The 121,896-nt window shown below is 45.3% G+C and overlaps 3 protein-coding genes and 1 long non-coding RNA gene across 7 annotated transcripts; 3 read left to right on the top strand and 1 right to left on the bottom strand.

The window, feature by feature from the left end:
- Positions 1-671: 671 nt before the first annotated feature.
- LYPD6B (LY6/PLAUR domain containing 6B) lies at positions 672-21,309 on the top strand (the record flags this gene model as incomplete). Its single annotated transcript, XM_083840626.1, has 10 exons — positions 672-726; positions 949-1,045; positions 1,151-1,324; positions 6,313-6,374; positions 7,771-7,827; positions 8,984-9,082; positions 9,897-10,027; positions 11,507-16,516; positions 18,769-18,928; positions 20,412-21,309. 8 exons carry the CDS (start codon positions 672-674, stop codon positions 11,669-11,671), a joined length of 840 nt encoding a protein of 279 aa, XP_083696752.1. The 3' UTR covers positions 11,672-16,516; positions 18,769-18,928; positions 20,412-21,309.
- An 11,555-nt stretch (positions 21,310-32,864) lies between these two features.
- LYPD6 (LY6/PLAUR domain containing 6) lies at positions 32,865-71,253 on the top strand. 4 transcript variants are annotated; one of them, XM_083842699.1, is made up of 9 exons: positions 32,865-35,202; positions 35,896-36,026; positions 37,331-40,834; positions 41,311-41,535; positions 59,437-59,658; positions 63,088-63,267; positions 64,612-64,710; positions 67,132-67,262; positions 68,292-71,253. In XM_083842699.1, the coding sequence occupies exons 6-9, from the start codon at positions 63,150-63,152 to the stop codon at positions 68,451-68,453; spliced, it is 510 nt and encodes a 169-aa protein (XP_083698825.1). In that variant the 5' UTR covers positions 32,865-35,202; positions 35,896-36,026; positions 37,331-40,834; positions 41,311-41,535; positions 59,437-59,658; positions 63,088-63,149; the 3' UTR covers positions 68,454-71,253. The 4 variants fall into 4 exon arrangements, with proteins under 4 accessions (XP_083698825.1, XP_083698824.1, XP_083698826.1 ...); XM_083842698.1 differs by lacking the exon at positions 59,437-59,658 and having other exon boundaries at positions 32,873-35,202; XM_083842700.1 differs by lacking the exons at positions 32,865-35,202; positions 35,896-36,026; positions 37,331-40,834; positions 59,437-59,658 and having other exon boundaries at positions 40,841-41,535.
- Positions 71,254-78,477: 7,224 nt separating this feature from the next.
- Positions 78,478-90,717, bottom strand: MMADHC (metabolism of cobalamin associated D). Its single transcript, XM_083840600.1, has 7 exons — positions 90,457-90,717; positions 88,074-88,218; positions 87,623-87,840; positions 85,081-85,186; positions 84,285-84,415; positions 82,325-82,411; positions 78,478-80,941 (listed from the first exon to the last, which is right to left on the bottom strand). The coding sequence occupies exons 1-7, from the start codon at positions 90,463-90,465 to the stop codon at positions 80,747-80,749; spliced, it is 891 nt and encodes a 296-aa protein (XP_083696726.1). The 5' UTR covers positions 90,466-90,717; the 3' UTR covers positions 78,478-80,746.
- Positions 90,718-104,679: 13,962 nt separating this feature from the next.
- LOC310901793 lies at positions 104,680-108,687 on the top strand. The gene is made up of 3 exons (XR_014586164.1): positions 104,680-105,158; positions 105,319-105,448; positions 106,079-108,687. It is a non-coding gene; the product is annotated as an uncharacterized lncRNA (long non-coding RNA).
- Positions 108,688-121,896: the final 13,209 nt, after the last annotated feature.

Raw genomic sequence — 121,896 nt, 5'->3', positions numbered from 1 at the left:
TCATCTCTTGCTTTGCAGAGTTCACGTACCCTGGACGTATCTTCCAAGTTAATCTTTAGGTAAGACAAAGCTGTAAAATGTGTGTAGATACGTTCTGTTGTATATGTCAATAGTTTTCTAAAAGGCATCACCAAAAGCACTCTCCTCAGTGCCAACCCGTCAGCTCACTCTTTGCTGGACACTAATAGGAGTGAAGAGTTCAGGCAGAAGGGGCTGCAGAAACCAGGGTACCCCCAACAGAAAACCTTGGCTTGGAAGTGGGGTTCTCATCATGTCTTCTCTATTAGCGGTTGTATCTCAAGTAGAAAATACTTATTTACCAAGAAAAAAAATCCTCACCTTCTGTCAGGAAGTATTCAAGCCATATTTGAAGTATCCTTTCCTTCAGAGTCTTAACCTTCAAAGAGAAAACCGGGGGGAAATGCACAATTAGAGCTCACCTACTGAGAACCACATCTGCAAGATGAGATTGTTGTGTCAGCTGGTGTAGGGCAAGGCAGAATAATGGGAATTGCTCAAATACTTGATGGGTTTTCAGCAACTGCAAGTGTCTGCCTTAGTAATGTGGAAGAGTAATGCGCAGGAGAGAGGATTTTGTGCCCAAAACATTTTTCAGAAGCGTTATCAGTGACACTATGATTAATTTTCTGCTCAAAACTAGTTATGTTGCAATGCTGCTCATGTTAGATGTGATGTATGACGCTGAGCTGCAGTGCAGCTTTGTAGGTAATACGATTTCAAGCGCGGCATTTCGTACGTTAACCGGATAGCTACTCCATAGTAGATACTGTATTGACTTGACAGTAATCAGAATTTCACTCTTTCCCTAACTCCAGCATGCCTGCAATGAAAATCAACCCTTTTTGTAGACATAAGCACCATATAGGCCACGGAAATAAAACTTGGAAAAGATTTCTGGTTTAAAAGGTGTATTTTTTTTTCAGTAAGGAGTTGAACGGGCTGTGTGCTGCAAGAGGAGAGGTCCGAGGAGATCAGAAAGTTTACAGTCTCAGGGATCGCATACCACCAGGAAGCTGATATCAATGTGAGACAAAGATAGTATCAGACAAGTACCAGCGCTATAAATTTCACACATTAAGCCTGCCAGTATAAACCTGTGGTTGACTCTGCGGCTGTGTGGTTTCTCCAGCTGCAGCGCAGAGCAGTTGGTGCTGCTGTTTTACACAGGCGCAAACCGGTGGTGGAAGGGCACTGCTCACCGTACCCCCACTGCTGAGAAGTGGAGGCAAAATAGTCCCTCTGGCGTTGGGTTATTGCGGAGAAGAGCACCTGAGGTTTTCGTGAGGTGTCCTGCCCTGGGAAGGTAAGGAACGCTGTGCCCTGAGCACGGACCCTGACGATCGGTGCGATAAAACTACACAGAGTTACTGCACCTTTTCTGCATCTCCTTCAGCTCAGAATTTGTGTTAGTATATATGCGATACCAAACCTTTTGTAACCTGGGAAAATGGTGCAACTGAGGCTGGAGGAGAGGGCAGGGGACTGACCTTTTTGTCCTCGTTACTCTTCCCAAACAGCTGAAGACCAACAGCAGTGAGGTAATGACCAGGAGTAAAGAAGGGAAAGCTGATGTCAATGAATCTACCCCGTACATCAGTGCTGGGTTAAAAAAAGCTTTAGGCATTCTTCCCAGGTTTATGAACTCAGCTGGTGCGTAGCTTAAATCTTAGCTTTAAAATACAGCTGACTGTGAAGCTCGTGAAGAATGGCCTTTGTGATGCAGAAAGTGTCGTACCTTCTTATTTGTCTGCTCCCCCAGTGCCTTCTTAGGTTCAAACAGATTATGCTGAATTTAAGATCTGAAATAGGGCTGCATGTAAACTCTCTTTTCTCCTAGCTAAATATTTTCTGTGCAAATTTTGATTTGAAATTTTAATTTGAAAGGGTGAGTAGCGTTTGTTTCCCACGTGGAAATCAAGTAGGTTCTCGTTTTTACTGCCTACAATGTTTTATGTCGTACTGTCTAGAAGGGCATCTGTAACTTTTTGACATATGTAATTGTGAATATTGGGCATAGTTTGTGTTAGAAATAGGATTTCACCTGGAAAAGTGAAAAAGCATACCTCTGAGGTTGAATATAACTCGGTGAAGACCTCCATTTTCCATTTAATACACTAAGGTGCTGTACCAAATATTCTGCAAAATTAATATTGTTAAACCGATATTTGCAGAAGTGCTCTGAGGAGCTCAGCAAAAGGCCTAAAATGTTAGGTCAGCTTTGGTATCTACTGGTACTTGGAATTCCTGCAGTGCTGTTTATAATAAAATGCTGGTTTTAATAAAACCGTGAGAAAAGCATAATTCTGTTAGTATTTTGAGCTTTGTTAAGGAGAAGGAAGGGGAAGGAGAAATGCAAAAGTGTGTTGTCGTAGGTAGGCAAATTGTATGTATACAAGATGGCAGCAGTTTTAAAACAAGTGTAGATCAGTCCTTTCATCTGGTTTTACTGCAAGGAAAGTAAAAGCACACTTATTCCTGTAATCTCTTTTCTCTAGAGTAGTATTAAGTTCCCATTTCCAGTCTCGCACAGGTGGGAGAGAGAGATTTAAAACCATTTCAGATGTGAGACATAGAAGTTGTCACAAGCTTGAGTGTAAAATGCATAGCTTAACAAAGTGCAGTTGTTTGAGGAAATTCTATATTTGCAGAAGGGAATAGGAAATTTATGTCTCATTAGTGGATTTTTAGATAGCATAAATTGCTTTTCAAGGATGATTGAGGATTCTGAATTTTAAAATAAATGTCAGAGCTCAGAACTTGTCTTTGCTGAGCAGCTTTGTCTATAAAGCTTTTTGTCTATAAAAGCAACGATATGTAACGTGAATCGTAATGCAGTGTTCATTCCGTGGATCTCCTTTGTATGAGCCTAAAAACAAACACATGCTTTATCCTTGCAAATACTTCACTTCAGTGGTATTGTTGAGATTTATCACATTAATTAGACATCAGTTTTTCAAAACCGTTGCTGTTGCCCACATTGTGTCAGTACTCAGACACCTACCTACGTGTCTCAGAATGTGTTTGCATCACAACTTCCCGTGCCAGCATTATACCCCAAGCTAAATGGTGTTGACATTACCAGACCCGTATGTCTTTTATTTATATAAGACCTTAGATAAAGAGCTCTATAATTTTTTGTAATTAACACCAAATTTAATGCCAGGCATGGTGAAGTGTACTGTCGGTGAAGGTAAAGAAGTGGGTTTAAAAATGATCTTGATGGCACAAATTCTATTCTGTCAGTGTTACTAGTTGCAGATATGTGTCAGGGTAACACAAAAACTGTTTTCCTGTGTTATTTTGTTCTAATGGTAACGTGCTACAAGGAAAATGGAAACTTCAACTCCTTGGGTAAGGAAAGGTAGAACTTGCATACCAAACAGTTTTATTTTGCAGATCTGTAATAGTATTTTGGGGCTTTTTAATCTTTTCATTTCATTTTTTTGCCCTTTAAAGAAATTTAAGTGTGCTCTGCCTATTTCCCACAGAAAATTAAGGTTTTTCTCTTAGTCTTTCCACCTATTTATTCACTCCCTGAGTTTTGAAATGTAGTAAATGCTAGCTTACAGATCAATTAAGTGGTCTCTAGAGGAAAACATGAGAGTGGCAGTGTTTGTCTAGGACATGAGGAAGCCAAGGAGTTATTTTTCCCCTTTTAGATAAGTCAGAATGTCAGTTTTACCCTTTCTGACTTGAGGTAGGGAGCACCTGATGATGTCAGGTGTTGGTTACAACTTTTGCAGCCCTTACCATGCATACCTTTATGCCTATGTATGTCTAACTCCTATGTCCTGAAGTGGTATTTAATAAGCTTTATGTAAGCATTCACAATTATCTAATAGCACCTGAAGATTGCTTACAAAATGACAGGAGGAAGTTTCATTTACATTGCATATCTGATGTTAAATCTGCTAATCCTCCATCGAGTCTGCCAGGAAAAACAATGTAGACAGACCTGAATTTTATTAAAATCAGAAATCAAGCATACTGCTTCCTACTCTTCCTTTACACACTGCAAAATAAAGTGTGAAACCTTACAGAACACGTTGGTCGATTCTGCCATTATCTTCATGGTTTTCTTGAAATGTGCCTCGGTTGCAGGTTATTTACAGAGCCTATGTTAACAGCCCGTCCCTCTCAGGTCTTCTTCCCTCACCCCGTGAATGCTGTCTCCACGTTTTGTCTTGTTTACGTAAGTTAATCTTCCATATAGTGACAGTTTTTTCCTTCATTAACCAGAGTTCCTAATTGTGCCTAATGAACTGTTTGCTCATACTCCGAGATAATGTTATGTGAAAGCAGAGCAGAGATAAGAGGCTGTGAAAAAAAATAAGCATTTAAAAGATTTTGGATGAGATATGAAAGCTATTATTTTTTTGCCAATATTTTCCCATTTTATTTGAAAATGGCTTCTGGTGCAGCTGTGTAACTAAGGCTACTTCAAAGGACATCCATTATTTATTGGCCTGGTTAGCAAACAAGGACACCTTTGACTACAGCAAATTGTGAGGTCAATTTACTGTGCCTTCCACCACCTGAAGACTAGCTTTTCTGTATTTATATTCTCTGAAATTTTCCGTTTGGCATGAGCGTCCCTAGGGAAAGCAATAGGAACTCGGGGGAGAGGGCAGGAGGGAGCCCGAGTTTGCAGAAAGCTGGCACAAGCGTGCTTGTGCCTTTTATTTGCTACCCAGGTGCATCAGGTAGGGTTACAGACCAGTGTCCCATAAAGGCCATTTTTTCCTCAATCAAGTAGAAACTGCAGAAAATGTAGTGTAGGGGATAAACTTTGCAACTACTGTGCATTGAAATGATTCAATGCCCTATCTTCCTCCAGAGTAACTCTGAAAGAATTGAGCAATAAATGGGATGAATGTAAGAGTGAATGGCTGTACGGGGTCAGACCAAGCCTCGTGCTGTCCCATTTGGGTGCCAGTCATGAGATAGCTATAGGAAGGAATAGAAAAACCTCTATGTAGGGTATGGCTGCAAGGATGTCTTCCACTTCTGCGGAAAAGAAAGCACTGCAAGAGCTGGCTAATTCAGTTGTGCATAACTATGTTTCGTATTCTGTGTGTTTGAGGCATTTTTGGTTTTGGTTCACCACGCGAGGGGTCTCCTCCGTGTGGGAAATGAAATGCCTTGAGCTAGCCTTTGTGCATCTTTAGATGGTATTTTTTTTCTAAGGCTGGCTGTTTTCATGGCAGGGATAATTCAATAGAAAATATGCTAAAGGTGTAGTTTGCTTCTGGTACCTATTGCATTTTGTGATTACATCAACTTTAACACCTCAACTCATCCAGAATGATGGTTGCAGTATTAAAGGGGTTTGGTGCACCACAGTGATTCATTCTCTTGGTTAGAGCATTGAATCCTGATTAAAAAATAGGTTAAAGTGGAAGTGTGGGATTGGATAACATGGGGAATTATTGTCTAAAAAGATGTTGTCTGTGGAACTTGGAATAGGAATTCTCTGGGACAGCGGAAAAACGTCAAGTCATGATGTACGGGTTTGGGTCTCAACAAATGCAAAGCAGCACTAAGAGTAAGCGTACACTTGTAATGTTGGTGAGACAAGTCAAGGGGGTTATAAACCGTCTTCAGTCCTGCAGAATATCACTGTGCAAACGCCCATGCTTAACTGGAGAGAGCTGTACCTATGTTTTACATGTATTTTTTTGATTTTGCAGTGTTGTTAGGGTTTGGGCTGACGTTTTTGTGTTCCTGTTTCAGTAAAGAGTGAACTGTGGGGGACCTGTTTACTACATAGCTTGCTAATAACCTCAGTCTGGAGTCTGACGATCGTCTTTCCTCTTTTACATTACTTTGCTACTGCTTAGTGCTTCTATTTTGGTCATAGCATGTGTTGAAAGATTTGATAGATATCTCTAGATTATGAAATATATGTTCGTCTGGTCCCACCCAGCTAATTGCCTGAAAAATGTTTTTCCCTTGCAAAAAAAAAAAAAAAAGTAAATGAAAAGTAAACTTCCTCGTGGAAGGGCTCAGTAGTCTCATTGTTTCTCATTGTCTTTTGTAAGACCGGGGTGTCACAGGAAGGAGGCAATCTGTACGTCTGTACTACGACAGTGCTCAATGAGCCACAGTGTGTAATTCAGGTACTTCTTTGGGTCTTTTGTTAGAAACCTGGAAATATGGTAGTTTTTGTATCCTTATTTTTAATAAGAATAGGGCAAACAGTAATTAAGCTAATTATTTCCTTCAGGACAGAATTCTGATGATCAGTTGCTGTTTGTTTTCCACAGGTTCTTTCTCTTAATTCTGCTCTAGATCCTGGGCTGTAGTCAGAAGAAATCTGGAGCATCCCCATAAAATAGTCCTGGAGGTGCACTGTAAGTAGAGGTATGCTGTGACGTTCTTAGTATCTACTGAAATCTATCCATAAAGCCATGATTTGAAAACCAGATCCTAAGCAGGACAGATGAGCTCCCAATGCAAAAAGGTGAACTTTCTGTTGATTGCTTCATAGGCAAAAATCTTTCAAATAATTCCTGTGTGCGTCAATTGAAAAACAGGAAAAAGAAGGAAGTCCTTTGATTTCTCTGCCATGTCTTGTCGGTAACATTTTCATTTCAGTGTTGGGAACCATTCAGAGCTTCCTGCATGGCCTAGCGTACGTCGAAATAGGCCTGTGCAGGGGGATGCAGAGAGATTTCTGAATGAATTCACCTGGCACCACAAAGCAACGTCTCAGGTTTAGCGGGAGCCTCCTCTCAAGCTTGTTTATCCTGCTAGGAATTTGCATGGGCCGAGTGCCATTTAATAAGATTCTACTTTCTAATATCTGAACTAGGTCCAGTATCACTACATTTCGCCATACAAACATGTCTGTCTGTATGTGTGTGTATACATCTAAATATAAAACTGACCAAAAACGTAATGGGATAGGTCTTCTTCCCTGTAAAACCTTGCCAAAGAACAAAGAGGGCCCAAAGAAATGCACAAAGCACACCCAAAATGTTTGTCTCATCTCCTTGGATGTTCTATTTGCAGTTCTCCAAAATGCCTGTATCATCACCAAGCATCTTGCTTGACATTTCCTTGGTGTGCAAAAGGAATAAATCTAATTTACACTCGTGATCTTTAATGCCATGCCACTGATAAATGCACTTAGAATTAATTCAGTTGGTGTCACTTAACTGAAGTCAACAGACATACACCGGTCTATTTCACTTAAGGAATTGGATCAGTTAAATCTTGGGTTCTAGGCTGTTTGTATTCAATATATATATATATATATATATATATATTCCTGGTGTTTAATTCTGTCTGATTCAAGTAGGATATAAAGGATCTCTGTCTTGATGTTGATTTTTAGGAATGCTTACAAGGCATCTGTTTATGAGACTGACATTGCTTAGAAGGAAACATGGATTAAAGAAATAACGTTCTTAAATTTGTGGAAACTTAACTACTTTGTACAGGATCTTGGCCAGCAGAAGGCAGTAACTGCTCAGCTTTGAATTGTTCATCACTGTTAATGAGGTAGCTTGCATTAGCCATCCATCTTCCCAGTAATGATTTGTGGACTGATTTCTCAAGGTTTCAGACTTGGTTCGTAGGAAGTTTATTGTTAATGTGCTCAGTTGTTTATGATTCCCCCTAAACAACGTGTTCCCTTTCTTTCCTAGGCCTACGAGTTTTACTTTTCATGTACAACAATAATCAGCATGTTGTTATTCTGTCACATGCTGGTTGGAGCTTTTCTTCCATTCTTCGTCCTTTCAGGGAACTGGGTTTCAGCAAAGAACATCAACTTCTACAATGTGAGGCCTCCACTAGACCGTAAGTAGACAGTTATGCTTTTCTTCTGTGTGCAATTGTAGCTTAACGTTTTAGTTGCCATATTCTTTCAGTCCTTTGTTTCTTACGGGTTTTTCTTCTTCAGACACGAAACACTAGACATTTAAAATAAAACTATAGCTTTTTAATCCGTAGCAGTTTATTTTATTCCCAAGATTTTATGTTGACTGAATGAAAACAAACTGTTGCATGCGTTGCTAAACTAAAGAATGCACCAGAGCAATAGTTTTCACATTTTAAATGCTTTTGTTGTACTTTCCTATCTCTGAAATGACTTCCTACAGAAAACATTATGCAGTGGATTTCTTCTAAATAATACAGAACAGGTGTCTTTGTCCTTTATCTTGTTGGGGTTTTTGTAAGGGAAAGAATAGGTACGCAGTCTGCAATTAATTCAAGCTGAAGGTAATTAAAAACCTTGTGAGACCTGTGAAGCCAGTTGTCACTAATAGCATCATATTTTTGCCTCTTATCTAACATCAGAAGTATTCCCTATGCCTTCACTTAAGGGAGAAAATTTTCTTGATATAGATCTAAAACACTCTGGACAGCTAGATACATTAGGTACATATGTGCATCTGGAAACTGTGCGTCTCAAGTTCATTTGTATATGTATGTCATGTAAATAAGCTTTTAAAGTAGTCTTCTTGATCCCTTTGTCAAAGGGAATGAAATTTCCAAAGCTGGAGATCAAAATCTGAAGCTGTTTTTGAAGATGTAGTTTTTTCATCAAAAGAATTTAAAGCCATTTCAATGTAGATCGAGTCTGTGTGTCTGTACAAACATACATGCAGATGTGTTATCGCGTACATACATATAAGATGCTCCCTCTTTCCTGCTTTTCCCACCAATGTTTAAATGGTGTTCTTGACTGTGAGAGAATGAAAAGAGGAGGAGGCGTTTTAATGATCAGGCATAGCAAAAACAGTTAAAGATATGGAAGCTTTCAACGAAACTTGTTGCATAGGTTTTATTTATCTAGCAATGATGAATATGTAGGTGATTGTGGCCGTTAAAAATATGTACGTGCATGTAATATGTCTCTGTGTGTGTGCAAGCACTTACAATACTATTTTAAATATTTGTTTTGTTTTTGTTTTTTAATTTGCAAACTTACTGTATTTTAATACTTTCAAAGCCACTCCATTTCCAAACAGTTTTAAGTGCTTTACCTGCGATAATGCGGTGGACAACTACAACTGTAACAGATGGGCTGAAGATAGATGGTGTCCTGAAAGTAAGTGTTTCTGCACGAAGGAGATTCTCCATGATAGTTAAATCTGTTTCTCCCTGCCTCAGCCGTCTTGTAGAAGTCTAACTGAAAAGGATTAACATACCAACACAGTGATGCCCTCCCTTAGGTTATTAGTAATAATGAGTCATATGATTTTTGCTGAGGGGAATATTCTGACCGTTTCAGAGTGCAAAGCAACAGTGCAAATATTATTTTATATATATATATATGTATATAGATATATATTACCATATGCTTTCTAGGAATTAATTTTAAGGACGTTATTAAAAAACTTAAGAATTGCCTTCCTGGTCTTATCTCCTTCCTTTTGGATTCCATCCCAAGACATGATTGTCACTGTAGGCTTGCTTGAGATAAGCAAGACCTGAATTTCTAGGGACCATACCGGCATGAGGGAATGATGGATACTTAGAAAAGAATGGAAATATGTTTCCTCATTTTTCTTCGCAGTGCTATTCATAGTAACAGTGGGAAAGGGGAAGAAATGAACTATTGGAATGAGGAAGCATGTCTGAAACAAAGAAAAAAAAGTAGAGAAAGGAAGATAAATGTGTAGATTACAGTGCTAATTAAGTGATAGCAGCCTTTCCAGAGATTTGAAGGATCAGTTAAGCTTAAGATTTCATCAGTAATTAATTTCTTGCAAAATGGTGTTTTGATCAAGTTGAAAAATGGCTTTAGACAACCCAAATACATCATTTTTTTGGGAACATTTTGCTAAACCATGTGAAGATTTTTAACCCTGTAAAGGAATGCAGACTGTATGAAAATAAACATTTTAAAATTTATTTTGTAGGTACTCAGTACTGTCTGACAGTTCATCTCTTCACAGACCATGGGAAGAGTACATCAGTCACCAAAAAATGTGCTACTGGAGAGGAGTGCCATTTTGTAGGCTGCCATCATCACAGAGAAAGCGGTCACACAGTAAGCACTACTCTTTCTGTGGCAGCAGCACGTTGGTTTTGAGGTTTCCATTTCACTTGTTTTTTCCACTGAGCTGAAGATGATGTGCCAAGATGTATTCTCCAGTACTTAACAACAGAAATTAAATTTTACTACCTGAAGCATAACTACCCCCTCCTCCTCTTTGTGAGTGACAGCATGTAATAACCACTTCTAAAAAAAGCACCTGAGCTTTCTGGTGCACTGCTAGTGTGCATCCAATGTGTGCACCTTGGTGTCTGAGTTCTGAGTAAGGCACCCAACGAGGCTATGCAGCCTGCGTTGATGTACCTGTGACGCTGCCGGTGTTCAGAATTTTTAGAAGTAAATCTGCCCCCCTATCTGATGGTCTTCCTGCCAAAATACTGGGATTCACATTCCATATTGGTTGTCTCCACAAGCCTGCTTGTAGGAGTTCCCTTTTGTGCAGTGGCTCTGAAAAGACTTTGGTGGCTCTGGACAGCCATGCTTGGCTATCCTTAATCAGAGAATTAATTTCCACGGTGGTAAGTCATCAAAAATAGAGTAAGACTAGCAAGAGGCTTGGAACATACTCTGTTTTGTTCTGTGGTCATGCCAAAAAAGAACTCCCGTGCTAAAGGAAAATACAAGATACAAAGAGCTATGCCAAATAAACTGTGAAAGACAGAAGCCAAATGCTTTGTGAGATTTATCAGAAGGATAATTTCCAAATGGGAGCCCATAAAGTACTATAAAGAAAACTCTAATTTGTTACGTAAGATTGATGGCAGAAATCTAAAAGAGGTAAAAAGTGATTTTCTGTAGCATAAAACCTGCTGAAATTATAAAAGAAAAAATTCCTATTTACAGACCTATTAAACCAACATCATTGGAAAACTTTCTTGAAAAACAAGGCACTATCACTGGGCTGACACCATCCTGGTTCCTTCACTATGACTAAGGATTGTAACATGGGTGCCTTATTTTTATAAGGGAGGCTGCAGTCTTGAGTCTTTCTGCTACTACTGTATTCCTTATCTCACTTCATAAAACTCTTGGTTTGTCCAGTTTTCTTCTTGCCTTGAGAGACTTTCAGTGGCGCTGGCATGTTTTAAAAAAAAAAAAAAAAAAAACATATTTTGATAAGTGTATATATTTTGATAATCTTTCACTTAGAATTTCTCACAACTGTGGAAATATGTGCAAGCTCCTTTTTCTTCAGTCATTTTAGATTTTTTTTATCATTTTTAATTTTAATATGTACTGCTAAAATATTTTGGTGATAGTCTAACCTTTTGTATGTTTTTGCAAAGGAACTATATATCATAAAGTAGTTACTGAATTTTATGCAGTTTTGAGATAGTTTTTAAATATCAGTGTTATTCTAAAATCTTTGGATAGGAGTTATTTTTAACGTGAAAGATTTCAGACACCAAAGACGAAGCAGACAGCATCCGTGCCGAATTGCCCCATGTCCAGTGATCTCCTTTTTCTCAACAGGAATGTGTTTCTTGCTGTGAAGGCATGATTTGCAACGTAGAAATACCAACCAATCACACAAATGCGGTATTTGCTGTCTTGCATGCGCGGAGAACGTCGGATGGCAGCAGGTGGACAGTCAACATCGCAGTGCTTGTGTCAGTCGTGATGATTGCCTTATCATGATGCAGCATCCTCCTGCACGTGTGCTCGAGAGGGTTTGCCTTTTCGTGGGCTGGCAGAAATGGTAAGAAGATCCTGTGTGTGCAAGGAGAAACCACTGACACTTCTCAGCTACATAAAATGTAAGAGGACAGTGGGAAGACACATGTACATCGTGAAGTCCTGGGATATTTTAATGAAGATACTTCAAATGGTCTGCAGTATTTAAAAAAACAAACAGAAATGAAAAAAACAAACAAAAAAGCAAACCCACTGGTGACTAGGCAGTGGGGTGAAATCAAGTTATAATTCACTATTTTATGATGAAAATGCACGTGTGGTTGGTGTGTTTCTTGAACAGAGAGAAGTGTCTGTGACAATCCCTTTCCTTGGTGAGATAAAAGAGAACTCTCAATGGACTGTGTGCCAATCTGTATCTTAATGGGAACTGGTTTTAAACTTTTCACTGTGCATAAATAACATGGACTGTCTTGTCTTGATCCACAGGTGTGTGTAAGCTTATTTTTAGTTACAGTTTTCAGAGAAAACATACACAAGAGAATTTTTTCTATTTTGACCAGAGCTATAATTTCTATGGGAAGAAATGCAAAATAATACTTTATATCTCTTTTCTATACAATGGCTCACACTTGAATTATAAAACAATGTGAAATTGTGTAGAGTTTCTGTCCCCAAATTATGAGGTCGTTGAGCACCTAAAACGTAATTTTCATCGTCCCTCAATGGGATTATTTTCTTGCAGTAGAGTCCCACCCACCTCAACTGCTCACCTCAGCTTTTGAATCCTTGTCTTTGTTCTATTAATGCAGCAATAATATCATGAATTTCAAATTGCAGCTATGGTCAAGCAACAACTTCATCGTAAAAATTGTAAGTGGGCACTTGGTATAAGTAAGGAGAGGACTCTGCTATGTTTGGTCTCCGTTTGCCGAAGATCCTCCCAGAAATGCTGTTTTCCTTGCTGGATCAACTGGTAAGAAGTCAGCACCGGATACCCCAGGCCTCTGGACATCCCTTTTATCTAGCTTTGCCATCCAAATTTGAAAAGTTTGGGTCAAGATTCTGTTTTTCATTATGATATTGCAGTGTTTCATGTGCCTTATTTGCGTAGCTTGGCTATTTGAATCCTAATCGTTTAGATGACTGTTCATGGGTTGGATAAATGGCTGCAAAGATGACAAAGAACAGAGTTTAGGTTACAGTTGGATGTACTAAACCCTTAATGCTCTACCTTATGTTCTTTGCACTGCAAACTTGCTATCGTACAGACCAGCACGTACAGATTTTAGATGATTTCTCTCAGTGTGGTTTTATACGATCCTAAATCCTAACACATTTTGGCTGCTCCTGATGGCCTAATTGTGTTTCTTCCAACTCCCCACCATTTTCACAACCTTTTTCTGACAACCCTAATGTACTGCAGCACAATTAAGGTTTGACCTAACAAGGTTGAAAAATTGCATTTCAGTTTTTTTTCTTTTTGTAAATAAAATTGTTATTAATTTACGACTATACCAGTATGATTATTCTGATCTTTTCTAATGGTTTTTTTCTCATCTTAAATGAGATGGTTAAAATTACAATAAACCATTGAAGCATTTTTTAAAGAGGAGGGATCATAAAAACTTAGTTTTACAAAGAGATGCAAAATTGATCTCCAAAAAATTCAAGTAAATTCAAGTAACCCTAGAAACTGGGATTTTTAAACATTAATATTGGCTTACCTATTAGCTCTTCTAAGTCACAAAATGTGTCTAAGCTAGCAATTGAAAAAACAGTTTTTGTAATGTTTTCTGTTTTCTATATGTTGTAAAATGGCAACGCTTTTTAGACTATAAATATGTTTAAAAATCAGTCTGTGATTGTTGACAGGCAGTTGCAGAGTTACAGAGGTTGGATGGAAACACTTTCCTTGCCAATGCAAAATACTTCCTGCTGTCTAAGTCAAGTTTTTTTAGGCCATGGGTTCTGATGATCATTGTTGAGCCATCCGATATGCCAAGCTGCCAAGGATGTTCTGTGGAAATGTTTCTTTTGTTCAAAGATCATCCCTAGGTAACATATCTATGGCATTAATCTTGGTGTCAGACATAGCTACAAACATAATTAAGATTGTTCCTTACTTTTCATCATTAAATGCCGTCTTTTTGCTACAGGTTTCTGGAGCTTTTCTCTTAGGGAAAAATCATTCCAGGTTTGCTCTATGCTCAACAGGGAGTTCCTGAGTTGAACAGGATGTTTTGGGCCATGCTATTTTTCCCTTTTTTGCCTCTAAGCACTAGGTGCTTCCATAATTCCGTTTCTGGGAATAATTACGGCGATCTTAACAAGGCCTTAAAGTGCCCTAGAGTCTTATCTGAGTTTTCTGTAAATAATTTACAATAATCTAAGCACTGACACTTGTTTACACTGCAAATGCCGTTTCAGAGCATTTGGGAGTGCCAGGAAGACCCTGGCATAATTCCAAATATTTGGAAGGCAGCCCAAAGGGTGGGCTCAGGCGCAAAGGAAATGGGTTTCGGGTTCTCTGCGACAGCTGGAAGACCTTTGGGGGCTGTGTGCACCAGTGTATTTGTCTTGGTTGAGCTGATTTTTTTTCTGTTTGCCAAACTGAAAAGTTAAGAAACCTGCATATAATTTAAATACTTTTACTTATTTGCTGAAGAATTGCCTAGAATAAAAATGAAATTAAGAATTCCACTGAGGTGCCAAAATAGAATGCTTGATTTTGTCTTTTTTTTTTTTTTAATAACAATAAAGGCAGCAACTTGGGTTTATGAGAGGATGTGGTGTTGCCAAAGGTTTATTTTTTAATGTAACAGAATTCCAGTAGTGCAGGATATTAAAGATCAATTCTAGTCATCTTGATACATCGCTACCTTGGTTATTGCAAAGTTCAGGACTATTGTTTCTAGAAAACCAAATATGCAAACGCTGTTAATGCACTGTTAGCGCTGCACTTGGCTGAAGGAATATGGAATTTGACACTGATTATTACATTTAACCTTTGCTGCTTTTTATCTATGTAAAAATTTTTATGTTTCTGATCACATTTTATTTTAGGCCAATGTTAAATGCTGACTTTGTAGGATAAGTAATATGCATTAATTATTAGAGAAAATAGTGCTAAAATTCATTACAGTGCATATTTTTGACATTACTAATGATCAGCTATGTAGGCAATCTTAATTTATGGTAGAATTTGTATATTTTATTTGTATATTTTATTAAATAGATTGAAGTATCAGTCATATTTTCTCTTCAGATATCTGTCTGAAGCACTCATTTAGGAACTTTCACGAATATTAATTGAGAAAAATAATCTCTAGGGGCTCCATAATGTATGTATATCATGCATCTCAGTTTTGATTAATGTGTATTACTTGTTAATGCCTAAATTCACCATGCATCTTTGGAAGTGATGTTTGTGTAAATGCATGTCCATAACTACACGTAGAGCAGAAAAGTTTGCTAGCGCTTCTGCGTACACCCAGCCTCCAACAATAAGATGCAAATACTGCATTCTCACTCAGTAACAGGGCAGGTGTTTGTCTCTAAAGACAGCAGGCACTGGGTAAAAACCATGGGTGCCAAACTCATGGCATTCATGGGCAAAATGATCCCTTTATGGTACCCTTAGAACCTGATGAGAATCTTATTTTTGTTCATGAATAATGGTATGTAAATCAGTTTATGCAGTTGAGGAAAGATAAATGTTGTTTTGTGATGTATATGTATAATGGTTAATTTCTTATTTTTTTTTTTAACATTGCACTGGACAGTCTATGGAAGACTTATTTTTAAAAGTTTAAATACAGAAAATCTTCTCTATTCAATGTTGGTTTGTACAGTACTTTCTTACCCCATGCTGCTGTTTTAAATCTTCTCCAGAAATGGCACCTTAATTAAAAGTATTGAAATGTTTGCTGGTGGAAAAACTTTGTGGCAGAAGACAAAAAATCCATTTGCTGCTTAAGACAAACAAGACCAGGTATGAGGAAGGTTCTTTGATCCTTTACTGTTTCCAGATAAGAAGAATCCACCTGTGTAATTTGTGCTGGTACCAGGGCACCCGCTGAGCTGAAATTGCACCCGGGGCAGGTTCTGCTGCACCTTCTCCTGGTGGATGTAGTTGTTTGTAGGGATCTAACATTTTTCATGGGTTGGAGATTCCCTTTTCCCCAGGCAGCCCAAGTCAAAACCATTGACATGATATGAAAGAACTCTGGCTCTTCAGAAACCTCAAATAGTGAGGAACTGTTCATGTTACCAAGTATAGTGTTTTAGCATTTAAATGACTTTTTTTTTTTTTACTATTTAGTTAGAAGAGTGTCAAAGAATGAAACGTGCTTTTACACTAGCCTCTTATCAGAAAAACCGAGGTCTAGTTCCAGGTTAAAATTCCAAGTTAAGGCAATGAACAGCACAGAGCCAGCTCTTTAAACAGGATAAAATGCTGATTTCAGATTTTATAGCAAATAACTTAAAAGAAGTTTAAGACTTCAAAGAAAAGAACAACAAAACCCCATTCTAGCTGTCTCCACAGAACCTCTTTGTTTGCCTTGATGCTGGAAGAAGCCCCGCTGCAAGCACCTGGTGTTGCAGCACATGCTGTTTGCAGGTGTTTTAGATTGAGGAAACAAGACCAGCAGCTAAAGGAGCAGGAGGAGCACGTTTCCTGCCCCTCTTCACCTGGGCATGCTGTTCCTGTGTTCACTCTTGGACTGGGCAAGATAACCTGGAGCAGAAGCAGTTTGTAGTGCGCCTGAGGATCCTCCTGGTCCACACATCTCCTCCACTTTCGGCAAAGCAAGAGATGTTAGGCTTCTGGGAGGCACAGAGCAGAAGGTAGGGGTGCTGTTGTTGCTCACTGTAGATTTAGGGTTCACAGATGCCTGTTGGATGAAGGGAAGATGTAAGCCACTATTTTTTTGAGGGGTAGATATTTAAATAAATATATTTAGAAAGGTAGATAGATATTTCTGAATGTATAGTGACACTTTTGATTTTTCTTTCTTTTTCCCCTTGCTGAATGCAGGCAGTGTGCAGATCGCTAGGAAATCAGTCATCAAACACATTTCTTTGGGTTCATGTTTTTCTGTGGTGGACTAGTATTTCCAGTCTGATAGCAGTTTGTTCCTTTCTGTTTAATGATAGGGGGGAAAAAAAGAAAATGCTGCCAAAGAACCCTATAGATACATAAATGGCTTTGTAAGGTGTGCTTGGTAAAGCATCATTTTTCATGACGTGGAAGGAATTTAAATAGAGTGGAGTGCTGGTCTATTGAAGCTGGTAGGAATTTTACCACGGTATCCAGTAGCGCTGGGAGCTGAAACAGTGTATTTATGGTCATTGCTCACGTGGGGGTGTTGCTGTGCAATTAGGCATATTTATATTCTTTCAGAAAAATTTGTCTGTGATTCTGTGAAATAACAGAAATATATAGATTAGCCTGCAGTAAGCTTTATGCTGGAGATTACTCACGGTGATGCAGTCATTAGGAAGGACTTTTTAAAAGACCCAAATAAGTTGGAGCACGTACCTCGTGTACAGGCATTTCATCGTTCCTCGCAGCTGGGCAGATTTGTGTGAAAGAAAGTTGGCGTGTGAGCTGGTAGCCAAAACCAAAGGCGTGGTGGTGGGCTGTCTGCTTGCTCTAAATGAAAGCCTAAATGTCATTGCTGATGAAACACTGCAGCCTTTTGCATGGATCTGACATGGTTTTAAGAAATAACGAGAGTTAGCCGTAAGGATTACTTTAACATTGATGAGATTAATGCTGCAGGAAACACTTAGGAGTTCAAAAGCTGGCTGGATTTCAGGAAAGAAAATGGAGTAACCTGAAAGCAGAAAACTCTAGAAAATGTGACGGAAACAATGCTGTTCTTGGAGGTTAATTTGAAGCCCTTCCTTGGCATCTCTAGCTTGTAGCTGTCACCTTGCAGACTGTGATTCCTGCTGGAAGAAAGGCCAGCTCTCTTCTTGCCACATCCTTCTTGTCTCTTCAAGCTCTCCGAAACTTGGGCTCTGGCATCCTTGTGGCTCTGCAGAAGCCCTTCTCCGAAGTGTGTTCTCTGGGTGTGCTCTGTGATCCTTTTAGGAGGGAAACGTTCAGTTTAACGAGGATTTTAATTCCCGTGGAGCACGTGGGGATGTGTGCTTATCACCTCTCATCCTTCCCAAACTTGTCAGACGTCTGCCCCTTTGCTGCTGTGGGGTCTTCATTTATGTGCTGTGCCAAGCTGTCCCTCCTCTCCTTTGCCTTTCAGAGTGGTCGTCTTGGAGGAAAACAGAAAAAAGGCTTGGGTTTTTCATTTTTGGTTGTTTGTTGCTGTTTTTGGCTGATAGGTTTTGAACTCATTTTAGGGTGAAGACAGCTGTGAAAAGCAGTGGGTGCCTCAGCCTGTCGAAGCTGTTGTGGGGGGCTAGAATATCAAAATGTAAACAGCTTGGGCAGTCAAAAGACAAAATCTCTGTTGAAAGGAATGGAATATACGAGTTTTTTGGGTTTGCAAATGTTTTTTGTTAGAAGTCTGGTCTGCAGCTGGGGCTCATCAGAGAGATGAGGTAGGTAAGGTTACATCATGGAGTGGGTAAATTCACTGATTGGAAACTCATGAGTTCTTGAGTAGGGAGTTAAAAGACCAAGTGCTCACAATCCCCTTTTGAAGATTAGAGTAAGATAAAGTGTAAAAGTCATGTGGAAAGATTTTTCTTAATTAAAAAAAGTGGAAAAAAAAATGCTTTTTTTTTTTTGGTCATGGTTTTCATATTAGCCTTATTCCATACTGCTATGCATGGCATTTTCACAGGCTGGCCTGGGTCTTTTAAACCAGTGCTGCACGCATTGCTTTTAAACTAAGCAAGGTTACAGGTGCTGTGCAAGAGAACACACAGTGCACCCTGTGTGCTGGTGGCCCAGAGCAGCCCAGTGTGGTCGCTGCTCTTGCGCTCAGACCCTGTGCTCATGCTGTGCTCTTTATCAGGAGTTACGTGCATTTGAAAACTAACGCTGGTAAAGGTCGGCTGTCAGGCTAAAGCACAACTGCTCTGTCCAAATAATCTTGTGGTGAGCTTGGTTAATGTTGTCCTTTTACCAGATACAGGTCAATCCTACCAAATAATGCAGCGAGCCCCCACCTGATCTCTATCAGCAGTGACTGCTGATAAACACCTGCGTAGGCGAGCTTGGAGCTTCACTGGAAATGATTCCCAGTTATTGCATGAGGAAACCGTTCTCTGGTGATGCACTTCTTAAAGGTACTTTTTTTCTTTTTAAGGCTTTGTCATTCTACAGAGGTGCTGAAGATCAGGAGAACGTGGTTACTCTCCTTTTGCTTTCTGTCATCTCCCCATAAGCACCTTGTAAATGCTGCTGCTGCCCAGAGCCGCCCCTTCTGAGGGCCACGTGTCTCTGTGTGGGATGGCTTGTGCTCTCTTTGGACCTACGGCCTCTCAAAGCATCTCTGCTGCTTTCATGTTTCTTTGCCACTGAAGTTGCATGGAATGGATTTTCAATGTAAGGCTTTGTGGTGCCTATGTAATGGTGAGATGACTCGCAGCCAAGGACCCCAAAGATGCACAGATGAGTAAAATCCAGAAACGAAAATGGTAATGTTGTTTGTATTTATCGTTATTTGCTCTCTAAAGGGTGAATATTAAATGTTATCTTAGAATCATTTAGGTTGGAAGATACCTTCAAGATATGAGAGGCAAGCATTTTTTTTTAAGTATTTTTTAAGCATTTCCTCTATTACTGAGTCCACTCTACGTTTCATGTATTTAGCACTGAAATCCTGAAGTACTGCCTGTTCATTTACTTTGTCTATTATCTCTTGATGAAGAGAGACCGTACTGATTAAGAGCCGTGCTGAGTGCAGATGCTTTCACTTTGTTTGAGGGGGCAGTTGCCATGCAGAGTTAGTCCGCTCACGTTGGCAGCAAATCAAATTTTTCAGAAATGCTTCGTGGAGAACAGTTTATTCATGAGCTTTCCCTGCAGAACCCCCCAAAATGGGACATATTCCTCTGGTCTGGAAAGGCACCCATGAAAGTTGTCAGCAAGAAGGAATTCCTGCAGTTTTTTTCTTGGGTCAGAGCAGAACAGATCCATTGCAGAAGTGACTTTTGATTTTTTTGGAAAGAAAATGATTTGGCCTTGATGCAAAATGTGGGACCTGAATTTGGGGGGATATCTGAGGAGGTGCTAGAGAAATTGTTGCAAAGCCTGTTGCTGTTTGTCATTCACTTGTGTAATGTTAGGTGGTGGTGGGATTTGTCAGCGACAAGAAGTAGTACTGAGAATATTTTTTTTCTTTCAAAAAAACATAAGTATGAAAAAGATTTGAATATTGTTCCTGATAAAATGCTAAAGTAGGAAGCGAGTTATGCTCCATATCTCCTCCACAGTTAATACTTTCCATAAAGCTGTAGGCTGGTGAATCACTTTCAACCTTTTGAAGTCGTCATGTTAGGATTTAGGGACTGCTTAATTGGTGCCTTAGGACTTTCAGCTACCTGAAGGGCAGGGACAATACGTATGCAAATACACCCGGTCATTTGAGGAGCATCCCTTGGTTCAAGGGATAGTTGCCATGCCTGGTTAGCGCGGGCAGGTTGGCACTGACTCAAATTTGTTTAAAAAAATAAATAAATAAAAATCCTTTGCATGGAAACCATATTTTGTTAATGAGCTCTTCTGTTGTGCCATTATTCGTTATTGCTTACCAGCTTTTTTCTTTAGTCCTTAGGTATTATCTCTTGATCCCCGTGAGGAAATTAACTGCTGCCGTGCACCAGAGTGAATAGGACCGACTGAGCTGGAGGGGAGGAGGGAAATAGGATATTTCAGAAAACCACATCAAGCATTTATGGTTGTCAAGAATTGATGATGATTGTTACTTTCATAAAACCAGAGCATCCTTCTCTACCCACTGTACTTCAGCTCCTTACGGGAATTTTATACTGAATTGTTCAGAGCTACAAGTGATAGTAGTTCAAAGGAGAGCTGGCTTTTGGCTTTTTACTATTATTTTATTATAATCCAATAGCTAAACTTATTTGTGCATTTGCAAGCCAGTTTATAGGGTTCACTTCAGCCTAATTTTTGTTTCCCTTCTGTGTTTTCTGCGGGGTCCCTTCCGACCCATGTGGGGCTCAGGGAGCGATGGGATGTTGGCTTGGGGATCGTCTCATCATTCTCCGCCTGTAATCCTGAGAGAGGAAAGTCTGAGGGAACACTCCCCTTTGTAGGGTAATTGTAAAGGGCTACGCCAACATGAAATCCTGTTGGGAAGTTCATTATTACTGTGGCTGACAGAGGTAAGCACTTGGCTCTAAATCATTCTGCCGTGGAGCGTTAATTATAGGTTAAACTCTTTGTGGGTGTTATATGACCTTGTAACTCTGGGTTTCGTGTGTTGGTATTTCTGGTCCGTAACGCCTTGTAGGACAGCGCCTTAGTCACTGGTCCCACATAGAAAGAGACCAGCAGGCTCTGTAGGAAACCTGTCGATTCCTCTGTGAAATAAGAGAACACCAAATTTTGTTATCAGTGTGATTTTCTATTTTAAAGTATTTTTTTGCACATTAGTGCAGGCAGGTTTAATAGGAATAATTAAAAACATTTTTTTCTACCTTGCTTCACTTGTGATGTACAGATATTTTGGTTGGGCTATCTTCTATCGCTACAACTTTTCTGTTTTACTCAGTATTTCACACCAGAGTCACGTTTGCATGCATTATGTACATTTTCTTTATGCTTTTATGCTGTGTTGTAATGGCTGGATGTTATTTAAAGTGAATTATCCAGTGTTTATGAATTTAAGGTGACTAAAATTACTTTAACTCCAGACTTGAAAGTTGGTTTAGGTAAAAGTAACAAAAATAGAGATTCTGGTAAGTAACTGACTCAAACTTTTTGGGGGAGGGTCCACATATGAAATTTAGCATGGAAAATCTGTCAGTAACTGCAGCAGAGGTGCAAGATTTGGTTGTGATTTTTTTCTTCTTTTGCTGACAATTGTGTTAATTTGTTTAATTGCCTTGGTCAGCGTGCATACATCCACTTGTGGGAATTAAAATGTCAGAGCAGTGTTTGCGGTGGATGCCGCTGTATGGCTGGGATTGCTGGGGGTGTTGGCTTCTAAGATCCCCGAATATCTTGCTTTTGGTGACACTGCCATGCAGGTGAATTTCATCCCTCACCGAGAGGGTTCTCCATCTCTCTGAAACTTCCTTCTATTCACTCAGAAAATGCTTTGACAAGCCAAAGTTTATAAGCTGCTCTTTCAAAGTAATATAAATCTAATACAGCTCCTGCCATATCTGTCAAACATCAGCAGTGCTAGGGGCTTTAGTGGGATGACATTCAACTCACAATTTATTCCTTTCTGATTGTGAATCATTTCCAGAACTAGCTTTTTTCTGTTATTGCAGCTATAAATAAATATTCCATTTATACATGTAAGACATGTCAAGAAATCCTAGACTTGGTCTTGACATGCAGCCACTCTACTTTTCTTCACGTATACTATTAATAGTTTACTAATGAGCAAAGGCTCTAAATCACGTTTGTAGGACTCTGATTTTCAGCAGCTGAAATGCTGCCTCCCCACTAAATTACATTTTAAAAGTTTAATTTAAATGAGCATTAAGGCACTTGAGGACTGGCCAAGACCTTGTGTTGTTTCCCACTTGGTTGGCATGCTGTAAAAATATGCACAAGTAGACATGCATGCCTTGAAACATTTGGCAACTCTAAACCATTGATTAAGATTTATGTTGTCTTTAACATATGTTTATATATCCCTTATGGACATAATTTTAAGCAAATGCATTACATTAAGGAATTTAATTTTTTTTTTTTTACTAGTACAGCTTGCATGAAAGTCGGCCCGTCAGGTTTCCGTGCCGATGCCTGGCAGCAGCTACGTTTCAGCTTTTATTCTTTGAACTCACGAAGGTTTGAGAGAACTCCTGGGACTGCCCCATGGTGAGGGTTCTTTTAAGCTCTGTGAACATCGATGAAAAGTTTTGAGTTCATCTGAAATGCCATGATCAAGGGCTTTTGGAACTTCATTTCCTGGGCTTTATTTTTTTTTTCTCGTTCAAAAGCTGTCTTCTCCTATAACCAGTTTTCCTGATAAATTAGTATTGAAGTTCTTTGAGGCCAGCTAGGAAATGAATCTTCAGGAGAGGTTCTCCAGGAGGATGTTGGATCAGCGCCTCAGGAGCAGTGGTTGCTTTCCGCCTATGGCTGCAAACCAGACCTTGAGGGTCCGGGCGTTCCCCGAAGGCTCCATGGAAAGACAATTTTTCTTAACAGGGAGGAGGGAAGGGAAGGCTGGTTTTGGTGGGCCCTTATTAGATCTGGAGCTGTTCTCTCTCTTCTGACCTGCGTATCCCCTAAAGTTTCCATTACTCCCCCTTCACTTGCCCCTTTTCTCCACCAGTTTGTGTTCCAGCACGTGGGAAAGGAGCTGATGTTTGAAGATGTCTCTCTTTGGATTAGCAGCAGAATAAGGTCTGATGTCTGAAATTAATTAAAGATTCTGGGTAAGAACAGGGTATTCACGCTTATAATCTACCCTCACCCTTCAGAGGTTACCTTTTTGCAATTTCTTGCCTTTATAGTTCAGTAGTGTGTAGTTGCTTGCATCGTGTCCAGCAGTCTGTATAAAACAAGAACGTTCGTCTTGCACCTCTGAGTGTTTGAGTGCAGTCACGGTGATCCTCCCAAATCCCACGTGTACCCCAGAAGACTTAACTCGTTCAGGTTTTAAAGCGGTTCTGGATCCCTGGATGACAGACACCCTGGAAGCGATACTGCCCAGCTCTGCGTGCTGAGGTAGAATGCCTTTATGTACGCCTTTACACAAGTCCCCTTTTCAAACTCTGGATAAAATCCTTTAGCTCTTATTTGAAAGCTCTTTGAGAAAAGAGATCGCTATCTTATTTTTTTCTTTCTTTAGTAAGTGAGAGCGTCTCTATCTGCTCTGCTTAAGAAGTGGCATTTCATTCATTTATCACCTTTATCTTTCCCATGGCCCCGTCCTAGGGAGCTCCTGATTAATTCCAGCAGCATGGAGGTCTCCCCTTCTCCCTTTCCCTCCTTTGCATTGCCTTGTGAGCATAACGCGCCTTTTTCATTTCCTCGTGTAACGCTTCGTGCTGTCGTCTACATTCTGCATGTTTAGCCTGCCACGTTTAAGTAACCACCAGCCTTAAAGGAAGTTGCTGGGAATTTATAGGTGGCTGTGGGCAAAGGAGGGCCCCTGAGGATAATGTACTGCTGAAAAGGTTGAACCCTTTGCTCATAGGAGCCAAAAGCAAATTAAAGAGGACACAACAATTTGTTGTGCTAGCCATCTTACAGTAGAAGCTTCCAAAAAAGATGGGCATGGGGAAGGCAGGAGACAGCAGCATGAGGCAACTTGACTTACGGACACCTCCGAAGGATGAAAGAGCAATCTGGGTTACTGAAAGCGCGGTCGCTCAGCAATTCATCACGTAACTGCAGGGTGTAAATTGGATGTGAAACCTAAAGCCCTTTTGGCTGAGCTAACGCCTGTGCTAGGCGTGGGTGCGTGCGTCCCGGCTGCAGCAGGGGCTGCGCTGCCCCTGGACTCGGCGTTACAGAGACGCTTCCCGAGACGCCCTGACTCGAGAGGGACGGCTACCGAGAGCAAAGCTACGCCGTGTGTGAGGATGCTGGGGCTGCGTGGGTAACAGGGCCTTTTTTCCATCTGTCAGCAGCGCAATCTAAGCAGTCATTATGCCTGTGCTTTGCTGCAGCTGCTGTGGAATTTGCTGTCCTAAGGCAAGTAATTTCAGAGCTTCCTCAGCTGACCTCCAACCCTTGCTGCCATTAACTCCTGTAAATCTCTCTGGTATGAATCCAGTGCAGGTAGATGACTGGAGATAGGAAAGTTGACTAAATTACACTTTTTTTTGTTAAACTAGAAATAAATAAAAAACTGAGGGATTGGACCTCTGGAAGAGGATAATTGTTAGCGATATGGTTAAAAGAATAATCTGATGGCTTAAAGTGCTTGATGGATTCAGAAGCTAATACACTAAGTAAAATTGTGCGGAAAAAAGTAATTCACTGGGGCATTATTACAGTTAAGATGAACAGATTCTGATGTTTAGGTTGGCTAAATCGGTCACCAATCAGACCCAGAAAATAAAGGTACGAAATGTTTACACGCTCCCTGTGGAGAACACAAAAGGTTTATGACTAGGCAGAGCCCCAGACCTTGAGAAAGGCTGACACACGTACCTTATGTGACCAAGCAGAAGAGCACAGATGAGGCGTACAAGGTGGGGATGCGCACTCCTCTTCATGCCCCTGCTTCACCCTGCCCAGATCTGGGGGTCAAAACTTGGGGGGCTCTGACCACAGAGGATGTTCTCCCTTTAGGTTTCAATCTTACGGAGGACATGTAGGTGTTAATTGAGTAATAATTATGTATTAACCTTTTGGAAACCTTCTCAGACTGAAGGCGGTGTTGAAAGCACGCGTCTAACATCTCCCCTGGTGTATCTTGCTTTTCATCAGCTCGGAGCAGAGTCTTACTTTGTCACAAATAGCCCTAGGTGTTAATGAGAGGTGATATTAGTCTCCCCTGGGAAAAGAAGCCCCCATTAACAGCCAGACATCGCGCTTTGCTCCCATACCTCCTCTACTTTTATTTGTTTTTTCCTTGCGGTGAACCTTGAGGCGTTCTGTGGCCTCTGTCTGCTTAAATTTTACCAGAAACCCACCAGAAATCTCTGTAGGATGTCATCGTTAGGCTCTGTGGGCACTATGTCCATGGCATCTGCATCATGGGCCGTGCTGACAAGTTGTGATGGGCACAGGGACTTCATTCCATGTTTTGGGTTTGGTTTTTTTTCTTTTCCCTGTCCGAAAGCTGGAGGTAAACATCTATCACGGAGGGAAGAATTTGCATGGGGCCTTAGGCTAGAAACGCTCAGGTTTCCCTGTCAGATGCAAAGTGAAGCAGAAGGACCCATCTGACAAAAACAAACCTTCTCCAGAAAATAAACTGTTACGCAGGAAAATCCCTCTGCAGAAACCCCTCCGTTTTTGTGTTATGCTTGTGACTTGCTTTTGTTTTTAACTGGGAAGTTCCCCTATAGCACGTGTGTGTGTGTGTGGTCTCCTTAAGGAGGGGAGCAATGATAAGCCGTGTGTCCTGTTTGTTTCTCCCAACTGCAAGCCATGGACTTGTTTTGTGTTGCTGACTTTTATGAGACCTTATTAATCATTTATTAGTCGCTCTTAACCAGATTACACAGCGCACGTGCACCGGAGCTAGCTGTACATAGCCGTGTCTTGCACTGATACCATCCAGCGCTGCTTCGGCAGCCGTTTAAAACCCTGCTACTCCCTAGGATTAACCAGTAATTACACCTCTGGCACAGCTAATAAAGCCAAACGGGAAAAGGTTTACACATCATAAAGCACTGGGGGGAAAAAACACCGCACTGAGCATCCTGGATGCTTGGGTTACTCTGATTCTTCTGCAACTGCTCAGTGTATTTTTCCTATCGATCCTCCTCTATAAAGTCCCCAGTGTATGCCAGAGGTGTTACGAGGTTATGTTAGAAGGCACCTGGTGTTAGAAGAGTTTTAAAGTCGTTACTTAGCAGAGCTTTTAAGAACATCTACATTCCTAAGGAATTTCAAAATACACCTATAAGACCTTGCCAAATATATCAAAGCCAATTTTTTAGACTGGGCAAGGGGTTGCTAAGTCAGTAAGCACACTTTTAAAATATTATCCACGAACAATAAAAATCGTAATCATTTCTACTGCTAATAAACCCCTGCGGTTTTATTGCTCTAGCTGCCAGAAATGCATTAAGGAACGGATTTTTGAGCGTTTTAATCATGAGGCTAATCCTGGCTGAATTCAAATAGGCGAACTAGCATGAACATGCATTTCGTAGTGCGAATACAGACAGAGTAATTTGTCTCACGTGAAACGCAGTGTTTTGGTGGTGTTTGTAGTCCTCCCTCTACTGAGCTGGTTGTCACCAGCCCTATCGCAGAAACATCCCAGTAAAGACCCAGTAAAATGTGCGGCTAAGCATCTCTGCGGCCAGTCTGGTTTTTCTGAATTTTATAACTGGAGGTCAAATGATGCTGCACGACTAATATGGGGCACTGAGATTGTCCTGATGGCTAGATAAGGTGACTGCCAGCACACTGTACTTTTGTGCCTTATAAAGTAACTAAATGCGAGATGCAGTCTCCTCTGAAGCTCTTAAGTGCACAGCAATTACATAAAATTTGCTCAACTCTTTCTTGTATCCGCTGAAATCTAAGCGACGAAGAATGTGGCGTTCGACATGCAGATTGATAGAGTCCTCGATAGGCGCAGCCGCTCAATAGCTCTGTGTTTCCTCGCTGGATTTCCTCAGTATTCCCATTGTTAGGTTGAACTTGATAAATGCAAGGAGATAATGCAAATGGAGGGCTGGGATATTTTGTTTATCTGAAGGAAAAATAGCTAGTAAAGACAGAACGCTAGTCAAAATTAATATTTTTGATTCTGAATAAAAGCTAAAGCAAAGCAACGTTAATTTTCTAGTGTGTTTTTGGTATGCGGTTATGCTTAAAAAAAAATAAACTTGATACTTGTTAGGAGGGGCAGTGCAAAGACTGCTTATTTCCAGAAGTAATGTAACTCTAGCATTGGGAACTGATATGTGTGTAACAATGGTGGTATTCATGCTGGTCTTCAGAGATTGGAAATGAGCAGTTAAATAGTCCTGATTTTCTCAGACCCAGAAAGGTAGGCTATGCTCTTTTCCTCATTTATATAGGGAAAGATATTGGGGGGAAAAAAATAAAATTGTGTTTTTTTCACCCCCAGACAGAGAAGCTATGTCCCTTGCTGGCTGACAGACTGTTTCATAAGCACCGGGAGTACTGAAAATCAGGCACGGAAACCATGTCTAATGTATCTAGTAGTATGCTGGACCAAAATGTTGTTTCTGCTGACCTCATCTAAGCTGCCTATTGGTATTAATCTTTTAATTTATATATGTGTGTGTGTTTGTGTGTGTGTATTCAGTAAAATACTAGAGAGAGAGAGAGAAATGGCCAAAGTCAGCATCCACAGCAACAGGTAGCTTTTGGAGAAGCATTTTAGAGCTGATACGGTAGGAAAGCCCTCGCTGAACACAACGAGGTTTATGTTTATAGTTTATCCTTTGCATCTGTCTTTCTGGGGCTAAAATCTCAATCTCCGATTCAGTGTGGCTTTGAGCCATCTCAAACAGTGTTCAGCATGTTCTATTTGGTTCAATCCTGTCTGATGTTTGCTCATCATGCCTTCAGACTCTGCTCTTCATGCATAGTTTTCCCTTGTTCTTCATAGAGCAAGTACCTGCCCAGGCCTATGTCTACACACCTGATGGGTTTAGCTTCACCTTCTTTCACTTTGCTCCTATTTATGTGTAACTTATCAGCTAATGCTACAACTTCACTTAATAAGGAAGGAAAAATTCCCCTTTCCGATTTTCTCTTCCTGAGAATCTGGGGTTTAGAAATCATCCCCCTTCAAAACACCTACCTGGGCAAAGAAGGGTTCCCAGTTTTACAGGCAGGGTTAAGTAGGACGTGTCTACAAGAAGCTGTAGATCTCCTGTTCTACGCCCTTGTTTTCTCTCCTGTTTCCTGCCCAGTGCCCCCAAATCCTCCTTGTTTTCTGAGAAAACCTCTTGCGTATTGCTGTATTCACCACCACTCAAAACACCTGCAGAGACGGGCTTCAGGTTCATCGCAGGTAGGTCTGGATACCGCATCCAACAGCGTAGCCCCCATGAGAGAAGTTTGACCTGGGGAGGCAAAAGCAGGACACAGGTGCATTCAGAAATGTCAGAAAACCTATTTGTGGAGCTGCAGGAGCACAAAGGCACTGAGCAAAGGCTGGAAGCCAAGGGTCCGAGCTGACAGCTGCATTCTTGGCTCGCTGCTGGAGAGCACAGGGCTGTCGCACGGCTCCTCAGCACAGAGCCAGCACAGCTGGAAGCTGCAGCTTCTGAATCACGAGGGCCTGGAGGAGAAAAGATCATAGAATTGTAGAACAGCTTGGGTTGGAAGGGACATTAAAGATCATCTAGTTCCACCCCCAAGATGCCACCAGTGATGTGGGGCAGAGGGGTAAAATATGATCCCTGTAAGGAGCTGAGATTTTACATCAGTGCTGTGGTTTAAGTACGGGTGAGGTATTGGTGTCTCTCTTATTGCTGTTGAGAAATTGTGGTGAGCCTTCTCTTCTTCACCACACTGCTTAGAAAACAAGGACCCAAACTGATCCATGCATACAGCCCGGTGGAGAGGACGCTATCCTGAGCCAGTTAGATGCCTTGGTTATATCAGTCTTGCACAGGGTGCCAAATCCTTGGGTGGTTCAGAACAGTGCAGGATGATGTGCAAGGGGAGACAGCCTGCCAGCAGCAGAGGGATGCTCCTGTTTCCTGGGGAATCTCTGTATCTGAACAAAGCATCCCTGCAGCTATGATGAAAATACCTTCTCCTAAGCCGGTGCTGTGTAAGGAGGTTCATTGTGCATGGAAAAGCTGGCCATGCTTGGGCAGGAGAGGTCTCCTGCTTTGCCTCGAGCTGTTTTCGTAGATTCCATCTCTGCGTGATCAATGCATCTGGCTTTTGGCGCAGCCCAGGATAGCTGTCAGCATGCAACATAGGGGCCAGGGTGCAAGCTCACCGCTGCTTATAGCAAAAACCAGAGCTTTTGTACAGAGAACGCGACCCACAGCGAGGTGTGGGAGGGAAAATAATCTGTTAATGAGATGAGATGAAATACTATTTCCTGGGAACGCCTTTTCCTTTCTATACGCAGCTTTTGGGCTCTAACATCTGGAAAAAGGAAGGTCAGCTGGGGACAGGGAGGCCATGAACATCTTTCCCATATAACACCTTGCCATAGGAGCCAGTGGGTTTGTGTTTTAAGACCAGATTTGGACGGGATCTAGCTTTGCAGAAATGTGTTTTTGTCATAGTCTAATTTATGACAAAAAGGGAAGAAAAAAAAACTCTTTGAAAGTTCACAGGCAATAATCTTTTTCAGCAGGCTTCTGGAACTTAGCCATTTCAGCACTCATCAAAGTCTCCAGCTTTAGATCAGCAGGTACCAGCTCAGACGCCAGCAGGCTGACAAAGATTTTTGATTTGCGTATACAAATACATGCAGTTGGCCTGTAGGGTTGAGGTCAGTGTGGCACTTCTGCAGTGATGCATTTGGTTGTGGGGCAGTCTGTCCTTGTCTTGAGGATTTGTGCTTTGCTCTTGTTGAAGTCTGGGAAAATGCCCATTAGCTTTTAGCCCAGGAGAATTGGATTAATTATGAAATTTTCAAAGTATACTTTAATAAATTTCTCCATTAATATAATTTTATCCTTGTCATTAATCATGTCACATTAGCAAAGTATGCTCTTGACTTGAAGGAATTTTGTTTTACATTTCCCCTCTCCCCAAAATTTCTGCTATAAATAAATCTTAAAGACAGTTATGCTTTTTCCAGCTTTTCAGATTAACAAGATAAAATATTTGCTGATGAATTGCAAAAACGAGTTGGAGCTCCTGAGCACTACTTGGAGGCTCCCACATCTATGGAAAGGGGACAGACTGATCATTGCAAAGCTTAGCTGTGTCCCAGCAGCGAGAGCAGCAGATGTTCCTCATGGCATGCAGAGAAATGCCATTTGCAGAGGATGCTCCCATGACATCCTGGTGTCCGTGTGGGAGGGTACAGCTGTGGTCATCTCCTAGCAGGTGTCGCTGCCGTGCTATCACAAGAAAGACCTGAACCATTTTTTGCAGCCTTTGCTCCGTATGAGCTGGATGAAAGGAATACCTCCCAGCCTTCCAACTCCCATCTCTTTTAGAGAGACGTGATTATTTCAGCCCATTCTCTTTAGATTATGCATTTTGTGGATGATTGCTATTACTGCATGTTGCTGTTCAGTATATTGGGGACCCTGAGAAGTCTCAGCTGGATGGGTGCGAAGGCAATCCTGCTGCCCGTGTTCCTCAGGGGTCCTCATTTAACCTGGACTGCAGGACTTCACTGAGAGCAAGGAAAGTTTTGCCAGTGCTTCACTTCCCTGTTAGATTTTTGCTCCTGTCTGGCTTGAGTAGCTTTTGCTGTAGTGGAAGTGTTTTACTTCTCAACCCAGCTATCATGAGCTAGCTGAACAGATTGTCACTGGGTGATCTTTGCTGAACTTTCCCTTTCACTCTGTCAGAAGACGGCCTTAGGTCGAAAAGCTCCCGTTCATTTCATCTTCCTCTGTAGGTCATGGGTTTTAGACCTCTGTTCCTACGCTCTGCAGGAACATGCTCTGTTCTGTGTAACGCGTTTCACAGGTTTCCTTCAAGAAACCACACCGGGTTGGTTTAGCAATGATATCTGGCTGCTCTGAGCAGAGCCGATGGCATCTGGTGGGCATGCTGTGGGGGCCCTGCGTGGGCTGCAGGCTGGCCAGGCCAAGCCGAGAGCGTGTCTGGTTCTGAGGTGCCTCAAACCCCGGAGACGCAAGAGAGCCTGGGCCCAGCCCTCCTCCCTCACAAAATGGCGGCCGCGGCGGCCTCGCCTCCTCACCTTTGCTCCTGCTCAAAATGGCGCAGCGGTGACTGCTGCTACCGCGGTCCTGCCCAGCTGCCTGGCGCGTTGGTTCCGTGACAGCAGATGGCTTTGCATCATTTACCAGTGCTTTATCTTTAGCTCGGTTCTTATCCTTCCCAAGCAGCGACGGACTTTATTTTGTGGTTAACCTCGTAATGCAGAAGCGCTAACTGTGAGCGTTGCTTTCTTCGTTGTTGCCTGGGGTGTGAGGCCAACCAGCCCCGCTGGCTGTCGCTGCGGGCCCTCAGCACCTCCTGACCTCGCAGGGTGGGTAACCAGGTCCTCAGTTTCTCAGGACCACAACGGGAGCCTTTCTCCCCCTCCAGCTGCACGTCCAGATAACCCACTAATGAGTCTGCTCCTGGTGCCAGCTGGACTGGATCCCAATCTGAAACTATTTTAAGCGTACGTGTATATTTAAGCGTGTGAGTAGCCCCACTTGAATTCAATTCACTTTTTGGGACTGGGCCGTGGTGGAAGAGCTGGAGGGCTTTGTGGTGGTGAATGAGGCATTCACGTCCTTGTTGCGATACTCTTTTGATGAATGTGCTTGGCTTTCCCAGCAGCGTGAGCTAGCACCGAGCCATAGCTGCTGCTGGCTGTCAGAGCATTAATTATCCCTGAACAGGGAGAGTTTGTCTCAGCTATATTCTGTGTGAAACTACGTAATCTCCACGATGAAAATTTCTGTAATGAAAGTAGACTGCAGATGATCAGTTGTCGCTATGCTATTTAAAGAACAGAATCTTTTAAGTGATATCTAATGAGCTTGTATTATATGAAGAAAATAGAATAAACTGTGCACCTCCCATTGATTTCTCTCCCACTGAAGCAATATATCTTATTCAATATTTGATATTCAAAACAGAGATTTGAAGGAAAAAATTGAGTTTTCAATACTCCAGGAAGAAACGCACAAGAGCATTTTATATTTTAAAAGATACCCCCGTATTCCAGCAATAAGAAAGCGTTTGAGAAGCAGCATTTGGTGGCCTGCTTCCGGCATGTCGTGCAGCCCTGGGATGAGGGCTGGAGTTCTGCAGCGTTCCCCAGTTCTGCAGCTTGGGGAGCATCGGCTGCCCGGTTCCTGTCGCTGTGGCGTTCGTGGTAGATCTCATCATGTATTTGCCACTTGCTCTGGATCCCTGCCTCCCCCAGGTGAGGGCATTTGTCTTCATGCTGATGCAATTTTACAGCTCTCTTCTCATTCCTGCGGGGAACCAGACTGCTTGGCTCCATGGCTGTTAGCATGAACTGCTTGCGGAGAGGTAAACAGATAGGAGAAGTTGTGGTCATTTCTCAGGTTCATTATAAATCCTTCAAAATATTGCTTGTTCCCCGTTAGATAAGAAGAATCATAGGTACAGTTCAAATACCACGATCTAACCTGAAGTTTCCTTAGAAATTGCTATTACTAATTTAGTACAAAAAAAGCAAAGTTACTTGATGATACTTGGTGGTATTCCTGGATGGTTTTCCATTTCCTTTGCATATATTTAATAACAGTAATTAAAATAACCTGAAACGCTCTTCTCAGCCCAGAGATGCCAGCGGAGCAGGAGAGAAACGTAGCTGGGATTTTGTAGCTCAACAGCTCCTAGGCTATTTCCCTCCAGCTCACCATGAGAGCAAAATAACCGGATCAGATCTGGACTGGCCATCTCTACATTCAAATCCTCAAAGTTTATCTCATCCTCTCTCATAAGGATTTCTTTTAGCCAGCTTGGGAGCAGCTTAAAAGAAAATTAGGAAAACAAAGATGGAATCGTGGAGTGACATATCATAATGAGACCTTTCAGTCTCTCCGAACTTTCTCATTAACTTGCACCGAATGCAGACTTCAAAATTACAAAAGGATTTTCTCTCATAGCCCATAAATAGTCTGTGCTTAGAATATACCACATTGTCTCAATCTTTTTGGCTTATTCCCAAAGCCGCTTCTTTTGGCATGCTACAGTTGATGGGAATGATATTGTAGGAAGAACAAAGTACAGTTTTTCCAAAGGAAATGATAAATCTGCTGTGGGCTTTCAAAGCAAGCTAACATAATCATCAAGTGATTTTTCTTCTTTTTCTCTTTTTTCCCCCCCTCAGGAATGTAGGAAGAATACGGATGTTATTTTGGACCATTAACATCCTAAGTATAAAGACATGTAAAGTATTCCCCAATGGCTTCTCCCCCCTTCTTTTGTTTATTTTTCTTATTTTATAAAACTAAAAGCTTTTTTTTTACCCTGTGTATAAAACATATAGTAACATCACACCACAGTTCTGCCAAACTGCCACTTAACATGAACAATTACTGTTTCCCTCTGCAGAATCATTTTTTTTTTTTAATCAGTTTGTCCTTCCCACATTTCTCACTTTATCTCCTTAATGTATAAAGCCAAGGAAGACACCTTGCTGAAAAGCAACTCCATCTGTACAATGCAGGCAGCAGGTGCTATGATTAGGTTGCTGGTAGCAGATATCCTCAACCCATCACAGTAATTTTGATGTAAAAGCAAGAGAGGAAAAAAAAATATTTTTTTATTTAAATATTTTTCAGCCCAATTAAACAAGAAAGACTAAAGTTGGTGGGATCCTGGCATTAATTCAGCTTTAGTGGGCATTGGATCAGGTGTTTAACAGCATCAGATGTCGAGTTTCAAGCCAAATGAGGGCTCTCTGCTCTGGGGCACCGAGCAGCCCAAATGGTCCTAAGGAACGCCGGAGCTGTCTCTGAACCAAAAGATTGCGCGTTTGATGCTGGCAAAGGTTTCAGGACATTTCTGCAATTCCCAGAATCTGGCAAAATCTGTAAGGGAAAAATTGCACATCAGTCTCTTCTTGGTCTTGGAGCTGGAGAGGAAACGTTGTGGCAAAAGTCCACGTGCTGCTTGAGCAGCTTTCTGAACAGGCACCAGCGAAGTGACATAATCGTATTTTTCTGTATCAAAGACAAACGGCCAGAGGCAGAGGCTGGAGTTCAACGTGCTGTTATTTGTGCCACCACAGAGCTGCTTTCTCTGCCCAGCTCGTTCGTGCAGCCTGACACCATTTCCGTGGAAGGGGGTGTCAGCCTATTTGGGTGTGATTTGGGCTATTTCTTCCACATCAGGTTGGCACCGCTCTCACGTGCCTTCTGCTGCTTGTCTCTGCACTTAAAGCTTTTTTCCCTGAGATAAACTTGATGTTTTAGTCCCCCTTGGTGTTTTTTCATATTTTTTTTATTTTTTTTTGTTCCCTTGTATCTTGGTTGTGCTCTCTACCTAGTTATGGTGGAGAGCTGAGAACTTGCATACAGGTATTTTCTTTAGAATTAATGAGGATCCAAGTGTCATTCATAATCAGCTACGAATATCAGAATTTATTGGGAATCTTCTTCAAATGATTTTTTCCCTACCTAAAAAATCCCCAACAAAATGACCAGGAAGCTTAGGTGTTTTGTATCTGAATATTTTGGTGTGTTGGCAAATGGAGAGATGCTCCTTGTGTGGCTTTTACCCAGGGAGGCTGTACTTGGTGTCAGAGGTGATTTCCTGGTTTTGCTTGCTCCTCTAGTAGGCAGGGTATGGAAAAAAGTAAAAGGATTGTTTTGGTCATTTTGTGAAAAGCTGGGTTATTTATCACACAACTTTAGTGTTCCCTAGGCCGTGGTGTGTATATACACACACAAATTCTATCTGCAATGAGTAACTGTAGCCCCTCCACTCTTTTTTAAGATTCAGGGAAGAAACAGAGATGCATTGGTTTGGGGAACAGGGAGCTGCTGTTTTTTTCCATGAAGTGGTTTTTGTTATTTACCAAAACCCACCAGAGAGCATCAAGCAGACAGGAGATCTGGCAGCACCACTGGAGGCAATACGTGCACGAGCATGTGGGAAGGAGGTAGGTGGCGTGGCTGTCTTCTGGAAGTGCGTGGCTTCGTGCAGAGGAAATGGCCTTAGTACTTTCCGACTGGTGGAAACAGATTTGTTTGCATCACCCAAAACCATAGGCCGTCTTACCTGTTTGCTGCTTGTTTTTATAACATATCTATGAAAGGTTTTCAGAATGCTTCAATTTCTTTGTGCGGTGTTATTTCTGTACTCAGAAACACTGGACTTTCCAAGATACTATCACGTAAAGGTGGCGAATTTCATTTCCTTACCCATTCCCAAGAGACGCTGCATTTTGCTTTCTGCTTTCTCCCTGTCCTCTGGGTGGGATGTGGCGTTTATCTTCACGGAGCAGGTCGCAAGGGTATTAATGCTTCCTTACGCAGATCCCAGGGAAAGAGTTAACAGAGTGCAGGCTATCAGGTTCATTTCCAATTTTCCACCAGACTGTAATGAAACGCCACAATGCGTCAAACCAAACCTCTCATTAGTCTCCCCATTAGTTTTCACTCTGGTAAATAAACCAAGGGTGCTACTAGCAGTTAATAATAGGCAATCAGGGTCTCTTTCACGGCTGCCACTTTTCTCCTTGCTCTTTGTGAAAAAGGAACTGCGTGGAAAAAAATTTACCTTCCTTTTCATTCCCCTAATTATTTTTTTTTAATCCTTCATTTCATGGTGCTGTGCTCTGCATGGCTGCCAGCGATGCAGAAACGCTCTGCGCATGGAGCACACTGGGGGCAGGCAGGATGCCGCGCACCGGCCCTGGGATCGATGGATGCTGCCAGAAATCTCCTGCCGGTGCCAACGCCCAGCAGCCAACTAAAACACGCCGTAAGTCGTCCGCTGAAATGTTGTTCTTGGTGGGTACAGCGGGCACGCTTAAACCGTGGCTGATAAAATGGGGAGCACGTTGTTAAAACATGCCACACACCTGCTGCTAGGAAGTACAAGCTTAGGTAGCTGCGTGTGAGTGCTGTGCTGCTTACTGTTTGGCTAGAGCTTCTGTGTGGTGTTTCTTAGTCAATTGTGTGGTTTTTTATTTATTTATTTGTTTTTTAATTATATCTAACTCGCATTGTTCATGGCCCGAAACCTGAAAAGAAAGTTTTTTGGGCATGCTTACGCTTTTAAGCATGCACTGGCTAAGTAACAAAGTTTCTAGCCAGGCAGAGGATGGCAGCTCCTTGAGGGTATAGGGATTTTCTCTGTCACTTAACAATGGATTTTCTTCAATCGTATGTTTCCCTTTCCCACGCACTTATTTCTCCACGTTATCCCTTGTCCTTGAAGCAGCCCTGCTTTTCCATCTAATTGTTCTTTACGTACCCATCTTTCTGTAAACCTGACCTCCTTCTTTCTTGCGCCGTTTTCTTGTTTATTTGAAGTATTGTTTTTTATTAAACCAGGTAGGTGTTATGTTTGGTTCTATTAAGTCATGGTCTCTCAAAGGGATGCCCAAAAGCAATCGTATTTGAGAGCTGCCATGGAAAATGAAGGGATACTGAACTCGTATGAACTCCTTTTTGAGATTCCTTTGCAGGTTGGGGTACTAGACTGGGTGCACTTAGATCAAATAATGGACCAGATTTTGGAGCAGATTTTTCTCTCTTCAAGTAATATTTAAACCAAGTCCCATGGAAGACACAGGAATGCCCAATGTGCCTTGATCTTTATAAAATGCTGCGATTTAATAGTGTGTTCCTAGTTTTAATACCAATAAAGTAATTTCTAAACAGCAGAGACCAGTAACACCATAGATTTTTACCTTAATTTCCTTCGTAGGACTGGAGAATTTGGTCTTGCTGTTATCACAGAAAGGCACCCATGACTGCTCATTCACTCTTTTGGCTCTGGAAAGCTGGTGAACATTATTAAATGCTGTTAATTATGTCACTAATTGCATGTGAAATCAAGGACTGTTTGGGCATGCAGGAGCCTAAGCCTTATATTTTAAACATGACTATAAAATACCGATAGCTTAGAATATGTCTCCAAGCTATTGTCCTTGAATCTTCTACCAAACAAGATGAGCACAATTAATCTTGCATAAAGTTTGGCAATGCAGCACTGTCGGTCTTGTTCCTGTGGCACAAATTTTAATACCCTCGTTGCTGATCTCAAACTTTTTCTTGCAGAGGCCACCCTTTTTGAAAAACAGGGTTCTGTGGGGCCAGCACGCAAACACCCCGTGTTGCCTGAGGTTTGTAGGAAAAGGGTGGTAGCTGGGCACAGCTCTGTGTCTGAACCCTCCTGTATCTCTGAAGATGTGCGTGCTCAGTTCCCATCAACAAGCAAGACCACGGCTATAACATATACAGACTCAGGGTACTGGGAAGCACAGTAATGTTTTGCCATCTCTTTTTGGTGAAAAAACAGAAAGCGGCGGACTGCGAGGGCAGCTCTGAGAGCAGCCATGTGCTTTGCGAGCATCTCTGTGCCCTGGCTTTTATGCAGCCTGACCGTGGAAGTCCCAGCCCGACATCCACCAACCTCCACCATCCGCTAAGTTTCTGTCCGGAGGCACAGATGCCGAGAAGTCCAGCCCTGCACCCAAACTAGACTAGGTCACGATGGACACAGAGAACGAGAAGGTAATAGTCCTGGCTTAGCTATTTTCTGGTGTTTGCAGGGAATGTGAGGGATCTGATCCAGCAGAGCTGAGCCATCGATGCATGCTGCTCTTCACATAAAAGATACGCAGCTGGAGAAATGGCTTCGTGTCCCCCAGCTGTGAACATTCATAAACCATCACAAGCAAGGGGATGAATAAACTGCATTGAACGTAGCAGTGCCACCAAGGCGTGCGCTGAAGATACTGTTAAATAGCAATGTCTTTTCATGCTTGGTCAATTAGAAAGTGTCTGAAGATGTATGAAAATTGAGATCTATTTTTAAATAGCGCACAAAGGCAGAGTCACAGTATTTAAGGCCCAGAAAAAAAAAGCCCCAACCATTTCTGAAGGAACAGATGTTCACGATTCATGCACCCTAAAGACAAAACAGGATTTGCTATCAACAGAACTAATGTTGCTGGCCAGTTTTGTCTATATTTTTTAACTCTTTCATGTAAGCTTTTAAATTAATGAACTGCTAATAACTACGAATAGCTAGCTGTTGATGGTCCGGGGTTACCATTTTTGACTTGGTGTGACAGAACATCTGCTTGGATGTCCTGGTTCATTGGTGCTCGTGAGCCTGCCATAAATATCTTGTGTCAATGCTACAGCTCTCAGCAAAGGGATACGTACGGTGCTCGGCTGCGGCGCGCAGTCCTCCTCAGGAGAAGGAATACGTGACTTTCACAATGAGCTACCCAGTGTTTTTGTGGTTAACATCAATTATTTCTTTAATCCTCAAAGCTGTATGGGACTCTTAAAACGCCTTACGATTTATTTCATAACTTACATAATTTTACAAGTTACTTTAAAAACAGCTTTATAAACCAAGTTCCGGGCTGTCAGAAATTACTGTTTTATATATGCACACAGTCAGGTAGGTACACCTCTGCTCCTACTGATGGAGTTGTGAATTGGCGTGTATCGATCCGTGTAAAACCCTTTTCAATTACACATTTTGACCTGCAGAAACACAAAGCTTTTGTAACCCTCTTGAGATGTACAGCTTTTATAATCCCGATACTCTTGTGGGATTTCTGTCCTTTTAAGCCTTTTATCTTCCTGGTGCTGTGCCTTGCTGCTCCTTTTGTCTTCTGTTCACTAAACTCATCACCTCTATTGTTACGGTTGATTCCTTGGGATGATTCATGATCCCTTGGGAGCTCCAGCCAGGTGAGCTGATTCCTATTAATGGTATTTGTGGGAATAGATATGAAAATAATTGCCTGTGTATTGTTAAGTCCTATATATCAGACTTGGCTTTTTCATTCTAAAGGATTTAACAGTGACCTGATTCAGGAGCTTGGTCCTCTGGTGCTTGGCTCACTGCTGGCAGTATTCAGCATCTATTCCACTCTTTTAACCTTGTTCTCTCATTAGCCTACCTGAAGAGGGGATTTCTCGCTATCTGGGGTCCAAGCTGGCTAGCACCTCAGCCCACGGAGAGGGCCACGTTAGCACCGAGTGCTCGAGGTGCTCCAGTAAGTTTTACAGCCACCACCTGATGGGACCTGCCAGTAATCCTCACAAGATGTGCTCCTCTGGCCAAACCAGTGCCCGATATTTAACTGGGGTTGCCGTAACTTCCTTCTCAAGTGGGCTTTCAGGCTCCTGCCCTCTCCATCCAAGCGCTGCCTGCTCAGCACCCAGCGCTGCTCCACACCCAGCCCTGACTAAGGCCTTTTGCCCAGGGCTGCCATCTGCCTTTCAAATCACCTGCCACAGCACTCGGCGTCCCGGCTCTGCCCCGGACCCCGAAACGCTCGGTACCTCGAAGCAGGGCGAGGAAGGGCATCGTGTCCTGCCCGTGCAGAGCTTTGGTCTCCTGTCCCTTTAGCAGACCTCTGTATTTATTGCCCGTTCTGCTAGGCGTTTCCTCTCATTCCCAGGCGCTTCTTCAAGCCCTCCTTCAGGTGACCTTTGGGATATGATGGTCTGTGGAGGTCAGCCCATGGCTTTTTTTTTTTTTTTAACCTTAATGAGTGATCTACTACACAGTATTTTTCCTGTGAAACTATGGAATCTTTAAAATGAATACTAATACTGCAGCTACCCTAAAGGAGGACATGGACCTCTGTTTCCAAGCTGCCATGCACATCAATCCTAAGCAACCAGTCTAAAGCTTCGCAGTCTTTTCAGTGAGCAAACCTCACTTGTGTCGACAGAGTAACTCTTGAAAAAATGAAATTACACACGGAATTGGGCTCAAAACCCCCCAGACGACAAAAATACCTTTGGCTGTGTCAGAGAAGTGCGTGAGAGAGCTTGCACTTGCAGATTATGTTCCCGTAAACATGCAGAGAGGAAGCAGGAGCAGGAAATACCGGTGCTGCCGCGCCGGGCTCCCGCCGGAGCCCGTGCCCCTGGTTTGTGCGCAGGGAGCAGGAGATGGGGATCGGGGCCGGGCTGCGCAGCTTCAGCATCAGCAAGAGCCTCCCTGCCTTTACGAGCAGCTTCCAGCCAGCAGCCAACGCTGATTTAATACTAATGCTTTTCTGATGAATTGTCTCTTAGTCTGTTTTGAATGCTTTCTGCATGACTAATTAATGTACCGAAATAAATTAAATTGCCTTGTTAAACTTTACGCTAGTATGTACAAACAGGCGGCTGGTAGTCACGGCTCTCACTCGATATTTTATCTAATCTTCGCGTTCTCAAGGACGGGGCACTGCTTGTTATCTAAAAGCCACTTAACTGCGTGAAAACCTGATGTCATGCGTCTCTAAATATGTGTAGGTATTTGTGCTCAGTCTGTTGAGAAACAGGCTGGAATATAGCGAGATGTACGTAATTACATTCTTCTAATGATAACAAAACCCACTTGAAATTGGCAAGAGATGAAAACCTGCAGCCTCATATATGGAATTTTGCTTGAGTAAAGCGTTCTGTAACATTATGCTGGGATAAAACGGCGTGATTCATCGCTGGAAGGACACTCCCATCTGGAGCAGATAGTTAGAAATCACTCGCCATTGACCCTCCTGAGCGCTGGCATCAGCTCCTTGGAGAGGAGAAGCAGCGGGGGTAAGGAATCGCGTGGCGGGAGGCTCTGCGGTGCCCGGGCACCTCGCCGCGGAGAGCGGCGGTGGGATGCCATTCCTTTCCCTTTTGGCTGCTCTCCCAGACCTGGCCGTGCTGCGGGGAGCTTGGGAGGGGGGAGCCTCTCTGCTTGCACCGTGGGGCCGTAACCCCCCCCCCCCCATGCAGCGACTCGTCTGCGTGTGCGCTCAGGGCTGTCTCCTGCTTACATTCGTGCGACCGCGGGGCTCCACTCCCACTTTTGAGTTTACCCTTTGCCATCTGCAGATTTTCTTCGTAAAGCAAGGGAGACTTGTGCGAGAGAGCAGAACAGCAAAACAATTTTGGTTGATTTATATATGCGCATATATATACGTATGCTTGAAATAGTTTTGCATCTCATTTCTAACAACGCCTGAAAGGAACCTAGGGCTCAGCACAATCTCTGCCCTGCTAAGATCCTAATCTTCCCCCTCTGCCAGGCAGCGGCCAGACGCGCAGCGGGCACGTTTGCTCCATGACGGAGCAGCCTGGCTGCCGCAGGACGGAGCCGGGGCACTCACGGAGCACGCAGACGGAGCTCCCACTGCGGGGAGCCGGGAACCGGCCGGTGGAGAGCACCAGGAGGATGTCCCCGGGGTCCCCGCTCCGCTGAGGGCACGATGGGAGCCCCCTGACCGGCGGGGCTGAAAATACATGGTGCAAAGGTATGTCTCTTTTTGTTGTAATCTCCTCTTTCTAACCTTTTTTTGTTGTTGTTGTTTTTTAACTATGGTAAAAAAAGTGATCTCTTAAGTGTAGAAGTTGATTCAGTTGACACGCACTTAGAAAAAATGTGTTTTAATTTAAATGTTAATGTTTTTAGCACTGTATGCATAATAAACACCAGTCAGACTATTTAAATTCAGGTTATTTACTAGCAGCTCCACTAAAGGTGGAGCAGTGGGGCAAGCCCCTCCTGCCCACGCACGGGGTTTCGGTACAACCGAGTAGAAGTTTCCACGGCTGTGCGTGGACCCTGGTGCCGAGGAGCAGGCTGCGGAGTGGGGCTGGCAGCACAGCCCCGTCCCGTGGGGTTGCAGCAGCTTTACACTGCTCTCAGCGGCTTCTCTGCAGCGTGGATGTGCCAGCCTGCAGGGCTCAGCTCCGTGATGCTGAGAACTGAACCCGGGAGACGCGTGTGCCCAGCTCCGCGGGCGCTTTGTCCGGGCGCTTTGTGCCATTCGGTGATGGAGCGCGTGGATGCGCAGTTACGTGTCTGGCTGGACTGCCCTGCTCCCCAGCACGGTTATTTTGGATGTGGCAGGCGTTACGAGGTGGGGCTGTGATTCCCAAGTGTCTGTGAAATCGTGGTTCTTCGCAAATTGTTTTCAAAGTAAAAGCAAATGGAATAATTATATACATCATGATTCTTCAAAAGAGAACTGCATTGCTGATGCAGAAGAAATTCCTACTCTTTACTGTTATTAAAAGCAAACAAATGGACACCATATCACTATGTAAAAAAAAATTAGTTTCTTAGAGAAATAATTGTGTTTTCAGTCGTAGCCAGAGCATGCCCTCTTTTCTGCTAAAATATGTTTCCTTTGGAGGCAATATTGACAGCTTCTTAATGATGGTTACATTCTATAGCTAGTGGGATGAAAACTGCATCACTTGCCCATATAATAATATAATATAATGCTATATTGTTCTTTCATGCTGCTGTGTGATTTCTTTGATATCTTGGAAACTCTTCCTTAGTAATGGATATGGATAGAGATAAAAACCTGCACAAATAGTGGCAGTACCTGCAGGAATATCCATCCTGCCTGGTACCTTTTTAGGTGTGTATTTGTTGATTTTGCAGCACTAGATGCTCAAGGCATGCAGGGGTGCTGTGCTTTGTCATTTTTGCCCACGCAAGATTTGTTGCGAGACCAGGTCAGGATTGCTATTTGTTGTGAGGACAGGTCAGATTGCTATCGTGGACTGAACTTCCAAAGGGCAGAACTGGCACAATAGATGTATTCTCTCAAAAAACGATTATGTCGCCTCAGAGAGCTTGTTCCGTGGAAATTAATGTCAAATAACAAAGGTCTCAGTGTGAACTGGGCAGAGATCCCCAGTGTTGCCATCAACGTACCTTTGGAAGGATCGTCGTTGAGTTTTTCACTTCTCTCACGGCGGGAGCCCCGTTCCGCACAGACACAGCTACCAGGTCGCAGCAGAGCCTGCGGCCGCTGCGCACGCTGGTGTCAGGATGTCAGACGGGCCCTGCCTTACCGCTCCGTTTTCAGGGCTGCGGGGCCACAAGGATTTCCCACGTTGGTGTTTGGCCTTCTGGGTTACGGCACAGCGGTGCCGTCCACCACGTAGCGGGCACAGGCGCTCGGGGGAGGGCAGCAGAAATGAAAACATGGGTGTTTCTGCCTCAGGAAGCCATGAACTCGCACACTCCTTGTGTCGCCAGAGAGGTGTCGCGAGGAGGTTTCTCCACTAGATCTGCCTTCGCATCGCTGCCGAACGAGGTAAAAAATAAAGCATCGGCGGGGCGCTCGTGGGCGGGTGATCACTGCAGTAATAACAGCCATTTGGCTCATTAGTGCTGCTTGGACAGCGATTCCCAACCCACCGCCGGTTCGTTACGCAGACACCGAGGACAGGCCTTCAGCCGGCCTTCTCCTCTGGTCTAACCCCGCGGCCTCCTGTAGGGCCAGGGATGTGCCAGCGGGGAGGGAACCCGACCCCTCAAGTTTCCACTGTGTTTTTTAGACCAATGCCGACATAAAAACCTCTGAAAAGTTGGCCTGGTTGGGATACAGAAGAGGACTTGTTTGCTGTAAATCTAAAACTTTATTTATGCGTCAGTGATCCACTTGTTTAATTATCTGGCATTTACACGTTTGATCTTGAGCCTGATTTCCTTGGACTTTCTGGTGTAAAAGGCAAAGTAGAAGTTACCGTGCAGTTTAGAAACAGTTCTTTTTGTTTGTTTTCAGTTCCTGCTCATGAGTAGGGTTGGGGTTTTCCAATGAAAACCCAAGTCTGAATTTCTAGATTTGTCCCAGATTCCCACTACCGTCAGAAACTGGTCAGCAAGGCTAGCAGGCGGTTTAAAGAGCATTAACATAATTGCTGTACTTCCTTCAAGGCGTCGTTTGATGAACCTGGCCGCAGTAAGCTGTAACACACCCACCCACCCCTTTTCCTGGCCCCCACATCGCATCTAGCGTCTGTCAAATTGATGTGATGGAAAAGGCAGAGCAGCTCGCAGAGGTCAACTGAGCCAACGGCAGAGCTTGGACGATGGTGAATGTGCAGGAAAGAGTGAAGTGTGTATTGATACGCCTGATCGGTTAGTTCGATAAAGCTCAGCAAGACGTATTTAGTTAAAATGAGCTCATTTTCCTTGAAACCAAATGCTTATTTTAATCCTAGGGTGGCTGGATAAAATGTGGTGTATCTTGATTGCTGATAGGTATCTTCCTTTTGTAAGAAGCTATTTACTAAGTGAGAATAGCGCAAAGTAGGTGGTAAGGTAGAATTGCTGTTACTTCTTTGGCACTGTAGATAGATTTCTACATTAAACAATACCTTCTTGTGGTATAATTAGAAAAGAATGACGTGAACACTAATATATTCCATGTTTATTTCATCATTTTCTTTATTTTGGACTCGATTATTTCCTTGGGAAGACAGGTTAGTTTGAATGACAAGACTGCTTGATTGCTGGAAAGCCTTCTTTCTCTTAAAAAGCTAAAAATCTTTCAGTTTTCCTTTTTTGCTGAGTATTAGAATGGTTGTATCGGTTCTTCCGTGCCCATTCCCCCCCTGTTGAATTTCCCATGTTCTTTGTTGTGGGGGGTGACCTACTCACAGAAGAGCGTGGCTCTTATCCCGCAGTCACCATATGCTCCAGCAATGAACACCGCTTTCCGTGAGTGCCAGTATTTGTTCTCTTGTGCAGTGCTTCGTTGTCTCTAGTACAGCTCTTATAATGCTGGTGTGGAACTGTGAGATGTATGCATAGAGGAGGAACAGTTTCGTCACGGACCATATATCACTGTTAACTTCTGAAATATTGCTGACATTTGTATACCAAATAAAATGGTGACTAATTGCTTGGCACGTGTTAAAAAGAGAGAAGTTCCCTGTAAATGGTGTTGCCATTTGGACGTTGTGCAGCTTCATGCCTACGTGACCCATGGTTAATGTTCTTCTTCAGTGCAGCAGGGTGTGATTTGGTCACAGTCCCCAACGCTGCTGTTTATTTGGATCGCCACAGAGCCGAGGCTGCTGTTGAGGCTGTGTCTCTCTTGGAGGGGATACTGCAGATGCACGCAGCAGGAGCTGCGCCTCGTGCAAGGCATTTAGCTGGCTGTCATACGTGGAAAATTCTTCACGGGAGTTAAATACTGGGATGTCCTTTGAATGAAGATATAAACTGTCCTGCTTGCTCCTTCACCAGCGTGTATTTCTGAGTAAGCTGTGGCAAGGGCATGCCTTGGTGCTTTGCCTGGTTTTTATATTAAACAGGGTTTGCACTAGATAGAATGGGATGGGAGGAATAGAGTCAAATATAAGTAAATGTTTTATTGCCTCCTCTTTCCTGTTCATATATGTCTGAATATAATCAATTATTCAGATTCTGGGGGGGTTGTTTGGCCTATAGTTCTTTTTCTATACAACTGCCTTTCTTTACCAGAATTACATAAATTTCTGTCATCAAACTCTGTCAGCAGTTCCTTTATATCAGCAAACGGGCTGCTTTTGTGTGTACCTACTTTCACCTCATTAGCTGTCGTGCAGACAAATTGTGGCTTGTAGGTAGCTGACTGCCTGCCTGCTGGCTGACTCCCTGTGTACTGGAGGTATTTGGCCAGCAAAACATCAGTGTAAATATTTCAGCATTAGGCACGTTACAGAATTACTTGGGTTTGTACCGACAGGGGCGTTTCCTTCCTAAGGTCTATGCTGTGCAACAGGTTAATGAACCGCACTACTGGGGTTTAGAAATCAGTTTATAGTGGGGTGAAGAAAATATTCTGGAAGACTGGAAGTCATCTAAACCTGGTTGTTTTGCTGGTGTTTTATACCCAGAAATGCTGAAGGCTGCATGCCCATGACCTTGCCTAATTTAGAGCTTATTAGATATGGCTATTAAGTGCGCAAGGACATTATAAAAATTCCTCAAAAAAAAAAAAAAAATTAAACTTGCATGCCCGAGTTTGATCATTAGCCTCTGGTTTATTGCAGGAACTTTCAAATGCTAGCACAGCAGCAGTTTGTGTATTTTCCCCCTTCAGTAATAGGAAATTGCTAACTCCAGCCCCGGCTCCCTTTCGCTGTTATTGTCCCGCTGCTCGTGCAGAGCCTTTCACATGAAACCGCTTCCTGGAGCAACTCCGTGCTGCTTTCCAGGACTCGCACTGAAGTGTGGCCAGGGCTGGCTGCTGCTCCTCATCCCTTGATGCCCCAGTGTTCGGCTTGCTGCTGCTGCTGAAGGCAGCGCTTTTCTGCCTGGCTGTGGAGGGAGACACCGGGGACGCTCGTTTTGGGAGTTACACCGACGGTAGGGTTGTAGGATGTATGTTTTTACATCAATTGCTTGTGCCTGCAGTTCTGCTGTGGGAGCTGAGGTGAAGGCGTGCCATAAAGGTGTCTGAAAATAGGTATGGTGGGGAGGAGAAGGGAAACCAACCCAAAATGTTCTTCACTTGAACAGCTGCTTGTCTTAATGTCTGCCAGTTCCACATTTTCATCTGTTTGTTGCTCTGTATTGGCATGTGCAATTTTTGAAGTAAACGATGTAGATTCAGCTGTGGTACTTTTCAGATGTTATTTTTGAACAATCGCACCCATCTTCTTTTTAAGCTGATTTGGGCAATTGCTCGTACAACCCGTTTCCCAAAATAGCACTGATGCGAGTGGAAACAATAGCTCTTGTCTCCGAAATAATGGGAGTTCTTTATAAAATTTCAGCCTCTTAAGATGTCGGCGCGCACATCTGTTGCTAAAGTCATACGGTCTCGTTGGTTTCCAGCAGCTTGGTTGCAAAATCCCAAGGAGCAGCAGCTTAGTCTCAGCACCCCAAATAACTCGAACCTTTTCAGCTGGCATCCTCCTTCCTGGAGAGCGCGTGGGTTCGTTTGGATGCGATAAGCAGAAGCGGCGGCGGCTGAGATGCTGTGATGTGTTGGTGAGTGGTCAGGGGTGAGACGCGGGGTGTTTGGGCTTCTTTTGGGAAAGTTACAGCAGTGCTCACGTTGTTTGAATTGATCAGCCAAGTGTGTTTAGGCAGGACAATCAGCCTGATAGCTCTAAAGTGCAAATGCAGCTGGTTTAGACTGGAGCCGTATGCATTGTATAAATACCCACCTTTAATGGTGTTTGGCTGAGTGCTATCGGAAGGGGTTTATGGCACTTCTGTAGGTCTAAATGAATGAAATAAAACAGGCTGTCTGACTTTTCATAAACAAGGCAAACCTTCATGCAAAGGTGGTTTTGATATGGGTGCCAGTGGGTTTTCACGCCCAGCTTGGCTAATGCTGTTGTTGTGGTATCGCGTGTGTCTAAATATTTAAAGGAGTTTAAGTTATCTTTATGTACTTTGTTTATACTGCATCTACCAAGAGCTTTGTTTTTGTGTAGGCTGATGAGGAAGAGATGTTAAAAGCGTTCTCAAACTCTCCAAGCCTTGAGCATTCAGCCGAGGAAGTTTCTTTTCCTAGGATTCTTGGGTTAAGAGAGTCTAAAGCTAACCAAGTAGGGGGCTGGATTTCGCAGAAACCCCTGCTGGTTTAAGAGCATTCTTTCCAGACAAACATTTGGGGCTAAACTGCGGAGGAAGCAGATGCCAGCCTGCAGACATGAGGAGCTAATATCTCTTCAGATGCCCTCAAGCCCCTGAGGATGCTTCCCGTGGCCAGGTGAGCGCGGGGCAGCGACAGCGGCTGTCACTGGGGCGGCTCCACGCGGCTTCAAGGCATGTCCAGCTGGGGAATCATTGCTGCCGTGTTTCAGAGGGAGAGCATCCGAGGCAGTCAGCTAGAAACAACATTTTTTGGTGGAGGGGAAAACTCTAATGATTACCGGCAGTGCAGAAGAAGACCAAGTGTCCTTGTCCCCTTCCTTTTACTTCCTCTGTTAAATGATGAGTGTATATACATGGATTTGTTAGTTGGTCTTTAAAGACTGAAAAGATTTAGAAATTGTTTTATGAGTGCCAGGCAAGCTGCTACACAAGTGTGAAAGTTTTTGTTGCTATTAAGTTGTTTTCAACAAGAGTTTAGCTTGTTTGCTCCAAACCGCACAGTGCTTTAGCATATGACATAGTACAGAGGTTCGTGTCTTTAAAATGTTTTAAAAATCCTTACTGTAATTTTCTTAATCTTAACTCATTCCCAGATAAACAGAGCTTTTAAATACTTCTGCCTCAGTATGCCTCAGCCCTAGATCTTTCTCGTTGTTTTTCCGTGGTACTGCTGCATTGAGCAAATTTCAGGTGAGGCAGCTATGAGCACTGTTAAAGCAACAGATTTCTACCCACTTAACCACAGGACACTTTGATCTACACTAAAACATTTCAGCTGGGAATGATGCTGTGTGTAGCCTGGTGTTAGCCTTACAAGGACAGCAGACCTCTGGCTTTCTGGAGCTGACGAAATAAAAATATTTCAGCATGAGCCAGTTTGACAGCAAAACAGCCGGCGGCGTGTGTTGCCTCGAGCAGACCACGAGCCCCGTGCCTGGTGAGACCTGTTTTCCTGTGGTTTGGGCCTTACTGTGGTTTGTAATTGAATCTTTTCTATGGTCACAGCACCCAAATGTTTTTTCTCCTTGCTCTTGCACCAGGTTGCTCTTCTGCCTGTCTCCAGTGCAAAAAGGCGCAGAAATGCTGGGTGACCCTGGGCTGGCTGGGTGCACTGGCTGCTGGTGGGACTGGAGGTGGCAAATCCTTGTGTATGAAGCTGTCAAACGAGCGAAAAGTTAAATAACAAACTTGTTTCCCTCACCTTGACTGTCTGGTGCCGTTAAAACTTTTTAGCACTTCTGAGGATATAAAAATACTTATTTTCTAGCTAGCTTTTAAATGCCTTTTAGTGGATTAGTTTGGATCACATCAACTAAGAGCTTGATCATCTGCCAGCCGCTAGAGGTGGGCCAAAGCTTTGTAAATTAATGAGCTCGAGGCGATTAGGACAGGTCTTGGTGCTTTGGACTGTGCACCAAATTGCTTGCCAGGCAAGGTGTGCAGTACTGTAAGCCTGGCACCTTTTTTCTTTTAATTCTTGTACTGTGAGGGTGCTTGCCTGGCTCGGCAGTCAAACTAAATGTGAAAGGCTCTGGCTCTGATGCCAGTGAATGGAAATTATATTGGGGTACCAAAAGCTAGGGTCGAGATGATAACCACCACTTTCTTACAGTGATGCTGCTACAGCTGCCGTGATTCTGACTCCAGGCCAGGCTCAGCACCGTTGTGTGTGCAGCAGGCTTGTCTCTGGTGTCCAGTCCCAGGACGTGTGACGGGAAGAAGATCTGAGGTCTTGCAGCAGCCCTCCTGTGTTGCTGTCAGGAACGGGAAAGTGTCTTTGTTCAGGTGTGTTTGTACAGCTCTTGCACAGAGCTGCGGAAGGCTGCCCGGACCCGGAGACCCCAGCACATCTCACTGCCGTACTCCTGGCTGTTGGTCATGGAGTCCAGGCCAATGTCTTTAGTGTCTCCACTCGTGGAGGCCAGCCTTTGTCTTTAGTCTGCTTTCCTCTCTGATCGGTGTCCTGACTACGTAATCGCTTTTCTGAGATCTTGACAATCCTCTTCTTTCCGTGGATGTCTGAAAACGGTTTTCATTTGTTGGATATCATAAGCTTTCTTGAGGGAGGATTACTTTCAAGGTGATTTGTCTTGAAATGATTGCATGTGCTTCCAGCAGCTGTCAGCAGCATCTGGCAGGGCAGGACCACCAGTTAGCAGTCTTAGATCTGTCTGATCGCCGCTCATTCGTTGGATTTTTCGCATTATTCTCAAGCATTTCAAGTAAGACTTTAATATCCACTTGTTCTTTTCAAATCCTAAGTACCTGCAGACCTGTGCCAGTTAGTTTTGTGTTTATCAGGGCACCACATCCCACAATATGTCCATAAAAATGGGTTCATTACTCAGGGGTGAGGCTGTAGCTGCAGCCTCCAGGAGGTCTAAGTGTCTTTGGTCAGTCCTAAGCCACCCCATCTCCTGGGGTTTGGGTCTGTCTTGTCGGATTTGCCCAACGTGGGACATCGCCGTGGTCCGTGTGTGATCGCGCATGCAGCAGCTGCTTCTGAAACACCAGAAAAGTCATGTCCCATGGGCAGACCACGCACGACATGAGACTTGACTGTATGATCCAGCATCTTCTGTATCACCTGAAATGCTTTGCTCCTCTGACGTTCAAAACGAAGCACTGGGACTGCTTCAAGCCAGCACCACCACCCTACCTTTGGCGACCTTTTGACGCAAGGATGCTGCTTTTACCGAGCCTGTGCCTTCAGGGGTGGCATCCTCCGTGGCTGGTGCTCAGGGAGGTGATAACAGAGTGCACTTGTGCATGCAAATGCTTTTAAGGTTAAGCAGCCACTGCCTGCCTTGAGCAGGCTTGTAACAACTGCAGATTGTCTCCCATTCTGACCCGTAATTGTACTCTTCAACGTGGTTAAACCCCTGGGTGCCTGCAGTTCTCAGGATTGCATTAAGGTCTGAACCATTTCTAGTAATTCAAACCCAATAATAATTCTCCTGTCTCCAGCTGGGGTTTTAGGTTACCCCTTCCAGCCCTGTGTCATGTGCTCTGAATTTGGAAGTGGCGTTTGCTGCCTGCCTGTTGTGAAGTCTTTGCGCCTGCCTGGACTGAGTTAACTCCAGGCGCACTATGTGATAGCCCACATTGTAGTTTTGTTCTGTGCATCTAGAAGCTGATAATACGATAAGATGGTGACTGCCTCTCGAATTAAACGTATATATTTCTATTAACCCCGAGGGGAAAGTTGTAAAAGTGCTCTTTTGTTTCCAGTGCAGCACAGGAAGCTCATTTTGGCTTCGTTTAACATCACTGCTCAGATTGGCAGAGAGTCAGAAATTTAGTTACATGACATCATATCTCTGGCACAGCAGCATGGCTTGGAGCTTCTCAGAAGCCAAACCCCCCGATAATAAATCAAACACCGAAATATCTGTGCAATTCTGTCATAGCAAAAGACGGCTGTTTGTCACATTTTTTAATTTCTTCTCTTCCGTTTGGAGAAGAAAGGCAAAAATTTCCGAGGGGTCAGGATGATGGGGATCCTGCGGTACTGAATTGCGGCTGCAGGAGGGCTCGTGGTGTGGCCACCACTGCTGGCATGTCCCAAGGCTGGGGGGTGAAAAACCAAATCCGAAATCTTCATCAGCAGAAGAATCTGTACAGCCTTAGCTTTCAGGAGTTGTGGCTATTTTCCTTCTGATTTAAACTTGATTTTTGTTTTTATTCTTCAGCTGAAAGAGTGTAAAGCAAGCACTTAAACCACTGACTGTTTTGTTTTCTCAGGTGGATGATTTCCATGGCTGCAATGTGTGCAAAGTTTGGGTTTTGTAGTGGGGGAGTCTGGAAGAAACAAATCCCTTGTGAAGATGTGAGACCTTTTTTTGCTTTCCTGTTAATTATACTGGAAGGCTTCAGAGACACACAGGGAGTAAATAGAAGAGCTGACTCTATGCTGCTATCTAGTAATTTTTTCCTTCATTTCTGTAATGTCCTTATCTTGATCAATGCATTTTTTTTTATCCCTTACAAGTGTAAATAGAGTGATAGGTGCCAGGCTGTTCTGGAGGAGCCAGCCCCGGTGCCCGCTTTCCTTGTAAGCAAAGCAGTGGCAGAAGGAGCAGACACCTGATCGGACACGGAAACCTGGCTTCTAATTAATTCCTGGTGCCTCTCACGCTGCTGCACAACTTCATATGTTGTTCAGAAAGATCCCGTTGCCCTGGCCCGGGAGCCTTGGTTACTGCCCGCCTTACCCAGCGCATCTCGGCAGACCTAGATCTCTTCGGTTACCTGTCCTTCCCTGCACAAAGGTAATTTTCGGAGGCACTTGGGTTATGCCAGGGCTGATGGAGGCAAGGCTCCCACACATTTCTGCAGCTATCGAGGCTTTATCCTTAAATACAGAACCAGGCCCTGCCAGACTTCCACGGGATGATGCTGACCGTTGTTGGAGGCACAAAAATACGTGAGAGGGACTGTTTGCTCAATTTATGTCTCTGAATAAGCACCATTTTTTATTTTTGTTTCGCACAGAACTCTCAACTTCACTGATGGTACCTTAGGGAGAATAATTATTGGGAAGGGGATCTGCCTGTGAGGGAGTCACGGATAATAAACTAGTCTTCAGTGGAAAAAAGGAATGAAAAAAATAGGAAAGGGGACAGGGTGGTGGGAAGACATTTCAAGAATTAGATGAAAATATTGAAGGTGCTCGTGTGCACGGCCTCTGGTCCCGTAATCTGAAATCCCCAACAGCCCTGAGGAGCTGGTGGAGGCACCTAGGAATTACGATAATGCAAACAAGGGCAGAATTTGTTCCCATGACAGCAAGAGGATTTCGGTGATATTATTTGCTGAGCTGTAATTAAAAAAAAAAAAAATCAGACAAATCTGTTGGGGAGCTCTTCAGGGAGCAACCCATGCTGTGTGCCTAGGGAAAAACCTAACCCAGTAAGCAAACTTTGTGATCTAACAAACCAGTGTATTTTGTCCAAAGGTTGTTGTTTGAATGCGTGATGCTGCATGTGAGCAGTGTGCGGGGATCACCAAGAATTGCAGTGTGGGATTCAAGCATGGGGCGTAAATCCTTCTGATTTCAGGATGAAGTTATTCAGAAAGGAAAACCCAATGCAGCTCTTGGTTTTGGTGGCCCCAGCAGCACCATTACTTCCCAAATAAATCTCGTGAGCGAGGTGTATGTGGGTTTTGTGGTAGACCTGGGGCGTTATGGCTGAAATGCTGCTTACACCATTCTGCTGCCTTGAGCTGGCTTTGGCGTGGAAATGCCACGGGACTGTGCTTGGGTCTGCTCCTGGTCTCTCCAGCTTTGCTTGCCCATACAGGACAGCTCCATGGCGAGCATCCTCAGCGCTGCCTGCGTTCCTGGGGTCGGTGCAAATGGTGTGTGCCGGAGCTCCAGAAAGGCCCCTGGTGCTGCCGCAGCTGTGAGCTCTTCACTGGATATAACATGCTGCAGTGGCACTTTGCAGTGTAAAATTTCATCAGATAATCTCACTGTCTATTCGTAGTGTTGACTTGCTTTGTATTAAATTCTTGATTTTTATCATTGTTTTTAAAATGTCCTTCTTGCCTCGGTAGTTTGAGCTATTAAAAGCTAATGCATGTTTTCCTAAAAGAAAAATAGAAAATCCTTACACCATTTTTCTTTAGTTAGAATCCAATGCGGACTTGTAGCTGGTTTTACAGCCAGTGACTTGTGACATGCCAAGAAATTACAGACATTAAATCAGCCTTTCAGTGCCAGGATGCATAGCTGCTGGTGAGAGTGGTGGGGGTGATCGTAGATGTTGTAATCTGTGTTGGAGTTATAATATTCCTGGAGAGGCCATCATTCTCTGTAAGCACCTTGGCCCGATTTAATTTTTCACAAGGTCTCAATACCATATAAAAGAGAGGTTGATGAAAATAGTGCCATGGAAAGCAATTTGGAATTGCCCTCGTCAAACGTATTCTGATGTGTCCTGCAGTCCAGCAAGATTTTTGAACGTTCAGTCCATCTGCTGGTTAGCTTCTCTGCTGGCTCTAGGGAGTAAGCTTATATACATTCTTCTAGGCTGATGGAAATATATATTTTTTGTCAGTGATCTGTAAAATCTTCCAAACAATCAGTTCTTACTAGTGTTTGACTTGGAGTCTTCTTTCTTTTCAGCTAATGGTGTGGGCCACATGTGCTGGCCTGGTTGCACCCAGCTGTAGATGCTGCAGGGTGCAAAGGAGCCCGCAGCCTTTTGGGGCAGCTTCTCAGGAATTCGGGAGGACATGGAGACGTTAGTTTTTAGTGCTTGGGAACATTTATGCCTACAGTTTATCTCGCTATAATTTGCAGATAAGGAAATTGGAGGAGCTGCTTGGCTGCTAACAGGATGATGGAGGAAGGTGCAGTTGCTGGAGCCAGGCAGCACCCCTGCGGCTACAGTCGGCAGGTGATTTTTGGCAGGCTTTGGGGAAACATAATGGAATCGTGCAATTGTGAATGTGTATACTGAAGAAACCAGGGAGAGTTTAAATGTGAGGTCATGTGCTCTGGACTTTGGAGCCTTGTAGACGGCTTGAAGAAGCCAGTTTTGACAAATAATGCCTTTGGGGGAAGGGGTAGTCCCTCTGGTTGCTTCAGTCCCATTGCCTAATGCTGACATTGGCATGGTACTCGAGCTGGAAAACAAAACTGTACAAAGTCTCTGTTCAGATGTTTCAAAGAAGGTGTTTTTCTTTGGTGTTAAATACTCCTGTGTGTGTGTTGTGGTACAAGAACGGTGGTGGTTTGGCTATGACCGGGGGTTGTCTTTGCTAGAAGCCTGTTTTCTCCTGAGGCCAGAGGAAGAGGAGATGTCCTCTCAGACCCCTTATTTATAGAGGTGTATGCTTACTGGCAGTGTTGGAAGCGATTGCCAGAAAAGGTCAATTTTAGAGAAATCAGTACACGAAGAGCCGTGTATCTCCAAGCCAGACCAGCGTCTCACTGATCAGACCTGTATTCCTCAACGAGGTGGGGGCGGGACTGAGAGTAGCGATCGGGTCTAATGAAAACCAGTAAATCACGGTAATCCAGCGGTGAAAATGTCAGCTGTGACATAATGAAAGCTATATATCGTGGCCCGAGGAATGCCGGATGATTCATGTGTGAAAGTGAAGCAAGTGGTTAAATCGGGGGGCATGTTTTGGAAACGACAAGAGCGTCAGCATGTTCTGGAGGTGAGCGTTCAAGGCAGATGAGTCGGAGCATGATTTTGAGGTATTCTTCAGCTATGCTGCAGATAACATCTCTCAGTTGGCAGACTCTGGAATTACCGATGATACTCCACAAACACTCCGTGCCTTGGGAAACTGGACTTTGTAATGCCAAGCTGATGAGATATTTGGATCCAGCAACAGGCAGGGCAGATGAAGAGAGAAAAGAAGGAGCAGAGAAGGCTGCAGCGAGGGGGGCTCCCGAGGAGGTGGAGGTTTGATGCACGTGCAGTGTCTGCGTGTGGGAAGCACACCGAGGTCTCACAGGCTAAGCCAAGGACACCGCGTTAGTGCTTCCCATCTTGGTGGAGGTGATGGAAGTTTTTCAGTTGTCCCTTTTCACCCGCAAGTTAGAAAAATAAAGGAATTAAACGTGGCGTGTCCCCCACCCCACCCCGGGGACAGGAGCCAAATAATTAATTGAATTCAAATAACTCTTGCAAGTCTTATGGAGCAAAGGGGGAGTTGTTTGTTTTGGTATGCTGGGTTTTGTTTTTTGGAAAAGCTATTGAAAGCCTTAATGAATTAATGATGCTGGATGGTAGTGTGTGTTTACTCTGTGGATTAACTAGACAGCTGAAAGAGCACTAATTGGTCAGTTCTAATTTGGGTTTCTTTTATGTAACTTTAATGAAATGTAGCTTTTCTGATGTTTATACCAAATAAAGCATGCTTTAGGATCTCGGGATGATGGTGGAATAACTGTGTAGAGCTTTATGAGAAAAGCATGTCAATGTCAGTTTTGCATGATAGAAGATGAGAAATCAGTTCAGTTTTGTTTTTTAATGATGGAAATTTCTGCAAAGGCAAGTTTCCTACCATGTCTGTTACAGTCCCTGTGGAGCAAAGGGGGTGGCAGCGCTAACAGCAGAACAGTGCGAGAGGAAGGTCTGGTTTATTTTGACGCACAGCCCAGGTTTTGGATGCCAGCTCTGACTTGGCGTGATGGGGATGAGCACAAAGGTGAACTACTTTTTCTATCACGAGGAGAATGGGGTTGGGATGCTTACTGTAAAGCATGGATGAGGCTGGGCTCGTTGTTTACTAACCTCGATGCGGGCGCTGGCAGCGTGTCGCTGGAAATCGCCCGTTTCCAATTATTTCCAGTTGCCTTGAGGGCTGGCTGCCGACACCAGCACCTCCTCCTCTGCAGCCCGGCCTCAGGGCGAGCAGAAGCGAGTCCCCACCGCGTCCTGACCGTGTTTGTGCCAGGATTCGCGTGCGGGTCGGCAGCCCGGGCCTGGCATGAACTCTGGGTGAACCGCCGGGGCCGTCTGCGCGCGGGCTGGGCTGGTGGAAAACCGCCCGGGGTTCGTTAGCGGCTGCAGAAGCACATCACATTGTTCTGCAAAAAAAAACAACACCACAGTGCTGTGGCATGAATGGGCAAGGCAAGTATGTTGGGGAACATCTCACCCATCACGAGGAGCAGGAGCGGGCTGATGCTGCTGATGCTGATGTCGGTGGCAAAGCTCTCGTTTCCCGTCCGTGGGGGGAAAGCCCAACTAGTTCATAATAAAAGCATCTTCTGTTCCCAACGTCGGGTTTTCGGGGCTGTTCTCCCGGCTTTTACAGACCTCGCGTTGGGTGGATGCTGGGCAGCCTGTGGTTTAGTGCCTAATCTAGCATGTCAAATGTGCGGGGTGATGTGCGATAAGAACTGTCACACACAGCTCTGAAGATCTGAGGGCGAGGGCAGGAGCAGACCGAGGACACAATGGTGCAGATTGATGTATGGTTTTATTAAAGCACAGTTTGTTGCATTACGGGCAGGCATTTCAGCTCATTCTTTAGCAGCAATGTCTTCTGCAGTGGTTAATACTGCGCTGATGCCTGCGTCCTTGGCAGCTTTTATCAGCAAAAGAAGTTACTTGTTGTCGGCACTGTTGGTACAAAACTGCTGCACCTAACCCTGCCAGAGCACAGCAAAAAAATAAGTATCTTTCCTTTGAAGATGCCTTTTTTTTTTCCCAATTAGATTTTGAGGCGTCACTAAGCTGTTTTTTAATTCTGCCTGAGCATGCTTGGTTAATTGGGCAGAGCTCATTTTGTTGATCAGGTTTTGGTGCTTTGGCTCTCCGCTCTGGTCTCTCCCCAATTATTCCGTGTAACCGTCTCCTCTCGCAGCCAGATCTGTAATCCCACCCGTCCGAAGCCGACGGCCTTGTTTGAGACCCATTTTCCCCAAAATCCTTCCAGCCATTCTCTTGGAATTTTTTACAGCCTGAATTTTCTGTTGCTGGAGCACAAACAAACTGCTCTGTGAGTTTATCCAGGACTGGCCTCAGGCTAAGCCGTCCCTCCTTTGATCTTTTAAAAACACTGAGCTTGTGCTGACGGTCTTCCCGGTCCCGAGATTGTCCTGATTCCCTAGACTTAATAAAAATGTAACCTGAAGAGCCCAGCGGGATAAGCTGATCCTTTTAAAACTCCTGTGTCTGTACGCGAGCCAGGTACCTGGAAAACTGTTTTAGTGAAGAGTTTCATGTCTGGGTTGCGGATTAGATCATTACCAGCTCTGTTGTATGGGATACACACTCCTGTTGGTTTGGTTTCCCCTCTTATAATTTTATCATTTGCATTTTGCAGACTCATGAGAAACTTTGGTCTTCTGTTGTTTCTCATGTGTCTTACTAGGCATATGCTTCAGAAAATGCCTTAATATTGTAAACTTTATTGGCTGTCGTTATTTCACTTGTCTCTTTGTTTATTTCAGTGTTTTTTTAGCCGGTAACGTGGTGCGATTTTTCCCCCCTTTCCTGGGGCACGCATTGCACAGAAGTGCAGTCAGCGCTTCCACCTGCTTTCACTGGAATATTTTTTGCTTGAAACATAAATAGGAAGGATGGGACCAGAGTGATCCCACTGGCTGTTGCCATACAGAAATTTACCTCGTTTGCCCGTCTGGACCAGATTAGGAGGCTGGAGATTGTTGTGGGAGACACCAAGATTTCAGCCGTGGCACAACAGAGCCCATGTGCTCGCTGTGCCCCTGCCCCAAACCTCCCTGCCCCGGGCACAGCGGCTGCTTCCTACTGGGTTTACCACGAGGAGCCGTGCACGATGCGTGGTGCACACAGACAGCATCCCCAACGGGAGCCCTTACAGCCATGCCAGCGGACTGAAATCTCTGTTTAGCAGAGAATTTAACAATTTAAGCTCCCCTCCCCTTTGCAGAGGGGCCCAGACACTGGGACTCGACAGATTTATTTTTTTTTCCTTATTATTAGTGGGAAAATCCCAGGATTTCTGTGCTCATGCATGGTTTCCTTCTCCTCCGCCTGTGTGGAGCCGGGCTGTCTGGGGCTCGCGTGCATCGAGGTCAGCCCCTGCGCGCTGCCACCACTGCAGCGGATGTCCCCACGCCATAACCCATCACAGAGCAGGGGGGCCGCCTGCCACAATTCCCAGATTGGGCCAAATCCATTGATTTCAGGGTTTGCTGCCCCTCCTGCCTCTGTGGCATGCCCTGCATAAAAATGCAGTGTAGGTCTCACAATGATTTATTGGACCTTCCCTGCCCGTCTTTCTAATTCAGGGCTGGCGATAGTCACAGGCTTGAATATTACATCTAATTAAAAATAAAATAGTCACTGCCCCGTGCCACTAGGTGTTGCATGTGGTGGAGCGAAATGGGAATGAATTATGTCTCACTTTGAATTTCTCGCCTCCTCAGTTTGACAGATTTTAATTTCCATAAATTGTGTTTTCTCTTATGAAGATTATGGCCTGCTTGAATTTTAAGCTAGCTTTTTTTTTTTTTTGGGCCTTCTGTGCCCAATACCAAGTATCTGAAATATGCAAGTAAAACGTATCTACTTCAGCTTTCTTCTGCGTTTACCTGAAGCTGAACTATCCTCTGGGGATGTGTGAATATAAGCAAAGTTTTACTACTGCTCATTGAAACGACTGCACCTAATACCCTAGGTCAAGTATTTGTACAGGTCCAAAGAAAACGCCAGACTTCTTGTCAGACTGAAAGTAGAAGCAGTGAGGGTCGTCTAACGAAGATGCCTTGCTACCGTGTCTTGGTAAAGATGGGATTGCATCAGGGAAGAGGGTGGGAGAGGGAACATATTGCACCCCCTGCACTGCCCCAGGACGCGGGCTTTAAGCTCAATGAACTGCAGGCTTTGTAATTAGCAGCAAGGAGATTAGATTGCCCATGTTTCTGGGAGTAATTTGAGCACTAATTGTGTTTGATTGTTTAATTACTCTTGCTTACTGGGTTAGAGGAGAGGCAGTGAACTCTTTACAAGAGCTTCTATGGGTTCTTCAGACAGAAGGTGCGCGCGCCTCGCTGCATCCCGGCACATCGGGAGGCTGGAGTGTATTCAGCCATTCCCAGGGCTGAACCAGAACTAACGTCTCTAAAATGCAGGTGGAAAGAAGCTTAACCAAGGTGCTGGTGCAGACTTGTGTGCGGTGGGAAGACCGCAGCCAGTGGAGGTGCAGAGCCTCTGGAATCGCTGCCCAGGATCCCGCACAGCTGCTGAAGCTTCAGTTCACATTTGTCTTTGGACAGCGGTAACGTTGCATGGATAGAGGTTTGGGTTTAGTTTTTGGAGCTGTGGAGAGATGTGCATTAATGCATATATTGTAGTTTCAGAAGCGGAAATTCTTACCTGCAGCGATAAGGGAACTGCATGGAGGAAACGCAAAGAACAGTGAGATAACTTGCAGGAGCTGGGAAAGTCACGCTGGTAACGTGCCCGAGGAGCGATTACTTGCCTGCATCCGGGAGCAGATCTTCCAGCATCGCCCTGCGTGTAGCTCCTTCGGCTTCGTGTACCGCTCATAAATAATCGTCCTAGCACGGCGTGGTGTAAGTAGCTACAGCTGCCCTTGCACGTGCGGTGCTTGTGGTGTGGTTTCTCGCAGATGTTGCTGCTTTGGTACGCTGTGCTTTGTACCTCGGGGCCGACACGTCTTACTGCTGAGAGGGAGCTTTCATTTGCTCCTGTTTTTCTATTTATCTAGAGGCAAAAATGCTGCTTTAGGGCACTGAGATGGAGGATCTTCCATGTGAAAAGATAAGTGTAAGATTAGAGAAATTTGGAGATGGGGCCTGGAGAGCAAGGAGGGGATGTAGGAGGAAGGTGGGGCCGAGATGTCAGCAGAAGTTATCCCGAGCATCAGCCTCCTGCAAGACTGGGCAACCTCAGTCTGCACCAGACACCCACCTGGGGGGGACCTGACCACTGCAGCCTGTGCCTTGCTTGCACAAGGAGGAGAACCACAGAAATGCCCACAAATCGGGGATTCCTTCATGCCTGAGTGTTTGTATGGGGAGATTTGGTGTTTATAAAGAGCTGTAGCAGTGGCTTGCTGCTCCTGGCCTTCGGTGGAGGCCAGCTAGGAGATATCTACCTCTAGATACCTGGATATCTAACCTGTGAGGACAAAGATGTCCTCACAAACAGCCGCTGCCTCCGACAATGCATCTGCCCCAGAGCTGGAGGTCTGGCGCTGGGCTTTGGGGCCGGGGACCTCCCATTGTCTGCGGCAAGGTGCCGGCGAGGACGACATGCCGCCTCCCTAATGAGACCTGACAAACGGGCCATTGGGCTGCTGCTTAGGGAATTTAGTGGTTAATTTCCACAGCGGCGTGTCAGGGCAGAGGGCAGGAAGAAGTAATCCTGCTGCGGAGCGGGCCGAGGATGCCTTTCCGTCTGAAAGGTGCGGATGAAGCTGGAAAGATTGAGTTAACTGGGGCTTGTGTGTCAGTGCCCCGGGCCTTTTGTAAACAGACTGTATGATCTAAATACCATGTGACTATTTCCCCTAACTACGGCCCAGTATCAAATTCAGACTGGGCCATGCCATTTGCTGTTAGGCTGCTGCGTGCACTCTGCTAAATCTGGAAGGGAGCGGAGTTAATTCAGTAGAAAAAAATGTGGCACCGCGCGCTGAAGAGCAAGGCGGCAGCTCAGCGATGGCTGATGCAGCAGCTAAAGCGGTTTGGAGAAATATTTTTGTCCAACATTTGGTGATTTCTGGCTGGAAGCCATGAACTAAAAGGGTCTTGTTGGAAAGGGAAACTGTCTTCATGTCCTGAATATGGAACTTCTTAGGGCTCACAGGCGTTACGAATAGAAGCCATCTTTCTAAAAAAAATATCAGTTTGGAGGGAGTAAGAAAGGGTAACTGAAAACTGGTTTTAGTCAAAAGTTTGCAGGTTTTAAGTAGAAGATTTACATCCATAATGACTCATATCTTTCCTTTAAAAATGAAAAAAATGATACTTTTTATTTGTGTGTGTGTAAAACCAGAGGGAATGTGTGTGAGCAGTAATTACTGATCCACTGATTTTATTTCAAATTATTTTTGGGTATTCCACTCTCCGTGAAATATCAGCATTATCTTAAATATCAACAAATATTTCTTTAGTCAGACGTAGTATATTCGTTTGTGCATTTTGACCAAAGAACAGAACTTATATTCATGTGTACCCACGTGTACATATCCAAAGTATTGGTAAAACATTGAGTATTCAGATTTCTGACAATAGATACTTCTGTCTATGCCTGGGTATCTCCCTCCACGCTATCTATGTGTGTATTTGTGCAACAACCTGCTATAAAATGCTTGTTGTGAAGAGCAGTGTCTGCAACAGTGGCAGGTGTTTTGTTAAATAACCAATATCAACTTCAGCAACTCCTCTACTCTGCTCAGGAATTTCTGTAAGTGTTGTGTTTTTTTTTAAAAAAAAATTCCTTACCTATAATTAAATCTGTTTCAAACATACAGAATGGAGGTGGGTAAATGAATTCTATTTATTTGTGGTTCTTGCAACTCCTCGGAAGTGGTGTTGGCAATTAAGCTATTTGATTACAAGAGGCACGACTGGGGTATTTTTAGCGTGCAGCTGGAGGATTTCTGCCTCCCTTTCACACAGGACTAACAACCACTTGTCCCCTGGTTCTGACAGCTAGGCAAGTTCTAACAGCTACATGGAAATTTGGCTGAATAAGCAGCTGGTTCCAGAAAATAAGGAGCTTGTATGATGGAGGGACAACTGGTGTCCTCAACTGGCAGACTTTGAGCAGTACTATGGATACAAACACCTTTTGTGACTATGCTGGGAAAACCCAAAAATTGTTTTTGTATTATACGTGGGAGGACTCACCTACGGAGCCTAAACACACCTTGTTTGCTTGTGCTTTGTGGTGTGTGACTTGTATTATGTGTAGATATGTGCCCTGAAAGCAAAAACAGGCAAACTGGAGTATATCCGCTTGGTGCCATCGCTTGTGCACTCAATGCGCCATCTCCGCGCGTTGCCCTCAGCTCAGAGCCATCAGGACATGTGGTGATTAAGCTCCAGGTCAGGGTGTATTTGGGCACGAGGAGCTCAGAAACGCGACTAGCCCTAAATGCAGGCAGGTAGCCCGCTGCCTCGCCGGGGTGGGCTCCGGCTGGCTTTGCTGGGGCTCTTCCTGAGACCACACAGGCAGCCACCCGTCCTCGTTCTTTTTGCTTTCATGTGGCTGGGAGAGGCTTGTTTTATTTCCTTTCTGTTTCTAATCACGATTTCATTTTCCCCTGGCTGATGCACATCTGTGGAGTAGACCCGATGGAAACGGGCATTTCCTTCTCTGAAAGGTTAAAACAACAGGAGTTAATGCACCGCACTAAGTGCTATCTGCTTCCGTCAGTATTTTTATGGATTTCATGGTGTTTTAATAACTGGGCTGTTTTCAGGGAAGAGCCAAGCCCTAGGACAGGCCCTCAGTAGCCATTGTGATGCCGGTCCCACGCAGGCCTTGAGCAAGAAGCAAATCCTCCACCACCAGACGAAGGTTTGGAGGCAGCAGCGGGAGGTTGTGTCACGACCCCCTGACCGCCTCTCCCCCCCCAAAATAATGTTAAATAACTAGTACATAAATAATGTCCCCTGGGCTCACTGCAGACCTGCCCTTCACAGCTTCCTCTGGCCAGGAGAGGGCTGGGCAGTGCCCGGGCTGGGGCCGGGGGTGTCACTGAAGAGGAGCCGAGGTAATCGCAGGATGGCTGAGGCTGGAGGCACCGCTGGGTCCGTCAGGCCCAGCAGTGGGTCCATCCATCCTGCTCGAGCAGGGCCACCTACAGCAGGCTGCCCAGGACCACGTTCAGGTGGCTTCTGAGCCTCTCCCAGGAGGGAGACTCGGCCGCCTGCGTGGGGGCCGGGGGCTGGTGGGAGCAGCCTGGTTTTGGCGAGGTGGGGTTGCTCCATCCACGCCATCTCCTCACTTCTGTGTTTTGCTGTCCCTAGGTGAGCTTTCTGACCGCTGCCGCACTCCCAGGGCCACCGCATGAGCACGGCCTCGGCGGGCGATGGCCTCGCAGCCCAGGCTGGCCCGCGTCCTGCTGCTCGGCCTCGTGGCCGGCTGGCTGAGGGCCGCGCAGCCCCGGGACTTCACGGTGAAGGACATCGTCTACCTCCACCCCTCCAGTAAGCACGGACTTTTGCTTCCCAAGGGGATTAAAGTGTTGCGGACAGCGTGGCAGGGGCTCCTGGTTTGCTGTATTTTTGGCTTCAAGGGTTTCTGGCCACCTCGGCCACACGGTTTGTCCAGGCACTTTGATAGTTGTGAGCAAGAGTCAAATGTGACCATGCGCAGCTGTGGCACAAACTGTTCACAACTTTATTTCTGTAAGTGCCTGAAATAATGATATAGCAGTGTTATGCATCTTCAGGTCTTCCACGGACTGTCCTTTTAATAGTTGGTTTGTTGTTCGTGTACAAGCTTTGATTTAATTCCACGAGAGTGCTAGCAGAGCTGTGCCTGCCATCTGTTCCCAGAAAAAACTTGTCCTTTCGGAATTCGGCTTAAAAATTTTATATTCTATACAGGCAAGATGAAATTCTTACATGGTTATGCCCATAACCGTGATCTGCTAATTGTCCAGGGTGAGGTGGGTGAGTTTAATCAGTGCTGTGCTGTTGTCCCACCCCAGACTGTTCCTTTAGGGCAGCATCAACCCACTGGAGGTGCTCCCACCTGAGGAGACTGGAGAAGGGAGGACATGTGACAAGCAGCGAGTCCTTCTGCATGGCAAAGGCCACCTCTGGTACCCAAATGGGGTCCGGCCCGCACCGCTGTGCTCCGGGGGCAGGCAAGGGGAGGCGGTGAGGAGGACTGAGACGTGCCTCACGAGGCCTCAGAGGCTCAGCTTGCTTCGCCTCGCAAAGATAAATGTGACCCAGTCACCATTTGGCTTCTGAGATGGTGGCAGCGTCTTGAAGACGTATTGAATGTGCTACAGAAACCCTGCCAGGAGACCACTTAGAAGCTGGGCTCTTCATTTGGTGAGATAATCAAGGATGGAGGCTGCTGTTAATGACTGGAGGTTCAGCAGATGGATATTTTTTCCCTTTGGGGACATCAGCCTGCCTTCAAAAGTGGTCATTCATTTCCTCGGCGGGACAGTGTCCAGAAGTGTTTAATCCATCTGATACCATGTTATCAGCACTGGTAGAGTAACAGTACTGGATGCGAGCTCTGAAACCAAGAGAACAAACACTCCTTGCTCTCATTAGTACCCTTTGAAGTGGGTAGTAGGCATTTTTCCTGGGTAAACGCGGCTGAACAGAGTCCTTATTGCAGGTGTACATGCCCTCCTGATGCTGCCGGTGGTGGCAGGGTTCTTACAAATCAGGACCAACTCGTGGTGAAGTTGACAGCTATATTGGTAGTAAGATTTGTCTGAAAAGAAGGAATGTTGCCGTGTGCCTTTGAAAAGCAGAACCGGATTAATTGGCTCATTCTAACTGAATGTACTTTATTCCTTTCAGCCACGCCATTTCCTCACGGATTTAAATGCTTCACCTGCGAAAAGGCAGCAGATAATTACGAATGCAACCGCTGGGCTCCGGATGTCTATTGTCCAAGAGGTAAGCAGCCACGCGCTGGTGTCACCCTACCTTGCAACAGCTGCTCGATGCCCCGGCCGCAGGGACAGCGCTGAGCTGTTCTTCCCTCAGCGTACTGCAACGCCGGCGGTCGCTGCTCCTGTTTGTGAGCCTCCTCTACGTGGAAGATGTGTAAGTGATACAAATAATCCTTTAAGCTTTTCTGTCCCTTTGCAGTGGGTGAAGTTTAGGACTTTCATCTACTCCCCGTACTCCTCCAGCTCGGTTACAAATTAAATCAGGCTCACGTTTATTTAAGGGTTGTATTTCTTTACTGGTGTGTATGGGACCAGTCGCTGCTTTGTTCGCTCCCCTCCCTTATGGCACAAGGCCCCACCTCACTGACACACCTCAGGGCAGCTGAAACCGCCTCTTTTTGGGTAGTATCGAGATCTTTGCAGTGTCTTGGGTTATTAACTCCCATCACTCTGAAGGTGAGGACATCTAGGGCGTTGGGTGCCTGTGTCCAACATCCAGATATTAGCAAGATCCTCAGCAAGCTCCCTCACCTTGCTGAGACCCTCAGGAGACATTGAGGTTGTCCCTGATAGAGCCTGTTCACAGAGGATGTGGGCAGTGCCACTGCAGACATGGGAACCGTGCTGGGGACACAGCTGTCCCCGTGGCAGCGGGATGCTGCCTGGGTCACCCCTCGGCTGCTGCCCTCTGTAGGCTCAGCACCGCTGCCCTGCCTCTATCTGGCACCTCTCTGGTCTCTTGGGGGATATTACGAGTGTCCTCGCAAAAATATTTATCTTGGAAAGAAAAAGAGAGTAGCTTGAATTCCAGACTAACCAGCTGTGTTTGCAGCCTGTGTCAGAGAGCTTTATCTGCTTCAGAATTTATTTGCTCAAAGAGCTCAAATTGGTACGGCATCAACAATAATAAAACGATCAGGCTGGTTGGCACCAGATGAGACCAATATTCCTGGACACTCCCTGTTTTGACAGCAGTAGGTGGTATTTGAGGTGATTAATGACGATGTTACCAGCACACAAGCCTATAGCTTGTGTAAGGAGACAGGCGTGACTCCGAGGCCTGCATTTAGCAATAACCAGCAAAACTGACTTGACCAAAAACTGTTAATCTGGAAAGAGAAGTTGGTGCTTAATAGCTGTCAGGGGAGGGGAACACCCTGCTTTGGTGCGGGATGTTAGAGGTGGGAACGGGCGAGCTGCGAACCTGGGGCTACCCGTGAGCTCCAGACCAGAGGGCTGCTTATCTCCTGAAACCGCAGGTAGGACACGAGGGGTACCACATTTTAGGTACGACAAAATTTTTTACAGTGGAAAGTTAAAGCATGAATCCCTGTACTGAGAGGAGACTGGGAGAAGCACTTCCTAGAAGACAGGCCTCCTGCTGTGCGTTAGCCTTGTTTTCTGGTATTTATTAGCTTCAGCTCAAGCAGAAACTGTTAGTGATCTAATGTGTATGGGAATACTGCACTTAATACTCTGTCCTCTATCTTTGGACATCCTGTGGGTGGACCAGCAACTTGTGCAATGGGCGATCGCCACTGCAGCAGTGCTGAAGCTCCAGCTGCCGAACACGGCGGCCAAAAACGCTGCTGGAGGTGGCAGTTTGGGAATCTGGCTCTCACAAGCCAACGTGCTGCTCTGGGCCACGTGGAGCACCATGTCTTGTGTTTCTGCACCCAGCTTAAAGCAGAGAGGTCAAACTTCTCTTGCTGGGCACATCCCAGCTCTGTTGGCTTGCTTAAATTTGGCCTGTCTGGGACCTGACTCACCTTTTCGGAGCAAGCTGACTGCTGCCTAAGGTACTACAGTGCTTAAGAGCACCACCTTTCATGCTGCGATGTCTTGTTTGAATTGCTCTGAATTTCTGTTCTTTTAGGAAAATGTATAGGAGTTGTGCCCATGAGGCACATGGGGTCCCCCTCTGTCCCTGTCCCCAGAGCAGTCCCTCTGGGTTAGGCTTGGTGTTTCACGTTGTGCAGGGGAACAGACGCATCTCCAAGACGGTTGTACAATACTTGCTAAAATACGTGGTATCTGTTAACCTAGAAGCTTGGAAACAAGAAAGAAACCACCTTGAAAGAGTTACAGGATCCTAGAAGCTGTATTTGTTTTGTCTGGGCCCTGAGAATTCCTCAGAGAAGCGAGAACTGTTACTGTGATTATCCAATGTGTGTGTTTCTTTAGTTTGTCGGTAACGTACAGACCCACATTACTGTTGGGAACAAATCTTTGAGTTCCAGAATGCTTTGAAGTCTTGGGTTTGGGTCAGAGCTTGCAGTGTGCGTTTAGTGACATCTATGTATTGTAATAAATACAATAACATTCTCTTTTTTGAAATGCTAAGGTTTCTTTCCTATTTCTTCTTACGTTTAGACCATCAAGGGCCTTGAATTTGTCAGTTAAACACATTTTCTGTGCTTCCTAGGTACAAGGTACTGCTTTAGCCAACACATGATGAAAGTTACCGGGGAAAGCGTATCCGTCACCAAGCGCTGTGTGCCACTGGAGGACTGTCTGTCTACTGGATGCACATATGTAAAGCACGAGGAATACAAGGTTAGGAGAATTGCCTTTTCCTTGTATAAACACTGGGCAGAATCTGTCTGGCCCCTGTCAGGAATCCGACTGGTTCGGTGGGTAAATCAGCCTCGTCAGAGATGGAGTTTCTGTTCTTAACGAGCTCCAGCTCATTTCCATTTGTTAGGGAAACAAAGGAATAGCCTCTCCCAGAACAAAAGCATAATCTCTGTAAATAAGTGTCCTGGCAGCAGCTCAGAGGAGAAAACCGCTCCCCTCTGCCGGGAAGTGGGAAGAGCTTTGCGTGGTGCTGCAGCCTCTGCTCCGTGACCCTCCCTGGCCTTCTGCCTGAAAGGGGCAGGGGAAAGCCCCCAGACCACAGCAGCAGAGGTTTGTATTTGGATAGAATGGTTATGCATAAAAGATGTTTCTGAAGGTTGATATTCAACCTTCCCGAACTTCTCCAGTGGGTTAAAATCAAAGAGCTTTCTGGATGGTCAGGCACTCAGCAGTCCCTTCTGCGCTTTGCACATCCTTACCTCGGTGCTCTTGGCCTCCAGTGCATTAGTGGCCTTGTTGCTCTAAATCTACTTGCTCCAGCAGAGAAATAGTGCAGCTGGGCTTTCCTGCCCCCAGGGAGCAGAGCTGCAGGCAGGCAGTGCTCGCGGACTGCCATGAGAAGTGTCTCAACCCTGTGCCTGCATACAAAGTGAAGGCAGCAACATAAAACCTATGGGAATAGTTGCCCATTTCTTTGAGCTCTGGCTCTACTTCTGCCAAACAGCATTGGTTTTATCCATCAAATTCTTTTTTTTTTTTTTTAGTGGGGAGAAAAGATAACTAACCTCTTCAGCTGGACATTCTCTGCACTAGCCAATGTATTGTTCTTGCACAGGTGGAAGAGGTTGCTGAATCACTCTTGAAGTAGATGGGCCTAAAAGAAACCAAAAAAAAAAAATCGTTATGGTGACTCTGCTGATTTGCAAATGTCACATAATTTCCTGTCCGTCTTTATTCGGTGGCAGTGGTATTTTTCAAATAACCGAGTTAACACCTCCTTTCTTTCAGGTATGCACTTCCTGCTGCGAAGGCAGCATCTGCAATTTGCCACTCCCAAGGAACACAACTGACGCCGTGTTCACGACCCTGTCCCCGCTCAGCAGCACAAAAGGACTTTCCTGCCCCGTAATGCTGACAGCCGCCTGCCTCTTGCTGGGGTTCCTGTCGTAGCATCGCCTTGTGCTGCTCCACGTGGCACACGGACACGAGGATCCAGCCTCCTCACGTGTGCTTGGGACCTGCGTTTTGGAGCTGTCTTTGAAAAACTGACTTTTGTTAACAGTGAACTGGTGATCCTGGTATGTAGGTGAATTTGAAGGGGGTTAAAAAGCCATGTTTCTTTACCGTTTTCCGAAGAAACTCATGCAAAACGTGTCCAGAATTAGGGCTTAGACTGATGCATACGCTTTTCTAAATGTCTGTCTTTTCTCCAAGACTTTTTTTTATTTAGAAGCACTCCATCGCTGCCACCTCCTGTTATCACCACTTGCTCAGTTGAAACTTTCTTGTTTTCATCATGTGGCGCAGCAATTGCTCCAGTTAGCCCGCTTTGAGAACAGGTGGTAAATCACAGAGCTGCTCTGCCTCTGCAGGCTTTACCTTCTTTCCTCCCCTCTCTTCTCCTCTCCTCCTGTCGGAGGGGGGACAAGCCATGCGCTGCACAGAGCGGGTCGGAAAGGAGCCATGGCAGCTCGGAGCCATCCAGCACCACACCACGTGGGTTCTTCCTCCGAGGCTGTCCACAGCCAGCAAGAAGCAGCACCCCACAACAGCCCACGCTTCGCCACATAGGTGGGTTGTATTTGTCTGTCGAAGCAGAGGGACTCCAAAACTGGAGCTCCTGAAGCAGTGCTGGGAGGGAGGTGGGTGAACAAGCCCTGACCTCCACGCGGGGAGCTGGCAGCTCTGGCTTTGTGGTGCCAGCGTTGGGGCGTTTACACGTCTCTGCGCTCTGGCGTGTGGTCCTGTGAGCTGTCACCTTGGTCCCGATGCATCAAAAGAGGCTTGAGCAGGACTCCAAGCATGAATAACCCTGCTGAGCCACGCGCACCTTGGTCCACAAGCGACGGGGGGCGGCAGGTAAGCGAGGTGAGGCTGGCCTCTGCACGGCTCCTGCTGCGGTGTCTCCCCAGCGAATTAGCATCGGTCGTTTCTTCACGACTTCGGAGTTGTGCACGCAGCATCACTGAGGTACCGGGAGCTTTAAGTTGAAAAGGTAAAAAATAAGAGAGAGGAGTAGGCGATGGCAGTCTGGACAAGGGGACACACGGTTACTGCATGGGAGAGGCTGGATCCCGAACGGCTTGTCTCGTTATGTTGACACACTGCCATTGCAGAGTATGGAATACCACTGGCTGCAGCTTTGTGTCGGTGACCTGTGGTTCTGCTTTTGTTTGGACAGCGTGTATGCAATATTTATTTTTGTATGTTGAGTAGGCTCTAAAGTGTTTAAAGAATACTTAACACAGTTATTGCCAGGAAAGGAAAAAAAAAAAAAAGGTGGTTTTGCAAATGGGTAAGCCTGTAGTATATAAATTATCATAAATATATAAATATATATATATAAAATGTTTTGCATCACTGTTGAAAAAGAATTGACTTTGTTTTGCAAGGTCAGTTATAAAAACAGGGTGTCTGTGGACTTCTTTTAAAGCTAAACAAATACTATTTTTTATTTAAAAAAACCCACCATAGTCATAAATTGTTCTTTGATGGGCTAATTTTGGCTAGTTGTGCTCCAAGGTTACTTGGACATTTTGATGTGAGATAAGTATTTTTAAAATTTACATATATACTCATTGTCAAAATTGAACTTTGAGCACTGGTTCTTTCATTTTTTTTTACCTTTGCGTATAAAAACTAATCTTTTGAGGACAGCCTAGCTGCTGGCACTCAAAACCTTGCATTTTGAAGTCCTTTCAGTTCTCCTGTGACTTGCTCACAGCTCTCTAGTGTTAAGGGGGTAGTTGCAATCTGCTATTTTATGCCAGTTAGACTTACCTTGGTGACCCTGAAAATGAATCAGCCGTGCTGTGTCCGGCCTGTGCCCTCCTGTGCCAGCTCTCGGGAGCAGAGCTGGGCGCTGGCTGCTGGCAGAGCTGCTTGCTGCGTGTGCCTTGGGAGGACGACAGAGGGGACGAGTTCTTCTCCCACTGCAATTTAAATATTTATTAATTACTGTTATCCTGCAGAACTGGAGCTGGGCTTGGGAATGCCCTCGTGATTCAGCTGTTCTGGTGCGCGGCCTCCCCGTGTTTGCCCCATCCTGTGCAGGTGGTGGCTGTTCAGCAGGGGCATTCTCTAACCTAACTCACCCAACCTAACCCGTGCTACGGTAACTCCGAACCCGCTGCCTATAACCACGTGGATCGCGCTGCACAAGGGGCGGTTTCCTTCCCAGGGAGCTGGAGGAGCGCTGCCGCCACGCGAGGAGGTGCCAGCGGGGAGGTGACACGCGTGCCACCGCCAGCTGCCTGACGAGTGGCAGCGAGCCGCCCGCCACCAGGAGCGTCTGGCAGAGAGCTGCCTTTGGGCCGTGCTCGGGCGGACCTCAGGCAGACTGGAGACATTTCGGGGCACCTGGTAGCGCTCCCTGCCCACAAAGGCTGCGACTCCGCCGATCCAGGTCATACATCAGCATTACAGAGGTGCTGGAGCAAGCTGGGTGCTTCAACTCCCTTCGCGGTCAGCGAAGGATAAGGTGGCCTTCTTCATATGCTAAGGTGGGGGCAAATTGTGTCAGCTGCGGCGTGCGATGGGACTGAAAAGAGCGAGTCCAGGGGACGGAGACGAAGCTGAGACCCTGCACATGACTCTCCCCCCGTTGGGGGTCTCTTAGAGCATTTAATGCTGAGCTGCACCATATTTATTGTCAGGCTCTAGATAGGTGATATCCTCTTTAAATGTCTGATTTTTTTTTTAACTATTGTAAATGCTGTACATTTGTATAAATAAATGTTCTAAATCTTCAGGTGATGTGTCTGATAAATGCCCCGTTGCCACTGCCAGCCCTGCTCTTTGCCCCCTTTCCTTCCCCAGGGTCCAGAGAGGAGCTGTATTTAGAGCACCTTCACTGCTGCTGCTTTAACTCCTGCTCGGGCTGATGAGCCTTTCCTCCTACCGAGCTCCCATGGATTTGTTACTTCTTTTTTTATAGTGAGCATTTAATAAAATAAGTTTGAGGAGGTTACTGCTTGGTTTGTGACCCACGGATCCTCATTTCCTTCAGCTCCTCTTAAAAAACTTGGAGTTTTCCCTGACTCTGCTGCCACTCGTTTAGTCCCAGTGCCTTCTGGTGGTACTCATGCAGTTATTTCCAGTTTGTACTCCTGGAACCAACGCTTATTTGGATGTAAGCTAGTGAAAGGATTCTGACAAAGTAAGCTTTGAGCTATAAGCTCCAAATAATAAAAGTTACATATGTTTTTGTAAGTTAAAGATATGAGACTATATCTAGTATGGGAGATGCTGACGGTCCCTGTTCCTCCCTGACGCAGAAGTGAATTTCCACATTTTTTCCTAATTCCGTCTTTCCTGGCCACGGAAGGATGGGAAAGTAACACATCAAAGCTTGCAAGGGCACAACGGCAAGAAACCAGGAACAATGGGTGAGCACATCGTGCAATTAATGCTACGTGCCTAAAGCAGCAGCAGGAGGCTTTACGAGGGGTTAGCGTCAAGACGTTGGCAGGTCTCGCTTAGTAACAAGCGACGCGACGGCACCTTACCTGCGAGCTTCAACAACTTGCAAAGCAGTTGGGTACACTCCTGACTAGGACCTTATTTTGTTTTTCAGCTAAAGAATAATGGCATCGGTCAAGCCCAAAGCAGAAGGGCACAAAAAAGATGCTTCCTCCTCGTGGCATGGCGTCGCACTGCATTGCCAGCCGGCCGCAGCAGGGGCAGGCTCAGGGAGCAGGTCTGCACCACGTGCGTGCACACAGCTTTAGCTGAACAAATGCGATTTACAGCAGTGCTTTTGACTAGGGTGCACTGGCTTACCACTCCTGAGTTTCCCCCCTAGTACTAAAATAGGTTTCCCTGAGGGTTCAGCAGTTGGTGCACCTTTCACCTAGCCACATACCTGGGGTAAGAGCCCCTGTTAGCACATTTCAAGCAGCCCCCCCCCAGGGTGAGCCGCAGTGCGCGCGGCCCTGCAGCACTTCTCCAACATATTTTGTTAAACACTGAGTCCCACAAAAACCAGCACATTTTTTAAAACAAAAAAAACAAAACACAAACAAGTGTAGGAACCAACCCCCTGAATCAAAGTCCACATACGCCTCACGGTCTTACACTTACTTCCAGCTGCACATCAAATTAAATCTCTTTCAGCTTATACACATTCACGTGGTTTACAACTTCTATCATTTTTTTAAGCCTTCATTTCTACATTCTAACACATTTCTACATTTCTAACATTTCTACATTTCATCACGGGGTGCTCAAACCTACAAGTCTTACACCAAAACTAAGAGGATGCCTTCAGCACGGTGGAGCCTGCCCACAACGAATGCAAACAAACACAGCCGAGGTCTGATGCTGGAAGGACAAGGAAAGGCAGTGGCACCGAGCTGCTAAAGGCTCCCCGGGCAAGTGTCCATGGGCTGAGAGGCAGCAGCCCGGCAAAGCCCGCTTTGCTGATGTGTGTCAACAGCTCGCTGCTCAGCGCCCAGCTGAAACAGGCACTGGTTATGCTACGGAGGCTTTTCCAAGACCTGCTGAAGGCAGACAGCGCCCCAAAACTCACCGGCCCAAATAAAATAGAAACTAGAAATGGCGAGCCCCAGGCCCTGCCCTGGGAAGCGGGGGTCAGCACGGCGCCGAGGGGGCTGTGAGGTCCCACGGCGAGTGCCACGGGGAGCAGGAAAACACAGGCTTGGTTTTCCTGATCGCATAGCCAGAGGTGAGGGAAATCAGCAGCTCTCTTGCTGCTCAGCCCCCAGATGCCATCAGAGAACAGGTCTGATGAAGGAGGGTGCACCTTTAAAAAACCGACTGCACCGAATGAGCATTTTTGCAAAAACACATGCTTTTTTTTTTTTTTTTTCTCCCATGCATAGAGAAAGCAGCAGCGATTCTTCCCTGCCCCAGCAAAAACACCAAATGGCAGCAGCGGGCTGGCGGGGGGAGCCAGCGCTGCCAGAGCAGCTCACTGCCTGGCCCCATCCATCAGTTCCTTGGGGAAACCAGGTGTAGAAATCCTCCCTCACGAAGGACTCCGACCTTCAAAGACTGGTTTTCAGTCCCCGAAAAGCTCACGCATAAAGCACACCCTGCGCAAGAGGCACACTACCACCCATCAGTCTGTAAATATCGTACATTTTACATGCAGCAAAATTAGACCACACATCTCAAGGCACATCTCTTTGGAAAAATAAGAGCAGGATGTGCACAGGGAAGCACGAGCTTTGCACAGATAACTGTTGGATACGCACGGTCGGCACTGAAGGCTGCGGTCCCAACAGCGCAGGAGCCCTGCGTGCACTTCAACGCCTGATAAATAATTTCCCAAGCAGAACAGCTAGCTGCATAGCTGGTGATTTTTTTACGTGTTACTTGCCATTAAGCAATAGGCTGAGCACACAGAAAGAACTTAATGGGATGAATCATCAGGAAAAAAAAGCGTAAAATCTGATCAGAGCGACACGCGGCACGGTCTGGGCAGGGCTGGATCAGCAGCATGCCACCGGCCGCCCCTCCCTGTGCCTCTGGCACACGGACAGTACGAGCTCCCACCCTGTCCCCCCACTTGTTGTTTTTCCTAAGAGCATTACATTTCTCTCAGAATCAGCCCATGATAATCGTGGTTTTGTTCCAAAGGGTGGCTCCGAGCCACTTCACAGCACCAGGCTGGTGTTAGCGCCCCGGCTCTCCTGTGCTTCCCACCCAAACCGTGGCTCCTGCTGCGGGAATTACTGGTGTTAGAGCGTGCTTCTGGGCATCTCTGCACCCCAGCCTTCCCCCATCTCCTCTTCCTTGCCTCTCCCAGGCTCCACAAGTGCCGAGCCAGCAGCGATGCCGTGCTCGCACCTTGCACACCGCACCAAGCGCCCTTCTGTGTTCTGGATCAAAACCACACTCGTCTCAACACTCTGCTAAGGAGGGTAAAAATCACTGAAAAAAACCACAGCCAGCCAACCCAAACCCCAAGCACGGAACTGCTGCAGGTAAACGCATTGACTTGAAAATAACTAACTACCCACACCTCCAGCCTGCCAGCTCCACTCCAGCACTCAAGTCCCATCCAAATTAGCAAATAACTCACATCAACATTTTTTTAGCTTCAGGTTTCCCAAGCCAGGACACCACTACAGGGCACGGGCTGCGTGGCACCTGGCTGACCAGCAGCAAAGCCAGCCCTTGGGAAGCCCCAGCTGGGACAAAACCACGTGGGTACAGCAACACAAGATTTCACCGAATGTCTTGAGGCTTTTCTCCTCTCACCGTGACGGTTTCTCAGCAAACACTACATCACATTTCAAGCTCGGGTCGCCTTCCTCCCCGATTATTTTCAGAGCCGAGAGCCTCTCGCAGGACACAACTTACCGGCTCGAAGCATTGCCAGCCGACCAGTCCCAGGAGAGGCAGGATCAGCGGAGCAGCTCGGTGAGGGCCGTGCTGCAGGACGAGCAGGGCAGGACAGAGCAGTGGGGACCGGCTGCAGCTCAGAGCCCGTTAACCACCTGCAGGATCGCTGCTTCCCCGACAGCAGGTAGGCAGGGGAGAGGTTTTCCTCTTTAATTTAGGAGCTTTGGTGTTTGAGTGTAATGTTTAGGGTGTGATCGTGCAAACACTTCAGCTGCAGTCACCTGCTTAAGGCAGATGTTAGCATACACACACTGAGCTTAGACCCCAGGTGAGGAAAACCTCACGTGCCCAAGGCAAACTCGGCACCCCTGGAGCAGCTGGGAGGGGACACGCGGCCACGCTGCGTGCAGCCCACAGCGAAGATGTGCTCCTGACAAAGAACGCTGTCAGACACTGTTAGCCCCTGGGAAACAAAGAGAATTATAACAGAGCGGGACCCTATGAAAAAGCCACACATCGCTGCTGTTGGAGCTGATACAAGTCGCTATTGTTGTCCTCAAGCAGCTGCTGCAAGGCTCGAGCATGTGGCTGTGTGTGTGCTTGTGTGCGTGTAGCTCCTGGGCACCTCCCAGCCGCAAGGAGCATTTCCCTGGGCGAGTGCCTGCCTGCACAAAGAGCTGAGCTGCGAAAGCTCCGACCTTCCTGCAGCAGGGAGCAGAAGGCACCCACACACAGCACTACCTGACTTCCTTCAGTGCATAAAGGCCTGATGAGCTGCACTTTTATTTGGTGGCAATTACAGCAGCTCAGCTGGCTTCAGTAAACCGATTTAAAACAGCTGTCCCGAAGTGAAAACCAAGAGGCCCGCGTCACTCCAGGGGCAGCAGCTCGTGCCCAGGTGCAGCAGGTGTCGCCGATTGCTGCTCGAGGGTCTTTGCCCAGCAGCCTTGGTAACAGGGCAAAACCGCGGTGCTTCACCACTGCTGCAATTAAAGGTCGTCAGCCCAGCTTGGGCTATGCTCCTGGACAAAAGATAATCACCTAAACTGCAGGAATTTCACTCCGTATTGTTATTTATAATCATTTTTTCCAACAAGCTCGCGTGCACTGTCACAGCGCCCCAGCTACGCGCACCTTCCCCCCTGACGCTTCCCCAAGCCGAATCCAAGAACAGCCCACAGCCCATTATAACACACAACGACATGAAGTATTTATGCTAAAAGACATGTATGTGGTAAAAACAGCTATTCAGAGGGAACATCAGGGATTGTTTATGGTTTTTGACTTTGTGTAAAAAAAATGAAAAAAAAGAAAAAAACCATTAAAATTTTGTGTTAAAATTACCTAGTTTCCTAGGAAGATGGATATATAAAAATATCCATGTATTAAATGCTTCATTTTGGGTCACACGAGGTATTTCAGCCTGCAATTATTCACTTGCCAATTATTTCCTGCAGAGTTTATGGTCCTTCACCAGGAAAGCATGAATATTTATTCCCATTCTTCATCTCTGCTGCAGTGCTAGCAAGGCACCTCCATCACTCACGTGGTCTCAAACGCAAGACCTGCTATCGGTGGCCACTAAATAGGAACTTGAGAGCAAGAGAAGGAATTAATTTAATGTACAGGGCCACACGGGCAGCTTTGAAGTGTTAACGCTATGGTTCAGCAAGTTACCTAATTTCTTAAGTGGATGATTTCAGAAGTACTTGCTGGGTGTATTCTAATGCAATATAATAGCAATAACATCCTCGGCCCTAGCTATCAGACTATGTCATCTATATCTAGCAGACGTTTTAGAAGCTTCAGTTTGGCCATGCATCTGTGAAAATCATTTCCATGCCTATTTTGAACCATCAGCCTTTTTTCTTTCAGTCCAGGAGGCAAACTGCCCGGAGAGCTGCTTTGCTGCTGAGAGCAGAGCGGAGGACGAAGAGCCTGGGCAGAACCTCTTGGAGCCCAACGAGCTCACAGACCGAGTCCTCTGCATGTTGCTGCGACAAAGCAGCTGACGTCCTGCAGCCTGACCCTTCTGGAGCTGTCTAAAGTTACAGCTGTGCTTCCCTGCAGGTTTATGAACCAGGGTGTCTCTCATTGAATGACGCTGCAATTAGCAAGAAAGGGCAACGAGCCTGCAGACAAGACAGCACGGCAAAGAAAAGGGGCCTTCTCCTGCAGGAGACACCTTTGACCTTGCGGATTATTATTATTATTTTTTTTTCCCCCAGCCAGCTGGCTGCTGGTGGAAGGAGAATAACAGTTCTTCAGTGTTTAAGCTCTTATAAACAAGAGTCGTTTGATTACCTGGCTTGTTTTAACTATGCTCTACAAATGTGTGCACATGGGCCATGAGTCTGATTGCCAATTTTGAGGAAGCTGAGTACAAAAGAAGTGATCCTTAATAAAAAGAGGCTTTAAAAGAGCTGAGCACAAGGCAAGCAGTGCAATGATTTCGCTATTACATTTCAGCTCTACACCACCACTAACAGGATTTTTACTCCCTCTTTCCATGTGATAGGACTATACAGAGGTAATTTTAAACTCAGAGAACAACCGGCTTCTTTGCTCTCTCACAAATAAGCTAGTTGAGCATGAAGCTAAGTTCTGAAGCGTGCATTGTTACAGGAGGATTTATCAAGAATAAATGAATGGTATCAGTGGTTGAGTAGAAGATTTTGAATTCACTGTAGCTCTGTACACAGTCCTCAATCTGCTAAAATGCTATCGACCCGTCCAACCCACCACAGAATCATCCAGGGTTATTTGGGTAACAGCACGACTCCTACAATTAGCTCTTATTGTAGCACAGTGAGCTTGAACGTTCACAGCACTGAGAACACTTTGTGCGTTCTGTTTACCGAAAGCAGAAACTTCTTTGGTCCTTGCTACTTCCACATTTCTACTGGAGCCCAGGTAAAAGCCTCCACTGAGTCTCAACTTCAGGAGCCTGCAGGTGGAAAGAGAAAGATCCTCATCACAGGATCACTTCTGCAGGAAAGCGATCACGTCTTCTGAAAAGAACTGAAGACCTCGAGATATTTCCTTGTGCTCATTCAACTGACCAAGCATCATCGTAATTCAGTCTGAGCTCAGATGCGCAGTGAGGGCTTTCATCTTCCACAGGGCAGAAACCCATCTCCGTCCAACTGCGAACCGGCCATTTCTCTCGGTATCTTGTCCTGGGTTCAGCTTTAAGCCTGGTTAAAAATTTAGTTTTGAAATTTAAAATTAAAATCCTGTTCCCGCTACTGTCCTCAGCAGCGATGCCATCAGCTCTTTAGGACTACAACTCTTAACTTCTCTCTTCACCTTTAGTAGGAATTCTTTGAAAAAATTCTTTGAAAAGACATTTAGCTCAGTTCCTCATATCTTAAGGCCCCTAAGTGACAAACACTTCAACTCTAACGTTTCTTTAGCCTTTTGACTAATATGAATGATTTGTAGACTTGCAGCATTTTAATTATATTCACTATGTATACTGATGTGCTTGCAAATCTAACTACACAGTCACAGCACTGCATCACTTTACTGTATTTTTAATGAACTCATTTTTTAGTAAATATGCCAAGCTGTTAGAAACTTGCTAGAAACTAATAGCCTCTCCAAATTAAGAACTTCCCCCAGAACATTAATCTTTGCTAAAGAGACAGATGTGACCTTACATGCAGCATCTCTTTTCATGTTTATTTCTTCAGCATAGAAAGGAACTCATTTTGTAACACCGATATTTTTTTTAATTATCAGAAATACATTTAATCACACTGCATTCAAGAACTTTTATTTCATAATAGCAAGTTAATATACATTATAGCTCTTCTGCTGTGAAGGAGGTAGAACAGGAACAGTTCTAGCCTCTTTTGAGAGTTTTGACAAACTTGTAAGTACAAGAAAATGTTATTTAGAAAAATACCCCAAAATGCTACTTAGAAAAATACCTCAAAATGCTACTTCCCCTCGAATTCTGGCATGAAGTACTAGTAACAGCGATGTCAAGGCAAAAACTCCCAACGTCTTCAGTGAGATTTTTGCCTTGGGTTAGAACAATTTGAAAAGACACTGTTAAAAAATTATTTTTTTTTTAGTTCATACCCCGTGAAGTATCATGCGGAAAACCACTGTCCCAAGTTTAATTTGGATAGCTGCCTGAAAGTCCACCCCGCTTTATAAAACATAGGAAAGGCGAGTACAGCAAAGCCACTTTAGGAAAAAAAAGAGACAGTATCGAAAACCTTTGAGATAGCTAAAATATATGTGAACCCGTTCACAGAATTTATTTTTCTAATATTTATTTCTCTACAGTTGTGTACACCTAGACACTACCCCTCTTTTTATCAAATGAGGTAATTGGCATTCTGCAAAACAATTGTGTTTCAATTGGTTTTGTACACAGAAGACACTCTGTAGCTTCTTGAGTATTTTTTCATCCTTTTGACAAGAATGAGATCAAAGAACAAAGAAACTTGTGCTCTGGAAATGCGGCAGATGCCACAAAAAGCAATAAACAATCTTGCCTCAACAGCCATACGCTTTTCTTGGAATGTGTGTGGGCCAGAGCCAAAAGTGATGACAAGATGGCACGACAAGCCCTGAACGGCTGGCCTAGCTATAGTGAATTACAGAAGGCAGCGCTCACTTCTCCAGCAGCGTCTTCCTCAACTGCACCTCTGTGACCCGGCAATCATTAACAAGGAAAGATACAGGCACTTGTAAAAGGGTCTGGTTCTAAACCCATTAGAGCCAACAAAAAACCTTGGTGATAACTGGCTTAGGTGCTGAGTAGGGAATAGAAATAGCATACAAACCTAGAACAAGTTTTAAATCTGTAGTTGTTAATATTGGAAAAAGAAGTGAAAATCCCTAGCTACTGGAAAGGATGCTAAAGCTCTCAGAGCATCTTCTTGGCAGTCGTTATCCAGACAAAAGTTGCATTAAGTTTTGTCTGAGTCAAGACTGAAGGATTCCCATTGTTGCATAAACTGGCATAGCTACAGCTGTGGAGTATTACCGAACGGCCCTAAAAAGTGACTGCAGGGACATTAAAATCTAGTTAGCTGGTCTCTGTAGAGAAGCAGCTGAATTTTTGGAAGTTTAGATACCCTTAATTTTCCTCACTACTCTTTCTGGTGTAACTTCAGTTGACTTGATTGTTTCTACGCCACCTAAAGATATTTTAATCTTCCCCTTGAAATATCTTTACAATTGATGAAAATTAAAGTACCTCATCATAATTGCCCTTTACTCAGGCATTTCAAAATTCCGCAGAGACAAATCTCAATTGCATACAAGAAAAAACAATGATGATATCCATATTGCCCTATTACCTTTTTTCCATATCTATGTATTTAATGACCTATAAAAGTTACAAAAGTAACTCTAAATTACATTTACATATATAACACTGATAAAATAAAATCCCAAGCAACATGAAGACAAAAAACATTAAGAGATGACTGATTCTAGAGTAACTTATGACTTTTTACAGTCTCAGGATGTAGCAACCATGTGAACACTTCCCTCCTGAAGTATAACGTGTACAATTTCTGCCACTTATTGCAGTAAGTGGTGAAATTCCCAGGAAATTCAGTGGTATCAGGGTTTTTTAATGCGAAGAACACAGATTTGTCAGATATCAAAAAGTCAGAAGAGTTGATAATACTAAAAGAGGCTATGCAGACAGCTACATATGCATTCAAGTTGGTTTAAATTCATTCAGGATGAAGGAAACTCACAGCTTAAAATTCATGTGTCACATATAGGTATCTGATAAAATGTTGTCAAATGATATTCTAAGTCACATGTGATGAGCAAATATTCATAAGACTAAAATAAATAACAGATACTTTATTATCTAGGAATACTTCAGATTGTGGTATTCCCTGACAATGCTTGTACAGAATCATCTAGTCAGAAGACGAGCGAAACCCTGACAGTTCCTAGTTTCCGCTCAGTTTTCTCATGATAGGGCTGTCAGGTTCAGCGTTGGTGAAGATACTTCCTACGATGACGTGAGTACCCCAGATGTTATGACGAATAACTTTGCAGCAGCCAAGATCATCAACGGAGAATCCAAAGTGGCGGTAGCGTTCATCTGTTTCAAACAGGGTGTTGTTTGTGTAAGGTCCAAAAAACTAGGTGGAAAGAGAGAATTTCACATAGTATTTCCAAGAACATTCCAGACTATAAGGGTTAACAGCCCAGTAACAACACATTCAAGCTTTAAAAATGTCACTATTACCCCTTTTCAAAACAAAGCCTAAGCCCAACAGTACCAGCTACATTTGTTGGAAGAAGTTTTTATGAAGATCTGTTTGTGCGATCTACGTGCAGAGCACCTCTGATTGCACTGGTAGCCCATATTTAGAGGTTTCCCCTTACTGCTGACAGAGGTCTGAGGGTGTATCGGCATGTCTGAATGTCCAATCAATCACACATAAAAAATAAATTAAATGCCTTGAAAAAGTAGAAGATTTAAAAAAAAACATTTAGGATAGAAACCTCCTGTAAAATAGCAAAATTAAGACGTATCTTTTCAATGAGCCCCCTAAAAAGAAAATGCTTTCAATAGCAAAATGTTATATAACAATAACAGAAAACTTATTTCAGTTGCTTTACCTCAGAAGAGGAAGCTTCTGACAAAAGCCTACTGCTGCTGAGCAGGTTATGGGTAAGGATGTTGCTACCGAACTGGAGCCCAAAGACATTATCTTACTTTTATTAACCTGTCACTATTCTTTAAATGCATGGAATTCCCAGGGAAGCTTTTAAGTACTATAAACACCTTCAACGGCTTGTTTAGCTTATAAACAATCCCTGTTAAACCTAGTTGCCTCTGATGACACAATAAATCATGGCCTTTCATGGTATTTTTAAATAAAAACCGCACTAAAATGAGCTTTGCCATGATTACGTTTAACTATGATATGGTTTTAACGATTAGTTCTCAGACAAAAATGCATGTGAACGCATGTTTTAATAGAAATCCTCAGTGCTGTCTTGTAAATTTTAAGCCACTGTTGCATTTTACAGATGTCTTGGTAAGAAACTGTCAGCTCTCCAGAGAACTGGTGTAATCTGGCAGTGAATGCCAATGCTGTTTAAACAGAACAAGCCATTCATTTTTTCTGCTTAACAAATATATAATTAACTAGTGCAAAGAGGTTTTTTAAAAAGCACCCATCTAGACAGATAGGTGTATGGACTACCAAAAGACCTTTGGAGGGCACAAGGCATCAACCATGTTGTGATGAAGAATTTTTAGGCATCAAATTTCTAGTTACCTAAAATTCAACTTCATTGCTGAACGATGCTCTCAGAAGTGCCAACTGCAACAACAGCTGACACAGCGTATGAAGTGGCTGGGGGCCACTACCCTATCTTCTAAATTTAGAAAAGGGATTATCCTGTGGTAACAGCTTCTGATCAGTATGAAAAAGTTGGATTTAACCCATATAGAAGAATACAAATACCACTGCTAATTAGGACAACAGGGTTCCGCACAGCGCACAACTTACAGCCAGTCCTGAGGATGGATCAATGAAGTCGGCCCAATAGCCTTCAGAACAGATTGCATAGCAAATTTCCTTGGCACCATTAATGAACTTAAAGGGAAGAAAAAAAGATATTAAAACTTCTTTTTGGAAAATATAAATAGATCAGAATGCATATAAAATTTTCCAAAAGTAACTTTCCGTAAATCTAAGACTTAGCTGTTTTCCAGACAACAACAAAAAAATCAGATTTAAAGCTGACGTCCCAGCATGGCACAAGAAAATTACAAGACCTACAGATGACATAGCACATTTCTGCAGATAAATAAGTGAGAACAGGAGATCTCAGTTATGTGTTTTGAATCGCGTAGATCGGCAGCTTTCAGCCTACATTAGGAAGGTAACAGGAATTCACAGAAAACTCCTGAAGAAGTCTGCAAATGTGAATGAGAACCTTCCCCCAAAAAAACTCGAGACAGGCATTGATTCTAAAACCATCTATGCACTGAATTGATGTAGCTCCCTTGAAACATGAAGGAATTGCCCTCATCTCATTAAAAAGAAAACTAACTTCAGATTAAGTTTACATTCTATTTACTTTCAATTAGATAAAATTGGACTGTTTTCAGGAATTAGTGTCCCGAGCAGTTCAAGGTACAAAGACTATTACATTTATTAAGACGGTAAGGCTGAATGGTCCCAAATAAGGGAAGTTTATCCTTCACAGCAATCAGTTCTGTACTTTGAAGTTTGCTGGCTCTGAAGAACAACTATCTTCCAACTCTGAGTCACAAATGTAAGCAAGCCATCTGAAGGCATCATTTAAGGCACTACATTTCTGGTACAACACTGAATCAACAGATGCAGTGTAACAGCTCCACAGCAACCTCTTAGAGTGGTATTAATAAATGCTTTAGATTAACCACTGTAAACACTTAGATTGACTGTAAATAACCCTCATTACTTCAGCACAAGCCTCTCACATCAAATTAGTATTTTTAATGTTACTTCTAACCATTTATGAAGCAAACAAACAGACCATTTTCCGGTGAGTTTGCTGTTAGTAACCTTTAGGCTGGGAGGTTAAAGCTAACATCCTAACACCCCTACAATGACTATATTAGACTTGACAGGGAGGTGCACAAGGAAGAAAGATGCCAATTAACATATAATTAGACCAGATTACAATGCCAAAGACCAACAGACCATAAACAATTCAAAGAGAAGAACACACTAAAACGAAGGGAATTTTAATTTGTGTGTAATTTTTATGTTGATCCTTCAGACTGCTGCTTCCTTTTCTGTGGTGACCCTTACACTGCTTTATACAGACCACGTCTGCACTTTCCAAGGTTGAAAAGGACAGTAGCAGACTTATTTTCAAACATAAATTTGACCCTCACTTCACAGATTAAAATCCCATACAATAATTTTTACTGATTTTAGAAAAACTACAATATACAAAGCTGCTGTATTTTAAGGTATGAAGAAAAACCCACCAGCAGTGGTGAACATCGACACCTGCTGGAGCAGTCAAAACTCTGAAGAATGAGAAAAAACTATTTTCAGAGAGACCTCTAGTGGCAAGAGAAGACAGAGCGCACAAGGCTGGTTAGCATGTAGTTATCACTGATACCCAGATCATATCTATTATCAGAAGGTGAGGATGCACTCACTGACAGAGCACATGCTGGAATTTCCATTACATCACAGAAAAACACAGAGCAACAAAATCCTACAAAATAAATTGTACTGAAGGTGAAATAAGGCAAGAAAATACTTGCTGCCCTTTAGATGCAACAGGAGAACAGCCTTTAATAAAAGTGACAAAGCTGGAAAAAGTTGTCTCCTTTTCGTCAGAAAGAGAACACAGTGCTAGCTCAAACACGCAATACAGAATATTACTGCCAGAGCTAGAAATGGTCTGAATATACAAATCAGACTGATCAACAAAGATAAGCTGATGCTCATGTCAGCTACTTACATTTTCTAAGAGCATTTCTCTCTCATCTTCTACTTCTTGACTCCATGCAGTCATATCATTTTTAGTCTTCTGGGTAACTGTTAACACTGTTAAACGGCTGGCATTCACTTCTGGAAACATTAACTCGAAGTCTAAAGAAAAGGAAACCAGCAGTTTATGATCTCTCTTACTTTATTTAGGACTTTTCAATTTTAGACAAATTATCAACCCTACTTTCAAGCTTTCGTTTCATTTAAATAGGAGATATGTGTGTTTTTCACCTCAGATGTGCAAACAGCACGCTGTTTTGATGCTGACGTTATTTTTGTGGTAATGCACATTGGTAAGGCCCTGCTAAAGGTCACTTATTAAAGTTTTCACTTGAATTTAATTTCAATCATTATCTTTTAGACCAGAAAGAAAAATACAAAACCAATGCCTTCAGGAGTAATATGATTTCAATTCACTCTTTTACTAAGAAGTAGTGCCAAAACACTTGATTTTGTCACAACCTGGTTTTTAGGTAATGAATCATTTCCAAAGTTTCTTGACCCTGTAGAAGCAGACAGAAGTTACTCCCCACCCCAGCTGATCTTAAATTTAATGGCACTGAATTTTATATGAAATGCAAAGTATTGTCAACAGCAAAATTTCAGTCTTTGTTTTATAACGTTTTTCTTTTGTAAAATACCGACTTTGGATTACCTTATTCCATTATACATTCTGTCAATTTTATCAGAGCCTTTATGTACATATTTTACTTCTTTTTTAAAAAAATACTTTTTTTTTTTTTTTTAACTGTCCAGAAAATACATACCTTTTTGTAACAGTTCAGGACAAGCTTGTACTGCACATTCTACCTTTGCATTTTCAAAGTATGTTTCAGCGTTATTTATTTGCTGTTTCTGTGGAACATCAGCACCCTGAGAAAAGTGAAAATTTTAACTTTCCTATTAATACACAACAGGAATAACAATGCACACCAGAGTGTAATTTTGCAACTCTATGTCCACTGATACACCCAAGTAGTTTCGCAGAAAGTTGGTTTGCTGTGACTTTAAGACTGTTTTTCAAATATTAAAATTAGAACAGATACATATAACCTATTACATAAACAGAAATTTAAACTTTAACTGTGTTATCCAAAGCCTTAACCAATAGAGAATTTTTGAAAAACACCCCTTTGAAATAATGGCCTGAAAGTATTCAATCCAACGACAACTGACAGATTACAGACATACACGTTCCCTAAACTGGAATAAAACAGCTCTAAAGCTCCGAACTGCCAGTAATTTCAGCTTTAGCAGCCTAAAAATCAGCAGCATTTTCCAATAAAACTATTTTTATTCTCTACAGTTTAGTTCTACAGTTTCTTAAAAAAAGAAAAAAACACAGATTCTTACATGTATGTTACAAATCCAGCACTGTTAAGTCAGATGTATAACATTTAAGCTTACAATGTCCTTAACAGGGAAGTTAAAACAGCTGCCTCCTTTGGCATATCAACTGCTACGTAACATTGGCACAGAATGCCTAAATACAGCTTTTCTAACATTAACTTTGCCATAATTTACAAGGACTTTCTCTTAAGACTGAAATTAAAACGTAGAGTACACTGTGTCCTATCTAACATACACTTGTATCTCCAAGTTCTCCCTAGAGAAAACTATTACATGGAACTCAAAGCATAGTTTGCACTTCTGTTCTAGAATTTAAAACCAAGAATAGTAGCAAAAAAAGAACCCACGAAAATCATGTATACAAACAGCAGACATTAACTGCACTTTCAGTACATGTTTTCACATGTACCTTGCGTTGTAACTGCAGAAGTCAGCTCAGCTGGTACTTTAAGCCTCCCAAATCACGCAGTGATGCTGGTGCACCCTTCCTGTTCTTCCTAATCACAGGATGCTTCTCTTACTAACAAAGGTACGGCGATGGTTGACTCTGATTTGCCTACTGCTCCCATTCCATCCAGCTAATATCCACCTACACAGTACATCCACTTACCACGCATGCCATCAGCAAGAGACGATGGCCATTTTCCTAAGATGAACACCACTTCTCATACTAATGACCTGGTAGGTTCATTTATTCTGCTCGCATCAACTAATTTATCACTCTGTGGTACAGAGAGGCCAGAGGGGTTTGCCATTCCTCTGCCTGCTTCAAGGAGAGGTGCCTGAGCTTCAGTGGCGCTGAGCTGTTCTCCTACTTGCTGGAGGAACCTGTGGCAGGAGGCCTTTGTATTAGCTGATGCCATTGCCCAAATCTGGGTCTTCTCCAGAAGTGACCAGTTTAGCGTTTTCACTAGCTAAATGCCGTCCATGGATTCCTGAACAGCACTAGTATCAAACAGAGCTGATTCTTGTTAACTGCCCTCTGAGTACCAGTTGCAAACCCCCCCTCTGCTCTTTCCAGTTTCTCTGTTCAATTTGGAGCAGCAGCAGCTGCACTGAGAGCTTTATTATACAAGCAATCTTTCTAGAAAGCAGACGTGCATTCAGCACACCTGGTTTGCATTAAAGAGAAGACTAGAACTTTTTTTGGTCTTTTGACCAAAGTTATGATCCACAAAAGCTGAAACAATTCTGTGAGCTCACCAGAAGTTTGTTTTCTAAACACTTTGGAATACAATATTACATTTACAAAAAACACTACACAGCATTTTTACAGCAGATTTATTAGCTGACTTCTGATGTCTGAGCATGTCACAAACTCAGAGATGGGAAAGTTGAATCAGCAGCTAGTAGCAATAAACATTTGTTGAAACACTCTGATCATGCAAGTCAAGCTAGCAATTAGCAAGCTGCCTGTTAATAAAGCATCTGACTCGCTGCAAGTTCTGTAATTGCCAAAATGCATTCTCATTTTGAGACGTGAGGTTGAGCTGTGCTGGTCTGCTTCTCACATCTGAATTCAGTGGTAGTCAGAGCTAAACAGGCAGGTCTAAGGACACTGCCCAAACTATGCAAGCCCAGGTCCATTAAATGAAATGCTGAAGTTAAGAAACTACCAGTCCTATTTGATAAGAGGTGTTGGGACTTGTTAAACAGTACATTTTGAACCTGAAGTTTTCTTTTCACACATCTATATAAGTCATTACTAAAATACTATTTCACTAAGCACTACTTAGACGTACAGTTAAAAAGAAAAAAAAATATTTCAGGGTTTGTTTTTGCTTCTCCTAAAAGAAAAAAATCAGCCAGGTTCTATGCAATCTCCCCCTCACCCTACCTGACACTCATCTTTAAACACCATCTGGATCATCATCGGTATCTTTTTTCAGGAGGAAGAGAGAATAATTATGTTTCTTCCAGACAATAAGTATCAGCCTCACAGAGGAAGCCTGTTCTTACCTGAAATTCATTTATGTATTGTGCCATTACAAATTCATGCCTTTCACTTGGTGAAGGCTCCGCTAATATATCAGGCAGAGGTTTTGAAACTTGGCTTTTCTTCTGAGAAGCAGTACCATTTAGGTGACAGTCAAACCCAATATTACCAGGCAACTGGAATCTCTGGTCTTGAGGACCAAATGGACCCATTACTTCATCTGGCCATACAGTTCTTGGACCTGTAAAAGTCAAGGCCTTGCTTTAGTCATCACATTATTTAACAAGAAAAAAAAAAAGACAAAAAACCTCTCCCATTCAAATATCTGTATTTCATCACAATCATATATAACCAAGGCAACCACAACACAGAAGTGTCCTGCAAAAAAACACACTTCTGAATTCCCAGTTTTATATGGGGTGGACAGTTCTGATAGCACATGAATTCAAAGAAAATGAATTTGCTTTTTCTTACATAAATCAGGAGGTGTAGCAGCAACATGAGGCTCATCTGAGCCAGAGGAGCCTGCTGTAGAAAAAGCCTTGGGATTTACAACTCTTTTGACTAAGGAATAAAACCCTGGTAGGTAGGTGACCAATCTTGCTCTGTTACAGAGCACCTGAGAAGACAAAAACAAAAGCAAGTATTATATACTGCTAGCAAAATTACTAGTTTAAGTACAGTTTTGTAGATCACAAGAGAAAACCTCACTCCACAATTAAAACTGTAATTTATCATCACTTATTTTTGTAAAATCAGTATTTAAGAACACATTATTATCATTTTTATATTAGTAATAGTATTCTAAGTAAAGGAAAAGCCTTAAAAGCACTTAGTGATAGGCCTCCTCACTTTAGGAAAACAAAACTTAAAAGTTTAAATAGCACCACTGAGACCCCATAACCTAGATTAGGTTGTACATGTGAAAAAATTTATGCATTGTTTCCATGATTACCACAATTCAATCATGTCATTCATTATCAGAAATACTGTTAAGTAAGTGCTGATATCCAAAACCTCTGCCCTAAAACTAGGCCAAACATTAGTTAACCTGTAGTCCCACTTCCTAAAAGACTTGAGGGAGACGCAGGATAGCATCCCTACAGATACATCTTGCAGCTCCCATCTAGAAGCACACGTACATATGTGCATACACACATTTCTTCGCCAGCAGAGTATGCATACCAACAGCTCTGAGCCATACAGGGGGACATGCATACCAGAACAGGTGGGTATGGTAATTTCTGCTTCTGTATTTTGCTCTTGAAATCCATAAATATTTAACATGTGCAAAACTTCAGCTAGTACAACCAACGTTATTTAGATTTGCAAACTCAGCACATTCACATATTTATAAACAAGTATTACTGCAAACAGATCAGATCGGTACCCTGGGCAAGCTGCCAATAAGCCACAAAACCTTTGTGAACGCTGCGGTCTTGGAATACACCAGAAAATCTGCTTCACGCCACGGAACTCTACTGTCAACATAACTTTCAATTGCTGAAGATGACTCTGTCAGAAGCTGATTCAGCCACGCAGCAAACGATGCAATGCTACCTCCCTGAGCACGCAAATGGTCTCAGCAAAGGGCTCCAAAGAGCTGCTGGCTCCTCACCACAAGGATTAACTCTGAAGCCTGACGATGGTGTGCATCTCAAACAGCAGCACGAGCAACTGCCGCTGATCTTTTTTTTTTTTTTGTGAAAAAAAAGAAAACATCCAGGTGACCCAATTAAACAGAATGGCATAATCTATTTTTTATGCTTTAAAAACAGACGGGTTACTTTCATGACACAGTTCCACACACGTAACAAAAGTAACCCATCATACACCCAAAAGGTAAAGCATAATTTAAAAGATCTTAAATCTACAAAACACACATTCCTGGAAAACGTAACCGCTCCCCGCTATAGTCAATGTGTTTTCATAAAACTTCATTCCCCAACGAGAGAAAGAAATTATTTTGAGAAACTGAAACAACGGGTTCTTCCTTAAATACCGTATTCTTGATCATATAGGAGTTTACCCATGTGTTTACCACTAAGTATGTAACCAAAAAGCTTATTTCCAAAAAAGTAAGAAAACTGTACTACTCACATGTTTTGATAAAGACTCTATTCAAGCTGTCAGGACCTCAGCCAATAAATACCTGCTTCTTCCATACTACCTCCACACAAACATACAGTGTCTGATACATCTTACTAACATCACGACGACTCAAACACGTTAACACACAGTTAATTTACTAACATTATCAAGTTTTTATAGTTACGGTCTTAAGCTGTCTAGGTCTAAAACAGCAGGTTTAAAAGATTTGTGTAACAAAAACAAACCCTGCTGATCCCACTTGAACCTTTTCCTTACCATGTAAAAGCACTACTGAAATAAGTTATTGTGAAACAAACGCATATATTGAAGTATACACAGATTAAAGTATACAGAAACAATTACCGATGACACATAATCACAAGAGAAACATTTTTTCCTTATCAGCAGGTTCATTTAAGGCTGAGATGTTACCACTCCGATACGTTGATTTAGCTCACTACTGCAAATATTTACATACCTGGCGTCACCCCAGTAAAAAATCCCGCTGAGACCAAAGAACATTCCCGTCTCGGTGACAAAACAAACCAGATCAGAAAAGTATGTTTTATGTTTCAGTCTGAAAGCACCCCAGTGAACTTAAAGGCTTCACCTTAACACATGATACGCTTCGGGCGCTCAGAGGGGAGAAGGATGACACTCCCGGCGACCTCTTCCTGAGAATTATTATTATTTTTTTTTTAAAGGCTGCTTTGAAGGGGGGAGGAAGACGGGGGCGCCCCCGAGCCGCCGAGGGGGGGTTGCTCACCTTGGCCATCGCCGCCGCCCGGCTGCCCCGGCCCGGCTCCCCCTGCAAGAGAAGCGAACGCAGCGGCCCTGAGGCGCCCGGCCCGGCCCCGCTCCCCCCTCGGGGCCGCCCCCCGCTGCCCTGACAGCGGCCTCCCGCGGCGACGCCCGCTCCTCCCAGGCACACGGCGGCGGGGACCGAGGGGCACCGAGGGGGACCGGAGACCGACGGGGGCCAGGAACCGCCCGGCTCCGCTCCGCTCTTCCTACAAAATGGCGGCCGCCGCCGCCCCGCGGCGCTCCCCCTCAGCCACCTCCCCGCCCGCCGCCAGGCCCGGCGAGTTGCTCCGCCGGCACGTCGATCAGACCGCTTGGGGCCGGCCGGGGCGGCGGCGGCGGGGCTCTCCTCAGGGCGGCCGCCGCCATGTTGTCCCCTCAGAGGCCCGCCGCCTTCCTCTGCCTCCCGCCCGCCCGGGCTGCGGCCGCCACCAGTCTCGGGCACCCCTGGGCGCAGCGCCCTGCCGTGGGGTCCCTCACGGGAGCCGGGGGAGCCGGGGCCGGCTGCGGGGGGCGGCGCAGTGCCCGCCCGGGGCGCCAGGGGTCAGCAGCGCAGCGTGCTGCCGGCCCGTCCCCGAGCCGGGCGCCCGGAGGGCCGTTAAGTGTGGCAGGGGGAGAGGCGGTGTTACCGGGGCGAATAAACCGGGAGGCTTCCGTCTCCCCACAGGCCATTAGGTGCCTTAAAAGTCAGAACTGGGAGCAAAAATGCCATTTCTGCTGACAAAACATGTCCTCGAAGGGCGATCCGTAGCTTCCTTCAGTATCTTCAATAAACCTTCCTTCAACAGACCAAAGTTTGTGTTTATTTTTTCCCTCACTTCATCTTTATGAACTGCTTTTTCTCCCTAGTCCTAGGTTTTTGGGATCTGCAGTGGCATGAGCTTGCAAGCAAGTCTTCACTTAAAATCAACTTTTACATTACAAACTGTATTTGTGCTGAGGTAATTCCCTGGGTTAAAGTCTTAATTTTTTATTTATGTACTTGCTGCTACATGAAATTAATTAACTGCAGAAGTTACTAGCACATACTGGCAGCCCCGCAGTGCAACAAGCTGTGTTTGGGGGCACGGCCTTGTTGCTCCCAGAGAAAAACAGAAACTCAAAGACAGTTAATATTTATTATTTCGTGCCTACTGACTACATGTATTCTATTCAGTAGGTAAATCGCTATCCACAGAAAGTGTTGAACATAAATACGACATTAGTGTGGCTCAGTTAGGGCGCTGATCCCAAAGCCATCTCCACACACATTACAAATGCCTATGTTCCCGCTTCATTCACAGAATCAGGCTGGTTTTCTTTCACATCTTCAAAATGTTTTATACTTTCACAGCTCTATGACCTTGGTTCAAATTGGCATCCTTTCCTTTTTAAGTCTCACCTGGAACATGAAGTGTTTGTCCTCTCTGGCCTGAGATGTGTCTGTAAGAAGGATCATCTTAGGTCCTTCTTTTTCATCTTTTTCATCTTTTTTTTTTTTTTTTTTTTATTTTCCCATGCTTATTCGACATCCAAACACTTTGTCCATCATACCATATCTACCAGTTGGAGTTGGACTCAATGATCCAATGGGTCCCTTCCAACTTGGGATATTCTATGATCCTATACCAACTCCACAATTGCTTGTATGCTGCATCTTTCCAGCTTTTCTAAGAAAGCTCTAGTGCTCAATTTTCTAATTTGGAGGCTGGAATAGCTTTCCAGAGGCAGTGTACTGAACAACCTCATTGTCTTTGTCTACAAGTTCACTCTGTTTTGTTTGCCTAGCATGGCGATCACCCTCTGTGTCTTACCTTCTCGTAAATCTTGGCAAGAATGGAAAGGGGAAAGGAGAAAGCTTTGTAGCTAGCTTAAGACTCAGCATTTTGTTTTCAGGTAGCTTTTTTATCCCTTTTCCAATAATGTGATTTAATTTAGATCATGAGTTCTTTGAGGCAAAAACCTCCCTACTTGCATACGTGGAAACTGCTGTGCATACTAATGGAACAATTTAAATGCTGAATTAAAAATGTCAGGGGAGATGTGCCCCAAACTATATCTTTAAAGCTAGTATAAAAGAGCTGTATTGCTGTTTGCTTCTGCAGTAGAGGGGAAACATACAAGCCATGTCGGAATACTAGCATTAAGATCCTTCTTTCTTATTTTTTGCCACTTCTTTGCTGTCTGTTCAAAGCAGTGATGTTGGTTAAGGAAAGAAAAATTTAATCTCTTGCCTTCAAAATAAAAAAGATTGGGTGTTCAAATCACTCAGTGAAGTGCAGCTTAATTTATTTTCATTATAAAACATATTTCTGGGCAATTTTGATTTTGCTTTGCTGCTGGGTTGTTGGTGTAAACCAATTCTAAAGGTTGGAATACATAGATAATAAAAGTAACAAAATTATTTTCGATGTTGATAGTAATAATATTCAGCCCTACAATGTTCTTACTTTAATAAATTTCTGCTAATTTTATTAGGAGCAAGACAAAATTCGTGTATTCAGTTCTAAACAATATGATACGCTAGATAAATGCAATGTCACAATTTTCATTTTTGGATTTTTTCATGAGAACATTTGCTCACTAGTGCTTGCTACTCAACTATTTTATTAATTTAATGCTAGCACGCTTAGTTCTCATTTGCTTTTAAATTAAATATTCATGTTGAATCTCAACTTCAGTAAAAAAAAGGCTAGAGAAATGCAACTTTAACTCTTTGCAGAATGCAATTTATTTCCTCTAATAGGAAAGCACTCTGGATTACATTCAGTCTGTATTGACTTGTCCTCAAGCAATCCCAATTTATCCTCTCTCCAGGGTTAGCACTTCAAGATACTCAAATCAATCAATGAGTTATCAACCCCTGAAGTTTGTGGCCTGAATTCATAAACATTAATTTCAATAAAGTTTCTACCTCTATTCAAAGGAGACTGCAAAATCAAATGATCCAATTACAGATTTATCAAATATTAATCATTAAAATCTTCCAGATCTTTCTGATGCCAACATTCTTCTCCCCTGGTGTCGGGAAAGTAATTAGCAGCTGGCTTTGATTAAATTCTTCCCTCGGAGATCACTTTTCTCAGTTTGGGAGAGAGAAAGGAATACACACGGGATGGTGTGTAATTCCTCATTTAAAAATCTTTCCTGGAAAATACGTGTAGGTTCAGTTAACTGAAATTATACTTTCCGTGAAGACAGAAGAAACTCGGTCTCTGTCCAGGAACCTGTAGTGATTTTAACGTTGAAACCCGCAGTGCACAACCTGGCTGTCCCCGCTGAGTTGCTGGATGCTCTTTTTCCTTACCAGGCGCCTGTCTGGTGTCAGTGGCTTCCTCCCAGCGGCTCGAACAGGATGCGGCGCAGGAAGGAGTCTGAGCAGCTGCAGCAGCACCAGAGCAGGAGGGACGTGGAGGGGAGCCTTCCCAGCCACCGCTCCCCTCTGCCCCGAAACCCAGCTCCAAGCCCCAGTTGCTGTTCTCCTTCAGCATCTCCAGACTTGCTGGATTCCTTGGTCTGCAAGCAGAGGAGTCAGAGATGCCTCTCAAAAGCAGTTTCGGTGCCTAAGACAAGCAAAGGTGAATCTTTAGCCCTTCCCCACTCTGCTCTTCCAGGGGCCCAGAGAAGCAGTGGAAACATCATGTTTGGAGATTTTCAGAACGCAGTGGGACGAGGCCCTGGGGTTGGACTGAAGACCTCCAGACATCCAGAGTGGAAATATGTCTTTCCCTGTCATCAGGTGCTTCTGTTTTTGTGAAGATCAACAGAGTCTTCTCCCACAAACATCAAATGCTCCTGGGCACCTACGATTAAATGTGGTGTCTTCAGTATCTGCTCAGTGCCGTGGTACCCCTGCCATCACCTGCTTACTTGGGTAATGAGTGGTGGTCCTGGATTTCTGTCTTGCTCAGCACAGCTTGCCTGTCTGCTGAGGACGTCTTACTCTATCCGAAGTGTGTATGTTGCTATATAAAGCCCAGCTGCGAGGACATTCTTGTGTTCTCTTCAGTTTTTGGATGAACAAGACCGTAATGAAAACCTCTTTGTTTTCATTTTTATTCATTAGCTGAGAGGTAAAATATTTTTAAGCCTGTCTAAATAGAGGCTTTTGGATTTTTTCCATAAGCATTGAAGTTGCAGCCTTTGCTTGTTTTCCTAAAGCCAGGGTTTTCTCTGTAATGTAGGTCTTTGCTGCTTATATGGCCCGACTTACCTTGCGGTTAATTGGGTGTAATTCATCTGAAGACGGTGGAGTTGTACCTGATCATGAGGGTGGTGGTGTTTCATTTGTAGGTGCTTATCTTAATACTGCAGAAGCTTGTTAAGTGGTCATAAAAATAATGAGATATCCTTTATTCCTATTGTACTTGTAAGAAACTTCAAAACACGTTTTAAAGTATCTCCATTTCTGTGCAATGACGGATGGTGCTGGCACTTGCAATTTACCTAATGGCATCCATTAAACTTCATTAGGACTTTGTTAAACCGCAGTTCAGATCACCGACGTTGATTTTTGATCTCTGAAGCCTGCTCACAGCGAATCGGTAACTGAGCACACCAGCAGCCAGCCCAGCCTCGTTCATTCCCTCGCCATTCCCCGTGGCTCCAGCGTGCGTCAAAAGCGAGGGGAGAGGGCAGGAGGAGGGCCCCCCCGGTGGCCCCGTGACACCGAGGAGTGCCGTGGGTCTGACGTGCTGAACTGAGCCCCCTGCTCCTGCTTTTCGAGGTGACAGACTTCAGCCATCCCTTCGCATCGCCTGCGTGTGTCACCGCCCCCGTGGAGAGCTTCTAATCTTTAAGCTCTGATTTCAGCCGCTTTGTTTATTCGTTTAATTCCCTGTATTTATTTTTTCTTGAATATACAACTGTGGCTCGCCCTTCACTTGCCCTGCTAAGCCTTGTGTTTGGAATGAGGAGTGTCTGTTCCTAAGTGCCAGTGAAATTGTGATGAAGTAGACGGGAAGAAAGGTTTTAACATACTCTTTTTCTAGAAAAGTAAACATCCTCTGGCTATAGGAAGAGTAAACTTCCCCTGGAAATATGTGTGTTTATACGAACAATCTCTTTTCTTCTGGCATTTCCAGATACTAGGCTGGGAGATTTGTTCATTACCACTGGGAAAACAGACTTTTAAGTAAGTGGTGCAAATGCATGAGATAAGTCTTTGCATGGATTGTTTTCTTTTTGGAAAGACACCTCCAGGATTTATTTGCGTGAACCTGAAAGGATTTCCTCCTTTATCTCTGGGCATTGCTCATTCAGCTCTCCTGCCCGTCTGAATGCACCTCCAAAGAGAACAGACGGAGGAAGTGAGCGTTTCCCTAATAAATGACTTGGGTCTAACTCAGCTGGAGCTTAGGGAGCTTTACTGGAAATCTGTATGGCCCAGCAAACCTTCCCCTGTGTCTGTAAGCTACCAGCTTCTATTCTCTCCAAAGAGAGAAATTTATCAACCATGTGAAACTGGGATGTGCTGCTCCCAGATGTGGCAACCTTCGCACAGGAAACCTGATGCGTGGTTATCTGCATCTGGGGCTGTAGGGTGGGCATGAATTCATCTCCGTTTCTTGTTTTTACTTTCAGTGCTCAGTTGAAGAGGGGAGAAGCTGAGCTTTGAAAGACTTATAACTTGCTTGGTGTGGGTTAAACAGACGTTTTTCCTGGGGTGTCAGCATGAGGTTCCTGAAGATGTGATGAAGCTGCCCCTGGCTTCAGCCCTCCCCACTCGCACGGGGGGAGCGAGGCATTCCTGTCTCCTTTCCCCTGGCTATCACATCCATCACTGGGACATGGAATCCAGCACAGCTGGGCTGCCTGGAAAGCTGGCCCAGGGGATGCCTGCAGGTTGGGTGTTTCAGGAGGTATTTACATTTACATTCACATTTACATTTACATTTGCATTTACATTTGCATTTACATTTACACTTACGACTGGGAAGTGCTTCTCCTCTGCATCTGCCTCTCTATGAGGGCAAATAGGGAATGCAGATATCAAATCTTCAGTGCTCAGGCTACCACCGAGTTTGGGTGCCAGAAATAGCCTGCAGTAGCCTTCGTGTAACCTGAATTTGTTCCACAATGAACTTGAAAATGAAGTTTCGAATCAGGACTACACCAGAGCGCTGCTGTTCTGCTTGCCTGAGGTTCAGCTGTCCAGGTCTTGGACAGGGAGATCTGCAAGGAGAAGGAGGTGGTGGAGCTCTCCTGGGGGGTCTCCTGGTGGGAAATAGAGCAGGCTTGGCAGGCTGGAAGTGCTCCAGGTCCATGGCTGCAGTGGTCCTCAGCCATGCATCTGCCTTGAAATGTGGTCTTCCAGGCGCTTGGCTCAGGGCCTGCATGCCAGATGTCCTGGGTGGCAGGTAGGGAGACAGGTTCCCATCAGAACTATATCAAAACCGGTGTTTTTATAGGGCATTTCTATTTTGGTAGATCTTTATTTTTCCATCTGGAAAGTGTTCTCTTAGAAAATCCACGAAGGCAAAATTCATGCTTAAACGTAGCGCCATCCCTAATGGACCACTTACTCCATGGGATTCCTCATTTATCGTTGTTTAAATATACGGGGTCATACTTTTTAACCCTCGTGGTTATGAAGTATCTCTCGCAAAAAGGCTTATGGCATCGTGCGTTGCCTGTGAGTTATTTGACTCCGTTCCTGTCTGGCAGCGAATGAAAGAGCCCAGCATCTGGCAGCATGCAAAACTGATACCGCCAAACTTCCCACTTGGAGGGGATGGGGTGTGTGATGGATGCTGTGATAAAGTATCTCTTCTGACAGGACAGTTGGAGGCCCTTTCTATAAAACTTACTGAGCTTAACCAAACCTCCTGGCTGGAAGCTTGAGGAAATCAGTCACAGTGAAGCATGCTGCTGCCATGCGATAGCAGGAATGCGTAAAAGCCTGGCTGCTCATCCTGGGCTTTCCAAGCAAACCCCTAGCGAGGTGAGTAGTGCCTGGAATTCCAGGGATCCGTCCCTGAAACCTGCTTGCAATGGTTTTGTTACCCGCTTTCAGAGCCTATTGAAATCAACAGAAGACCTTCCGAAGACTTCAGTGAAAATGAGAACGAAAAATAAGATATGCCATATATTAGCATTTCCCCAGATATTTCCTATCGTGAGTCACCCAGTGTGAAGTCTCCATCCAGGCTCTCCCAAAGGCAGGCTGGTACTGAGGGGGTAAAATCGTTTCTGTAGAGTAGCCTTGGGTAGAGACAATAAAATGAAGTAATAATCATTCCAGCTATTACATTTTGCCTTGTAATGCATCTAGAGCTAAACCTATTAACTTGGAGAGCATCTTTATTGTTTAGAGCAAAATGCTTCTGCTGACAAACCTGCTGCGGTGCTGTTACATATTTCTGTCACCAACCTCTTGCTCCTACTTTGCTAGTTTGCTAATGTATTTTTGGCCTAGCTCCATGACACGACATCTATTTATGCTTTAGAAAAAAAAAAAAAGAATAAGAAATAGTTTAATTTCCATATCACGGTGCTGGTGGGTTTAATATCCTCTTTTACCTGTTTAGGAATAACAAATAACTTACCACTTTGTCACTGACAGATTCCTTTTCTCTAGCTGAAATGACTAAAACAAATGCCAGAAAACTACATTTTGCATGTGTCAACCCTCCTCCTGTTTAAAGGTAACCTAAAATAAAGGCTCTTCATTCTCCTACATGAACTTCAGAAGAAAACATCAGACATCTTCTTCAAAAGTTAAGATATGAACAGATGAGACACGTAAGATGATCAAAGGAAGACTAAAGGTAGCTGAAAATGCTCTGCTCATATGATGAAAACCATAAAATGCTATGGATTCACATGCTGCATTTCAAAGTTAAACTTGCACAGAAGAGCTTAGCTCTTACTTATTACAGATCTTTTTGCAGTTTTATTTGTCAGCGTCTTTAAAACTACTGAAAAAAAATAATGGTGTAGGTGGTCAGTTGATTTTGTTTTCCTCCTGGACAAATACTGATCGGAAGAAATGGATCTAGTGGGGACAAAACTGCAGAGTCGCCTTGGGAGCCATCATCCCTGGTGCGTGTTTGCTGGCTCCCTGCTGAGCCTTTAGTGGCATCACTTCACAAGGACGCCAAGGCCACTGTTGATGAACAACACAGACAGCTCCAGCTTCACCCGGGGGAGGTGTAGAAGCTGGGGCTGAAATATTGTTTAGCTGGAGCTGACTGACCATTTGTACAAAGCCTGCTGATGTGAGACCCCGAGGAACAGCAACATGCGTACAGTTTTCTCAAATGTATAGTGTTTTTTTTTTTAAGATCCATAGTGCAGATCCAACATTTTATTCTGTCTCCTAAACACTATCTTTAGCTTCCTCTTGACAGAGAGTATAAATCAGTGACTGGGGTGTCTAAGAAAACGCATCATCAAGCATATCTTTGTGTATTTGAATATTCAGACTCGCATCTTTATTCATCTTCCTACAATGGTTCCAAAGTTGCTCATCACCAACTATGGTGATAAACTCCCGGAGCTGTGAGCTCATGAAAAGCTTCTCCCTAGACGGACAAAGAGCTCCCGTTAGGTCATGGTGAGATCATCACTTCGTGATGCTGAAAGGAATCTGCAGCGTCCCCGGGGAGCAAACCCAGCACAGCTACCCTCAGCCTGCCCTGATCAACCTACACCGCAACGGAGAGCTTGGGAGAAAGGGGAAGGGAGAATTTCTTTGGGGCGAAATATTCAGCTTGGTGATGGCATACTGGGTAACCAACAGACAGGCTGAATCTCCCTTTTTGGGAAGGGATTTTTAGCTTTATTCCTTTCTGCTAAGTTCACTTTTTCACCAGGAAGAGGCTTCATGGCAAAGTGCAGGGAGCCGGGTGGTTTTGCCACCCTGCCCCTCTACGCCACCAGTTGCACAGGGTTCCCACAGCCACGCTGTTCCTCTGGGGTCTTTCAGCAGTGAAGGGACTTGAGAAAACAAAATTCCTTGTAGGGAGGACACTGGTGGGTGACATTATGGAACGGATGAAGTGAATTTAGTTTGAAAGGTCAGGGAGACTGAGTGGCTGCAGTGTGTGCACCCCTCGTTGTGCCACATTACTGCCTGGCAGCCCCGTTTCAGGCTTGCCTGTCCCTCTGGCTTTCCCGATGATGTACAGAAGGTGTCCATGGCTTGTGCAGGGCAGCACTGCATGACCGGCGCTGTCATCCCCTGAGCGAGAGGGCAGAGGAAACGAAAGCTCTGTTCCCTGGAGCACCTCGTCAATATTTATCGTGGAAGTGCTAAGCATTTCTATCAAGCTGCCCAGCCTTAAGGGTCTGGAACTGATTTTGCTGCGATGTTTACTTTCGAAATGCATGACAGGAAACATCCAAACCCGCAGATGAAACGTGTCAGTGCACGGCAGTGACAGGGTGCCATGGCAGACGTCCTAGCAGAGACCCCGTAGCTGTCACTATGTTGGTAGCAGCTCCTGCCCCTAATGAGCCTGGCAGCAGCGCCGGGGCTGGAGACCTCAGGGCAGAGCTGATGAGGAACAAACTGATCACACCCGCAAAGACCCCAGAGTGCAGGTGGAGGGACAGAACCATCTCACGGCACCTGAGGACCCATTTTGTGAGCTGTGAGCTGCTGGGGAGAGGAGCCAGCCCCGCAGCCTACCCACGGTGCTGCTCTGCTCCTACAGCCCAGCCAGGTGTGCCCTCAGCCGGCTGGGCACCCATGGCGAGGTGCTTAAATATTGCCAGGGTTTGGAGCTGAGCACACCAGCCCTTATCAGTAATAGAAGTCAGGGATGTGTTTTGTGCACAGGTAGCTCGGATCAAAGAAATGTGGGTTAGGCTCAGCCTGTTGCCTTTGTCCACATTACTGACCTTTTGCCATGCATATTGCATGGCCTGCGGGCGAAGGAATGGGAATTAAAGGTTAAGAAACCTCTCTTGAAAGAGTTGGGGTGCTTAAATGTTTAAAACATTTCCTTTCTGCAGTAATTCAGATATCTATTAAAGCCAAAACCCTTCTGAGAGGCTATAAAACAGAGCCGTGGAGAAGATCATTGGGCAGATTAGGAAGAAGAGACTTAAGAGCTTACCCTCAATGCTCTCACTTTTATACTTTGATCTTATTTTACTCTGAAAATCTTCTAGTGCTTCTCACTGTGACTTTTATTGTGTTTTTATGGAACAGAGCCGATGTTGCAAACTACTCGAGGAAAGCTTGTTGCCGTGTAGCGGAGGGGGGAAGAACATTCCTTTGCACATTTTTCAGTGTTCCTGTTACATATCACATTTAGAAAGCAACAAGAAGTAGCATCCAGTTTTCATTAATGCTTTGGGGATTTCTTGGTGCATATGTTTTCATTTCCAAGCGTTCGCAGAAGAGGCAAAGGAGAAAATATGAAATTCCTCCTTCCCAGCCACCAGTGGAGAATATGTCTTGTCATAACCGCGGGGATCCCTGGTCCGTGGTGTCAGGTAGCCACCTGGCGAGCTCCTTTTTCACTTTACTCTAGCTCTAGAACCAGCAGCAATGGGAAATACCGTGATGGTAAATTAGGACAAAGGCTGCAATGTGATTGCTTCCCTTATGTGAGTATTCCTGTTGACACAGCTTGGCTCATGGCCCGTATTAATTTGCTCCAAAAAAAAAAAAGAAAAAAAGAAAAAAGAAGATATTCACATTCTTGGGGGAGCTGTGTGCTCCATCTGGATCCTGCAAACCTGCTAACCCTGTCCAAACAAATCCCATGTTCACGTTGCTTGCTGAATGATTTTTATGCTTTTTGTCAGTTAAATATATATGTAAGCTCCTAAGGCAAGAGCAGCGTGTGAGGGTGCCTCGTGCCCGTCGCTGCTTTCTGCTAGCCGGAGGAGCGTCCTTGAGGAAGGGTTGCATGAAGCGTGTCCTCCCCGGTTAAATCATGGCAGTGCAGGCCTCTAGGTGGGGTAGGCCTCAAGTCTGCCTTGCGATTGTTGTAAAGTTACCGAGGGATTAATCTGCAGCGATTTGTGCACGTACTTAATCCTCTTAAGTCCCTGTCTTTCACTGTGAAAGAGCGGAAGATGGCGATGGATGTGAGATCACATCGTCTTCCCCTTCTTGGTTGGGCCACGGTCAGCGTGAGACCGGTCATGGACAGGGACGGGGCCAGGGCCACGGTCCGCAGGGGATGGGACAGGGAATGAGTTAATTCCGATTTATGGGGCACTGGAGGAGCTTTGCTGGAAAAGATCCACGTCTGGGGTCGGCCGTGCCAGCTCTGGGCCAAAGGGGCCTCCAGCCTTGGGGTCAGGCAGCCAGCCCCTCGGTTGCTGCCTGCCCTTTCGTGGCCCTGTGGGGTTTTGTCCCAAGGACCTGTTGGTGTCTTACCGGCCATCACCCTACACTATGCAAACGGGGAGGAGAAATTAATGCGGGCTGTACGCAGCCCTCCTTAACTTCTAGAAGAGTCTCCCTTTTTAAGTTTAAAGACTTCTGAACGAGACGTCCTGGTGACAAAATGCCAAGAAGTAATCACAGCACGAGGAAAGGAGGTACACAGGCCATGGGAAGCTTTTGATTTGGCGCTCCTTGCATGCGGATCCAAACTCCACAGTGATTTAACTGGCAGAAATAAATAACTTCTTTGCGTATGAGAGAAAGCAGAGCAGTGGTCTTGTGGGCTTTGGAGAGCTGGCTAAATATAAACCTTTATGGAAAAGAGGTGCTGAAGGAAACTCCGGGGCTGCTGCTCACTGCTGTGCTGGCAGGTGTACGGACAGGATGATGTTAAAAGTCTTTTCTTTCTCTTAATTTCTGTGTTTCTATGGAAACAGATACTGAACAGGAATTGTTCTTTCCTGCCTTTCTCTCTTTCTCATCATGCTTTTGTTGGTGGGAAAAAGTGAAAGCCCAGATGAAAGCCAGAGCACCCAGGAGTGCGTGTTTTGGCGAGAGCGGGTCCTCACTGCTCACTCCCATCAAGTCTAGGGACACAGAACTAGGAACTCAGAAAGCCTCAGTTTTCATCACTTCTCGCTTTGAAGGCAAAAGTGACTCCTGTGACCGTGGCCTCGGTCAGAGCATTGCCACCAAAATGAGTTTAAAATTTTTTAAAAATATTTTCAAATACAATAAGTCACTCAAAGAGAATTTGCATGAAAACAGCTTGGGGACTTATGGGCCAGCCTGCGCTTGTGGGGGAGATGAAAGCTGGCTTCTTCCTATTGTCTGGGGATATTTGGGTCTTGTCTTCATGCTGATCCTGCTGTCCGAGCAGCATGGGGCCAGGCCGTGCGTGTTGGGGTCAAGGCAGGGAAGAGAAATGCCTTGACAAGTTGCCAGTGAATCTCATCTCACAGCATCGACTGGGCGAGGGAAATCCAATTTTCACATCAGTGATCTTCACCCAGCCGACTTGGCACTTCTGAGGCATGTCCCATACCCGTGACCGCTGTCACTCGGTGCCAGCAGGGTGGCACTCTGGTCCCCCTGTCCTCGTCAGGACTGCTAGGTGTGTCCACTAATGGGCGGCACATCTCACACCGCTCTGCTCCTGCAAAAGGTGGCAAATCCTTCAGGAATGGCACTTCCAGAACCAGGAGGTGCAGAGTGGAACAAACCCCAATAAATCAGGATGTTACTGATCCAACTGCTGCGACTCTGGTGACGAGTACAGAAGAAATAGGAAAAAGGAAAGGAGAGCGGTGAGCGGATGAGGAGCAGGTTCTGCACTCAGTCCCCAAACCAAACAGGGGTACATCACACCCCAGAGTCTGTCCTAGGTTCGCTTGTGAATAAATCACTTTTTCAGAGATTACTCATTTCTGTGGCATCCAGAGGCTAAGCACAGCTCTCGGGAAGACCACCTGGTACTGATATCTGGGATGGGAGGAAAAGCTTTCCATTGCCCTCTGAGCCCCCCTCTGAAGGAAAGCAGAGCTGCCTGGTGATTTGTGGTTTTTCCTGAGTCACCCTATTCAGAGGCATGTCCCTGTGTTGGGCGAGGGACCCTGATCCGACCTAGGGTGGCACAGCTCTCAGCTGCAGCCACCCATGTCACTGGGGTCTATCGGTACTGGTCTGGTCCTGTCAGATGAAGGGGAGACAGCTCTAGAAAAATCTGTGCTTCTTTGTTCATGTAGAAAAGAAAGAGTTAATCTCTTTTTTCTTCCTTCTTTATTTTTTTTTTCTTTTAGAGCTTGTCTTCATATAAGTCTTGGTATTTAAAATCAATGAAGAAAGTGAGAAAAACCGTGGATCAGACTACTCGCTCTCAGCTGTTCTGCCTTTTCTGGCAAAATGTTGGTTGTAGAGTTCTGGGGGTTTTATTTTTCTGTTTATTCATAAGCACTGACGTCTCTGATCGTGCTCCATGTAACTCTTTCTCACAAGTGGGGGGCCGCTCGCCCCAGACCCTGCTCCTCAGCGCTTCCCTCTCCAGGCTGCCCTCCCTGTGTGTCCCTCCTCCACCCTGTGGGCCGCTGATGGAGAGTTTTGGAGACTCACTGTGGAGTTTTCTCATGTAGATACGTTAATTAACTTGTGACTCAACATGCTCGTGTTAGAAAAGAGATAATTTACAGCTCCGCTTCTGCTTTGCCCCTTCCTGCCTAAGGACCGCGTGCTGCAGCCTTCGCAGGTCCTGCAGATAGGGGATCAGGGCATCCCAGGAGATCTCTTTGGAGTCTGCCAGGGGATGGGAGACTGCCTGCCTTCTTGTTTTCATCCTTTGTACGGCTTTTGGAGAAATCCACTAGACTGGTGGAAGCCACAAAGGGACTGAGGTGGCTGGTGAGCCCTCTGTCCCTGCCTGCAAGTGCGTGCTGCTCTTGCCTGCACCGTCCTTGTCGGGGGGTCCTCCCTCCTGGCGGACTTTAAATACCCACTAAAAAAAATGTTTCTTTCTTTTACAGTTAGCAATTTAGGGCCATTTCGAAAACTGAAGCAGTTAGGAAAATGAAAAATTGTTAAGCTGAAGCAACCGAGATGAGCCTTGACCTGTGAGCACAGGGCTGGCATACCGGCAAGGAAAAGCACTGAAGCCGCTCGCAAGCTATGCAAAACACTCTGGCACCCAAATAAGTACAATAAAAACTGCAAAACTAATCTTTAACCTTAGCTCATAGCATTGGGGTTATTAAAGTTATTAAAACGCAGTCGTTGGAGAGCTTGAGGACTCTGTTATGGTATCTGCAGCTCATTGAGTCTCATGTAGGAATTTTGCCCGGGGGGATTTTCTCGTTAATGCATATGTTGACTGGCAAATTGCTTTCTGTCTGCAGCTCTGGCTGGGTGACGAGCTGGGATGTTTCCATATGGAGGCACTGCTGCTGCTGATTGAGGTGAAGAGGACAGAGTGGGGAAAACGCTCAAGTAATTCAAAACCCGTGTGTGATCGAGCCTCCTGGTGCTCTAACCCAGCTACAAATATTAAGCGTGGGGTTGAGATGGGATTTCAGCCCGGCCCGGTGGCTCCTCTTGCAGGCACGCCGCAGCCTCATCAATCTGCTGCTGGCAGGACAGCCGCCTTTCGGGGGAGCAGGGCTCCTCTCCTCTCCCTGCCCAGCTTCCCCCCCCCCCCCTCCCATTAATCACACTAATTGCAGGCTGGGGCAAAAAAAAAAGGCATTTTAAAATTCGCCTGCAAGGCCGTGGTGGGAGCGGAACTGCTTCTTTCCACCCCCACCTGCGGCTGGGATGCGAGGCAGGGGGGGCACCGTGGGATGGGGCGCGCGGTGGGTATGGGGCAGGGGATGGGGCATCCCCCGTGGGGCTCCGAAACCTCTCTGCTAGGGCTGCTTTGGAGCAATGAGTGCAACGCGATGCAGAGCTGCTTGCGGAGAGTACCATCGCCTCTAATACCTTAAATATTTCCCCTGTTCCTTGTAAATACAGGCGTGTTACATTCCACAGGATTTGGTTATGAGGACAAAGCCAGGACCCCTCGGGCAGAGGGATGCTCTCCCAGGGCCATCCCCGGACATGCCTCTGCCTGGGGTTTGCCACAAAAGGCATTCGCATTTGGGTAAGAAAATCTGTATTGACGTGTTCTTCAGTGATGGAGAAGGCACCACAGGCCCGGGTAAATCCCTCACTTTATTAAGAGCACTTGAGGTTGGAAAGGAATCGGTTTAATTTAAGCCGTACCAGGCTAAACGTGGACATCCCGTTATGGTGACTGCTGGTAACTTTGCCTGCTCTCTGTAAGATATCAGAGTGCCGTGTAAGTACTCGGAGATTATGGCCAAGACACCTGCTGACATTGTCCGTGATGAGAAGATTAATCTACTGAGCTTCAGTCTTTTGCTATAAAAACGTAATTTGCATTGTTCCTGAAGTGCACAATGAGCCTTTTCAGTGTACCAGCACCTCGTATTCCTCCCTCCAGAAGCAGGATGTAATTTTTCCTGTAACAATTTTACAAAGTACGAGAGTAAAACTAATGCCCCTTCACACCTCCCTGCTATCCATCAGCCCCCCCACTTCTCTTGTCGTCTGCAGGCCTGGCAAGGAACAGATCAGATAGCTGCGGCAACTCTTGAAGAACATGTTTTTTTTTTTTTTGGTTGTCCCAAGAAAGCTTTGTTTCCCATTGGCTTTGTTTCCCATTGGCACGATAATCTTTGTCACATATAACCATATTTTTCTTCACCAGTCCCTATGCTCAGAATGGAAGAAAAGCCATCTAACTGCTGCCGGCTGAGCTGGAGGACTGCAAACAGAAACTCGAAGGAGGCCGTGCGGTGTGGAGCCCTTGGATCCTCAGCAAGTCCATGGGTCACACCAGGGGGAGCCCGGATTTGTCCTCTGGCCTGCTGGGCGCTGAGCTCAGGGAAAGGAGGGGCCCAGCAAAATATTCTGTGATGAAGCAAGGCAGCAGCGCGTGCCCAGCCCTCCCTCTGTGCAGAGACCTCTCGCCAAGGGCCCTTACAGAGCCCCCGAGGTCCCTGCCCTTCTGCCAGAGCCCCTGCCTCCACTGCCAAGTATTTCCCACTGGGATCATTTTTAATAAGAAAAAAATGACTTTTGGTCAAACGCTGCTTTGCAAAGTGTGTGCTTTTCGCATAAAAGCTTGCGTTGTGTCAAAACATTTCTTTCCAGTCTCTTAAATATTAGTGGTTTGCATTGTTTGGTCAGTGCACTTGGAGTTCTTGCTGAAAACGCAAACATTTGCGGACAGTATTTCTCCAAACCCCAAAGTTATTTAATTTTCTTGGAAGACCGTTTCAGGGAATAAAGGGGAAAAAAAAAAAAATTGGAACAGCTTTCCTGGCTAAGCATGAGAGAAGCTGCAGGAGCCCGTGTTAGTTATTCACTTGTGCAAAACGTGCTTAGTTCCACAGGCGCGGAGGTGCCGGTTCTGCAGGTGTGTTAGCAGGTGATAAGTGCTGCTCACACGCCTCATAACGCGCTGCGGAGAGAAGTGACCACATCGCAGATTATTTTCCAGTCCTGACAGGTACCGTAAGGGAAGGAAACAGCCAAGGCAAATAGATTTAACACGGCACCTATGTTTAATGTATGAAACTCTCTGAAGACCTCCCGTGCTAAAAAGCACTCCATGAAAATGCAAAATCCCACGTGTTGGAGCTGAACCCTCACAACTCGGGGGATTTAGCAGGCAGGAGCGCTGACAATTATTGCTGTGCGATGTTCTCCTTTCCTCTCGCCTGCTCGCAAGGCTGCTGTGACAGACACACGTCCCTCGCAGCCAGCGAGCCTCTGACAGTAATGAAAGCAGGCCATAAAGCAGTGGGTTTGGGCAGAGCACGGCCATTAAGATGATTTTGCACCGTAATGAGACGTTGCAGAGTGCAGCTCCATTCAAAGGGGTTTAAATAATGTTCACTTTGAATATGATAATTTTACGGGGAAATAAAACCCCTCTCTGGGTCTGTTTGTGCCTCTGAGAAGGAATCAATTTTCTAGCTCACGGCTTCCCCAGCCCGCACCAGGGATGGGAAGCAACCCACGGGTATTGCTGCCCGTGACTTTCCTTCCGAAGGGCCTTGCCTTCAAGCCTCCTGAGCTGTCTGCTCGGTGGCTTCACGGGGAAATACCCAGCAAAGAGCAGAAGCGGGGAGCCCTTTTAATCCCACACTTCATTTCCTTTTCATTTCCCTGCTCCCGCAGCAGCCGAGAGAGGAGCGCTCCCCTCGCCGCGCTCGGCGGCTGCACAAACCACGAGTTGACATTTTGGGGTGGAATTACGCCTCTCCGTGCCAACTGCTACCCACAGTTACCGTACCGTAACCCCGGAGGAGTCAAGATTAATGGTCTTTAACGAGTTTCACAGGGAATGAGTGCGGGGGGCAGAGCCCCACACGAATCACCCACAAAACACCGGGAGGTGGAAGGGGCGCGCTGGGCAGCGGGGCGCCCACCTCGCCCGAGCCGGGGCTCGGGTGCCGGAGGGGGAGATTTAATGCAGAAACACAACTCGGAAGTAATTTTCCCCGTAAAATTCCAACTGCGGAGTGTCACGATAATGCACCGTAATGACTGGGAGGGGGTGTAATTTTAGAAAGTGGTTTTAAAGCGCGGTTCTGGAATACATCTGGATTCTCTTAGGAACAAGCAAAATCTCATCAGGGACCACTTCAAAGACCATTTCCTCATGGTTAAATTATCTCGTGCGAGCCTGCTGTTGCATGTACATTGTTACATTATGTATGATTTTTGACTGCTCCTAATATGAACAAACTGCGCGATATTCCATTAGTGATCCTCAATTTGTACGGAGCCGTGGGCCCCGCAGACAGCCTGCTTTGCTGCCTTGGCTTTGTAGGTGCTCGCTGGGGAAAACTCACAGCCCTCTGACCTGGTGCCCTGCCCAGAGATTTTGGGCACGGGAATTAATTGTGTTTGCAGTAAGCACGGCGATGGCGGTGTCATTACAGCCACTGTCTCTCGATACAGCTCGACCCAGAAATCGCTGCGTGTTGAACGGATTGGGAAAAGAAAGATAAATGTGAGGTTTCAGGGTAGATGTTTGGTGGGAGTAAAGCAGGATAACTCCATCCTGTTGTTTGTACCGCCGGTTAATGCTATCAGCTTTCTCTGTCTATCAAACCCAGCTCGCTTTGTGGTTCTAAATCACTGGGAGGTTTCATAAATCTACAGGGTAATTTTTTGCTTCGTTTTCCTCCATTTCCATAGGTATGTGACCTCTTTTAAAATCCCACCAAAGACGTCTCCTTGTTCACGCAGTGACCTCTGAGGCGCAACTCCCTCATGTTGGGCCCATCCTCGTGCGTGTGTTGCTGGTGCTGAGGCGGGATGTAAAGGCTGAACATCTGCAGCAATCCCCTGCCCTTAATGAGAGGGGATTTCCAGGGTCTGTGGGATGTGGATGCATCGCTCCTGCCCTCCACTTGTCGACATCTCTCCCTGGGGCCAAAGTTGTGCAAGCAGCTGATCTGCATCGGTGCTCTCCTAATACTGCTCGCCCATGGAAGCAGCTGCTGCCTCTGCCAGTGGGACTGGGGATGGAATATAAAACGTCTCCATGAAGATGTAGCCTATGCTCTGAAAAGGCTAAAATGCCTTGGCTTACATCATCTCCTGTCTTCTCAGCATGCAATATACCCTCCTTTGTATTCCCTCATGTGTCATTCGTCGTGGGGAGCAGGTCTGAGAGCTCTCCTCAGGGCCAGCCAAGCTTTTCCCCATAGCTGCAAACCCCCAGCTCTCGCCTGCCCCCAAGGAGCTGGCGCTGCCTGGGGACTGCGTGGAGCAGCTCTGTGCACCGACTCCTGTGGCAGACAGCAGTAATTTGAGCTAAACTGCGGATGAGAATACCCCGACGATTGTCCAGACCTGATGAAATTAAAGCCGGCACCTTGCACAGCTGCTGCCAACCCCGGCAGCGCCGTTCCTTTGTGCTCATGCATAAGCTCGGTCCTGCTGACAGCCCACGAGGAATGCCATTGACATGGGCGCCCGGTCGGTAAGCCCTCTTCAATTTTGGAAGGCGATGCAATGAAATAATATTAACTCATTATTCCGAGTGACTCAAATGCTGCAAGCTGTAGCACAAGTTTAGCATCTCCAGCAGAGCTGCGCCTGATCATTTCTTCTTCTTGAAGTGTGTACGTACGCCTCTGATAAATATGTACACAGCAGAAAACCCAGCAGCAGCCTGCTGCCTGCACACGTCCCACATTCACCGCTCCAGCAGCTGCTACATGAGATGCACCCTGCAGCCCTAACCCTAACCCTGACCCTAACCCCAGCCCTGCTGGGGGGGCGAAGGCAATGCCCACGGAGCGAGGAGGGCACAAAGGGCAGGAGGGGGAGGGTGGGTGGGAAGAAACGTCACCTCCAGCTCCTGAGAGCAGAATATTGATCAAACATCCAAAAAAAAAAAAAAGAAAAGAAAAGAAAAAAACACGAAAAACAACCCCCCCAAAAAAAACTTGCAATACAGATTTAATTACGGCAGATATCTCCTCTTTTTATCACTTAATCATTTTGTGTGCAATCTGAGTCACTTTTGTATGAATCAAATATAATCATCCTCGTAACACGAGGTAATTAAATGACTCATGAAGCGATGGCAATTACCCCCCTGCTCCCTGGGAACAGCTGATCTGGGCTGGCGCACACCTGGGCTGGGTAACGCGCAGGGAGCCATCGGGTCCGCGGCGGTCGCGGGTGTACGGGACCGTGCCATGGGGTGACCCCCAAGTGGGTGTGGGTCAGCAGGGCCGGGGCTTCCCCGGCTGCACGCAGAGCAGGGAAAAACGCCCCTCCCTTTGTTTTATAGCTATTAAAGGAGATACTTTCGTAGCCCATCAACACACAAGGCTGTTTTATTCAACGTGCTCTGACACGCATCATGCACGGATCCAGCACCTTCAGCTGTGGCAGTTTTCAAGGATCCGATGAACCCGGAGCAGGTCTTTTTTAATTGACTCCAGTATAGCTTGGGGTACACATCTGATATCCTGACATTACTTCTGATTTAATTTCCTATGCAATTTTCTAAAAGCTATTTGACTTCCAAATCAGCACTTCTGGCTACGCTTTGTTTTCCTATCACTGGTGGGTTTAGGGGGAGTTTATACCCCCAAATTTTTGCTCTACCATGAAAATTCATGACTTGTGAATACTTACAGAGATTAGATTTCCAGGTAACTCAGAAAGCAGAGGGTGTAATTAAAGTGGGGTGGATAATGGATTTGATTTTAATTTAATAGCTAAACTGAAAGAAAGTAGACTCAAGTGAAGTCAAATATGCATTTATTTCTTTGGGGTCAAAGCAAACAGTCTCATTATATCCCAGATGAAACGCGTGCGTGTGTGTAGGGGGATATTTTGGGATTAGTTAATCTTGCTGTTTAACCTCTTTTCTTCTTGAAGTGAGTGAATTTTGCTATTTTTAAGAAGAGTCAGAAGGAAACATTCTGGCATTTCTGAAAGACTTTGACATTTGCTAAATTCAGCCAGACATCGTGCATCATTTAATTCCTTCCGAAACAGCGTTCTTCTGCGAGTGTTCAACTAATCGCCGAAGTTGTGTTGCACAGAAGGAGCAGAGAAGGAGAGATGGCCTTGCATCCATCCCTACCAAGCTGCAGGAACCCCAGGACGTGCTGTGGAGTGGCGACAAACCTCTGCTGAAAGTGTGAGAGGATTCACAGCACCGCAACCGTCCATCCCGCCTCGGGACCCACCCCCTGGCCTGCCCCATCCCAAATATTTCACTGGGCTTTGTTTTAGCTGCTCCAGGTGACCTGCACGCTCCCAAACCCACCCTGGCACAAGCTCTCGCTTCATCGGAGCCCTGTTTAGAAAAGCAAGCAAGGAAAACACAGCAGCACAAAGTCTGTCCTGAAATCTGAGCGGTGATGGGACCATCCCATGAAATAATCTGATAAAATTCTTTTTTTTTTTTTTAATAAGGTGTTTCAGATGTTATTTCCAACCTGGATCTTTGCTGGATATCTGGGTATTCAGTAATTCTGTTGAAAAAAAAACGTGGCAGGAATGAAATTTTTCACAGCTTTCCTTGCTCAATAAAGTGAAGGATGTGAAATGTTTATGATCTGTCACAAATTGATATAAATCTGGGAAGCCTTTGACACCTTCATATTTCTTAGGAAAGAGCGTGAGAGATGGCAAGTACTGGAAGAATAATATTGAGGAACGCCGACACATTTGTTTGAGATCTGATGGGATGTGACTGATGCCCCACCGGCCGAGCAACCTGGAAAAATAGGAACCGCGAACGATGAATCGAGAGCCGAGACGAAGCCAGCTCTCCAGCGGGTTGCCCTTTATTAAAACAAATGACATTCATGTTTTATGAAGTGCGTAGCAAATCTATCCTATAGCCAAGCAGTCGGGTGATTTTTATTCTCTGGCTCGGGAACGCGGAGCTGTATTTGTATCTCGGCTTTGGTGCGGAGGTGGCTGGAGCCGGGGTGGGACGTGGTGCCGCTGCCGTGCCCGGGGTGGGCACTGTCCCCCCGTGGGAACGGGGCATGATTTCTGCACCCTGGGGCCTTATCAAACAGCTCCGAGTTGGAAAACGCTCATTTCTTCGCAACCCAAATTTGCAAAGACCCAAATTTGGCAGAGCTTAAAAATATTCTCTGCAAAGGCTTTTCTGCTCGAGCTATTACTCTGTGGGTTTGTTGGAAAAATGTGTGCTCAGGAACAGTTTTTACACATTTTGCGTACTTTGAGATCATTTTGTGATTTAATGTTTTGTGCTAAAATCAGCCAACATTTTGACAAGGTTTGGGATGGATTTTTGACAAAACGTTGGTGAGGTTTGACAAGGCTGTGAAAAAACAACGAAAACCAGTGGTTTTGGCTGAGCTTTGCTCCGAGTTTAGGATTTGCATTCGGAACAAGGGCATACAAATGGGAGCCAAATAACTGCTCTTTTGGGTCACCGCAGACCCCAGGTGAGCGCTGCTGACCGAGATCCCCCTCGAAACAGGGGAGGGAGCGGCTGCAGCTTGGTGGTGGAGAAATGTGGCAGAGAGGAGACGTGGGCAGGCTCTCAGATCCTCCTGCTATTTTAATTCAGGCAATTCTGCTTCTTCTAGTGCTTTAAGGGACGGAGAGCTCACGCGGTTGCGGTGCGTATTGGGGATTTTCAGCATTCCCCACCTGCGCTGGGATACGGGTGATATCTTCGTTAAAATAAAGGAGCGATGGAAAACTTTGCTCCCATGCGAAGGCACTGAAGGAAGCTGGAGCACCACATGGATCGCATTTAGAGCTGGTCTGATTTACGCAAACAAAAAACGCGGCATGAGGAGACCATGAGAAAATTCAGCTACGCTTTCCCCTGCTGCAGCTTGTAGGTTTGTCCTGTATCATTTCAAAACACAGACAACTGCTTAAAAATATCCTGCAATTGCCAAAGTCTTTGTTTTTCTGCCGGAGACGTCTATGACTGGTTACACACTCTACACTCTTGGCTTCCCTGCAATCTTCTGGCCGTTTAGCAGGGAAATAATGTAATCCAATTTTCTTTGTTGCCATAAAGGCCTTAATTACGGCTTCACGGGATATTGTAATCAGAATCTGTTGGATTTTCTCATATGTCAAAGTGACGTCTGCTTCAAATTCATCAGTGTCCTTGTGTTGCTGTGAGCACTTGGGTAGCCTGGAGGTCGTGCCTCGCTCCGTGTGCCGTGGGAGACAGATTTGTTCAGCACCGCTTCTCCTGCAGCAGCACAGAACACGAGCCTGCTTTTAATTTTTGTCTTTATCTTCAGGTTACTGCAGCGGGACCGTGATAATCTCTCGTTTGTGCCCGTGCTGATAAGACGTGTCCCGCTTTGATTTTCCTGTTGGCATTTGCAGGTAGGGCTGCCAGCTACCCGGCCGCGCTCCTGGCACCGACCCGCCACCGCCGGGGGCTGCAGGGGGTGGCCCACGTACAGCACCCCACTAAACTGGTGCTCGTGCTTTATTTCTGGAGCAAAAACCGCTGGCATTCTGGGGGAGCACCGCTGTGGTGGGCCACAGCCATTTCACAGGCTTAATAACTACAATGCGAATTATTTTATTTCCCAGAAATAATGCTTGAGCGGTGCGTGTCCAGCCCAGGGAGCCCGTTGAGGGGTGCCCATCCCAAAGCAAACCCAGCAGGGTGTACAGAAGTCCTGAGCCAGGCACGGTGCTCGTGGGTGTTGCAAGCCTTTTCCTAACCTGGGTGCAGGAGGAAGAGCTTTGGTGTATTCGTAATCTTGTCCCTCTCCCTGCGAGCAGCCCGGCTCCGATCGCTCTGCGTGGCACTGTGGCATCCCGCAGCCCATCTGGGGTCATGTTGTTTGTGCCATGTTTAACCCAAAATCATTTCATTGTTTTGAAGCCAATCCATCAGCTTGGGTATCGTTGCCATAACCATTTATGCTGCAAAAAATGCGGATGAAATGTAGTGCTTATGTTTGTTTTTCCCTGCTGGTGGCATTCATTGTCCCCCCTTTCATTGCCTTGCAGGCGCAGGAAGCCGCGACGCAGCGATGCAGCCTACCTTCGCCCAGCTTTGAACCACAGTCTTCGTGTTGTCCCAGGTGGAGCTGCATCAGATTTGTTGGCCAAATACTTCCTCCTCTGAGAAAATCGAAAATCAGATCCGCCAGCATCATTCGCAAAGTCCTCTGTTACTACCGAGTGGGACCCACCCGGCCATTCCCCAGCGCTATCAGCTGTATCCCCTGGTGGGTCTTCTTCTGCATGCCCTGAGTTTTCAGTGTCAAACAGGTATGGGAGAAACCAGCCTGTGGGGGACTCGCAGAGCTCTCGGTGGTGGCAGCGTGGCCACGGCTCCGCAGGCTCTGCACACATCTGAGAGCCGCCGCGGCCCCCGCACATGAAAGCCCAAGCGGGCGTGCGTTCGCCTGCACGACGCGGTCTCTCATGTTTTTTTCTCCTTCATGTTCTCACCCGTGCTCTGCATATGTAGAACGAAGCGCTGCAGAAAGAGCCGGAGAATAATGAGTGTCGGATGGCAGGCTTGTGAAGAGCCCCCTTGTATCCTTCGAAATAATTTCCAGTGTTATTGGGTAATCAAAGCCCAGGATAAAAATCATAAGATCAAATGAACACAGGCAAGCTAACGAAGCTCTATATACATGCCAGCAAACGTCAGGAAAAAAAGGGTCAGGCATGCAAATGCCTCTTCATCTTGCTCCCCAGGGAAAAGTTCAAAGAGACTGGAGGTCACCTAGACATGGAAGATGGTTGTAAAGTGATGCAGGCAGGAAGGCTCACAACAGGAAGCTTTTACTTGCTTGCGGAATTTGGTCCCGAAAGAAGCCTTGAATCTGAAACGAGCCGTGGCATTAATTCATTTAGGAGCTGTGAACTGGGAGGTGTCCGTGTCCGTTGACGGTGAGCTGGGGGGACACCTCTCGTTCTGCTGGTCAGAAGTTGGTCTCCTATTAATAAAAGTGAGGAAGGGTCGCTCTTTCTTCTGGGTGTCCCCACACAGGCTCTGTGAGGTCCTTGCACACAGCCCCAGTTCGTTGAATTGTTTAATGGTGCACAGGAGGACGCGCTCCTAAATATTGCCCTCCTAAATCCTGCCCTGACAGCAGGGGTGAGTTAGGGGACCTGGTTCTCTGAAGCAGGGGACTGCAGACTGCTGCATCCCCTCCGTGCCCTGGGGCACTTATTTTTTACCATACCTCCCCTGGCCCTTCTCTGCCAGCTGCCCAGCCCCAGCACGCCGTCTGGCTGCCAGCAGGTAAGTTTTCCCATCCAAGCCCCACGTGAGGCTTTGGAAAGGCACCTGTGTGCTTCCTAAATACTGAATCTTTTCTAAATACATCTGAGGAGGCATCCTGACATCTCCGACGAGCACCTTGAGCAACAAATGTATAAGCCTTTTAGTCCCCTCATTTATAAACAGCTTAAAACACTCAGAGCGGCCTCAGCTCAGTGGATTTACTGCTGATGTACACGGATGAAAAACGAGTGAGGCAAGAGCATCTGACAAAAGCGAATAAATAAATATTTAGCACATCCCCAGCACGAGCCGTCGGAGCCAGCGCCACCCTGCAGGGAACGGCACCGCTGCTGCCAGCCGCCTAACGAGCCAGGACAGGGCTGCCCCTTCGTTAGGCAGGCTGGAGGAAGGTGCTTAATGACAAGGGTCCCAGGGCTCCTCCACGACCGGGCTGTGCTCACAGAGCTGCCACTTTCTGTCCTAAAGAAGTCTCCTTGCTGCAACGCATCCCAACTGTGAGCACAGGGATGCGAGTCCGGGGGTCCCACAGCAGCCCCATGGCTACGAACAGAAAAAGTCCTGAATGGCTGCTAGGCTCTGGGTGTCACTGGGTTGTTTTTTACACCGTGTTACCTCGGTTGAACAGTCATTGAAAGTGTCCTTTACCGTATGTTTGTCCTTACCTGAACTGGAATTTGGATGAGAAGGATTCTAGTTATCAGTTACCTGGTTATCTCATTATCAGTTATCTGGTTATCTAGTTATCAATTACCTGGTTATCTGTTTATCAGTCACTCAGCCTTCAGGGAAAAAAAAAAAAGAAAAAAAAAAAGTGGTTTTAATAAAGAAACCATATCTCTAAGTATTCAAAAGACCCAAATCCATATTCTGATGAAATGCCAGTAAAAAGGAATAAAATTTCAGGAAGATGCAGAAAACGGAAGGAACTCCACTTATTAAACTCTGCATGTGAAGCCCTTTTCTCCTTGCTTTTGTTTGTTGGTTTGGGTTTCTCCTGACCAGACTTTCTTTTCCTCTCTGCCCTGTGCCCTGGCACACCATCGTCCGAGGGGCCTCCGTGAGCACCCGTCGCGGTGCTTCATCGCGTCCGGGCACGGGCTTCTTGTCTCTGCCTGCTCTTTTTCCCTCTCTGGGAAGAAAAATGGGCTGGATCCAGGCTCTGGCAGGTCCGAGTGTGTCCCCCATGAGATCCCAGGCAAAGGCAGCCTGCGGGGCAGCGCCGGCGGGGCGGTACATACGGCGCTGCAGCCTGGGTCCCTTACCCGCGCTGAGCTGCCTCTTGGCTGCTCTCCAAAATGTAACCCTAGGTCAGCGCCGGGACTTGGGAAGTAATTTAAAAAGTGTTAGCTCTAATGTTGGGAATTTGGGACTCCCGGAGCCCAGGGCCTAAAAGGAACATTGTTTGCCGACTCGCTAGCCCTCCTGCTGACCTCTGGTGCGGGCCTCCCTGGGCTTTCCCACCAGTATCGCTTCGTCAAATGGGGCCGAGGAGGAAAACCTGCTGCAAGCATTAAATACTTTCTGATCAGTCAGATGCTTAATTATGGCTCTGTAGGATCATATTTATAGTCTGCAGAGCTCTTACGGCTGTTTCTCGTGTTACAGCTGTAAGCCCTGTGGACGCTGCCGTCCGTGGAGGCTTGGCTTCGTGGTGGCTCGTGCTCACCGGCCGATGTGCGCCTCTGCTGAGAGCCACAGGGAGGGAAATGGGGGAGAAACAGCGAAAAAAGGTGGCTAAGTGGTCTGTGCAGGAGGGGCCGAGTAGGATTTAGGTCTTAGCAGGTGGGAAAGGGCATGCATTTGCCTGTGGGACCACTGTTGTCACCCGCTGCTGGTACCAGGCTGGCACCAAAAGGACCGGGTCCCATCAGGAGGAAATCCCAACATCTGAGCCCTGCTGGTAGTCCTGGAGGATGCTGGCTGCCATCTTCGGGACGTGCAATAGCAGGGACTGCGCAGATTTGATCCTGCACTGGGCTCTGGGAAAGCCGGGAGGGTGGAGGAGAGAGGACGAAGGATGCAGGATGGAGGAAGGAGGATGCAGGAGCGCACGCTGGGGTTGAGGGCTGGTCTTGCCAGCAGAAGCCTGCAGTTTTCTGAAGCTATCTTAAGGTGGCAGGGTTGCAGCCTGCTGCAGGCTGGTTGGTTTGCAGTCCAAAGGGAAGAAACGTGCTTCGGAAAAATGACAATTTGTCTTGCAAAGCAGGCTGAGTTTACAGGACAGGGGAAAAAAAAATCTGAAAGCAAATTATCCCATTCTAACCGGGTATGTGCCAGCATCGAAATATTCAGGGCACTACAAATTGGTGGCTCCCTTTGAATTTCTCTAGGCCAGCAGGCGAGTGGGTGGCATGTGGTCTTGTGCAGCCCGGGCCAGCCTGGTGTGGGGCACGTGCCCCCTGGGTGCTGGGCACCATAACGTTATGGCAGCCTGGGTGCTGAAAACCTGAGTCAAATCGCCTGATTTCACTGCAGAACTGGAAAATGATCAGGAAATGACACCTGGGTTGTGTATCAGGTGTCAGGCTCGCTGTCACACACTGGGGCACCCTCACACGCCTCCATGTGCTCGCCAGAGCAGGACAGATGTCTGAATCCTGGAACATTTTGATTTTTTTTTTTTTGAAGAAAAAGGAGATTTAACCACATAGCTGTTCGCTGCGCTATTGTTATCACTCGCTACGTATTATTTCCTAATTTTCCTCTGTCACGTTTCCGGATTCCCACCAACGTAAATACCCTTCCTTCCCTGCTGATTTTGTTAGCAATGCCCTCTTGAGAGCCCATCCAAAGACCCCACATAGCGGTCGATGAGGTGCAAACATCCAAATGACTTGAAGGCTGTGTGCCCTGCTTCTGATCGCTGCCTTTGCTCGCGGTTGTGCGCTCGCAGCAATCAGGCGTGCCCCTAGCAGGGACATTGACGGATTAGCCTCATCAGTCCCCTGCTGGGACCGCCAACTTCCCCTATATTAATCAGAAAAAATAGCTCCCTGATTGCCATTTAAATTGCACAAAAGATATATTTGTCTTGTGGTAGTCCATGATGTTTCGACGCGACGCAAGGTTGTGGCTTCTTAAAGGAGCTTTGTTGTTGTGTTTTCTGAGAGCTCAGGAAAGCCGAAAGCACCTCAGAAGTAGCATTTTGCTTCATCCTGTTGTTCTCAGGATGAACATGGGTCAATATAAAGAACGAAACACCTCTGAGGCTGCAGTGACAGCACGTAAATGTCACTGGGTAGATTGAATATAATTATACACGAGTTATTACGGCTTGGAGTCTGGCTTGGGCCCTCCACACCCTCCCACTTCAGGAGGTGGCATTCGTGCTGCCTTTTTTCCTTCGAGCTGGCAAGAGAAGCAGTCCTCCCCCTATAACTGACCGTGGGGTGTAGAGCTGCGGCACTGTTTGGTTTTCCTTCTCCCATTAATGCCCTACATTAATTGTTATGGCCAGCAATGCCTCTGTAACGGAGCTGCTCAGTGCCACCCCATCACATCGGCTGGGACAACGCTGGTTTCAGCTATTTACTCTGCCCCAGGGTCCTGCCCCGGGTAGGTCCACGCTAATCTGCATGAGCCGAGGAGCTGCCTCCTGCTGATTTTTCAGTCTATAAAGTGAAATCACTTCGAAGGTGTCTAAAAACCAGCTGGGAAGCAGCTGATGGGATTTCCTGGCCTGCCCCAAGAGACGGGCACGGGGAGCCCCGCGTGCACACAGCCCCGCAGCTGCAGCGCTCTCTGCTTTCTTTCACTCCGGGATTTATTTTCTTCCATCTCTCACTACCCTCTGATTGCTTCATTAGCTGCTCATGTGCTCCCATCTCATTTACTCACCGACCTTGCAGGCTCCCATCGTTTCTGGGAGATTACATTGCAACCTTATTTCACATGATCTCTCAAAGATCCCGGCCATAATGTAAAAATTATACATTAGGCCCAGATACGATATAAGAACATTTTTTGTGGTAGAAAGTAGCTTTCCACAAACCACGGAGTGACGTGGGAGAAAAGATCTGTTTCCATCAAATTTTCCTTATTTTGTAAAAAAATCCCGGATAAACTACCATAAACTTTTGTGTTCTTAGGGAAATAACGCGTCCTTTCTCATCTGGTAATTTTGTCTGTGAAGATTCGGGGAATCTCCTACGCTTGTGCAGGCGCCTCCAGACATGCCACGGGCAGGGGCGTCTGCCTTCCCCCCGCCGGGGCTTTCTGGTGCCTGCGGCTCTGGCTAAGAAATCCCAGCCCCAGACATGGGCCTCTCTGTCCCAAAATTTCTAATGATAGCTACCCCTGGCAATCTATCATTTCTGAAGGATTTTATGTGAGCCCGTAGTTTCCCAGCTGACCCAAACACACCCGTCCACAGCCCTACGCATGCTCGCAGACCCCGATGAGACACGGGGCAGAGCCGCGGCTTTCCCCAAAAGTCTGTTTAAATTCTTTCCGAGTGCCTCGGCTGCATTAGCGAACGCCTTCCCCACCATAGCCAGATAAAAAGCAAAGATAAGAAGCAGACCCAGTGCTGAGAAACCAGCAGGGTGTACCGAGAACGGAAAGTTCACGAATTAAGGTTCTGTTGTGGGGTTTGGTGGATGAGAGCCCCGGGCCCCCCCTGCGCATCCCGTTAGCTGTGTGCTCCCCAAGAGAGGGCTGTAGGGTTTGCCACCCTGGTGGCACGGCCCCTTTGGTGTGCTTGCTGGGAAATTCATGAAACTATTGACTAGAAAGCACGCTCCCCAAAGATGTGATTCCAGAAGAAATTCCCGGAGAAATTTCTTGGTTTCAACCTCCAACGTGCTTTGGGGGATGACGCTGCCGATGTTACTGACGTCGCCGAGCCCCATGCCAATTAATCAGCAGTTAATCAGCCGGGTGGTGCCAGCGTGCTGTGGGGGCAGCTTTGCACAAAATCTTTAAGGACGGGGATGACGGCGTGCTCTCGAGGTAGCTCCTTGTGCCCACTGTGGGTTTTCCGTCTGGAAATGCCAACCCGCGCAGGTGTAGCTTCCCAGCAGCCTCTCGGCTCCAGGGGGACCCAAATTTTAGGCTTTGGGGGAAATCTCCTGACATCAGGCGTTTAAATTAAATTTGAAATTAAAATGTGCCCCAGCTCACGCTCACCTTTTAATAGACTAAACAAAAGGAAGCCAGCAAATGCAGAGCGATTCTAGGTGAGTGTGAGAAATGCAGTGCCCAGCGGGTTTGTATAAACACCGATATTTCTGTCCTAGGAAAACATACTCAAAATGTGAAAAGCTCAGGATTGTCACAGAGCTTCACGCGATGTTTGAAAATTTGCTTTATTTTACAGAGAAAACATCCTCTCTTGGATTGACTGGATTTTCCCAAGCTACAGAACAGACACTTTATATTTTAACAAAGAAAATACGTTGAAAAATAGCTAAATCTCATGGCTGTTAGCGTTTGCGCACACATGCTAAGAAGAGCTCACAACGAACCTGGTCCTTCCTCTTCAAGGCGCATCACATCGTACCTCCCTCACCGCCCTCTCTCACACCGCATCCTTCCCGAAGGCCCTGCAGCCGGGGCTGAAGGACCTTCAAGGGCTCGGGCTCTTTGTTTGTCCCTCTTTGCATTTATATTTGCCCGTGCTCCCCTCGTGCACCCCTGCTGCTGGCGGCGGGGTGCCGGCTGCCTCTGCCCACCCTTTTCTCCCTCGCCTCTTCCAGCGCATCGGAGACGCCTCCCTGCCTCCCGGGTGTCCCTTTTGTCCCCCAGTGCTGGCTTCCTGTCCTTGTCCCTCCTTTCATGTCCTATTGCTGTTGTCATTCGTAACAAAGAGGACAAAGGTCTTCCCGTCCTTTTTATCTATTTATTTCTCTCTATTGGTGGGGTTGACCTAGCTTTTTCTGCCTGCTTTGCTCTTCAGCCCTCTGCTCAGGCTCTGAGTTTGGCTAACTCTCTGTTTGTCTCTGACCACGGGTCTGATTTGCAAACCCACTCTGCCTTCATTCCCTGTTATTATCTGCCTGCTTTCAGCATCTTACTGGAAATGCTACACCTGATCAGCTAAGGCTTGTACCTTTTCCTTTTTCTGTGTTGTTTAGGGAGGAAAAAAAATCCAAGCTATATACCCAAGTAATTATTGTCTTCGCAAAACCCTAAATTCAGAAATAGATGACATAATTTGCTACAAGTGCCTTGTAATCCTTCCTTTATCTGTGCAGATTCCAGCTGCGCCAGCTTGCACGCAGTTGTTTCAGTCCACGTTGTGTCATTTGTCCTCTTACATCCTCATTTATGCGGGTGAGACAATAAAGGCACTGGGACGCACCGAGAGGCTCGGCGACGTGGGTACCTACGCGTTAGTCACCAGTACAGCTTTGGAGAGCTGAGCCCCAAGGTCAAGAACACATCCACATACACCTGAATTGCGAGAGGATGCTGAAAGTCTCTACAAAACGCAAATATGATTAAAATCAATAGCGGTTTCTCTCCGTTCCGTCTACCCATGAACCAGTCCTCTAATTCGATTAAAGGTTTTAACAGCAGCAGAAAACTGAAGCAGGTTTTCCTACAAGCTTTTTTGCCTTGCTGTGCGCCCTTCTCACCCTGGCTGTCTGGGCCCGCCTGCCTGCATGGGCTGGTTTTTTTTGGAAAATCCTGCATAGTCCCCGTGTCAGTTGTGGCCCTCGATGCAGTACAGAGTTGCCACCGGTGCGCATCCCCGGCAGACACAATTTTCCCTCCGGCAGCACCTTTCCGCAGCAGCTCCTCATTAGCAGCAC

This window comes from Anser anser (genome assembly GCF_964211835.1).
Source record: "Anser anser genome assembly, chromosome: 6".
NCBI classification, from domain to species: domain Eukaryota; kingdom Metazoa; phylum Chordata; class Aves; order Anseriformes; family Anatidae; genus Anser; species Anser anser.
This window is presented reverse-complemented; position numbering and strand designations above follow the sequence as displayed.

Excerpts from the sequence above, each read along its gene's own strand:
- LYPD6 (XM_083842699.1), top strand. The coding sequence starts at position 63,150 with ATGGCCTCGCAGCCCAGGCTGGCCCGCGTCCTGCTGCTCGGCCTCGTG. Across the intron at positions 64,711-67,131 it reads GGATGTCTATTGTCCAAGAG|GTACAAGGTACTGCTTTAGC; the intron begins GTAAGCAGCCAC and ends TGTGCTTCCTAG. Across the intron at positions 67,263-68,291 it reads TAAAGCACGAGGAATACAAG|GTATGCACTTCCTGCTGCGA; the intron begins GTTAGGAGAATT and ends CCTTTCTTTCAG.
- MMADHC (XM_083840600.1), bottom strand. Across the intron at positions 84,416-85,080 it reads TCCTGAACTGTTACAAAAAG|ACTTCGAGTTAATGTTTCCA; the intron begins GTATGTATTTTC and ends CCTTTTCTTTAG. Across the intron at positions 80,942-82,324 it reads ATCCATCCTCAGGACTGGCT|TTTTTTGGACCTTACACAAA; the intron begins GTAAGTTGTGCG and ends CTTTCCACCTAG.